The following is a 144179-nucleotide window of genomic DNA, read 5'->3' as shown; positions in this document are numbered from 1 at the left end:
TATATTAAAAATCAAATATTAGAATGAACTCTATTACATTTATTTTCCTATTATTTCTTAATGGTGACTAGTGACGGAATTTCTCAGGGTTTTCATAGTCTGCCCTTGTTTAGGAAATTCGTCCCGAAATTTTGACCTTGTCGATGGATTTCTTTTAGAACAAGTGAGGGTACTTGTTCTTCATTTGGTCTTCTGTCCAAGAAATGGGAGAACGATATTTTCGACCATATAGTGCTTCGAACGACGTTGCTTTGATGCTCGTGTGATAGGTATTGTTGTATGAAAGCTCAACCAGGGGTAGGTGTGTAGCACCTGGTTCTTGGTATGTATTTTTATTTAAGTATTTTGCATTTTTGGCCTTGGACTCGGCGAGTTGAAGGACCAACTCGCCGAGTAGAAGCGGGATGAGGCGCGAGATTTAAGTGATGGACTCGTCGAGTCGGGTCCCGAACTCGACGAGTAGGCTCTGACTGGACAAAACCCTAATCTGAGGGTTTGCACCCTATTTAAACAACCTTATGCAGCCTCCATCGCCCCTTTATGCTCCCAAAAACCCTCCATAGCAAACCCTAAGTGTTTTGGTGCAAGATCTAAGGCTTTTGAGTGATTTTGGTGGTTTTGTTCACAAGGAAGAAGGAAGAGCATAGAAGGATCAAGAGGGAACTGAAGGATTCGAGTTTGGTTCATCATTTGCAGTCTTTGAGAGGTATAACGTCTGTACCTTGCTCTTTCATTTGATAAATCCCTTTTTGGGGAGATTTAGGGCTTTTATAAGCCATTTTTGGTAACCAACCATGATTGCAAACATGGTTGGGGGTTGAGGCTTTGGAATCAGGTCTTTAAAGGGGTCACAAGGCAGATTTGGGTCGCTTTTGCACCCAAGGAAGGCCCCATGCAACACTAGAGCCATTCTAGAGCCTTTTTGGCTCACAAGTCCCATGCATGCACGTAAAGTTCGTAACTTTACGTGCTAGATTGAGCTTAGGGGCTTGGATCTATCATTTGGTCAAGTGTTGTACATCAGAAATCGAGGATTTAGGTTGTGGATGTTATCGACTCGGCGAGTCCGTTCTTGGGACTCAACGAGTCCAAGGCTTTGAGTCCCATATCTGTTGAGGGTCAAAAGGACTCAGTTGGGTGTTAGAAGGGTTGTAGCAGGACAGAAAGAGTGACCCAACGCATTGGACTTAATTTTAGACCTGGAGTTCATGGGACTCCATGAGTGCTAGAACAGACTCGGCGAGTCCAAGGCAATCTCCTTATGATTGAAGATGAACTCGACGAGTTGTTCATACAACTCGGCGAGTCAAGGTCAGAACTTGTTCATCTGATGAAGGTGAACTCGACGAGTGTTCATACAACTCGGCGAGTCGGATGAAGGTTCATTCGATGTTCATATCGAAGAGGAACTCGTCGAGTCGTCGCTAAACTCGACGAGTAGAATCGTCGATGAGGACAGTTGAAGAGATAGGGACTCGACGAGTTGACGGCCCAACTCGGCGAGTCGGGTCAACTGGAAGTTGACTTTGACTTTGACTTGGACTTGGTTGGGGGTAAAATGGTCATTTTACCCTAAGAGTAGATATCAGACTCTGATTAAGTATTTTGTGGGGATTGTAGCCGGAGGATTTCCGGAGCGGCAGCAGATAGAGGTTTCCCGCACAGATTATCAGCAGCTACTTGTACGAGGTGAGTTACCTTCCAGTAGCGGTGGGTCTACGACCACAATACCAGCCCACCAGTAGGAGTTGTTATAGATGATTGTCTTCGTGATAACTGTCTATGTTTGCTATGTTTGCTACTACCTGATATGTTATATGCTAGCATGATATGTATATGTGACAGTAGTAGAGTCCGGTTGTTAGGACTGGAAGGGTAGGTCAGACACCCCGGATATGTCTGACAGTATGTGATGATATGATTATATGCTGGCATGATATGTTATATGTGATAGTGGTGGTAGGGAGGGAATAGTCCTCAAGTCCGGTTGTTAGGACCGAAGGGTAGGTCGGACACCCCAGAAACGTCTGACAGCATGTTTACGTTATGATATATGTGATAGTAGCAGTAGGGGGTGGAATAGTCCCCGAGGTTTGGTTGATAGGACCGAAGGGTAGGTCAGCACCCCAGAATGGCTTGACATGGGTAGGTCAGCACCCCAGAATGGCTTGACACGGGTAGGTCGGCACCCCAGAATGGTTGTACTGGGTAGGTCGGGCACCCCAGAATTGCCCGACAGTATGTATGCGATATGTCTGTATGGTATGTGGTATGATGGGGGAACTCACTAAGATTTGTGCTTACAGTTTTAGTTTTGGTTTCAGGTACCTCTTCGTCTAAGGGGAAGGAACCGGCAGTGTAGCAGCGCATCACACACATATGATTTCCGCATGGAGTTTTCTGGGATTGTACTCTGATATGTTATTATTTTATGACTTGGGTTTTCAGACATGATACATTGTTTTATGAGATGATGTGTTTTCACAGTATTTTCTTATGAATGTTTTTATGAGTTAGTTAATCTAAAAGAAATTTTTGGACTTGAAAATTGGGACGTTACAAGGTGAGTATCCCATGCATTCCCAAAATCTATCACACATGCTCTAAGGATATCTTCCAGTGTTTGAATGGTTCTTTCGCTTTGACAATCGGTTTGTAGATGATAAACTGTACTCATATCCAGGCGCGTACCAAGGGATTTCTGCAAGATCCTCCAGAAACGAGAGGTAAACCTACTATCTCTGTCAGAGATAATGGATAAGGGTACCCCATGTTATTTGACAATCTATTTAAGGTACATTCTGCTCAGCTTCTCCATCTAGTCTGTCTCTTTTATAGGTATGAAATGGACAGATTTGGTTAATCTATCGACAACGACCCATATAGTGTCATAACCTGCGGTAGTCTTTGGCAACTTGGTGAAAAAGTCCATTGCAATCTGCACCTACTTCCACTCGGGAATATCTAGTTGTTGTAATAATCCCGAGGTTCGTTGATGTTCTGCCTTGACCTTCGAACATGTTAGGCACTTGCTTACGTAGGTTGCAATCTCAGCCTTCATGTTCGGCCACCAATGATGGGCCTTTAGGTCCAGATACATATTGTCTACTCTTAGATGAATGGAATACCAAGTCTTATGAGCTTTATTAACAAGTAGTTCCTCGACTCCTCGGTATTTCGGAGCCCATACTCGGTTCATGAAATATCTCATTCCATCATTCTTTACTTCGAGCTGTCTTTCCATACCTCTGATGTATTTTTCTTTAATGGTTCCTTCCGCTAAAGCCTCGAGCTGAGCACTTCTAATCTGGTAGATTATATTTGACTGAATAGTCATTGTAAGTGTTTTCACTCTACGAGGTTCTACTTGTTCCTTACGACTCAAAGCATCAACTACAACATTAGCCTTTCCTGGGTGGTAGCGAATTTTACAATCATAGTCGTTCAGAAATTCCAACCATCTTCTCTGCCTCATATTGAGTTCTTTCGGACTGAAGATGTGATCCGTATATACAACACACTTTGTTCCATAAACGTAATGATGCCAGATCTTCAGGGCAAAAACTACCGCTCCCAACTTTAGGTCGTGGGTGGTGTAGTTGTTTTCATGCACCTTATGTTGTCTTGAGGTGTAGGCTATGACCTTCTCCCTTTGCATTAATATGCATCCCACTCCTTGGTGTGACAAATCACAGTATACTACGAAGTCATCATTGCCTTTTGGAAGAGATAGTATTGGTGCACTACACAGCAAGTCCTTCAGCTTTTGGAAAGCTGGTTCATGCCTGTCTTCCCAAATGAATTTTACTTCCTTTTGGGTTAACACTGTGATTGGTCTGGCTATACGAGAAAAATTCTTTATAAATCTTCGGTAGTAGCCGGCCAGTCCTAGAAATTAACGCACTTCCGTTGGCGTCTTGGGCGCTTCCCAATTCTTGACCGCTTCTATCTTAGAAGGGTCAACATAAATTCCTTTACTGCTCACCACATGCCCAAGAAAGTGTACTTCTCTTAACGAAAATTCACACTTAGAAAATTTAGCGTACAACTTTTCTTTCCTTAATAGCTCTAGGATTACTCGAAGGTGTTGCCAATGCTCTTCCTTGGTTCGTGATTATACCAGAATATCGTCTATGAATACGATCACAAATTTATACAAGTAGCGTTTACACACTCGATTCATAAGATCCATAAAGACAGTCGGGGCATTGGTCAATCCGAAAGGCATGACCAAGAATTCATAATGACTGTAGCGTGTTCTGAACACAATCTTTGGAATGTCCTCTTCCATGACTCGAAGTTGATGATATCCTGATCTCAAGTCGATCTTAGAGAAGTAACTAGACCCTTGCAGTTGATCGAAGAGATCGCCTATTTAGGGTAGTGGATATATATTCTTAATGGTCAACTTATTTAGCTATCTGTAGTCTATGCACATTTGAAAATATCCATCCTTCTTTTTGACAAATAAAACAAGTGCTCCCTAAGGAGAAAAGCTTGGTATGATGAAAACCTTGTCAAAAGTTCTTGTAGTTGGCTGGAGAGCTCTTGCATCTCCGCTGGTGCCAATTTATAAGGAGACTTTGCTACTGGGGCAGCTCCTGGGACCAGATCAATCCTAAACTCTACTTGACGAATCAGCGGTAGACCGGGTAGATCTTCGGGGAATACATCAGGGAATTCGCACACCTGAGGTACTTCCTCGATCTTTTTATTCTTACCGTCTTCCATATCGACAATATGAGCTAAGAAGGCGAAATACTTTTTCTGCAAGTGTTTCCTAGCCTTCATGCACAAGATGATCCTAAGGTTTCTACTAGGCTTGTCGTCGAAGATGATCACAGATTCTCCATTGGGTAAGGGTAGACGTAGAGCCTTCTGGAGGCATAGCACCTCGATGTGTATGTATGTGTGTGAAATCTATGTGCACATGCATATGAAATGTGTATACATGTGCATGTATATATATATATATATATATATATATATATATATATATATATATATTTATGCATATTAATATGCATTTAAATGTAAACATACGCATATAATGCTTATGAATATGCCTATATTCATAATGTATACATATTCATATATTAATATGCATATATGCATACAAATGCATATATATGCATATTTGCATATAAATGTATACATATGCATATTATGTATATGCATATGACTATAAATGAATACACATGCATATGATGTATATGAATATGCATATTAATATGCCTATATGAATATAAATGTATACATGTGCACTTTATACATTTATATGCATATTAATATGCATTGTATGCATATGTATGCTTTTGTATGCATACATGCATATAAATATACATGTGAATATGCCTCATATGACCATGTATACATTTATATGGATATATGATGTATATGTATATGCATATTAATATGAATATATGCATATAAATTTATACGTATGTATATATTAATATGCATATAAATGTATACATATACATATGACACATACGCATATTAATATTCATATATACATATAAAAGTATACATATACATATGATGCATATATATATATATATATATATATATATATATATATATATAGATAAATGTATTCATATGCATATGATGCATAGACATATGCGTATTAATATGTATATATGCACATAAATATATACATGTGCACTTATGCATGTCCATATGCATATACATATACATATATCCATACAAGTATGTAGTATATATATGCAAAAACATATACATGTGCATATGCATATGCATATGCATATAGGAATATCGTGTAAATAAATAGTAATGTGCATACACAATATGCATGTATATATGTATATGCATTTGCACTTATACACGTCCATACATGTTTGCATATATGCTTATGCTATAGATTTGTGTTTTATACATGGGCATATGCATATGCATATGCATATAGACATATGGCGTAAATGAATATTAATATGTAGATACAGTATGCATATGTATGACCATATAGATGTGCACTTATAAAAGTGCATACCTATGTGCACTTATTCATGTCCAAATTCATATGCATATATCCATATGCATATGCATAAACATATAGACGTGCATTGATACAAGTGCATATCCATGTACACTTATTCAAGTCCATATAAATATGCTTATACCCAGATGTAATAGATTTCTGTCATATGTATTAGATATGTCCATAAACATATTCATATGCATACCGATATATACTTATGCATGTCCATATAAGTATGCATATATGAATATATAGACAATATATTTGTGTAATACCTATGTGCACTTATTCATGTGCATACACATGTGCACTTATGCATATTCATATGCATATGCATATATGTTATGTCGTAGATGTGTGTAATGTGCATATGTAAATGGAATTCTTTAAATTGAGAAACTTGACCTGCATGTGGACTCAGTCACTGCATACTGTGAATTTGACATTTAGAAACCATGTGAAAAATAATTGTGTACATTAGTCTAGTGCACATGTTACCAGAAAAAAAAATTAGAAATTAAAAGTTTAGTTAAGTGCATTGTGCATTTGAATAATGTATAATTTAATATAAATGTACTTGACATTTTTTGCAACTTGTAAATGTATAATTCCTTACATTAATGTTTTTATACGAATATGAAAATAAAGCATGATAGATAATCATTCAGATAATCGTAGGATAAAGTTAGTTGGTTCTAATATCTCTTTTTGTTGGGCCATATGTCACATGGACGATTTTGCCCTTATGATAATCTTTTTTTTCCTTAATGTTAGTTTAGTGTAATTGTGATGAAGATTGCAGGTTTATGATTATTTATAACACTCGCAGATTTGAGCTAGTCAATTAAGACATAATAAGCATTTAAAATGAATTTTTGATAGAAGATTATTTAGGATAAAATAATCTTAACCAAAGTTATAGTATATGTGACAAGTGTTGGGTATTTTGTGTTGCGTCATGGGCTTTGTTTTTGTATATCCGGATTGGGCCTGTCCATCCGTGATTATTGAGTAGGGTTAAGCTATTTATAGTCCATGCATGTATGCCTTAGATACGATCGTCATTATTATTATTATTGCTTTGTAACCCTAAACACTTCTACAGTCGAAGTTCTTAATCGAGCTCTTCTGAGGTGTTAAAGCTTAATCATTCGACATCAGTTAAACCATTCATGTGTTCTTTATTACGTTATTTATTGCTTTTCTGCTTAGAATCAATCGATCCTACTAGAACTTTGTTCTAACAATTGGTATCAGAGCAGGAGACTGTGTAATCAATACACATTCCTTCTGTTTGAAGAATTCTTTAGGGTTTCCGCTTTTATCGAATATAAAGAAGCCGTCTTCTTCCTGTCGACGGTAACTCTTGTGTTTGATAAAACCCTAATCTCAAGTGTACAGGTCTGATTCTAGCAGTTCTAAGGAAAGGCTCATCATGTCTCACGACGATTCTCAAACTAATCCCATCAACATCTCCAACAGCATTGGATCCACTACAAGGGTTCCCATTCTTTACACTCAAGACTATGAAGTGTGGGCGCATCACTTTGAAGATTACGTAGTTGGATCTGAAGATAATGGTTATCTCATCTGGGAAGCTATCACGATTGGGCCGTTTGTTCATTCTGGAACAAACAAAACAGTGAAGACTCAAAAAGAATATAATCAACTTTTGGTAGACGTAGAGAAGATTCCACAAGATGAAAAGGATAAGCTGCTATGTAACGTGAAATCCATGAGAATGATCAGATTCGCATTGCAATCTCACACTTTTCGTTTAGTCGGTTCACGCACGACGGCTAAAGAAATATGGGATAGGTTAAAAGAACTATACTCAACTGATGAGGATCTAGAACACTCGATCTAAACCTTGTTGCTCTCAGAATTTGGAGCTTTCGAACAGAAACCTGAAGAGAAACTGATACAGACCTTCGATCGCTTCAATCATCTCCTCAGCAAGATGATCAAGCATGGCATTGAAAGAAAATTGATTGAGCAAAAGGTGACCTTCATGAATGGTTTAAGACCAGAATGGATGGCAGTGGTTTCAGCGGTGAAAGCTCATGAACAGTTTAAATCATACTCGCTAGCGAAACTGATGGGTATTCTTAAATCCCATGAAAGCGTGGTAACCATAGAGGCAAAGGTAGTTTCGGGTGTGGGATCGTTCGCCCTTGTCTCAAAAGGCAAAACTGTAGCAGAAGAAGAGGAGGATTCAGATATGTCTGAGTGTGACCTTACTGGCGAAGAATATGCAATGATGGTCACCAACCCAAAGAAGTTTGCACGAAAGAAGTTCCCTATCAATAAGAACCGAAACTGGCAAGGAAGTTACAGCTATGAGAAGGTGAAAGAAGAAACAAAGAAAACCTCTCAAAAGGATGATGACAAGAAAGAAAGCAAGCTTGTAGGAGACTCTGTATTCGACTTCAATTATTGTCATGGCAAGAACCACTTTGCCAAAGATTGCATGTTGAGGAAGATGGCTGAGAAAAGGGACGGTGAAGATGATGAGGCTTATTACATGCGAAAGTTGGAAGAAATAAAGAAAAAGAAGGCAACTAGTAGTTCAATGAATGTCTTGATTGTGCAGGAAAATGTGGATGAAGATGAGTTCGGTGGCGTTGAAGTCTTGTCAACCGATTCTGAGGATGAAGAAGTGAAAAAACCCACACATGGAAGAGCTTACATGGCGAGAGAGGAAGCTACTAGTTCGGCTGGGAAATGTTTGATGGTTACTGCTGGAAGACCAACCGAAGGTGAGCATAAGGAGCCGAACCTGACTGAGGACAAGTGTTTTGCAGCCAAGCCCGTGAGTGAGAGGATCAACGACTGTGATCGGCTGATCAAAAAGGTACAATTCATCCTTGAATCACTTAAAGTTCCCGTAACAAATTATGAAGAAGAATTAAATGAACTAAAATTTAAATTTTCTAACTTAAGTGGTAGTCTCATGCAAACTCACTTAGCGAACTCTAACTTAACTGACCAACTCAGCAGGGTGTCTTCGAAGAGTGAGGAGAGAAGGATGTGGATTGAGCTAAAGGAGACGGAGTTAACTAGGGCTAGGGATGAGATTATTTATTTGCAACGAGACAATTTAAAGTTTTTGAAACAACGAAATGTTTTTTGCTTGATTGCTAAACGCTTATATACAAATATTACTCAGTTGCACTTAAATTGTGAAATAGGGAAAAAGATTCATAAGATGATCTTACCCTTCCTTGAATTTAAGGAGGATGAGGTCATCGCTGAGTGTGAATCCATAATGTCCTCAGAAGAGACTTCCACCACTTATAAAATCGGACTAGACAAGATAGAGACCTTTATTGACTCTAAGGAACATAAATGTATGCTCAAAAATCTTTTAGATGAAAATGATAGGTTGAAAATTAAGTTCGAGACCATTCAAACATTTGACTCGTCTAACGCCAAATTAATTTCAGAATATAAAATGAATATAGAAAACACGTCTGAATTTGATGAGGAAAGTGAGATGAGCAAAATCTCGGTGGAAGATGTGGTTGATTGCTCTAAATTTTTGAAGAGCGAAACCAAGAATGAAAAACCACTCATATCTGAGAACTCGGTTGAATATGCTCGCTTGTCAAAGGACAAGTCGAAGAAACTCAAAGAGAAAGCAATGGTCTATCAGAAAGTTTAAACAGTGCCAAATCAAGTATATGCTGTTAAAGGGGTCACTGAAAAACAAACAGCAGAATTGAAAATCTTGGTCGACACAGACAATGCTGAAGGGTGCGACGATTACTTCTGGTCCGCCCCTACCGATAATGCAGACGAAACCGTCGGCTTATCGGAGCGAACCTCGTGGAGGGTAAAGGGTAGATACATTGCTGAACCCATCAACAAACCCTCAAGTTTTGATAAACCAAGCTCGAGTGGAACAAAAGCGATACCAGAAGAACCAAAGAAGGTATCCAATGTATCTTCCAAGACAACCGAAGCTCAAAAGGAGAAGCCAAAATCTAGCTTCAATATTCATAAATCTCAAGAGCAGCTGGCTGAACAGAAACGCCAAAGAAATCAGAGATACATGAAGAATCTGAATGAGTGAAAACAGTTTTGGCAGTCTCAAAACCCTAACCACGTTCCTTCCAAGAAATAGTCAAATGTCAAAGAAAATGACAAGCCAAACCGAAAGGAAAGTTTTAGTCCAAGCTCCTATTATTCCAAAGCTCAAAACCGAACATCCAGTTTCGGTTCCAACACCAGAACTCAGAACTGAACATCCAGTTTCGGTCACAACGTCAAGGCTAAAAACCTAAAGTCTAGCTTCGGTCCTTCTTGCTGCCAACGAAAGTCGTATTCAGTGAAGGACATCAAAGGAAAGGGAAAGCTTGATTCAAATTCTAACATCAATAATAAGAAAAACTCAGCTAACCCTACGAATCAAAAGCATATTCCAAAACCATCTAACAACAAGCCATCTGATACACCACAATTTAAACAAGATAAAAACAAAATCAAGGTGTATACCATCAAAAGAAAAGACGAAACCACTCTAATAAAAAGAAATTATTTGGTTGATCTTTCTATTGCTATTCCTTTTTCTGTAAAAGACTCACCATGGCCCAAGAGACTTTGGGTTCCTAAATCTGCTTGAATTTGCAGGTTATAAGTGACGAGCAGTTCGATGACGAATGGTACATAGACAGTGGCTGCTCACGTCACATGACAGGAAGAAGGGAAGAGCTGAGGGAGTTTCGGTCTCTTAAGGATGGTGGATGTGTGAAGTATGGAAACAATTCTTATGGCACAATCAAAGGATATGGAATGATAACCAACGGAGAATTCACAATTCGAAAAGTGGCGTACGTGGAAGGATTGCAGCACCACCTCATCAGTGTATCTCAATTGGTTATGGGAACCGGTTTGAAAGTTTCATTCGATGATGAGGGATCAGAAATTATTGAAAAGCAATCCAAAATAGTTCTGTTGAAGTCTAAACGCAAGGGAGAGATGTATCCTTTAAATCTCAACCCATTTCGAGGAAAACCAGCAATATGCCTGCTCTCAAAGGCGAACTCTGATGAAAGCTGGTTATGGCTGTTGGGTTATGAGGATTCTAACACTCCTAAGTGTACATACAACCCTAAATACCTTGGATCTATGTTTTCTCTATTATACATACAATTATGAACATCCAAGGTATTATCCTAATCTAGCATACAAAATAATAAATATAACAAGATAGAATACATACCTCTTTGATGTAGAATGTCTTCATGAAGCTTGAGTGCCTAGTGCCCCAAGTGTGACACCTCAAATGGTTCACACAACACCAAATACACTTGGAATAACTTGAGAGAAACTTGAACACTCCTTGAAATCGTCTAGCCCTCACACTCACACATTAGTGCCCGATTTCTTGAGCCATGGGATTCTTTTATATGGTGGCTATTAGGGTTACACCATGTAACTCATAACTTTACCCATTCCTTATGCTCCATGGATTTTAACCTCCATGGAGTATCCATGGGTCACCCCATGGACTTAGTCCAACATAAGGAATCTTGGATCACAAGCCCACATATATAAGAATGAATGATTTACACAATCAAGCCATATATTTAATTAGTCTCCTTTTGATCACTTAATTAATTCCAAATTAATTCTTGATCAATACTAATTAAATAACCTTATTAATATATTAGAACTTATAATATATTAACCAACCTTAAGTGTTATTTCTCTCATTATAGTCTATCTAAATGCATGATGCCATGCAACCCAAATGGACCATGCCGGGTCGGGTCAAGTCTTACCAATTATAGTTATGGACTTAGACATTAATCCAACAGTCTCCTACTTGGATAAGTCTAAAACTATTATTGCGTATGACTTCAGGAACCGATCAGCAATCGTAGCTCTCAAAAGCTTCTGTCGAACTCTGACCTTGTCGATGAACTCTGACCTTTGCCAATGACTTGTCCATTAGATAAGGGATCATATATTCCTCCATTCTAAATATCATATGGACTGAGACATGGATTATCAATCATTCTCTCTGTCCATTTGTTGTTTCCCGATTTCCGATTCATGATGACTGACTGATTGAACAAATCAAATCAGTCCTGGCTTGGCCAAGCACTCACATGTATCATCTTTAAATCATCGAGGGGCCCACAGATATCGCTTTTATCCCGAAGGTAAAAGGAATGGATAAACTTCGACTCATATGGCTTGTTCTACTACTTGTTGAATCATACACAAAGGCACGTTTTATAACATCGAGTTACCAATGCGTTTTCGTGCAATCAATGTATAACCAACTCATAGTAACAACTCATATCTCTAGGTTTGAAGAATATAAGATATTATCGTCTCATGATCACTCGTGATAAAATCCATGAAGTGATTCAAATGAGCGCGGGTTGAATCCAATACTCAGAACTTATGAGCACTCATGAGTGTTGTAGCACCACTTTTGTCCACCAACTTGGACCTCTACAAACCAACCCATGACAGTCTTGATTCATATCTACTTCCAACATATGACCGACTGTGGATGGTTTGAATAACTTAATCATTCAGGAAGAGCGACTTAGTTATTCTGGAAGTCAAAACATGCAAAGTGAAACACAAGAATAAATGAATCAAATATGGTATCAAACCCTATGAATATAAATAAACACTTTTATTTATCACCATACTAATTACTCATTATTCATTGTTTCGGTTTTATCAACTTTATACTTGAATTTAAAACAATAGTTGTCCCATGCTCCAAGCATGCACACTATGTTTTCTAAACACTAGTCATGCCATACACCAAGTATGCATACTATGTTTGTCTATGATCTTTACTTTGTAAAATAGATCAATTGAACATCACTCCAATGATCCTCTTTTCACAGTCCCAAATCCTTACTGCAAATGCAAGAATTCCAAATTCATGCCATTTACTGAAATCTGTTAGATTCTAAACTTATATGCATTGATCCTCTTAATGATTATGCACGAAGTCAGAAAGACTTGACAACAATCATTACAGAGCATTCCAAAGGAGATCAGCTCCTTAGAAACATCCTTCTTTCATTAAGTTTCCTAATCTTACACAGATTGAATAATTTCTAACTTTGAAACATTTCCATATTCAATTTTGACTATCACTTCTGAACAAGAGCTGCCTCCTTACAGATTATGTCAATATGGTCCTTCCAGAATTAACATTATACTTCCAACTGTCCTTGAGCAACCAATCTTTGGTAAACCTTAGATTGTCCTCGACAATTGCTTAATCATTTTAGTCATATCCAATTCTAGACCTTTTCCCTTCATAATCCCCCAGGCATTTGGAAAATTTTAGAAAGGATGAATATAGCACATGTAATCGATCCTATATCCGAAGCATATTGGACACGATTCATGATGTCTCACATAAAGACTAAACCAGTCTTTTGCTATAATATTTCCATTTCAATTTGCCAAGTTCTCAAAATTCAGATTATGAAAAGGGATGCCGTAATCATAATCGAATTTTAGAACGCAAATAATGGACCCATATATAGAATTTCCTTATGTTGAGCCATTCCAACATGAAATTCATATATATATCCTTGATTAAATACGATTAAAATCTCAATCTAAGCTTTTAGAATTGAAACGAAGTATAATTTCCTCTCCCTTAATTATAGCAAAACAACTTTTTCAACCCCTGCAACCTCACGAATTGAAACTTTTGTTTTCTATAATTAACATTGCTAACTTGCAACCTTTGTCATAATTATCATGCTCCCACTAACATGATGATTATTAGCATAACACTTATGCTCCCACTAGCTTTGACATGTACTCAGAAATCAGCTGACTTTCTTACCAAAGTTCAGATTTCTGATAGTAGATTGTTTTGATAAAACTTTATCAAAATCATACACCTCTCTTAGATAGCTCACATGTGTGTCTAAACAATTTTAGAACTATGAAAAGGGATGCCGTAATCATAGTCTCAATTGTTTAGACCTTTGCCACTTCTCACAAGTCCATGTTAGTGTGCCGGTAAACCACACACGCTCCACTAACGACTTTGAGAATGCAAATATCACAATTGCTATCTAGCTAAAATCTACTTAGTGAAAGTGTTTCCTCACCATCATTTTCATGAATCGGAGAGAAACCTTATGACACTTAGATTTAATAGTGTATGTGTTCTTATCCATGTGAATTTGTCAAAACCATAATCACAAGACAAGGTTAGTGACAAATCCAAACTCATATTGATTAAACTTGTGCAATCTTAAATTCTTGCCATTTGGTAGCTCAGGTGCCTGCCATTGCTTCCAAGTAGTTGTGCAACCAATTGAGAACTCTCATAACTCCTATGCAAAGCCAACTTGAATAGGCACAAAAATTTCAACACGATAGGTTATAAACCTCAAGTCGTGTGCTAGTGAAGGACTTTAGGTTTTATTCTTGATTAAGTCTTGAAACTTTCAAGAGCTTTAAGACTCCCACTGTCCTCTTGACATATAAGACTCCCTTGTCAAATATTCAAGAGATAGTGCGGATTCTTTATCAAGACTAACACTTTACACAATTGGCCTAAGTTGGTCTCTGTTTTATCCAAAACATCACAACTTACCAATTTCAAATGTACAAGAGTAGATAACCTTTTACTCTTACATTTGACTAGTGTTAACAAACCCTCTTTAAGATATGTCACTCAAGTTACAATCTTGGAGTATGACTCTAAGAATTGTTTTGGAACGAAGTATGACTCATCTTTTTGATTTAACCATTTCAACAATTCATGACACCTCTTCTTAGTCATAAGAATGCACTAAGATGACTTTAGAGGACCAATTGTGATATGGTATCTTAATCATTAAGATGATCATAAACATGATACTAAAGTACTCTCCCATCTTTTTAGATTTGAGAAACTTTTATCTTTCTGCCATACTTTGATTCTTCTTATTCGTTCTGTCTCACATTGAAACTTCTCCAATGCTACAGACTTATACTTAAACTTATAAGTATAACCATATTTACTGAACTTAAGTAAATCATGACGAATAGTCTTCTTGATCTTTTGTGGTGGACTTGACCAGTTCACACGAATGTGTACTCGATCCCTTAGTCCTTTCCTTATTCACATAAGGAATTAGTCTTAATTTTCCAAGCTGAAAGTTCTCATTCATCATACTATACAACTTGCATGATTCCAAGTTTCGGTCCAATTGAACCTTGGGTGATGAGAATCTTTCCTTATTTGGTAATATTAGACACTACCACAACCGAAAGAATCAAATCCATTTTTCCAATATTGCTATCAATAGAATCTTATAAGCAACAACTTTTCACAAATGCCATTCTAAGGATACTTAAAATAAATAAAATCAAAACCTTTTTCTTTTTATTTTAAAATTTTGCGGAAAAACTTATCCTTACAATCCATATGAAAACCTTGTTGTTATCTATTCCTAAGCAATATAAATATCATAACTCTTAAGTAATAGCCCAAAATTCTGATCATCGAACCATGAGATTGAAATCCATCTTCGCGATCAGAATCAACATGTACTTAATAGAGTTAGACAATGGACTTTACCTGAAGTAGAGCCAAACTTATTGACTTTAACATCCATAGGTAAATTTGGCAGCTTCGTAACCAATGCCCCTTCCTTTGCCAATAGTTACCTATGGACCCTTGATAATGGGACTATCTCAGACTTCGCCTCTCTCTTTACCGTTGGGTCAACCGAGGTGACTATGGCCGATCCCTTTCCATTGGGAAGAGAGAGCTTTACTGGATATCCAATGTCATCATTGTCAATGTCCATAGCGTTTTAGGAAGTTGATCTTAGCAAATAGATAAGATCATTAAGGGTCTTGTCTTAGTCTGTTTCATAGGATTCCCAAAAGAACTCACTATGTGACTTAGAAAGTAGTTGAGCCACCAACTTTCTCAAGACTTTGACACCCAACTCTCCCGGCTTGTCAATATGTGACTACATCTCCAAGATGTGATCACACCTAGACCTTGCCTTGCCAATAGGGCTTGAGTGACCTTAAACTTTTTAGGAACTTGTGGGTTAGGGAGAATAATTGGAGGAGGTGAAAGAAGTATGATATCCATGGGACATCATCTTCATTTAGGAAAGCTTGTTTCAAGAGATTTGGGAAGATCATAAATGTCTAGACCAGACATCTTTTTGGGAGATATTCAAGATAGTTGATTTAAAGTCCTTAATATGACACCCAATATGAAATATTAAGGCTAGGACCCAACAAACTATTTTATAACTTAGAAGAGGGATGCCGTAATCCAAGCTATAAAATATTTGAAGGTAGGTGAATGACGATTCACCAATTTCCACCATGAAAAATGAAATAATTTATTAGGTTTTAATTGGATTTGAAAGTCCTAGATCTTTGAGATTCATTGAACTGTTCAAAGGCATGTTTCAATCTCGAGTGTGCCCTTCAGGTTTTGTGACTGGGATGCCGAGGATCATAAAACAAGGTGTGAATAACCATGCAAATATACTTGGTACCCTTAATATTTACCCCTTAATCAGTGTGCCGGTTAACCACACACGTTCCACCGATACTATGATAAATATTAAGTTACCCTTTGCCTACCTTGTTAAGTCCATGTTAGTGTGCCGGTTAACCACACACGCTCCACTAACGACTTAAGCAAAGTGCAAAGTGTAATTTCATGGGTTAGCACCAAATTCACATTTTCCTAAGTAACTAAGATTGGGTATTAATAAGAGTTTAGTTACTTAGTATTTATCATTAATACTTTTAATGAAAGGAGAATTATAGTCCTTGTCCTACCCGTTCGGCTAACGACCCTCCACCAGTCAAGGAAGCGGTGGGTGAGAGTGGACACCCATTAAACTGCCATTTTATATGCAGTAACCTTATACCCCCCTTATAGACCGGCTTCGTGAATGAGGCCTACTAACGGTAAGACTGACTTTACTCTTATACATATATATAAATATTATTAAGTTATAATATTATAAAGTATAAGGGTTGAGTTTTAACTTTTAAAATTCTAAGGGCTAACTTGGAATTAAAGTATTCATAAGTAAAAACTTTTCAAATTCCAAAACTTGAGGGCAAGTTTTGAAACTATTCAAAACTAATTAATTCCATAACTTATGAGTTTAAAGTAGTTTTAATTAAAAAAAAAACTCTTCAAGTTCCATAACTTGAGGACAAGTTATGGAAGACTTTAAACTAATTAATAAAAAAAATAACTTTTTTTTATTGTAACTTATGGAACTAATTAAGGTTACACTTTTTTTTTTAAATTTAATGAAGAGACTCTTGAACCTCCATAACTTGAGGACAAGTTATGGAGTCATAAAACCATTTAATTAGAACTAGACTCTTCATTTTGTAACCTTTGCCAACTTTTATGAGTTGTATGATTCTTAAATGTGACTTTTCATATAACTTGAGGACAAGTTACAAAAACACACTTTGGAATCAACTCTTAGATTAAAATGGATTGAAAACAACTATTTCACACAACTTTTCTATTAATCTAAGAACCTCATAAGAACAAGATAATTCAAATCATCAATCTTCAAGAAATTAGCATGAACATACAAACTAATACAAATCTTGAAATTATGACAATTATCTTAGAAATTGGATTAGCATGAACATTACCACATCAAAAACAAGTTTATAAGTCCAAAAACATCTTAGGGTAATGTTCCTAGTCCAATTCCAGCCAAAACAATCGAATATATGCATCCAACTCGATTTTTCAGCTACTTTTGCAAGTATAACAAGAAAACAAGCCTAGGCTCTGATACCACTGTTGGGTTATGAGCATTCTAACACTCCTAAGTGTACATGCAACCCTAAATACCTTGGATCTATGTTTTCTCTATTATACATACAATTATGAACATCCAAGGTATTATCCTAATCTAGTATACAAAATAATAAATATAACAAGATAGAATACATACCTCTTTGATGTAGAATGTCTTCATGAAGCTTGAGTGCCTAGTGCCCCAAGTGTGACACCTCAAATGGTTCACACAACACCAAATACACTTGGAATAACTTGAGAGAAACTTGAACACTCCTTGAAATCGTCTAGCCCTCACACTCACACATTAGTGCCCGATTTCTTGAGCCATGGGATTCTTTTATATGGTGGCTATTAGGGTTACACCATGTAACTCATAACTTTACCCATTCCTTATGCTTCATGGATTTTAACCTCCATGGAGTATCCATGGGTCACCCCATGGACTTAGTCCAACATAAGGAATCTTGGATCACAAGCCCACATATATAAGAATGAATGATTTACACAATCAAGCCATATATTTAATTAGTCTCCTTTTGATCACTTAATTAATTCCAAATTAATTCTTGATCAATACTAACTAAATAACCTTATTAATATATTAGAACTTATAATATATTAACCAACCTTAAGTGTTATTTCTCTCATTATAGTCTATCCAAATGCATGATGCCATGCAACCCAAATGGACCATGCCGAGTCGGGTCAAGTCTTACCAATTATAGTTATGGACTTAGACATTAATCCAACAATGGCATCGATGCCTATCGCACCTGAACTTCAAAGACATTAATAAGTTGGTGCTTGGTGATCATGTTCGAGGCCTTACTCTTCTCAAGTTTGATAAGGAACACATGTGTGCAGCGTGTGAGATGGGCAAACAAAGCAGAAAGAGCCATCCTACACGTATCAATACAAAGATTGTTGAAGCTCTTGAACTTCTGCATATTGACTTATGTGGACCTTCGGCCATCGAAAGCATCGGTGGTAGTAAGTTCATTCTTGTCATAGTAGATGATTTTTCATGCTTCACCTGGGTTTTCTTTCTTAAACAGAAATCAGATGCGACTCCCAAGTTGAAGGCGTTTATCAAGCAAGTGGAACTGCAGCTGTGAAAGATGGTGAGGAATATTAGAAGCGACAATGGGCTTGAATTCAAGAATAAAGATTTTGAAGATTTTCTGGCTGAAAAGGGGATATCTCACAACTTCTCGGCTCCCTATATACCACAACAGAATGGTATTGTTGAAAGACGAAACCGTTCCTTATGTGAGGCAACCCGAACCATGCTGAGCTTCACCTCTCTTCCGCTATATTTCTGGGCTGATGCAGTTGCAACTGCATGCTACACTCAGAACCGATCCTTACTTAACAAATGATTCTCCATCACTCCGTATGAGATTCTGAACAATCGGAAGCCCAACGTTAAGTTTTTCCATGTGTTCGGTTCAAGATGCTTCATTTTCAACTCCAAAGAGAACCGAAACAAGTTCGACGTCAAAGCCGATGAGAGAATTTTTCTTGGTTATTCACTCACTTCAAAGGCATATAGGGTTTTGAATAAACACTCCAAGCGTATTGAAGAATCCTACTATGTAACCTTTGATGACAACTACATGAAAAAAGTTCAAACAAGCAAAAGTACCATGGGGGAAATATTTCCAGAATCAGGACAAGTCTCGGTTCCCATTTCCAACTTGTTTAAAGAGTACATAAGGCTATTTGATGAACCAGAAAAGGCTATACACTCAGAGGCGAAAGCAGCAGACAACAAAATCGACAATCTGAAAAAGATCATCGATGAAGTTGCAAAAGATATGGAAAATGAACCTCGTAAACCGACTGGTGGTCAACCCTCAACTGACCCTCCAAACAACAGCTATATGTTCAAGGGGGAGGGTTCATCTGTACCAAAAACAACCGATTTGCCTTTCGAGGGGGAGAATCCAACTCCAACCCAACCCATGATAGTCCAATCGAGGGGGAGAATCCAACTCCAACCGAGGGGGAAAATCCTGAATCTGACATGGGATACGTTTCGCCATTTGAGGGGGAGAATGAGAATACAAATGACGAAGGTGATCAATCAGAATTTGAAGCAGAGGTAAATGCAGAGTTGGATCCTGTCTATGACCCTAATTACCCTCCTCTAACGAAATGGACTAAGGATCATCCAAAAACACAAATAATTGGTGAATCATCTGAGCGAGTTCTCACACGTTCTCAATTGAAAGCGAACAAACTGCCTTATTCTCTCATGTTGAATTCTGCATGTTTAATTCGTTTGTCTCAAAAATCGAACCGAAGACGGTTAATGTTGCACTTGATCACCCTGATTAGGTACAAGCAATGCAAGATGAACTCCATGAGTTTGAACGTAATCGAGTTTGGAGGCTGATTCCCACTCCAAAGGATGCTTCTGTGGTCGGCTTAAAATGAGTCTTCAGGAATAAGTTGGATAAAGAGGGCAACGTCATTCGAAATAAGGCTCGGCTAGTGGTGAAGGGATATTGCCAAGAAGAAGGGATAGACTATGAGGAGACCTTCACTCCTGAAGCAAGGTTGGAATCAGTTAGAATCTTTCTGGCATATGCTGCACATAAAAACTTCGAAGTTTTCCAGATGGATGTGAAATGTGCTTTCTTAAATGGAGAACTAGAAGAAACGGTGTATGTTGAGCAACAAACTGGGTTCGTGAACGAGAAATACCCTGATCACTGCTATGTGTTGGATAAAGCTGTATATGGTCTGAAGCAAGAACCGAGGGTCTGGTATGAAACATTAACTCGCTTTCTTAAAATGTCGAAATTGAAGCAAGGTTCGGTTGACCCAACCTTCTTTCGAAAAAAAGAAGGTGAACATCTAATGATAGTTCAGATTTATGTCGATGACATCATCTTCGGCTCCACGAATCCTAGCTTAACGGCTGAATTCAGGAAGTTGATGGAGACTAAATTTGAAATGAGTGCAATGGGTCCAATTAACTTTTTCCTTGGATTGAATATAAGATAGGGACCAGAAGGCATTTTTATCAACCAGGAGGCCTACACGAAGAACTTGCTGGCGAAGTTCGGTATGACGGGAGATTCAAAGGTGAAGGTTCCCATGGCGTTTGGCACAAAGTTAACACCATCTCTGGAAAAACCTGCTGTTGACGTAACACTCTATCGTCAAATGATAGGGTCTCTTATGTATCTAACAGCTAGTACACCAGACATTATGTTCTCTGTTCATTATTGTGCCAGGTTTCAAGCAAATCCAAGAGAACCACACATGGTGGCAGTGAAAAATATTTTCCGTTATCTGAAGCGAACCTCTTCTCTCGGTCTTTGGTACCCTGCTAGATCCGGATTCTTTGTTCAAGCCTTTTCTGACGCCGATCTTGGAGGATGCGGTCTGGACCAAAAGAGCACAACTGGAGGATGCCAATTCCTTGATGGTAAACTTGTTAGCTGGCAGTCCAAGAAGCAAACTTGTGTCTCTTTCAACAGCCGAAGCTGAGTACATATCTGCAGCAATATGTACCTCACAAGTGATCTGGATACAAAGCCAACTAAGAGACTACGGACTGAGTATGAAGAAAATACCTCTCTATTGTGACTCTGAAAGCGCGATAAGAATATGTCACAATCCAGTGCAACACTCAATGACAAATCATATTGCACTAAGATACCATTTCATCAAGGACAATGTTGAAGATGGAAACGTGGAAGTTCATTTCGTTCGGTCCTCTGATCAACTAGCTGACATCTTCACTAAAGCCTTACCAGAAGCAAGCTTCAATAAAATTTTACAAGGTTTGGGAATGATGGAAGCAGAGTCGGTACCGAACCCTCAAACCTCTCTCTAAAAATTAGACAAGCAAAATAGAGTGAACGCTCGGTCTATTTCAGTTCTGGATTTTTCGGGAACCGAAATGAACCGAACGCTCGGTCTATTTCAGCTCCATAATTTTCGGGAACCGAAATGAACAGAACGCTCGGTCTATTTCGGCTCCAGAATTTTAGGGAACCGAAATGAACCGATCGCTCGGCTTATTTCGCTTCATTCCTTTAAGGTTTGATTTCGGCTGTATACTTTGTAAACTCTCTTTTAAATCTTTTTCTTGCTATGTTTTCTCTTTTTTCTTTATTCCTAGAGTTTTTAACATTAATTTCGTTTATTCTTGTTTCTTTTTCTGTTTTTATTATTTTTCAGAAAACTTCAAAAATCTAAAAATATTTTGTTTTTATTATTTTTCAGAAAATTCAAAATTCCAAAAGGTTTTATCTTTTATTTATCTCTTTATTCTCTTCTGTTTTGTTTGTTTTGTTTGTGTGTGTGGTTTGTTTGTCTTTGTTTATTCTCTTTACTATGTACCAAGTACATCGTTGCTACATAAATTGGAGCTAGGGCAGGTACGACCATTTTAATTTGAACTAGTTAAGTGTCCCTAGAAGCATGCTGCTGCATGTAGACCGAAGCCTCTAAGACTATGAGTAAGGCCTTAATGATTCGATCTATACCTATCGTTTCTTCCCAATCAGGCTGCTAAATTCACTCAAGTCATGAGCTACCTTACTCTTCTCAAATGAGTTAAGAGTTTTTTGCTTTGTCGCTTTTATTTAGCAGGGGTACTTTCGGTTTCTTAACCACCTCCTCTACATTCTCCACGTGCTAAGTGAGACCCAAAATCCAACACCAATAATGAATTGACGGTGAATATTTATATTCAAGATCTCACTTGTTACCTAACAAAATCTCATTTTATTTTTTGAGTGGTCTTTATGAAATTGTCTAACACCAAGGCATTTCTTTCCAAAGAGATCCAGTTTGGTTTTTGTTTTTGAGATTTTTATAACATCATTAGTCACAACAAATTCTATCAAACCTACTTGTTCAACAGACCACATCGGTCTCACAAGTACTTCATCCAACTTTCGGTCTTATGTTAAGTATCGATGTTCGGTTGAAGATAAGCCACCCTTTAGACCCATTATTTGAAAAGAAGCCTTTCGGTGTTTCTTTACAAACACTCGATTGTATTTTCTCGGGGAACCACACAAGCACTTCAAGTCTCTCTTGACTTTGAAGGAAGAGATTCTTGCCCGGAATCATCTACTTCATGTCTTATTAAAGACATCACTTACATCCTATACACATTTTGCTTTATTTCTTTATTTTTGGCACACTCTTACACGAAAATTCTTTGTGATTTTCCAAAATTCTGGTTGATGTTCCTTATGGCATGTTTAAAGTTTTTTTTTGAGCGAAAGTGGTTATTTTGACATATGGAGCGAAAGTGAATTTGAAAAGACGATATGTGGATAAGATTTTGAATCGCGTCATCGGATAACTATTCATATTGGGCGCGTGAATTTGAAACGGTTCCTAAACCCACGCTTGATGACGTCTATCTAGGGAAACCAAGCTGTCAAATAGCGCTTTTTCAGGCGACGTTTCAGTGATCATATCATCATCACGGAGATTCTTTCTTTCTCCTGGCAATGGTATATAAAGGGTTTCTCGCACCTATTGTACCTTCTTACCTTCTTCAAACTCTCTCAAATACAACAGGCGATCATCAACTGTTCATCTTCTTCCTTACATCAACAATGGCGGAATCATCATCTCTTCAAGATCAAACTGATTCATCGTCATTGCTTATGATCAAACCTAATCAGAACCTGATCATTCAACTAAACCCCTTTTTGTATGATTCGTACATGCTCCACGTTGTCAAATGTCTCAAGTACTCCCCACTGGTTATCGCTCTTACGCGGGTGGAATCTGTTCCCATGTCTCTACTGTCACAAGTGTACTCTACTGCGTCTTACAACAAGAACAAGGAGAGGATCTATTTTCAAATCTTCAATCACAAGGCATCTATTTCGAAAGCCCGATTTTGCTCCTTGTTAGGGCTTGCCGTCGATGCTTCTGTTATCTCTCCTGATTTCATCACCACAACCCAGTTGTTTATGATGTTTTATGAGATGGGATATACTGATGTCCTTACAACAATGACAAAGTTTAAGAAGTCATGTTTGCCGCCGCAATGGAATGGGTTACTTACTCTTATCAAAAAGGGTTTGGCGGAACGGGTTGCTGGGTCAGATGGTACGAGTAAGGGTTTTATGACCATTCTCTATGGTCTCTACAATGGTATTAACCTGGATTATGGCTATATTATTTGGTTGCAACTGGTGCAAAGTCTCAACTCCTCAACGAGACATTCAGAGATTTCCTGTGGTCGTTTCTGGACCATCATCACCCGACGGGCCATTTAGAACTTACAGATTCCAGTTATGAAAGATGCAACGCTCTCCTCTGTGGCTACTTTTCATACAAAGAAGATTATCTTCTCAGATGCCACCAAGTTTTCTCACAATGGTTCGATACCTGAAACAATGTACAGGTGTGTGTCGAGCGAAAGTCATGTGATCGCTGACTACTGGAAGCTTACTCCCAAGGGCCCAAGATAACTGACTCCTGAACATCAGGCTACCTTAGATGCTGTGAAAAAGCCAGCAAAGCGAGGGAAGAGGGCAGATACCAAGAAAGTGGAAACCGAAGGTCCTTCTTCTAAGCCTGTCAAGTCCAAAAAGCGAAAGGCTGAAAAGACTGATTCTTCGGCTCCAAAGAAAGTCAAGAAAATGGCAAGGAAACCAAAGAGTCCTACCCCTTCATGCTCAGAACATGATAAAGAGCAATCGGTTGATGAGGATGAAGAAGTTCAGCATGGCGGTTCACCAAGAGGTAATACACCTCCTCGTTCTCCAACTCCTACTAAACCACTCAATGACAAAATTCCAACTCCTCCTCCATCTCCATCGAAGACTACTGTTCAAGTTTCGGTTGCTCCAATTCCACCAACTCCTACAACTCACCCTACCACTAATGTACCACCACCACCACCAGTTAGTACAGTACCAATCTCTACAACTCATTTACCACCTCCCATTTTTTCACAAGCAACTACCACAACTACCCCTATCTCCACCACTACAAACGAACCTCCAGTAAACGTCAACGTATCTGATACGGGGGCTACTACTGCAACCGAAACCCCTGTTACATCCAAACCTCTTTCACCCTCACCCTCAACTGATTCTGGTCCTACTCTCGGTGGTGACAATTTTGAGTTTGACTCAACCTATTACAGTCCTTATAGACTTCCCACTGATGAAGATGAAGAGGCTTTGGTAACCAAACAACAAGTGCAGAGTCTCGATGATAAGCTTGATCGATTGCTCACCTCTTCTTCGAAGTACAATGACGTTGTGCTGAAGGCTTTCATGTACACTGCTTTTGAACAGTACACAGGAGCAATTGATAAATCAACGAAGGCGGTTAAAGCATCCATATCTTCATGCCAGAAGGCTACAATCGATGTTGCGGAACTCATTCACAACTCCCAGATCTTTCTTGAATCCCTTAAGGGTCATGCTGATGAGAATGCAGCTAAGGTGAATGCATCGGTTGACACTCTCTCAAAGTCACTTCAAGGGGAGCAAGCCAAATTCGAGACTGTTCGTTCTGAGATTCAAGTTGAGAACACTTCTCTTCTTAGCTCAGTGAATTCTCGTCTTGAAAAGCTCCATGCTCATTTAGCAAAGGAGAGCAAATTGATGGATGATCTTGCTCGTCAAACCACTGCCGTTAAAGTCCAGAAGGTTCAACTGGCTCAAGCCGATCGGGAAATTTCTTTGTTGAAAACTGAGCGTGCTGTTTTTTGAAGTTGTGCTGGTGACGTTCTTAATATGCTGCACAATGTTCTTCATGCTCATGATCCAATTCTTACACTGACAATCCGGAATCACCTGAACTCCAAGCTCCTTCCTGCAATTGAGCTTCTACATGAAATGAAGGGTGTTACGGAGCGATTAGTTACTCCGCAACAAGGGGGAGAAGGTGCTCATAAAACTACTCCTATTGAACCGAAGGTCATTGTCAAAACAAAATCGAAGGGTAATGTAGCTTCGGGTTCTGGTAATCAAGAAAAGAAGAAAGGTCTTGCTGATGAACATGATGATAGTGATGAAGATCAAGAAACTATTGTTGATGCCCTGAAACGGAAGAAAAGGGATAAGGAGTTAGATGAAAACCTTCGGGTTGCAAAGGAAGAAGAAGAGAGGGAGCGAAAGAAGAAGGAAGAGCATGATGCTCTAATTTGCAAAAAGGCTTTGTTTCCTCCTTGGACTAGGTAAACGCTGATCAAAGAAGTGATAGAGTTTCCAAGCACGTACTGGCTGGAACCTGTAGCTTCGTTTGATTGTGAGAATACGAGGGACTCACAGTTTGATATGCCTATAACACGAAAGGCATTTACTTTTCACTGTTTTGATTCAACAGTTCAAGTTCCCTCACCTCACCCTCAAGTTGATCGTGAACTTATTGATTATTATCTCAAGTTCGGTCAGCCGCAGTATCTGACTTGGAGTGCACAAAAGATTACAACAGTCAAGGTGCTGAAACCTTCGCCTGCAGGGAAATTTGTTAATGTTAATTTCAAGATAACCCGAGGTTCAGACAACTCGGTTTCTATGATTTCCCTGGCAGATCTTCCTAACTTAAATCCTCATGATTGGATCTTATTGTACAACATTTTTCTCACTAATGCGAAGGAGTATGAGCTGATCCTAGATCATCTGAAGAGGATGTTGGCTTCCTATGTCCATGAAGTTGCTACAATGAATCAGGATATTGCTAGTGCTTTGAAGAAGAAACCAACTGTGAAGCCAACTGTAAAGCCTGGAGATGTAAACAAGATGCAGCTGGGTTAAATTGATTCTACACATCTCACAGTGATGTTCACAAGAGGCGAAGCTAACAAATTTCTTTTCACTCTTGTTGATAAGCATCTGTTCTCAACGGACTGCTTGGAGCACATAATCAATATTATCCATCGATGCAAGCACAACAATGAGTCAGACAAGAAGAACTTCACTGACATGCTTCGGTGGTATATTACTTTTCGTCATACTCTACTGGCCATTATACCGAAGGTGTTCAAGACCATCAAGAAGTCTTCTATAGCTCAACCAAACTGAGCTCTCGGCTCCATTGACGCAAAGGGGGAGATTGTTGGGTATTTTGTGTTGCGTCATGGGCTTTGTTTTTGTATATCCGGGTTGGGCCTGTCCATCCGTGATTATTGATTAGGGTTAAGCTATTTATAGTGCATGCATGTATGCCTTAGATACGATCGTCATTATTATTATTATTGCTTTGTAACCCTAAACACCTCTACAGTCGAAGTTCTTAATCGAGCTCTTCTGAGGTGTTAAAGCTTAATCATTCGACATCAGTTAAACCATTCCTGTGTTCTTTATTACGTTATTTATTGCTTTTCTGCTTAGAATCAATCGATCCTTCTAGAACTTTGTTCTAACAACAAGGATTACATATATATAAAGAACGCCGAAGTTTGACTTCGTATGAAGAAGTTATGCTTCTTCGAAATGTCACGATTTAATTGACACGAATCTGTGTATCGTAAAAATTGAATTTTGATAAAATAATTTTTAGCCTAAGTGATCAAAACAAAAGTCATAGTAGTCTTTAAATCGAAAGCGTACATATAGAGAACGTCCAAATCTGACTTCGTGAGAGAAAGTTATGATTTTTCGAAGTTTTGGTGTAGTAGTGCGAACACAAAAATCAAAATTCAAATCGGTTGATTGTTAGCCGAAAACCTAAACGAGAATTGAAGATATCATGAATATGAACTCGTCGATATAAAGACAATCGAAAACGAAGTTCGTACGAAGAAGTTATAAATTTCATACGGACTTTAACGGTCTAAACTGGTCTAAATATGAATATTTGTTAGAGCAAGAATTAGGTGCTGAGACCTTAATGAAAGTTGTAGAGATCATCGGGTGGATTCGAGGGATATAAAAAACATCAAAAATGGAGCTCTTATGCAAAAGTTATGGCCATTCGAAGATCTGCAAGAAACCGTCTGCGCTGATGTTGTGGCCTCTCGCTCCTCCAAGAGGCAAGCGACGTGGCAAGTACGGACGTGACATGGGGCTCCATAAGAGTGTGACACGTTTCATATTCTAGAAGAAGGAGAGGTGGACGATTCGGGATGCGACACGTGACGAAAGCTCAAAGGAGCTAACAAGGCACTGAGGTGCGGCACGCCTATGGGCCATACGCGGCGCGCCTTCCCTGCGGTATATATACCTCCCTTGTTTTTCATTCTTTCCACACCAAATTCAATCCCATTCTCTCTGGAATACTAGTTCTTCTTTAGTCCGATTTTTTGAGGTTCTTAGGGGTATTTAGTAAGGTTTTGAGGGGTCAAGGTGTCCGAAAAGTAGAGCTTCCGGTTTTGGGATTCCGTCCGCCCATTTTTCTTGGTTTTTTCTAAAACATCTGTTAGTTACTACACTCTTGTACTTTTTGTGTAACTTCTATTTATAGTCATAAGTCATTATTATGAAACTATAAATAAGGTTTATTAGTACTTCCAAGTCATTATCCTGATTGATCTACATACGGGGATGATGTCTAGGCTGGATTTAGTGAGGGGTTTAAAGTGAGATTTCCAAACAGTATACTCTGTATTCCAAATGGACCCTACCTCCGATATGATCCTACCTGGTTGTTCCTTACTTGATAGATCTTGATATAGACATTGAGATAAGTGAGGAATCTAGACTATCATTAGTCGCCAGGAATATAAGACTAAGACTTAGTAATGTAAACCTAGGTCACGTCAGAGGAAAATATAAAGTACCAAGGTGAAGTTTTGCCCAAATTTTTGAGCCATCCACTTTTATCAAGTGGCACATAGTTACTTTCATCTTACACATAGATATGAAGTATTTAGATAATTAAATGCTATATGATCTTATTATCTGTAACCAGAATTCTCTATGTTAGATGAAATAATATAAGATGATTTTTATATGACTTGATATATATATATATATATATATATATATATATATATATATATATATATATATATATATATATATATATATATATATTCATACTTATAATATATTGGGTAGTGATGGGTAATAAGGGAGGATAAGAAGAAAAAAGGGAGATGGATGATGAAAGATGAAAATAATAATAAAAGTCCTTAACTTACTAGTACTACTGTACTAAGTGATGTAGTCATCTAACAGAGTATATATGATAACCACCAGACTATTTAATGACAGTCCCGTGGAACACATGTATCGATGAACTTCGTGCCTATTAGATGTACTCTACTTCCTACTAACATGTATTGGGAAGAAATCCTTGTAACAGTGTTGTCAGCATTGATGACTATGATAACCATTATGTTAGATTCTTAGGGAAGAATAAAGAAGTAAACGGGGTGGGTAATCGGGTTAATTGTTTCATAATTAAACATATTAACTATATTATTATGGGTCGAAAACCCTATGTACTCACCTGGTTTCCCAACCTAACCCATTCAGTTTCTTTGTATCACAGGTAGCGGTACAAAGGTATACGAATGATGAGATATTCAAGGAGATGTAGACTGATAGTCTAAGATACTATAAGACATGTTTATGCTTATGTTTTGTATCGGTATGACATCATAAGCTTTTACAAATCAATGAAAAACATTTCTTCAAAAATACTTTTAAAGGAAAAAATTCCGAATTTATAAATGAACTATGTTTTAAATAAACATAAATAAAAAAGTTTTAAAATGGCCGTAAAAATAGGGATGCCACAATATTAATGATCAGTCCTATTTTATTGGAACAACAAGTCTAACCTAATCCTAAACTACTCCTAAATCCACCTTTGTCTTAGAAGATACTTGAACCTTCGACCTCAAGAAGGGAGGGTAACACCTAATACCGTTGGGCTAGAAGCCCTTTGGTGAGTCCTATTATAGATTGGTTATTTGCAAATTTTGTATTAATATGAGAATTTTGTTAGGTATGTTCGTTATTACCATTGGTACTATCTTGGTCATACATTGTTCCAATACTATGTATTACCCTAGCTACCATCTTGGTAAGTTAATTACAAATTTAGGCTCAAATGGAGGTGTAGATGGAGTATATTCTTGAAATTAAGAAACTTAACCTACATGTGCACTTACTCATTATGTACTGTGCATTTTATTTTAAGAAACCATGTGAAAAAACATATGCATCAATCCAATGCATATGTAGATTGAAGAAATGACATCATGAATTTCATTAAAATGTTTCAATTACTTTTGAAATGTTTATACAATTCAACATCTGAATCTGCTTTGTAGCATGTTTTGTGTGTGGTTACACTTATTCTGTTGAACTATTCATGGATTTCATACCAATTTTCCATTTCTATAGATGGAGATGTGTCTAAGAACACTTCAGCCTCTACAAATCGATGCAGAGCAATGTCAATGCTTCAAAGTGATTAAACATAATTAAGATGAGCTGCTTCAAAATCATGCACGCGTTGAATTGATTACTTTCTTGATGAATTTCTTTCGTTATTTGAATAAACGTAAAGCTTGACACCCATCTAATTTTGAGTTCGATATCCCCATTCTTCGCACCCATATACTTTTGATTACTTTTTGAAGAAATCAGAATTTTTCGTGATATAAAATAACACAACAAAAGGTTTCTATCGTTTTAATAAAGAACATTGTGTATTGAGCATTTGATGTTAAGAAAACTATGTGAAAAAACATATGCATTAATCCAAAACATATGTATAGTGAAAATTTTTATTTTCGAACTGGAATTTCATTAAAAGACATTGAGTAAATAGATTATCTATCGATTGATTGAGAGAGGTGACAAACGGGGAATGCGAGAGGAGACTGTCGAGAGAAGGAGGTGTTGATAGTAGGGATGAGCATAGGAGGGTACCCGCCTCATTTCATCAGAACCAGACTGATGGTTCTTGTGAAGTTAGAATCGGAACCGAAATCGGTTTAGTCGGTTCTTAAATTTTTGGAACCGGTCCCGAAACCGGCAGTTCCGTTGCCAAGACCAGGTAACTCGGTTACGTCATTTTTTAGTTTCGTTAATACAAAATAATTTTAGTCATTGAAACAAAAAGTAAATACTATAACTAGTTCATTACGATGCAAGTTACAAATGGCAAAAAATAATTATTTTAAAAGATAATCCAAGTTGCTAAATATAAAGTCATAAACCAAAGTTACGTTCTTACCAGCAACATGTAAATGATATTTACATCAGATATTTTCAAAAAAATATACCATCACATATGTTCAAATTGTTTTATAGTCATGCATTCACATCCACATCATATCATTTGTTTTGAAAAAATGGTTGTAAATATGACTTATTAACATGTTACCTTCAAGATCCAATTAGATCCTCCTAATAAATGTATTAGGTATTAATGTTGTTCCGGTCAATTCGTTTAAGCATTAAGTATTTTTAAATTTTAATATTTCGAAACCGGTTCCGACGATTATCCGGCTAGTAACAGTTCATAAAAAATGGAAACCAAAACAGGAACGGTCCATGGCGATTCCCACTTTTAAGAATCAGAACCAGTGGCTTCAGTTAGTTCCAAAACTGACGGTTTCTATGCAATTCCGGTTCCAAAAGCGGGTACCCTCTATCTGTGCTCACCCTTAGTAGATCGTAGCAACGAAGTGAGAAATTGAATCGAAAGCTATAGATTTAGAGGATAAAGCTATGAATTTTCATATCAGTGGAGCAGTGGCTGTCGAATCGTTGAATGATGTAAGACATCAGTGACCCTATTACATCAATCTAATGTAATCGAAAGACCAATTGAATATGAATACTGCTATTCAGTTCATTAGTTCGTCCCCATTAATTTGAGTTCGTTATTGAACTTGATTACACATACATGCACATTTAAAAAAAAAATCGTCAATTTTGTTTTTGCCTAGATAAGGATTAGTCGTTGCTTTTCTTTTCAAGACTAATGATAGTCTTGCTTTTGGAAAATAATGAACGGCTTAGTAGTTTTCAAGTTCTCACAAAATTTTAAGTTTTTGCAAGAACAAAACTATATATATATATATATATATATATATATATATATATATATATATATATATATATATATATATATATATATATATATATATATATATCATTTGAGACGAACTTAATTTTGTCAGACCATTAGACCAATTATATCTAGTGAAATATTCTAATATTTTAGTGTTTGTAAAATTATAATATGCATAATATTTAAATATTATATGTTTTAGACTATTTCAATGTAAAATATGTCAACAATATTATTTTAGAATATTATAATATCACATATATTATATTTTTATGAATATTATAATATTTCATTAAAAAAAGTGGTAAATATATAGGTTGGATCCATTAGAATCATTAACTTTTTTATGATTATTAGGATCACTTTTTCAAACCTAAGTTTAGAGTTTATCTTATATTCATCATTTATTACTCTCTTTTCATATTGATATTCGAAAAAAATTTACGTATAATATGCACCATATATATATATATATATATATATATATATATATATATATATATATATATATATGATAAAACATCTTAAAAAGTTAAGTCACTGTTATAGAAAGTGATTTTTTGAAAAAAAAAATTCAAAACAAACATTTTTCTTCTTATGTACATATGTTACTTATTTCACGTTATTTTTGAATATTAGTATGGGTAAAAGTTAAAAACTGATGAATTTAGATATTTTTAATTTATATTTTTCGATATTTAATAAGGTCTAAAAAATATTTTTCCAAATAATATGCATGTGATGCACATGTTATATATATTTTTTAGAATATCAATATGAAAAAAGATTAAAAAAATGATGAATTTACATATTTTTATTTAATTTTTTCGTTATAAGATAAACTTTAAAATGAGGGTTGAAAAAGTAATCATACTGATCGTAAAAAAGTTAGTGATCATATTGAATCCACCTCTCTCTCTCCATATATATATATATATATATATATATATATATATATATATATATATATATATATATATATATATATATATATATATATATATATATATAAGTTTAATAGAGAACTATTATTAATAAAAGAGCCAAAGAACAAATCTAAAGCGTCAAAATTTAAAGCGATCAACAATAAAAGGAATGGTTGTAGACTTTTACAATATATGAACATACATCGTATTATAACAAACCCACTTCCATTTTTTGTTTAATTTTTTTAAGCCATAGTTTTTATCGAAAAAGAAACCCGAATATAAAATTGTTCATAATGTTTCGTCATTTTACCATAGAGATCCATATCGATATACACAAAATAATTTTTTTTTTCAAAAAAGCCACTTCATTTCTTTTCTTTTTGAAAAGTTAAGGCCTATTTGTTATCGAAAAAATTTAATAAATATATCAAAATTCATATTATTTTTGTAATTTTTAAACATAGATTCATTAAAAATAAAAAATAATAATAAAATATAACGATTTTTTAGTTCAAATTCACATTGTGAATCTGCTCAGATTCATATTACGAATCTACTCAGATTCATATTGCGAATCTACTCAGATTCATATTGCGAATCTACTCAGATTCACAATGTGAATAATAGTAAGTCAGATTCACATTTTGAATTCTGAAAGCTAAATTATATACAGTTCAGATTCACAATGTGAATAAATCCATTTGTTGATTTTACAAAACTACTTACCAGTAATTAAAATGTTAAAGTATTATAAAATCACATGAAAATATATTTCGATTCACATGTAAATTTCATTAAATTAATTTGTGAATAATCAACGAGTTAAAATAGTAAGTCAGATTCACATTGTGAATGTTAAAATTAAAACATTACAGTTCAGATTCACAGTGTGAATATCAACTTATCGATGTTCTTTTTTTTTTAATCGATGTTGATGTTAATTAATAGAGGACAAAAAATTGAGATTTTTGGTATAATTATTTTTTTGGATAAAAATAAACTTAAATATTGAAAAAAAAACAACAAAACAAAGTGGGATTTTTCGAAAAAATATCAACATTGATGTCTATGGAAATAGAAAGAAAAATTATGAACAACGGTATATTCGTTTTTTTTTCGATAAAAAATATGACCTAAAATTTTTTTAACGAAAAAAGAGTTGAGTTTTGGTAAAGAGGTGAGTTTTTTTTGGTATAATTTAGTATATGTGCATCGAATGTACAAGTAACATCCATTTCCCTTGGTCGTTGATCATTATGATTTCCAACGTTCACGATTGGTTCTTTGGTTCTCTATTCAACCTCATCATATATATATATATATATATATATATATATATATATATATATATATATATATATATATATATATATATATATATATATATATATATATAAGGTTAGGTCCATGTGTTTCTAACATTTATTGTGTGCTAGAATGCACCAATAAGAATTTAGTAAAATTAAATAAATATTTAATTAAATAAAGATAGATATTAAATGATTTCTATAATTATATGTATATTAAATGATATCAATAATTATAATTCTCTTTTTTTGGAAACTAATTAAATTCGCTATTAATGTCAGCAATAATATTATTTCAGTATTAATTCACATCTACGTTTTTATGAATGGGTTAATGTTTTGTTTTTGCACCCATTACTTAAAATACAACAAAGTTGCATGGAACATGAAGAACGGGAGTATATTCTAGTAGAATACACTCTCATTCTACTAGAATACACTTTCATTCTTTTAGAAAAAACTCTCGTTCTGCTAGAATATGTTCTCGTTTTCCATGTTCCAGACAACTTTATTGTATTATGAGTGACTGAATCATGAACCAAAATACGAACCCATACATGAAAACCTAAATTTAAATTCATTATGAAAGAACATTATTACCGACATTAATGACGAATTTAATTAGTTTCCATAAAAAAATTATAATTATGGATATCATTTAGTATACATATAATTATGGAAATCATATAATATCTATTTTGATTTGATTAAATATTAATTTAATTTTTATTAAATTCTTATTAGTGCATTCTACCAGACAATAGATGTAAGAAACATTTAAACGTATATATATATATATATATATATATATATATATATATATATATATATATATATATATATATATATATATATATATATATATATATATATATATATATATATATTTTGTGTCACGTGATGAAGAATACCGACTTTACCATTGCACATCCATATAAATTAAATGATTAAAGAGGAACATTATTAAGGTTAGGTGCACTCCATGTCTTTTTGTCTTTGCAATTGCTTTCCACGCCGCCCATTGGTTGTTTTTATTTTATTTTAATTCTAACTCGATTTTGCACGTAATTATTATATAAAATTGATTTAAAAACTATCATATTTTTAAATTTTATTTTGAAACTTCTTCCTCATTCATGGTAACTACCGTCGACGACTGAATAATCCTCTCCGAGAAGCTAGTCATGTTGGGGATTATATATATTTTGAAGTTTACGGTAATGATAATATTGGAAAAACAATAAAATGAAAAAGCCACGTAATTAAAACTAAAAATTAAAATTTGAAAATGGCACTACAACCCAACCATTCTTTCTGGCTTGCAGGTTGTTTTATAATCATTAATCAATAGATAAACTTGTTTATTAATGACGTTTTATATAAATGAAACTGAAACCATAAATCGAAAGACTTAAAGAATAATGAAAAATTTAAATATTGGTCTAGACTTTGCTAGAAAATCCTTAAACAGACCAAAAAGTTGAATATTCCAGAGCAAATAACGACACTATATTTAACAATACATACAAAGATCATTCTATAATTTATATTACCAAATGTCAACTTTGGTGCTTTGACAATTAATTACAACTACACAGAAGCAAAATACAAATTCAACATCCGCATGCTGATTGGACACCAATTACATATGCCACGCGTTACAACCTTGTTAGAGACATTTGTTGAAACCTCATTGGTTGTGACTGAAGATATTTAGCGTGTGATAAAATATCTAAATGGTCATACATTATAATAATATCTCCAATTCCTTCCCATGTGCTGACCTTCTTTTTTCTTCTAAAATCCTTGAGATCCATTTCGAGTTTTCTATTAAAATTTAATTGTAATTGTTATTTAAAGAATTAACTTATAATTAAAAACCAAAGTCCGTGGTAGGTTTCTTTGGCATGTTTAGTACCTCTTAATTTTTTTAGTCCTTATTTGACAAGTTTAGATCCTTTACTTTTTATTTTGGTTTTCATTTGGCAATTTAAGTCCATGTTTTCTATAGCAGTGTAAACTTTTTTGGTCTTTACTTGTCAATTTTAGTCCCTATCTTTTAATTTATTTTTTACCCTATTTTACTTTAATTGATCTCTATTAATTTCTTTTTCATTTTCTAAACTTTAGAGTGTTAACTTTTATATATATATATATATATATATATATATATATATATATATATATATATATATATAAAGAACCATTATTAACCATAGAACCAAAAAACCAATATTTTTTCAATTTTTAGAGCTTATTTTTTTATTAATAAAAAAACTAAAAATACAGAAACTCAAATTTTTTTATCCTTTCAATGATATCAAATTCGATAAAAAAAATTTACTTTTTTTTCTGTCAAATTCACTATGTGAATCTATGCAGATTCATAATGTGAATCTATGCAGATTCACAATGTGAATCTGAATTCATACGGTAAATCCGAAAAATATATTAGCATTCACAATATGAAGTTATGAATTTAGATATTTTTAGTTTTTTTTTCGATAAAGAATAAGCTCTAAAACTTGAAAAAATATTTTATTCCTTAGAGAACCATTCATAATGTTATCTATTGAACATTATCATATATATATATATATATATATATATATATATATATATATATATATATATATATATATAATATTTTTTGACGTGCTTATTTTAGTGCATGTGTCCGTATATTTTCATTATGCTCAATATTTCGATGTAAATATAGAACTTTCGTTACATGCTTTTTTTAAGTACATGTTGGTATTTTTTGACATGTTTATTTATTTATTTTTTGTTTTTATGTTTAGACTTAAAATTTGTGTACATTTTCGTTCTTATTTTTATGTACGTTTTCTATGTATGAGTTTGATCACATATAAAACGTTTTTATTCGACACTATATATTGGAGTTAGTAAGTGATACCGACCGACCTTCGATGGATGTTTCCACCGACACTTACCACCCTTCAACTTTATGAAATGACATTTTCCGTCCATCTAATTTGTAAAATGTCACTTTCAATCCCTCGCTTAAGAACTTTCTAAAATGTTAATTTCACACCACTATTTTCCGAATTTTCATGTTTAACCCTCGTAGTTTATATAATATGACTTTCCTACACTGACCACCTCCTAAACTCTGTCAAATGCAATGTTTTAAAACCCGGGTCAACCCGGCCGGTTCAACCGTGACCCGGGGTAGAAAGCGGGTCAATTGAGAGCGGTTTTTTTTACAAATACGGACCGGATCGAACCGGCCGGGTTTCCCCTAACCCGCGGTTCGACCGCTTATGTCGAACCGCTTAAAACCGGATTGACCCGTTTTAATAGGGTTTGGATAGTTGGGTACAAGTAGCGAACGCCAAAACAACGAGCCGTTTGCGGTTTCTTCAATGTTTTTCAATGTTTAAATTTTGTGAAAATCAAATTATTGGTTTTATATGTTTATACAGTATGCAGGAAAGTAAAAATATATAAAAATAGAAAAAGACCATAAACCGGGTTGACCCAGCGGTTCAACCGGTTGAACCGGCTGACCCGTGAACCGGTCATCACACCGGGTGAACTAAAAACCCGGGTTTTAAAACATTGGTCAAATGTCACTTTGACCCCCTCAACAAATTCAAAGGTATCTAAAGTTTATTAATATGATCGTCAAAATTCAATTTACAAAATGTATTAGCATCGTCGCAACGCACGTCGGGCAAAATACTAGTTTATAATAAAAAATGACTATCCTACAACTCAACTATAAATACCATCCAAATACAGTTTATCTGATATTAATGACCAGAATAAAACTTTGGGTTTCTAGATGTGTTATGTTTTAAAAGGTGTGTGTTGGGATTTTATTTCAAAATAAAAAAGATAAAAAAAATCTGTTTATGTGATAGCAAAATTGAATTTTAAAAGGAAAAATGTTTAAATTAGGTTTTGTAATGGCAAAAAATTATAAGTTATAGATATGTTTTGTGTTCAGCACAAAGTACTTGGGGATTGTTTAGTTTTTGAAGGATTTAGTGGGGTTTGGATTTTAAACTATTTCCAAACTTGTGTTTGGTTTAAAAAAATAAGGACTTTTAAATATTGGGTTAAAGACTTTTAAATATTGGCCCTCTCTTGCATAGACAAAGGCTTTAGCACAATATACCATCATTTCTGCCTTTCTCACTCTCTCTCGCCTTCATCAATGCTTAACTGGCCCATCATTATTTCTCACTCTCTTATACCCCTGGTTTCTTATTTATGTGGCTTATTTCTTTCTCATTATAATACCATCTTCGAAAAAGATCACCATCTCTCTTCTTAACGTCTCGTTTGTCTCCCTCCCTCCCCCCCTCTCTGTTTAGTCGCCATAAAAAGTTAGAAAAACAACCTACTAGAAAAAACATTGTCGCTCTCTTTTTTCTCGATAGTTTGCGTTGGATATGCCAATTCGTTAGAAAAATGCATAATCCCTAGAATTCGTGCATCCGTAGTCAATGAGCAGGATATGGTTCATATGGATCATCAACTCTTCCACACACACATAAACATGTACTCAATGATGTTATATTTCTCTTACATTGTTGCCAACTATTTTTCCAAAAGGCTTTAGTCATTAGAGGAATCAATCTACCTTCTCTTATAGTTAGAGAAAGCTACAATTACCTTCCATTGTCTCTAATTTTCCATTCTTAACCAAAAACTCCTTTTATATGTAGATGGTGACCCAAATGAGTCATACAATACATCTCTTATCAATCTCTTGATGTGTTGCTATGAGTAAACAACATTGTATTCTCTTTTAACTTTTCTCGATGGTGTTAACACCGTAGAATAATCTAGCACAAAACTAACTCTAGTGAATCAAAATCTGAGGAACAAAACATTTTTAATGTTTCCTCCTTAGTACCCTTTGTGGCACTTACACCAAGGATCTGTACAACAATACCAAAAAGACCCCTAAAATAAATACCAAACAACCTTTTCTCTTATAAAAAAAATTATGAAAACTTAAAAGAAGGATATTTATGTCATTTAACACAAAACTATATATATGCGTTGCAAGCCAAATCCATAAAAATAAAATAGATTTCACCAACCAAACACAAAATATATTTGAAATCCTTACAAATCCAAATCTTTTCACACATATATTACCAACCAAACACACCAAAAACATTAAAACCCATAAATTATGGTTCTTGAAATCATCAACTATACTTGAATTAAATCCATACAAATGAAAGAGTGTAGCTTATACATTGGATTTATAGCTTATATGAGGAAAGCACTTTGATTCTCCCTTCATTCTTGCTTGAGTTCTTCAAACACATAATACTTTAGTAAGAAAACACATACATATGTTCTAAAGAGTGTTTTTATAGTAATGTCACTAACTGATGCATAATTAATGTGTTTGACGACTCAAATGATGTCAGTTTAGTGTGTTCTACATATTGTACTATTTGTAATAGAGTAAGATATAATGTGGAAAATTTCTAGCCCCTAGGATCCACTCACGAGCCGCTATGTACCAGTGGTGTGAAGGGTGATCAGTCTCATGCACCGGTTAATGTCTAGTCAATAAAGCCCACACGGGTCGTGTGGTCAAGGCTCTATTTATGCGCGATTTAACGTAACGCCCAACTTTTTAATATGAAGTACACCAAATTTTTTTTGTTGAAAATCATAATTTATAGTAAATTCAGTGTACATTCATATTAGCAAATCATTATAAGAAGTTACCAAACGGATCACATTAATTAACTGATAGGTTGATTGGAGCCAACATTACCAACTTTGAATCTTTATACCAAGTCTACATCAACTTGAAAAGAACATAAGTATAAAAGGATAAGATACAATGATTTTAGTGAGTAACCATGACAACAAGATATAAATTAATTATGCAACTAAATATATCATTACACTAATCAATATTATTCTCATTGTGCCTTTCAACAATTCAATGTATGCTCAAATTCAGTGTTATTACACAAAATCCTAAATAATCAAGGTTACAACTATTTAAGTTGTAGTTCAAACCATTAACTATCTATAGTAGACTTGCAGCCATGCAAGCTACTATCAAATCCATGTAACCTTTCCTCAATGGTTTCGTAACTACATAAACTATTAACTTATGTAAGTAATGTTTACATAGTGGCATTACTGTCACATAAGCTTCCAGTACAACATATTCATTTGCAAGTATATTACGGACACCAAGTCTTCAATTTACTTACAATTAGTTAATGATAGTGTTAAGGACATCACCATACTAAAATAATGGTATACGGGTATAACATTACAAACACCAAGTATACCTTTGACTTGTATTCCCAAATAGATGGTATTACAGTCAACAAGGTAACCAACACTTTCCAATATCAACATAAAAGTATGACATTTCGGACACCAGGTCTTCTATTAACATTTATTTTGCTACTGGTGGTATTACGACCACCAACGTCTGTTGGTCGATTAGTATTACGGTCACCAAGACTACTACGAGTAACAGTTTCCAACATAATTGTATTACGGATACCAAGGCTACCACTAAATCTAAAGAATCACATTAAAGATATAATGGTCACCAAGACTATCCTAAAAAGCAAAGTCATCACGAACCATAACATTATGGTCACCAAGGCTGCTAGGTTCTATTATCCGCCAAAATGCTTGCATAATGCATTAATAATTCCATGTAGGTTATTTTTTAAAGATAGAACACGTTTTACTTAATATGTCAATTCACTATAACACGTATCCATAACCAGCTACACCAACAGTCCATAGTCAAAACAACTATGAGTAAAATAGCTATTTAACTCATGTAGTATAGCTTATCTATAATTAGCTAAATTAGCTTATTGCTTAGTATAGCAATTACCTACCATACTAGTTTAATATCATTGCTTAACCACACATAGCCTTATAGGCTCTTAACCTATAACATATTATTCCACAATAACCATTATATTGTATGTGTCACATGGTACAATAATAAAAACACATCTAGATAACAGTTATCTAGAAGGGAAGTATGGTTACTTACCTGGCTAGTTAGTGAAGACTAACTATTAATCTTGTCTCATTGAAATAACCGGAAAAATCGTTATCCCTTAAGCAAGAAGTCCAACGGAAAAAGAGCTATTATCAAGAAACTAATAAAACAAAGTTGTAGTACTCTTTGAGATGGTTCCATGGATATAAAGATCATCGAAAATGGATTTATTATGACGAAGTTATGACCAATCGAAAAGTACATTGCTATTTTTAGTGAAATCTAAAAGGCGGCATAACCATGACATGTGGAGACAATAGTTGGCTAGGACACATGGCGACGATGTAGGACACGTTGAGACCTTTTAGTGACACGTAGCAAAACCCATGACACGACGTCGACTAAACAAGTCTATAAATATCGACTCTCCGTTATTATCTATGCACACCTATGATAGAGACCTTGGTCGACCAGGAACGACGTGTGAAGTATGTAAGCGCAAGCTAGAGAGGATCGGTCATTAGTAAGGTCAAATGATCATTTTGACTAATTATTATGATATCGTGACATTGCTATAGGCACGACGTTGAAACTTAGGCCATATAATGTTGTTTATAATATGATGTTATTACAGACTCCATGACATGTTTAATAGTCAGACTCCATGACATGTTTAATAGTCAGACTCCATGGTAAGATTCTTGACCCATGTAATGAAAATTTTAAACCCTTGGTTACAGGATTACCAAAAAATGGGTAATTGAATAAGTATATTAAAGGTTAAGCCGTTTGGCAGTTGTAATGCGAGACTCGATGAGTCGATTACCAAATAGTTACCAGATTTGTTACCGATTAAGCAAGTGTGATGTTAAGTTGGTGCAAGTTCTAAAGAACTTGGTATATTATCCAAATAGGTTTGTTCAAGCGTTAGACGGGAAAGTAGCGCAAGGCGTGAGACCAACCTAGAAGTCAGATAATGTAAACTGATTTGGTGAGTACGTGTGGACTTTTGGGTACATATCAATGATAAATGAAATGTTTACGTGATGTATTTTATGTGAACAAGCAAGTAGTTAAAAAGAAAATATTTTGAACATGAGTTGAGAAGTTCCCAATATTTTACAATATTTTAAAAAAGGGAACATACGAAGTCAAAAACGATAGCATGTCAAGTAATAAATGATTTTCGAGATATGAGTGAAATCGTATGTACTTTGTTTAAGTTGACTAGTAAATTATGATGAGTTTTCAGAATTAATGATTTATGAGATTTGATTTTTGTATCAATATTAGTCACTCCTAAAAAGTGAGTTATTTGGTGTGATTTGATTATACTCATGAAGAGTTTTTCTCAGTTGATGCTTTGTGATATTCGATTGGGAATTTGTTTTAGTCACTCATTAAGAGTGAATTATTAGACTAGTTAAGTTTACTCATGATGAGATTTGTATGTTAAAGTGAACGCATTCATAGTTTCCGAGTAAGGAAGTCTGGAAGAAGAAAAGGATAACACTATTAGGATGGTAACCCCCCATCGCGAAGTAGTGTTAGTATGGAAGATCTATGAGTTGATTGGTTCACTTGTAGTCTTGAAACTTAAGCAATTCCCCCATTTCTTTTGGTATGGAATCTATATTATTTCTTTTTCTTGAATTTTGGGAATAAGCCATATACACAGATTCCTATGAATTTGAGCCTTGATGGTTCTGAATGACTTGCTTGTGTTTTATTGATGATTTGTTTTACGATGTTTTGTTTTGAGAAATCAGTTTACTAGAGTATATACAAGATTTGAAAACTTGTTGAAGTATTTTACTAAGTTAAAACTCATATAACTCTAGAGTATATACAAGATTTGAAAACTTGTTGAAGTATTTTACTAAGTTAAAACCCATATAACTCATGAGTCTTTGGACTTATGTAGTTTTTGATATGTACCCAGGGATAAAAGTGAAAAGAAGAGAGTAATCAAAGAAGATGATGTGTAACATCCATAAAAATCATGAAAAATTTAATCTTTTAAAATCGACCCAAACATCATAAATTGTTTATAATATAGTTTTCAAAACATGTTCCATATTAGAGTTTCCCAAAATCATAAATCAAAACACGAGGATGTGTACGGTCACACCTTTGACTTCCCGCGATCATCTGAAGTACCTGAAACATAACCCAAAACTGTAAGCCCAAAGCTTAGTGATGTTTCCCCCAAAGTACCAACAGAACACATAATCATATAAACACCAGCAAACAACATGCATATGGATCCTTCAGTATGAATGGAATGCCATATCGGACTACAGTCTATCTGGTACGTTCACAGAACCTTTAGCATGACTGGTACGCCTCACCGAGCCTTCAACCTATCTGGAACGTCCTTCGGGCTGACTGGTACGCCCCTTGGGCCTACAGTCTATCCGAGACGCCTGGGTCTCTCGGCCTTCAGCACACAGTAGGACCGCCTCAACCCAACATACCATCACATATCAATATATACCATATCAAACCCTAGCTAGCATATTCAAACAATCATACAAATCTAACAAATCACTAAGCATATCATCATCCTATATACCAGGATACAAATCTAACATATCACTACATCATGCAATCATGCGATACACCATGATAACAATCCAAAGGGGCCGGCCTTGGTGCCTTCGACCCAAAAGTATATTGACGAACACTCACCTCACCAATCCGTAAAGGTAGCAGAAAAGAATATTGCTCTGCGAGTCCAGTCTACAAGTTACCTATACACAAGGAGAGACCCAAACCTTAGGCTTCATAACAAAATACCCAAGATGCCCCTACGGTCAAACTAGGTCAAAAGTCAACAGAAAGTCAACAGTTAACGAAAAGTCAACCCAGCTGAGTACGCCCAGTGTACTCAGCTCCTACGCCCCGCGTACTCAACCCTTGACCAAAAACTGGCAGTTGACCATGTACGCCCAGCCTCCTAACAACTATGCAAAACCTCCATTAAGTGCTTAATTCAACAAGTCCAAACGTCCAAATCCAGATCTAAGCCTGAAAAGGTGTTCCAAACCATAAAGTTTCCAACTTTATGGTTATGCATGCATAAATAAGTCCTAATACCAAAACCCTAGTTTGTCTTAACCACTTAGGACTTCTATAACTAGCATGCAAGCGCCAAATGAGTCAAGATAGCATTTTTTCGACTTAATGCACCTCAAATCTTCTGAAAGGACAACTTCTTTGGTCTTAGAGTAGCTCATACTCATTAAGTCTAAGAAAAGGGACTAAAACTCATAAAACTTCTCATGGCAAGTTCTTAAGGAAATATAAGTCAAGATCAAAGCTTTATTCCTTCTGAAGCTTCCCAAGGAGGCAAGATCCCAGATCCACAAGCTTGCTTCCATACCAAGGCTCTTCAATATATTTTCTTTCTTCCTTCAACACACCAAGAACACACAATTAAGCTCAAAACATACACTCAAAGGATTATGGTTTGCAAAAACATCTCAAGGAGAGTGGAGGCTGAGTAGGTGAGGGAAAATAAGGCTATAAGGATGGTTATTTAGGGGCTCAACCCAAAAATTTAAGGTTTCCAAGCCTGGCGAGTACGCCCCGCATACGCTGATGTACGCCCAACGTACTAGGGCGCGCCCTAGTACGTTAAGCGTATGCACGTACGCATGGCGTACTCCCATTCTTCCAAATTTACAATTTTTCCACTAGGGCTCCCAATAAACACATTCTTCTACTTAGGGACTAGAATGCTGTTGTTATATGTCTTCGACTTAGCTTTGTCTCTTTGTGGGATGGAAATGAAGGGACTGAGAATCACAACAAAGGAAACAAGATCGTCAGTCGTCGTCCGGGCGGCGATCCTGGAACGAAGCTCTGATGATCAAGTCAGTTTGTTTTTTAGAGAGAAGGTGAAAAATGATTGGTAAGTGTATAAGGGTTTTTTTTCTCGATCCCTTCTCTTGTAGGAGAAGGGACCTTTTTATACATGTAGCCAGGGGGCAAATCCCCGACAGTACCTTCTACATTTTCAGGTTTGGTAGGAATAAATGGCCTTTGATTGGTAGATCGTGCTACGCAAGTGGTTGTTTGCTATTGGTGCAGGTTTGCTGGGAGCGGCGTCCTGAGCACTACGCATGTCGCTCTGGGAGGTGATTGGTACTATTTTGTCTTGACGCTGGCCTTGGTCCTTGGGCGCCAAGGAACGAATATGGGATCGCGAGAGCGAGGGCGAGGACGCGGCGTTAGGCATACACCTTCCTTTGCCCAAACCGTCTATCAGAGTGACGGTTCCTTTATGTTTTACGTATTCCTGGTGGGATACATAAACAAGTCCCCCAGGCTAGTATACGTCATCGTTTGCTTAGGGTAGTTGAGTTGTTCTAGCTTAGATATGGACATGCGTTTGGTGGGGATGGCTCTTTGACAACTACTGACGTGACGTAGGCGTCTGTATAGGCGATTTTCATCATCACAACCGCTTGAACTTTGCGCCTGCATTTAAAACTTCCCCCATTTGTGTCGGTTCCCCTTTTATTTTTTGCTTCTTCTCACTTCTGCTACTTTTTTTCCTTTTTCTCTCTGTTTCTGTTTCTTTTTTTCGTTTTTCGACGAACAATGGCTAGTCCAAATACCAGAATCGTTCCTTCTCCAAGCGAGTTCGCCGATCTCCAAGATCGGTTTGGTTTCCTTCCTGAACATGGTGTGGTTTACCTTCGAAAGAGGGCTATAATTTCTCGTCCACCGGAGGGTAAAGTTGGAGCCCCATTCCGATCTTCGAGGCTGGTCTGAGGCTGCCAACGACAAACTTATTCGACGAGATAATGTGCCAGTATGGCTTCCGCATGGATGGCTCGACTCCAAACGCTGTCAACAAGATTGTTGTTTTTGAATTCGTCTTTCAGACCCTTGGAGTTCTACCATAATTTTGGGCATTCAAAGCTTTCTTCAATTCTTCTACTCAGTCCGGTGCTCGAGATTTTTCCCAAAGGCGGGGTGTTCATGCCTTCATTATTAACCAAAAATCTCCGAAGATAAACTGGCAAGACCGGTGGCTCTGGGTAAATCACGACGTTGTCGGTTTTGGCTATCCTCGTTTGACTACTTATTCTGATCGAGCACCTGAACTTTGGGGTGCCAGTGCGACTGTGCCGGAAGAATTAAAGACCATTTGCATCAATGGCGAGGATTGGGAGGATCATATGTTGGCTATTAAAGGTTTTTCATTTTCTAGTTATCAAGAATGAGTTATTAGGGACACGAAGGTGGTGTGAAATCCTCTCGAACAATTTTGGAAGAATTTATAATGTTAAGAAAAGAGAATATGATGATTCATGAATAAGGATAAGTTTGTTGGCTTCCTAGCATTATTTGATAGCACTTGAGTTACGGAAGAAGGGAAGATTTATTGTTATACGGCAAGCCTATCCCCGAAATTTTGTGTCAAGTCAAGCGAAGTTTCACATTTTATGAATCCATGACAATAGCATTTACTTGGGAAGTTTAAAAGGAGAACCCAATATACGAGAGGAGGAAGAAACGCGATGTGATAAGTGTCAAAAGGAACATTGTGTGGGAGAAAAGGAAAATAAGAAACAAGAACGTAAGTTAAAGCTCGAAAGAAGGGAAAAGTGTAACATTTTTCAAAAAGGATATCTCACAATGACATGCCCCGGTAGACGTGCAAAGATCTTTGATGACTACAATTTAAATGGATAATATACATAGGTGAAAGAAAGAAGTGGGGATAATATCTAAGATACGATAATATAAATAATCCTCAAAGTTGTAACAAGTTAATAAATATGAAAGAAAAAAGAGAATAAATGTTGAAAGATGTATAATATTTTATAATAATAAATATATATGCACAGAATGTTATGTGCGAGATTGTAAGAAACTATTCAGCAGAAGAATGTCAGATAAAGGGAAGAAGTGGTGGACCCCTTCAGGGAATACATAAAAATGTTCATATACGAGGAGATTAAACGAGCTTCTTGCCGTCCTGAAAGGAGAAATATGTGTATACGAATATCCTGAAACATTTACCTGCTTGTTGGGACTATTGGATGACCAACCTTTTTCAGAACATGCAAAAGTATTCCATTTTGCTAAAGGTCCACCTAGATACCGTTTCTAGATGATAGGCCAATCTCGAACTCTAACAGATTCAATAAGAATAGAATTATCTATATGGGACTCGATAGAAGAAGAAGAACTAGAAGAAGACCTAAATGAAAGTAAGCATGAAGAAGACCTAGAAGAAGAATCTGAGAAGGAGCCGAAAGAAGATTTTGAGGAAGATTTTGAGATGGGATCAGAAGATGAAGATTTAGAAACGGGAAGTGAGCCTGAGGCTTAGATTCAAAAATAAATCAAAATAATTAATGTTTTTGGACGCATCAGTAAGGGGGGATACCCCTAGGACACCATATTGTCCCGCATGTGGACAAGAAAGTAAAAATAAGCTATACGAAAGGGAACACTTGGATGTGTATCGAAAGGTCCTTAGTAAAAGGTAAGTGTTGTAAAATAAGCTATACGAAAGGGAACAATGCAGCAGTATGCCAAAAGGAAGTGCACGATGGACTCTTAATAATGCATACTAGAGAAAAAACAAAGTAAAAATAAATTATAAAATTTATTGACAAATAGTTTTGTATATAAGAAATCACAAATATATATGAGTCTATATGTTTGTATAAAACATAAGAATAATGTAAAAGTTATTTGTAAGAATGAGATCGTTTTGCTTGAAAGTTAAATAGAGTTCCAAATGTTATGTTATTGGACTTATAAAATTGAATAGGATGAACTCTCAATTTGAGAATGCATGCATAGAACTTGTGAACTAGGAAACGAAGTGGTAAAGTTAGGGTTATCTGAGTATAGTGTGGATATAGTTTTATGATGCACACATATCACTACAGAGACATGGAACTTATTATGACTTGACAGAATCATGAAACTTTCTGAGAATCAAGTTTGAAAGAGGAGTGAGACTCTAATGATAACCCCCTGAAGGGTAAGAGGTGAAAGACTAATTATAAGTAGAAAGTGGAATAACTATGTGATATTATTTAACCCATGAAGCTAAAGTGAGGTTTAACATATGGGCGCTTAACTCCTTTAAAACCAAAATAACGTAATGAAAATATAATGGGTCCATAACCCATAGATAAAGTGATAACTAGAAAGGACGGGTATAGATGAAAAAAGTTTACTAACAAAGTGTCTTACATAGGAAAGAAAGTGCATAGATTAGAGGACAAATATGAATTGTTTCATTCCTTGTGATTATTTGAATCGATTATTGGAAATAGCCTAGTGAAAGGAGCATAATAATGCTTACATGAAACAATAGTCGGACATATCAATAGAAAGATATGGAAAGAATCTTTAAAATGTTAGATATGACGATAGACTTTAATATGCAAGAACATGATACTTAACAATTATGGAATAGCTACATGATGATTCAATTATTCTGATGATCTTATATGTGTCACCTAGAATTAGGTAGGTTTAATACATCCTTTATGTGTAACTAATAATCAAAAGAAATAACAATATCCTTGATAATTTGAGAACCTCAGTGATGAAAGGATATAGTAAGAAATGGACTATACATTTAATGATCAAGAAAGAATACAAAGCAATTTCCCTTCTAAATGGATACATTTAGTTAGGGTATGATTAGTAAGAATGAATTAGATATCTTGCTAGGATATGATTGTAGTGTAAGTAAGATATGATGTTTAACAAGGCTCAAGTGCCTGCTAAGAAAAATATTAGTATAGAAGAAAAGAATTAATGATAGGGAAATAATATTAAGGAGACACCAAGAGTTTAGTTTAGTTATAAAAATGATGAATATAATGAGTTGACAGAGATAATGATATGTGAAATAGGATAACATGACTTAGTGAATTAAGGCATGATGTCTGAAAACTTATAGGAGGTTTACCGACCTTTTAAGTTTGGTAAAATTGACTCTTAATGTAGAACAATTAAGATCATGAAGATCAAGAGAATAAATATTGGAAAGTTCATGTCTTAGACAAGGGGAGTAAAGAACCCCATGATGCCCTAAGAATAAAAAAGGGAATAGTTTGAAGAAAATAAGAAATGATCAATGTAAAGTTGGTACTAATGAGAATCTAGTCATGTGGCAAAAGTAAAGGAATCTAAGAAATATATAGAGGATTGAAAATAGATTTCGATTCAAGAGAAAAAGAAAGTGATAAAAATACATGGTCTGTAGAAGAAAAGTATGACTCCCTGATAGGAAATGTGATCTCATAATAGGATACAGTTTCTATAAAATAAATAATAGGGGAAACGTAAAGGTTGCAAGTATGAGTAGTGGTTCTTAGCATGTTTATACAAAGAATTGAAACCCTAATGATTTATAACATAAGAAAACGATTAGCATGATGAAAATTAAAGGTAAAAGTCTTATTGGAATTAGGAACGAGTGTAAGTATTGTGAATGCTAGATGAATTTGATAAGAGAGAGATATTGGCTACTATGAATGGACTTCGAGGACGGAATCCTGTTAAAGGGGTGAGAATTGTAATGACCGAAAAAATCATTATCACTTAAGCAAGATGTCAAATTTAAAAAAAGAAGATCCGTTATCAGGAAAATAATAAAAGAAAGTTGTAGTACTCTTTGAGATGGTTCCATGTATATATAAATATCATCGAAAATGAAGTTTGTATGAGGAAGTTATGACCAAGTGAAAAGTATGTTGCTATTTTTGGTAAAATCTAGAAGGTGGCATGACCACGACACGTCAGCAATGACCACGGTGCATGGAGACAACAAGTGGCTACGGCAGGTGGCGACCTCTGAGTGACACATGGCAAAAACTGCAATGAGGCCTTACGATTGTCGCGACGCGTCGCCTACCAAGCACCCCTATAAATAAAGACTCTTCGTCATTTCTCGTGTGCACCTCTGGCAGAGACCTTGGTCGGTGGGGAATGACGCGTGGAGTACATGAGGACAAGCTAGCAAGGATCTATCATTAGTAAGGTAAAATGACCATTTCGACTAATTATTATGTTATCGTAATGTAGCTATAGTCAGGACATTGAAACTTAAGCTAGATAGTCGGGTTTATAATATGATGTTATTATAGAGTCCATGACATGTTAAATAGTCAGACTCCATAGTAAGATTCTTGACCCGTGTAACTAAAATTATAAACCTTCGGTTACAAGATGACCAGAAATACGTAATTGAATAAGTAGATTACAAGGTTAATCCATTTGGCAGTTGTAATGCGAGACTCGATGAGTCGAGTACCAAATAGTTACCAGACCGGTTAATGATTAAGTATAAGATCATTTTGTAAGTGTGATGTTAAGTTGGTGCATGTTCTAAAGAACTTGGTAGATTATCTAAATAGGCTTGTTCAAGCGTTTGACGTGAAAGTGGCGCAAGGCGTGAGACCAAACTAGAAGTCAGATAATGTAAACTGATCTAGTGAGTACATGTGGATTTTTGGGTACATAGAAATGATAAATGAAATGTTTACATGGTGTATTTTATGTGAACAACCAAGTTTTTGAAAAGAAAATATTTTGAATATGAGTTGCGAAGTTCCCAATATTTTACAAATATTAAAAAAAGGAACATACGAAGTTAAAAACGATAGCATGTCAAGTATTAAATGATTTTCGAGATATGAATGAAATTGTTTGTACTTGTTTATGTTGACTAGTAAACTACGATGAGTTTTCATAATTAATGATTTATGAGATTTGATTTTTGTATTAATATTATTAACTCCTGAAAAGTGAGTTATTTGATGTGATTTGATTATACTCATGAAGAGGTTTTCTAAGCTGATGCTTTGTGATATTTGATAGGGAATTTGTTTTAGTCACTTATGAAAAGTGAATTATTTGATTACTTGTGTTTGGTCATGATGATCTTTAGTACGTTAAAGTGAATGCATTCATAGTTTTCGAGTTAGGAAGTTTGAACGAAGGAATGAAGAACACTACTGGGAATCTAGGATGGTACCTCCTGTTGTGAAGTAGGGTTAGCAAGGAAGCTGTATTGTATAGTTCAGGTCTCCATGTATTGGATTGGATCGATTTCATGTGATTATCAGGTATACATAAATAGAAGTATTGAGTCCCCAAGGTATTTTGAGGCAATAAGTTCCCTCATAGAGTTGGATTAGCCCAACTAGGAATGACGAAGTTATCAAAGATCTACGAGTTGATTTGTCCACTCGTAGGCTTGAAAGTTAAGCAATTCCCCTGTTTTCTTTTCATATGGGATTTGTATAATTTTTTTCTTAAATTTTGGGAATAATCCCTATACGCATATTCCTATGCATTTGAGCCTTGAAGGTTCTGATTGATTTGCTTGTGTTTTAATGATAATATGTTTTACCATTTTTTGTTTTGAGAAATCAAATTACTAGAGTATATACAATATTATAAAACATTTTGAAGTATTTTACTAAGTCAAAACCCATGTAACTCACGATTCTTCGGACTTACATAGTTTTTGATGGATTTTATAGGAAACAAAATTTGTACAATATGGAATACAATTAACATTTAATAGAGTACATGCATCCTAAAATATCTATGTCATACACCTTGATAGCAACATACAATGAAAAACTAAACTTGCATAACCCAAGTGTAAATCGAAATTATGGGATTAGGGTTACATACCTTAGATTTGTTGTAGTAAACAAATAACTTCAATCTCCTTGTAGTGTAGGTCTTGGAAATCTTAGCACCAAAAGGATGATGCCTCTAATGGATCACAATCAAACCTTAGAACTAAAGACAATAGGAGAGAGGAAGGAGGAGATTTTCAGCCAGAGTATCTTCCAAGGAAGAGTATGAACGAATTTGAGGTCCCAAGGGGTCCTATTTATAGTTTAGGTAACTTAGGGACAAAGTAAGATTTGAATGATTAAATTATAGATTTAATCCCAATTAAAATCATTTCCTTATTTACAACCAGGAGGCTTCTGGAAACCTTAGAAACCTTCCTAATTTCGTTCACCCCTATATAGGTTCTAGAATTTTCTTTCCTTACTCAATTATGAATAATTACAATTCAACCCTTGAACCTTTAATTAATTCCAATTAATCCCAAATTAATTACAGATTAATTTTGATTAATAATTAATTAATTCTAATTGATTTCATATTAATTTATTAATCATAATAAATTAAGAATAATTTTTTTTTTCTATTTCCAATTAATATATTAAACATGCAAATCATTTCCTTATAATTTCCATTTAGTTTATTAATCATATAATAATCTAATAAATCATCACCTCTCTATAAATGTCATTCTAATCAAGTTCAAGTTATGAGGGCAACCCACAGAGGACTTTGCTTCTAATTACAAGAATATACCAATTTAGTTACTGACTTAGACACCTTATTCAACAGTCACCCACTTGGATAACTCTGTACTACAAGTGCAAATATAAACCTTGAACTAAACAACAAATAATGCTTTCCAAAGCCATCGCCGAACGCTGATTCAAATCAAACGTTGGCCCTAAGATAAGTGATAAACTATTCCTTCGTTCTACAAGATATCATGTGGATGTGAGACATGGATTAGAATTAATCTCATAGTCTAAGATTTAGTTTCTTGATTTCCTTATTTAAGACGACTGAATTTAGACTACTAATTAAAAACATCAATTTAGTCTGTGCTCGACAAACGACTTCAGATGTCGGAAACAAATCATCGAGGGGTCCAAAGATATCGCTTTTCCTATTAAGGAAAAAGAAACAATTTACTTTGACTATATAGTCGTACAATTCACTAACCAAATCTTGCATGAAATTACTCTTTATAACACCCAGTTACGAGATGCATTTGGGTAAAAAAATGCACAACTGATTCATAAACTACGAACTATGTATCTTCGCATTAGAATACTAAATATTATCGTCTTAGAATTACTCATGATAAAATCCATAAAGTAACCTCTAAGCGTGGGCTTTTCCAATACTTAAAATCTCTATTTTCAAAGTACTCATGAATATTGTGGCAATTCCAATTGCAATGTCTTAACCTCAATCGACAATCTACAATCAATTCATGACAATCTTAATTCATTACTTATTTCCAAAAGTATGAACGACTGTGGAATTTTGAATAATATCAAAATTACTCGGGGGAGTAAACATGCAAAGTGAAACACAATAATAAATTAATTAACTATGGTTTCAAACTCACTGAATATAAATAATTCCTATTATTTAATCACCATAACAATTACAAATTTATTCATTGTATAATGTTTGGAGTAATCAACTAACCACTTGAATTAGATAACATCTCATGCCTATGTTATGAACATGCATACTATGTCTCTCTATGGCCCTTCCTTTGTGAACAGATCCGTTGGACACTGTTCCAATGATGCACATTACATAATTCCAACTTCTTATCATTATCCAAGATGTAGTGGAATATCATCTTTACATGCATTGTCTCCTGTGACGTCGAGGCTCTAAAGTCACAGAGTCCGAACCTACGATATTACAGAGTGTTCCATTAGAACTTGTTATTCAGAACAATTCCATGGTAACGAAGTTTCAAATTCAAGATACACTTCTTGAATACTTCTCTTGCATTAAAGGTTCCAACTCACATGTAGATTCTATAAGCATCTCCTATAATTGAAACATTTCCATATTTCCATATGACAATCGATTCTAACCAAGAATCATATCAATCCACATCATGTCACTATGTTCTGTCCTAACAATAGCATACTCCCATTGTCCACAAGCAACCAATTCTTCGGTAAAACCGTAGAGCGTTCTTGACAGTTGTTTGATAACTTCAGTCACATGAAATTCTAATCCTTTTCACATATTTCTAAAAGCACTTTGAAAAATCGAATAATCGAATATTATACCATATATATAATTGATCCTATATCCAAAGCATATAGGACTCGGCTTATTATTACAAGGGTCCAATATATATTTAATTTGTTGCTGTAATATATCCATATATAGAATCTTCAATGTTGAAACATTTCAACATGCTATTCATATATGTCTTTAACTAGTTTAACCTATACAATCTAAACCTTTAGATGCGTAATGAAGCATGAGTTCCATCTCCCTTATGTCCACTATAGCAAAACAAGTTCTTAACTTTGCAACTTGTAAACTAGAAACATTGTTTCCTACGAATAGTATTGTCAACATGCAATACCAGCATACCAATTATGCTCCCATTAGCTTTGACATGTACTTAGAAATCAACTGGACTTCTAGAAATCATCACCTTTTGACTTTCTCATGGAACTACAGATTCCTATTTCGGGATGCTTTGTCAATCCTTTTATTAGGTTTCGTAAGCTTATGCACTTTATCTAGGTAGTGTATGTGTCCAAACCCTTTGAAGATGTGATAATCATATCTCCAAAAACTTTAATCAATTCATTGCCATTCCTCACAATTTGAAATATGAAGAGGGATTCTGTAACCATATTGTGAATTTGAGAATGCATTTAACACAATCAATATCCATTCTGATCTTTATTATATCCTTAAAATCTACTAGTAAAAGGTTTTACCCATAACCATTTCCATGAATTAGAGAGATAATTTTTGCCACCTAGATTTAAAAGTGCATACGTTCCAATCCATATGGATCTATCATTTCCAACCTACAGTCTCAAGAAAAGATTTAGGACAAACCAAATTTAGATTTAGTTTCATTCATGGACTAAACTTCGCTGTTAAATTTCTTCCCTTCTAACAGCTTAAGGGCCCACCAGTGATTCCATGTTGTTAGAAGCTCACCCATATTGACCAATGTACTTTCACTGACCAACGTGCCTTTTATTTTTTAGTTAAATGAAAACATAGAACTCATAAGCATTGCCAACTCAACTGGAAGTGCACAGAAATACGAATATGTCAATTAAACACAATAGATTATCAACCTCAGGTCGTGTGCTAATGATAACTAAAAGGATCATTTTCGTTTGACTCTTGCAACTCAAGATCAATGTGACTCCCACTAACTTCTTGACATGTTAAATTTCTCTCAAGGAACATTCCTTGACAAGATAAAACAAATATTTAAAAGTTTGTTCGGATTTCCAACAAGAAAACACTTCACATAATAGGGCTCAGTTTATCTTTTCTTTCTCGATCAACGAAAAACATAAAAACTCTAATTCTCAATGTGATAGAGTAAGAAAACATTATTACTCCACATATTACAAGGTGTTATCATCCTTCTTAGTTTTGAAATGAGTTTCAAGATATGATTTATAGTTAGTAGAGCATGGTTCTAAAACTCGATTTGGAATGAAGCATGACTCATCTTTGATTGAACCATTTCCAACAATCCATTCCTCTTCTTTGTCATACAATTGAACTAAGATGTTCTTGGAGGATTAATTGTGATAAAATTCCACAATTACTAGGATGATCATAAAACATGATACTAAAGTAATCTCCTTTATTTTTAGATTGGAGAATCTTTTATATTTCTACCTAACAGATTCTTCTATATGTTCCGCTACTCATGTTCTGAAACATGACTAAATCATGACGAAAAGAGTTATCGACCCTTTTGATGGTCCTTTTGATGGTTCTGAAGAGTTATCGACTTTAGGATTATACGACCCGCCATGGCGTATCCATTGGTGTCACGACATGGCAGGTGTATTTTGTGAAAAACCCTAATTTTTGGGCGTTAGATCCTATATAAAGAACATTAAGGCTAGGGTTTCGTGATCATTCAACCTCCATCACCCTCTCAAACCCATAAACCCTAACCTTAGCCTCCATTGCAATTGTTAACTCATCTGGTGCTTTTTGGTGAACTTTGAAGAAGAAGGAAGCCCTTGGTGTGATAGTTTGCTTGGAAAGCATCACCTACTTCCGTTAGCACATCTCGTAGACCTTGATGAGTGTCCAAGATCCAAGTTTTTTCCTTGCTAAGTTGTTAGATCTCTTAATTTTGTCCATTTTCTTCATGTCTTTATGGATGAGTGGTGAGATCTCATAAAGTTTGCAACTTTATGAATCTCCAGGACACTTAGAGTATTTGGTGCCTTAGATGTAATTTATAAGTGAGCTTTGGTTTCATGCATGGAATCTTGGTCATAAACCCTTTGTTTTGACCTAATAAGAGTTCAAGACATGCATTGGACATGTATGTCTGAAATTCAAGGATTTTCATGATAGTTTTGGTACTAGAAACCCTTCTTGAATCATGGGTCATAAGATCTTCAAGATTAAGTTCTTAATGATTAAGCCATGATGAGTTTTCACCCCCCCCTTTGGACCTAGGGTGAGATCTTTACCTCTTGGAAGGTCTTAAGGGATAAAGTTGAAAACTTTATGCACTTAGACAATGGAATGGACCAGATATAAGATTTGGAGCTCTTAGAATCAAGTAAAACATCTTAACCAATTAAGCTGGTTGGAACCCAGTGTCTACGACATGGCCTTAGGCCGCCACGACGTGGAGACTGGGCTAGAGCCATTTGTTTTATCACTTTGCTGCCACGGCGTGGCCAGGGATGGCTACGACGTGCCGACCAACTGGAGTTCTATTTGATGTTGACCGTTGACTGTTGACTTTGACCAAGTCTGACTTTAGGTGATTTGGTGTATTTTGAGTAGTAGATTGAAGCTTGGGTCCCTGTTATATGTATAGGTGATCAGTAGAGATATTATTCAGAGTAGTGAATCGTTCAGCCATCTTTTCAGACTGTGAGGTGATTCCTCACTGTACTTGTGGGTCGAAGGAACCAATGCTAGCCCACTAGGTTATGTATCCTGGTATACAAGATGTTGCTATGTTGTAGTGATCTGTAAAGTATGCATGATAATCTATTTGTTGGTTATATTTTTATCTGTTGCATATGTCGAAATAGTGCGGTTGGGTTGAGGCAATACTGCTCTTTGTAGAAACCAACAAACATGGGAGTAATCCATACATAAGTTGTGGGCCAGAAAGGCAAGCCAGATTTATGTTGTAGGCGCGGGAGTTATCCAGACATGAGCTATGGGTGTTAGGATTAAAATCCTTATAGATCTTTTAGATTCAACACAAGTAAAACAAGAACACAATGATGATTCAAAGAATGCCAAATGATTAAGTGTCACGCCTTAGAAGAACTCTATGAAGAATTGCTATTGTAGAGGCGTGATTAGGGTTACAACGTAATGATCAGAGTTAACTAAAATACGATGCATGCATGCATCTTAAATACTCTAACCCTAGTAGATAACTACGGGAGGACATACCCAACCCGTTTACACAAAAGACTAAACTAAAAGCCTAATGACGCAACATCTAATACCCAAAAATCTGTCCCTTTGCGTCAATTGAGGCACGAAACCATTAGCCTTGGATTCAATTTTATACTTCATAAACTTTTTGAATGATGCCAAAAAGTGTCTGACGAATTTCAATATACCACAAAACCATGTCTAGAAGCACTTGAGGTCATCCTTACTGTTGCCTTTGTACTTACTCACCAAATCCAATATATACTCGAGGAAGGATGTAGTGTACAAATGTTTGTCAGAAAGGAAGAAGCATCCTCTGTGAAAGTCTACACCAGTTCGTTCCCTCGCTTGATAGATCACAAACCATTCCCCACTGTAAATCTTCCCTAGCTTCAGCTTTTCAAAGTCATTGGGAGATTCTTTACGAACAACATAAGGCTTCTTTCGTAATATCGCGGCTACCTCAACATCCATTTCCCCAATATCTTGAACATAATACTTTATCATTAACTTAAGATGAGACATGACAGGTTCGTATTTTTCTTTGTCTTTCAGCCACATGTTGTAAAGAACGAACCAATCATTGGGGTTATGACAAGGTAAGTCGGCGAGAGTGAACTCGTAGCACTGACTGGCTGAACCTCTTTCCACTTTGAACTTCGCGTTCGGAAAGCTGTCAGTCTCGATTGGTCCTGTGACTTTCACACCAGTTATCTTGCGTAACGACCAAGTTGCATATTGCGGCTTCATGTGCTTCAGATAAAAAGCGAACAACATATGATCAGCCCCGCTATCTGTGATTGGAACATTTGCAACTTTCACAAAATCAAGAAACCTGAAAGCCTTTGGAGTGATTGGTAGATCCAACTGCGAATCTTGTGTGTTTTGAAGATCAAACGACACAATTGGCTCTAACCAATACTGGCTTGGTAAATCAACATCATCGTTCTGTATACGCTTCAAGGTCCACTTGGGAAACAAAAGATTCTTGCTTTGAAGAGTGGCATGAGCCTCTTTCTCTGCTCTTTCTTTTTCTTCAGTCTCTCGGATGATTCGTTGGTGCTCATCCAGTTCGGCTTCACGAGCCTTTCGCTTTTTAAGCTCGTTTTCATCCAGCTCTTCTTCGTCTTCACTATTATCGACGATGGCTCTTCACTGAACAATTTTTCCTTGCCCTTAGCTTCTTGCTTGACAACAGGTTTAACTGGAGCTTTGGGATCTTCTTTTCTTGACCCACCAGACACACCTTCTCCCCCTTGTTTCAGAATGCTGCCAAATTCCGGAACACCCTCAAACCTGTGAAGCATTGCGAAGATTGGCCTTAACTTCTCTGCAAGCTGCTTGCGCAGTGAAATTGTGATCATTGAGCCCCTGGTCTCAATGATATCTGAGAGCATGCCTGTAACATTTGAAATACAGCTTCGCATAACAGCTCTCTCATACAACAAATCATTAACCTGTTTCTCTGAAGTGTCCAGCTTAACACTTAACACCTTTACTTCTTCCGTATTGAGGGCAAGAGAGTCCTTGATTTTACTCTCTATAACCAGTTCGTCTTGAAGCTTGGAAATTTTAGAGGAGATGGAGGTTTGAAATGCTTCATGGTCAGTTTTCAGACCAGTACGAACTTATTGCAATTTAGCCTGCTCAGATTTAAAGAGCGAACCAAAACTCTTTAGAGCTTCATTGGCCGCCGTGGTATTTGAGTTAAAGGTGGTTTGGAAATTCTCCATGAATGTAGAAGTGTCAGAAATTAGTTTATCAACTTTTTCAGTCGTAGTCTTGCAAACTTCAGTACAATCAGTAACTGCTTTATTCATCTTTTCAGCATTGGCAGAATGCTCCTTCGTGATTCGTTCAAAGAGAGATTCAACTGTGCTTTAGAGTACGCGTCAGAAGATGAAGTCTGGGAAGCGAGAAACAGTTGATCAATCTTTTCATGTAGGGACTGAAGTTTCCCTTTCAAAACAGACACATCATCTTCACTCTCAGTCCATATTTGGAAAAGACTGTAAGTGAATCCCCTAAGATCTTCGTCTTCATCTCACCAAAGATCATATCAGGGTCATCTCGGTTAAGAGGGGAAATAGGAGGTGAAACATGGGTTGACAAACCTGAAGTTTTATCCCCCGTATCAGATACGTTGACCGAAACAGGAGGTTCGGTAGAGGTAGAAGATGGAATTGTAGATTCAGTGAACAGTGGAGTAGAAAGAGGAATGATATTTTGTTGCTGCGAAGAGACTGGTGGAGGGCATGGTGCAATGGTAATTGGGGTAGAGGTGGTTTTCGGTGAAGGAGGAGGAGAAGGAACAAAATCGTTAAGAATTTCGGTTACCTTAGGAATTGATGTCTCTTCTTCGTTGCGAACGTTATCCTCCTCGTTGCGAATGGGATTTTCCTCCTCAACACGAACATTATCATCATCGTTGCGAACGGGATTAGCCTCCTCGATACGAACATTATCATCCTAGTTGCGAATGGGATTAACCTCCTCGATGCGAATGTCTGACTGAGTCTCAGAATCCAAACCTTCGCTTTCACTTGGTGTGGGGGTCTTCCGCTTGCGAGCAGGTTGCTTTCGCCTTTTGGGAGCAGCAGTAGAAGTTCTCGTTGTTGCCTTTCTCTTGGAAGGAGGTTTCGCAGTTGCAGATGGCCCTTCCTTATTACTGGTTTTCTTTTCTCCCTTCTTTGAACCTTTTTGCCCCCTTTTTTGGGTTTGTCAGCCTCAACTATAATAGCTAGAAGCTGGCACATCTCTAAACATTGCTAGAAGCTGGCACATCTCTAAACATTGCTTCGGGGATAGACCCAATAAAAGAAAACTTGGAAGAATCTAAAACAATAATCCCAGTAGTGTGAAAGGTAGAGATTGAGGCCATTAATGTGTCTTGCATTAGTGGGATGTTGAGCTTCTCAATGGACCGGTGGACAATAAGAGTCTGAAAACATGCACATGAGATTTCAATGTGACGTGTGGTGGAGAGTGTGCTCTGAACCACTTGAGCCGAAAGAACAGAGCCGTAATCGACGTTCGAACCCATGTAGAGACCATAGAGATGATGGGTTTTGAGCATTCTAACACTCCTAAGTGTACATGCAACCCTAAATACCTTGGATCTATGTTTTCTCTATTATACATGCAAATATGATTATCCAAGGTATTATCCTAACTAGCATACCAAAACGTTGATACTAGGATACTAAAATAGATAGAATACATACCTTGTTGTTGTTGCTTGACTCCATGAAGCTTGAGAGCCTAGTGCCCCAAGTGTGACACCTCAAATGGTTCACACAACATCATGAACTCTTGGAATAACCATGAGAAGAAGACATACATGTTCAAATCGGCTAGCCCTCAAAATATGTATCACTAGTGCCAATTTCTTGAACTAAAGGGGTTCTTATATATTGTGGCTATTAGGGTTACACCATGTAACTCATGACTTTACCCATTCCTTATGCTCCATGGGTTTTAACCTCCATGGAGTATCCATGGATCACCATATGGGTTAAACCCAACATAAAGGAATCTTGGATCATAAGCCCACATATATAAGAATGAATGATTTACACAATCAATCCCCATATATCTAATTAGTCTCTTTTTGATCACTAAATTAAGTCCAAATTAATTCTTGATCAATACTAATTAAATAACATGATTTCATATTAATATATTAGAACTTATAATATATTAATATGTCACAAAATGTCTTTTCCTCATAAACGGTCTATCCAAATGTTCCGATGCCATGCAACCCAAATGGACCATGCCGAGTCGGGTCAAGTACATACCAATTATAGTTATGGACTTAGACACTAATCCAACAGTCTCCCACTTGGATAAGTCTAAAACTATTATTGCGTATGACTTCAGGAACCAACTGGCAATCGTAGCTCTCAAAAGCCGCTATCGAACTCTGACCTTGTAGATGAACTCTGACCTTTGTCAATGACTTGTCCATTAGATAATGGATCATATATTCCTCCATTCTAGATATCATATGGACTGAGACATGGATTATAGTCATTCTCTCTGTCCATTTGTTGTTTCCCGATTTCCGATTTATGACGACTGACTAATTGAACAAATCAAATCAGTCCTTGCTCGGCCGAGCACTTCCATTTGTCATCATCAAATCATCGAGGGGCCCACATATATCGCTTTTATCCCGAAGGTAAAAGGAATGGATAAACTTCGACTCATATGGCTTGTTCTACTACTTGTTGAATCATACACAAAGGCACGTTTTATAACACCGAGTTACCGAATGCATTTTCGTGCAATCAATGTACAACCAACTCATAGTAACAACTCATATCTCTAGGTTTGAAGAATATAAGATATTATCGTCTCATGATCACTCGTGATAAAATTCATGAAGTGATTCCAATGAGCGCGGGTTGAATCCAATACTCAGAACTTATGAGCACTCATGAGTGTTGTAGCCCCTTTTCCAACATATTAGACCTCTACAAGCCAACCCATGACAGTCTTGATTCATATCTACTTCCAACATATGACCGACTGTGGATAGTTTGAATAACTTAGTCAATCAGGAAGAACGACCTAGTTATTCTGGAAGTCAAAACATGCAAAATGAAACACAATAATAATAGAATCTAATATGGTATCAAAACCTATGAACATAAATAAAACACCTTTTATTTATCACCATATGATTACACATTATTCATTGTATACTGTTTCAGCTATCAACTTTATTCTTGAATTTAAAACAATAGTTGTCCCATGCTCCAAGCATGTACACTATGTTTTCTAAACACTAGTCATGCCATACACCAAGTATGCATACTATGTTTGTCTATGATCTTCACTTTGTGAATTAGATCAATTGAACATAACTCCAATGATCCTCTTTCACAGTCCCAAATCCTTACTGCAAATGCAAGAATTCCAAATTCATGCCATTTACTGAAATCTGTTAGATTCTAAACTTATATGCATTGATCCTCCTGTAATGATTATGCACAGAGTCAGAAAGACTTGACAACAACCATTACAGAGCATTCCAAGGAGATAAACTCCTTGGAAACATCCTTCTTGCATTAAGTTTCCTAATCTTACACAGATTGAATAATTTCCAACTTTGAAACATTTCCATATTCCATTTTGACTATCACTTCTGAACAAGAGTTGCCTCCTTACAGATTATGTCAATATGGTCCTTCCAGAATTAACACTATACTTCCAACTGTCCTTGAGCAACCAATCTTTGGTAAACCTTAGATTGTCCTCGACAATTGCTTAATCCTTTTAGTTATATCTAGTTCTAGACCTTTTCCCTTCTTAATGCCCCAGGCATTTGGAAAATTTTAGAAAGGATAAATATAGCACATGTAATCGATCCTATATCCGAAGCATATGGGACAGGAGTCATGATGTCTCACATAAAGACTAAACCAGTCTTTTGCTATAACATTTCCATTTCTATTTGCCAAGTTCTCATAATTCAGATTATGAAAAGGGATGCCGTAATCATAATCGAATTTTAGAACGCAAATAATGGACCCATATATAGAATTTCCTTATGTTGAGTCATTCTAACATGAAATTCATATATATATCCTTGACTAAATACGACTTAAAACCTCAATCTAAGCTTTTAGAATTGAATTGAAGTATAATTTCCTCTCCCTTAATTATAGCAAAACAACTTTTTCAACCCCTGCAGCCTCACGAATTGAAACTTTTGTTTTGTATAATTAACATTGCTAACTTGCAATCTTTATCATAATTATCATGCTCCCACTAACATGATGATTATTAGCATAACACTCATGCTCCCACTAGCTTTGACATGTAATCAGAAATCAGCTGGACTGCTAGAAATCAATACTTTATTGACTTTCTTACCAAAGTTCAGATTTTTGATACTAGATTGCTTTGATAAAACTTTATCAATATCATACACCTTATCTTAGATAGCTCACAGGTGTGTCTAAACAATTTTAAGAACTATGAAAAGGGATGCCGTAATCATATTCTCGATTGTTTAGACCTTTACCACTTTTCACAAGTCCATGTTAGTGTGCTGGTTAACCACACACGCTCCACTAACGACTTTGAGAATGCAAATATCACAATTGCTATCTAGCTAAAATCTACTTAGTGAAAGTGTTTCCTCACCATCATTTTCATGAATCGGAGAGAAACCTTATCACACTTAGATTTTATGGTGTATGAGTTCCTATCCATATGAATTTTGTCAAAACCATAATCACAAGACAAGGTTACTGACAAATGCACACTTATATGGATTAAACTTGTGCAATCTTAAATTCTTGCCATTTGGCAGCTCAAGGGCCTGCCATTGCTTCCAAGTAGCTGTGCAACCAATTGAGAACTCTCAGAACTCCTATGCAAAGCCAACTTGAATAGGCACATACATGTCGACACGATAGGTTATAAACCTCAAGTCGTGTGCTAGTGAAGAACTTCAGGTTTTATTCTTGATTAGTTCTTGAGACTTTCAAGACCTTTAAGACTCCCACTGTCCTCTTGACATATAAGACTTTCTTGTCAGATATTCAAGAGATAGTGTGAATTCTAATAAAGACAAACACTTCACACAATTGGCCTTAGTTGGTCTTTGTTTTATCCAAAACATCACAACTTACCAATTTCAAATGTACAAGAGTAGAAAACTTTTACTCTTACATTTGACAAGTATTTTAAACCTTCTTTAAGACATGTCACTCAAGTTACAATCTTAGAGTATAACTCTAAGAATTGTTTTTGTAACGAAGTATAAATCATCTTCTTGATTTAACCACTTCAAAAATTCATAGTTCCTCTTCTTAGCTACCAGAATGCACTTAGAGGATGAATTGTGATAAGGTCTCTTAATCATTAAGATGATTATATAACATGATACTAAAGTACTCTCCCATCTTTTCAGATTTGAGAAACTTTTATCTTTCTGCCTAAGTTGATTCTTCTTATTCGCTCTGCCATACATTGAAACCTTTTCCAATGTCTCAGAATTACACTTAAGCTTGTAAGTATAACCATATTTACTGAATTTTAGTAAATAATGACGAATAGTCTTAACGATTATTTGTGGTGGGCTTGATCAGTGCACAAGAATTTGTACTCGATCCTTTACTTGACTCACACATCCATGTGAACAAGTAGTTAGTCTTAATTTTTCCAATGCTTGAAAGTTCTTATTCATCATGCTATACAACTTGCATGATTCCAAGTTTCTATCCAACTGAAACTTAGGTGATGAGAATTTTTCCTTATTTGGTAAATTTAGACACTACCACAAATGAAAGAATCAAATTCATATTTCCACTCTTGCTCTTAATGGAATCTTATAAGCAACAAAAGTTTTCACAAATGCCATTGTAAGGATATTTTAAAATAAATAAAATCAAAATTTTTTTTTCTTTTATTTTAAAACTTCGCGGAAAAACTATCCTTACAATGCAAAAGCACATGAAAACTTTGTTGTTATTTATTCCTAAGCAATATATCATAACTCTTAAGAAGTAGCTCAAGAATCCGATCTTCAAACTATGCGATAGAAATCCATCTATGCCATCAGATTCAACATATTCTTTCTTTAAGTTTCTTCACTTTTTCTTTGATTCTTAAAACATCAACATGTGACCCAGTCACATCATGTATCAAGAATCTCAGAATAGAAACTTAGCAGAGTTAGATAGTGGACTTTACCCGAAGTAGAGTCAAACTTATTGACTTTAATATACTTAGGTAAATTTGGCAGCTTCGCAACCAATGCCCCTTTCTTTGGCAATAGACCCTTGATAATGGGACTATCTCAGACTTAGCCGTTCTCTTTACCATTTGGTCAACCGAGTTGACTATGGCCGATCCCTTTCCATTGGGAAGAGAGAGCTTTACTGGATATCCAATGTCATCATTGTCAATGTCCATAAAGTTTTAGGAAGTTGATCTTAGCAAATAGATAAGATCATTAAGGGTCTTGTCATAGTCTGTTTCATAGGAGTCCCACAGGAACTCACTATGTGACTTAGAAAATAGTTGAGTCACCAACTTTCTCAAGACTTTGACACCCAACTCTCCCGGCTTGTCAATATCTGACTACATCTCCAAGATGTGATCACATATAGACCTTTGATTGAGTGACCTTAAACTTTTCAGGAACTTGTGGGTTAGGGAGAATAATTGGAGGAGGTAAAAGAAGTATGATTTCCATGGGACATCATCTTCATTTAGGAAAGCTTGTTTCAAGAGATTTGGGAAGATCATCTTTTGGGAGATATTCAAGAGAGTTGATTTAAAGTCCTTAATATAACACCCAATATGAAATATTAAGGCTAGGACCAACAACCTATTTATAACTGGAAGAGGGATGCCGTAATCCAAGTTATAAAATAGTAGAAGGTAGGTAAATGACGATTTACCAATTTCCACCATGAAAAACGAAATATAATTAAGTTTTAATTGGATTTGAAACTCCTAGATCTTTTGAGATACATTGAACTTTCAATGGCATGTTTGAATCTCGATTGTGCCCTCTCAAGTTTGTGACTGGGATGCCGAGGATCACAAACAAGGTGTGAATAACCATGCAAATTGACTTGGTACCCTTAACTTTATCACCTAATCGATGTGCTGGTTAACCACACACGCTCCACCGATCTATAATAGAGTCAAGTTACCCTTTGCCACTCTTACTAGTCCTTATTAGTGTGCCGGTTAACCACACACGCTCCACTAATGACTTGGTAAGGTACAAAGTGTAATTTCATGGGTTAGCACCTTTTCACATTTTCCTAAGTAACTAAGATTGAGAATGTACAAGTGTTTAGTTACTTAGTATTTATCATTAATACTTTTAATGAAGGGAGAATTATAGTCCTTTCCTACCCGTTCGGCTAACGACCCTCCACCAGTCAAGGAAGCGGTGGGTGAGAGTGGACACCCATTAAACTGCCATTTTATAGGCAGTAACCTTATACCCCCCTTATAGACCGGCTTCGTGAATGAGGCCTACTAACGGTAAGACTGACTTTACTCTTATACATATATATAAATATTATTAACTTATAATATTATAAAGTATAAGGGTTTGAATTTTAACTTTTAAAATTCTAATGGCTAACTTGGAATTAAAGTATTCATAAGAGAAAACTTTTCAAATTCCAAAACTTGAGGGCAAGTTTTGAAACTATTCAAAACTAATTAATTCCATAACTTATGTGTTTAAAGTAGTTTTAATTAAAAAAAACTCTTCAAGTTCCATAACTTGAGGACAAGTTATGGAAGACTTTAAACTAATAAAAGAATGTAACTTTTCTTTATTTTGTAATTTATGGAATTAATTAAGGTTACACATTTTATTACTTAATGAAGTGACTCTTGAACCTCCATAACTTGAGGACAAGACTCTTCATTTTTGTAACCATTACCAACTTTTATGAGTTTTATGAAACTTAAATGTGACTTTTCATATAACTTGAGGACAAGTTACAAAAACACATTTTAGAATCAACTCTTAGATTAAAATGGATTGAAAACACATAATCAATTAACTTTTCTATTAATCTAAGCAACTCATAAGAACAAGATAATTTAATCAAACTTTTTCATGTAATTAGCCTAATCACTAAACTAATACAAAACATGAATCTATTGACAATTATCTTTGAAATTGGATTAGTATGAACATTACCACATCAAAAACAGGATTATAGGTTCAAAAACAGCTTATGGTAATGTTCCTAGTCCATTTCTAGCCAAAAAACTCGAAGATATGCTGTTAGGGGCTCCCACTCGTCGAGTGTATCAACCTACTCGCCGAGTAGGATGATTTTCTTCATGGAATCGGCGAGTTCATCAGTGGACTCGGCGAGTCCAGTGCCCAGAATGCCCGAAATTCGACTTTTTCAGCATTTTTCAGCAATTTGCATCAAGTATAATTGAAAACAAGCCTAGGCTCTGATACCACTGATGGGTTTTGAGCATTCTAACACTCCTAAGTGTACATGCAACCCTAAATACCTTGGATCTATGTTTTCTCTATTATACATGCAAATATGACTATCCAAGGTATTATCCTAACTAGCATACCAAAACATTGATACTAGGATACTAAAATAGATAGAATACATACCTTGTTGTTGTTGCTTGACTCCATGAAGTTTGAGAGCCTAGTGCCCCAAGTGTGACACCTCAAATGGTTCACACAACATCATGAACTCTTGGAATAACCATGAGAAGAAGACATACATGTTCAAATCGGCTAGCCCTCAAAATATGTATCACTAGTGCCAATTTCTTGAACTAAAGGGGTTCTTATATAGTGTGGCTATTAGGGTTACACCATGTAACTCATGACTTTACCCATTCCTTATGCTCCATGGGTTTTAACCTTCATGGAGTATCCATGGATCACCACATGGGTTAAACCCAACATAAAGGAATCTTGGATCATAAGCCCACATATATAAGAATGAATGATTAACACAATCAATCCCCATATATTTAATTAGTCTCTTTTTGATCACTAAATTAAGTCCAAATTAATTCTTGATCAATACTCATTAAATAACATGATTTCATATTAATATATTAGAACTTATAATATATTAATATGTCACAAAATGTCTTTTCCTCATAAACGGTCTATCCAAATGTTCCGATGCCATGCAACCCAAATGGACCATGTCGAGTCGGGTCAAGTACATACCAATTATAGTTATGGACTTAGAAACTAATCCAACAAGAGAATCGCCATGAACAGCTTGCTTGCACAATCCGATCCAGTTACCCTTTCAGAAAAACCCTTAAACAGTAAGGTAAAAAGACAATTCCAATAAGGAGGCAGATTGGGTTTCCTGAACTTTGAAACGACGGTTAGGGTTTATTTGTAACCCATTTTATAGAACATTTTGAGAAGAGTGGCACTGGTTACCGACTCAGGGTTGATCATGTCATCTGATTGAGGAAGCTATAGGAGAGAACAAAATCGAGATTTATTGATGGAAGTCTTATGGTTGTGGATCTCAAACGTGATCCTCTGTTCTTCCTTAATGTAGTTTGCTGAAGAGCAAGCTTTTGACAAGATTGAGAGCGGAACATTCTCCATTCTGGATAGTGCGATTGTCAGTGGAGAATACTTGAGGCATTCAATCATAAGAAGCATGAAGCTATTGTACTTGACCGGGTCGAGATCAATCACCAAGTTTTGATGTTGTTTGACTGCCAGAAGGGAAGAATGTGCAGTTTGATCTTGAGCATAGATGTTTTCAGAGGAACCCGCCGTTGTTGAAGCTTGAGAGAGAAGAAGATGAACAGTTGACTGCTATGATCGCTGGAGATTTTGAGAGGATTTTGTGAGTGGTAATGAATAAAGAGTCGTCAAAATCCTTTTACACTGTTTGATTTGTGAGAGAAATCCGGAGAGAGAGTACATCGGTTACTGGAATGTCGCCTAAAAAAGCGCGACTTGACAACTGTAGATGTCAGTCCCATACGTCATGCGGCGGTAAAGAAGCTTTCAATTCAAAACATTCACGCGCCCATTTGAATTCTTATCGACAATGAATTTCCGCGTCAGCTTTGCTCTTTCGCAGTTCAAAGTGACTTCATTTGTCTTGCTTGGAAACAAACTTCATTGATTAAACTGCGAACTTGAAAATAAACATAAGTACCATGAATCAGACTTTTTGAAAATCACTAGGATCTTCGTGCAAGAGTGTCAAAGATAAATAAATAAAGCAATACTTGTAAGTTGGGTTTTGTGATGTCTCAATAAAGACACAAAACTATGGATCTCGGGCAAAGATCTCTTCCTTCAAAGTCAAGAGAGACTAAGAAATGTCTGTGTGGTTTCCCATTGTAATACGATCAAGTGTTTGACAAGAAACATTGAAAGGCATCTTTTAGTTAAAATATATGGGTGGCTAAATCTCCAACCAAACAACGAACTTGATATAAGTACGAATGTTGGCGAAAGTACTCGTGTGACCAGTATAGTCAGTTGAACGAGTAAGTTTGGAATTATTTTGGTGACAAGGTTAAATCATGAAATCTCAAAAAAAAAAAAATTAAAACTGGATCTTGTGGGAAGAAGTGACTTGGAACCAGAACACTTCATAAGGATCTTGCAAAAGAAAAAGAGATTCCTTGGTACAGACCATGAAAGTGGCTTTTGTTAATTCCATGGTGAAAATCTGGAACATTTAATTGTTCACCGTCAATTCATGTAAGTGTGTTGGATTTTGGGTTTCACTCAATTCATGGTGAACAAAGCTAAGATCATTAACACATAAATTTTGTGTAACCATAAACCTTAGTGGTATAGTTGAGAGTCTCAAGGGTAACATTGATGAATGCGAAGGCAATGGAGAAGTGTGAAGATGGTTCCAGAGAAGCGAATGTACCTCTTCTATACAAAAGTGACTAAGCAGATAACTCTTAACTCAAAGTGGGAAGAGTAAGGTAGCTCATAACTAATGTGAATTTAACAGCCTGATTGGGAAGTAACAATTGGTAGAATCGAATCATTAAGGCTTCACATCGAGTCAATTGAGACTTCGGACAACATACAACAGCATGCTTCTGGGGACACTTAGCTAATGCATAGATAAAGAGACTTATACCTGCCCCTATCACGTGAATTGAGATATGATGCGAATATGTGCCTCCATGATCTTCTTAAGATATTTTTGGTGTTTTTGAGATTTGTGAAAATAAAAGAAATAAAAATAAACAGAAACAAAATATTTTTGTATTTTGAGATTTTATGAAAAAGAGATAAAAACAGTAACGATTGAAAGACCAAACAAGAATAAGAAATAATATACAAAAAGTACAAAAGGATATTGGAAAATCTGAACCATCGATGAACAATAGACTACAAACTACTGCGAGCGTTCGCACCGATTCGCAGTATTATAGTAGACTGCGAATGAACAGTGGACTACGAACTACTGCGAAAGTTCGCACTGATTTGTAGGATAATCATTAAGTATGTGATAGTGGTTTTGGAACAGATTCAGCTTCCATCATTCCTAGCCCTTGAAGAATTCTATTGAAGGTTGTTTCAAGCAAGGCTTTTGTGAATATGTCAGCCAACTAATCAGAGGATCTCATGAAGTGAATTTCAACGTTGACGTCTTCTACGTGATCCTTGATGAAATGATACCTCAGTGCTATGTGTTTCGTCTTTGAGTGTTGCACTGGGTTGTGACAAATACGAATGGCACTTTCAGAGTCACAATATAGTGGGATTCGTTTCATGCTTAAGCCATAGTCACGAAGCTGACTTTGAATCCAAATGACTTGAGATGTACATGAGGCAACAACTATATATTCAGCTTTAGTTGTTGACAAGGATACACACGTTTGCTTCTTGGATTGCCAACTGACAAGTTTTCCATCGAGAAATTGATATCCTCCAGTTGTGCTTTTTCTATCGAATCCACATCCTCCAAGGTCAGCATCCGAAAACGCTTGTACGAAGAAGCCTAATTTCGCAGGGTACCATATGCCAAGTGATGACGTTCGTTTCAAGTATCTGAAGATATTCTTAACGGCCACCATATGACGTTCGCGAGGATTTTCTTGGAACCTAGCACAATAACAAACAGAAAACATGATATCTGGTCTACTAGCTGTTAGATACATCAATGATCCTATCATTTGACGATAAAGGGTCATATCAGCAGCTGGTTTTTCCAGAGATGGTGTCAGTTTCGTTCCGAACGCCATTGGAACCTTCACTTTAGAGTCTCCCACCATACCAAAACTTAGCTAGTAAGGTCTTTGTATAGGCTTCCTCATTTACGAAAATTCCTTCTGGTCCCTGTCTTATATTCAATCCAAGGAAAAAGTTAATTGGACCCATGCAGCTCATCTCAAATTTAGTTTCCATCAACTTTCAAAATTCAGCTGTTATGCTGGGATTCGTAGAAACGAAGATGATGTCATCAACATAAATTTGGACGATCATCAAGTGGTCACCCTCTTTCTTGCGAAAGAAGGTTGGGTCAACCGAACCTTGTTTAAATTTAGACATTTTAAGGAAGCGAGTGAGAGTTTCATATCAGCCTCTTGGAGCTTGCTTCAGACCATAAACTGCCTTGTCTAAGATGTAGAAGTGATTGCGATACTTCTCATTTACGAACCCAGGTGGTTCTTCCACGTATACAGTCTCTTCTAATTCTCCATTCAAGAAAGCACATTTAACGTCCATTTGAAATACCTTGAAGTTCATGTGCGCTGCGTATGCCAAGAAGATGCGGACAAATTCCAACTTTGCAATAGGTGCCAAGGTTTCTTCATAGTCAATGCCTTCTTCCTGACAATACCCGTTAACTACAAGTCTCGCCTTGTTTCTTATAACATTCCCTTTTTTACCCATTTTGTTGCGAAAAACCCGCTTTAAACCTACAACCGATGCATCTGGTGGAGTTGGAATTAGCCTCCAAACTTTGTTTCGTTCAAAATCGTTGAGTTCGTCTTGCATCGCTTGCACCCAATCAGAATGATCGAGAGCAACACTAACCGTTTTGGGTTCTACTTTGGAAACAAATGAGTTAAACATACAAAATTCCACTTTAGAGAATAATGCAGTTTGTTTCGCTTTTTGCTGAGATCTCGTAAGGACACCTGCAGAAGATTCACCAATAACTTTGGTTTTCGGGTGATCTCTGGTCCATTTGGTTAGTGGAAGGTAGTTTGGATCATAAGATGGATCCAATTCAGCATTTACTTCTTCGAATTCTGATTGAACGTCCGAATCATCATTCACATCCTTATTCTCCCCCTCGAACGACGAGAGATACTCTTCTTCAGGGATTGAAGTATCCCCTATGAATGGAGGTTCGTGAGTCATTGTGGGAGGTGAGTCATTTGTATCAGAGGGTGGGTCAGAAGAAAGAGACGAAGAGTAACCCTCCCCCTGCGATGGAATTTTCGTATCCTGTGGCGGAGATTGCTCCCCCTGAAGAATTGCATTGGAGTCAGAATTCTCCCCCTGGAATGTAGTGCTCGTATCTTGAGGCACTTTCACAGTTGATGGCTGACTGTGCATGTCTTTCGCAGCGTCATCAATTATCTTCTTCAATTCATCTACTTTGTTGTCAAATGCTTTTGCTTCAGATGTGATAGCCTTCTCTGGCTCATCAAAGAGTAGCATGAATTCGTCATATAGATTGGAGATTGGAAGAGTGGCTGGACTTGGCTTAGGAAAGATTTCCTCCGATTGACTCTCTTTCGACTGAATCCTCTTCAAGTAGTTGTCATCGAATGTAACATAGTAGGGTTCTTCCATCTTCTTTGAACGTTTGTTGAGAACCCTATATGCCTTGGAGGTCAGCGAATATCCCAAAAATATACCCTCGTCGGCTTTCGCATCGAATTTGTTTCGATATTCCTTGGAGTTGAAGACGAAACACCGGGAACCAAATACATGGAAAAACTTAACATTAGGTTTACGATTATTTATGATTTCATAAGGAGTAATAGAGAATCGCTTATTCAAATAGATCTATTTTGGGTGATACAAGTAGTCGCAATAGTATCCGCCCATAAATATAGAGGCAGACATGCGAAAGTGAGCATGGTTCGTGTAGCTTCGCACAAAGAGTGGTTTCGCCTTTCAACTACACCGTTCTGTTGTGGAGTATAAGGAGCAGAAAATTTGTGTGAGACTCCCTTTTCAGCAAGAAATTTTTCAAACGCTTGGTTTTTGAATTCTAGCCCATCGTCGCTGCGAAAATTGCAAACCGACTTTCGCAGTTGAAGCTCAATTTGCTTTATAAAATCCTTGAGTTTAGGAGTGGCTTCAGACTACTGTTTAAGAAAATACACCCAAGTGAAACGTGAAAAATCGTCAACTATTACAAGAATGTACTTACTACGACCAACTCTTTCAATTGCAGAAGGTCCATAAAGGTCGATATGTAGAAGTTCTAATGGTTCAATGACTTTTGTGTTTACAATATTTGGATGACTCTTCCTGCTTTGCTTCCCCATCTCACAGGCTGCACACAAATGATCCTTATCATACTTCAAGAGAGGAAGCCCTCGCACATGATCACCAAGAACAAGCTTGTTGATATCTCTGAAGTTGAGGTGCGAAAGTCTTCTATGCCATAGCCAGCTATTATCAGTGTGAGCTTTCGTAAGCAAGCATATGGCAGGCTTCCCTCATATCGGGTTCAGATTCATAGGATACATCTCTCCTTTTCGATGTGACTTTAAGAGAACTGCTTTCATTTTCTTTTCTATTATCTCAGATCCTTCGTCGTCAAAGGATACTTTCAAGCCCGTCCCTACAACCAATTATGAAACACTAATTAGGTTGTGTTGTAAACCTTCCACATATGCCACCTTACGACTCGAAAAATCTCCGTTCGTAATCATCCCATATCCTTTGATCTTTCCAAATGAGTAGTTTCCGTATTTCACATTTCCACCATCTTTGAGATCACAAAATTCTCGCAATTCTTCCTTCCTTCCAGTCATATGACGCGAGCAGCCACTGTCGATGTACCATTCGGTGTCAAACTGCTCGTCACGAATAACCTGCGAAAATTAAGCAGATTTAGGAACCGCAAGTTGCTTTGGTCCTTGTGATCCTTTTATTGAAAGAGGAAAAGTAATTGCAAGATCAACCATATAAGTTCGTTTAACTAATGTGGTTTCATCTTTCTTAGTTATGGTGAAAACTTTTACTTATTGTTTTTCATTTTCGTTTCTTTAGAATCAGATTGTTTTTGTTTATTTTTGATTTAATTCTTGACGAAATCTTTCTCAACTTTCTTTGATTTAGTAGTCAATTTCTTGGTTTGAGCTTCAGAATAAGAGACTAACTTTCCCTATCCTTTGACATCTTTGAACGAAGCCTTCGTGGGTTGAGAATGATGAGATTTTAGTTTCTCAATGAGATTCTTTTAAAGATAATGTTTTTAGACAAAGTTCCTTTTTGGTTTATGTGGATTGTTAGAATGATAGTGCGAACATTGACTGGGATTCGCATGCGAACGAGCTTTTACATTTTGATTGGAAGATCTGTCTTTGCGAACATAGTTGGAATTTTGGGATTGCCAAAATTGCATCCTTTCATTAAGATTTTTCTGATATCTCCTATTTCTTTGATGTTTTTTCTCTGCAAGTTGTTCAGAGGACTTGTGAATATTCGCCTTGGGTTTCATTTTTCTTGCATGAGATTCATCCTTTACTGACTGAGGTTCGCTTTAAATTTCCTTTGTTCCACTTGGACTTCCTTTGTCATAGCTTGAATGATTGTTTAGTGGTTCTGCAACATATCTTCCTTTCACTCTCCATGAGGTTCTTTCAAACAGACCCTTCGTTTCGTCTGTATTGTCTATAGGAGCGGACCAAAAGAACTCATCGCAACCATCCTTGTTGTCTTCGTTCACGATGGACGTTAGTTTGACAGTTTGATTTTTGTCCAGTCCTTTAGTAGCAAACACTTGATTAGGGGCAGTTTGCACTTTGGGAAAAACTGTTGCTTTAGCTTTTAAAATTTCAGGTTTGTTTTGAGAAATATGAGCGAATTAGACCGAATTTTCAGAAATCAAAGTTTGCGCAGGTTCATTTCGTTTTTAACAAACTCTGACCAATCCACCTCATCCTCTACAGAGATTTTACTCATTTCACTGTCCTCATCGAATTCAGATGTGCATTCAACGTTTATCTTATTTTCTGAACTCAATTTGGTACTCAATGAATCAAATTTCTGTATAGTATCAGATTTAATTTGCTTCTTATCACTTTCGTCCAAAAGCTATTTTAACATGTTTTTGTGATCTTTGGACTTAATGTACGATTCAATTCTTTCCAGTCCTACCCCGTAGGCATCAGAAGTCTCGTCATATAAGACAATGGATTCACACTTATAACAATCGGCGTCAATTTCGTCTTCCTTTAATTCGAGAAATGGTAAATTCATATTGTGAATTTTCTCACCAATTTCACAATCAAGGTGCAACTGAGTAATGTTAAAGTAAATCTGTTTAGCAATCAAACAAAAAATGTTACGTTGTTTTAAAAGCATCAAATTGTCTCGTTGCAAGTAAATTAATTGATCCCTAGACTTAGACATATCCGAATCGATATTCGCAATCCACATTCGCCTCTCATCGCTTTTCGACGAAACCCTGCTAATTTGATCAGTTAGGTTAGAGTTTGTTAAACGGGTTCGTTTTAAACTATCACTAATGCTTGAAAAGGTGAATTTTAGGTTGTTTAATTTAGTTTCGTATCTAGACATAGGTATATTGGGAGATTCAGGAATTAGATTTACCTTGTTGATCAGCTATTCACATTCGTTGATTTGTTCAGGAACTGGTTTCGCTGTGAAGAAGCTATCATCTCTTCTTCCACTCCCAGCAGCATGCTCCTGCGTCTGTAACCCATCATTTGTCACCATCAAACATCATCCTGCAAACCGCAAACTCTCCTCTTTCACAACGAACGCCCTGCCAAGTGTGGGCTTGCGAACCTCGTCATCTTCTGAGTCTGTTGACCAGACCTCAACTCCTCCAAACTCGTTTTCAGCCATATTTTCCTGCACAATCAAAGCAGGCATAGTGTTATCAGCAACCTTTTTCTTCTTGATTTCCTCTAACTTTCGCATATGGTAAGTCTCATCATCTTCTCCCTCTTAGTTCTCATTTAACCTTCTCAACATGCAATCTTTGGCCAAATGATTTTTGCCGTGACAATAGTTGCAGTCATAGCCAGAGTCACCCATGAGCTTTTTCTACTTCTTATCTTCCTCCTTTTGAGAAGCGCTTTTGTTCTCCTCTTTCACCTTTTCTAAGCTGTAGCTGCCCTGCCAGTTTTGGTTCTTGTTTGATGGGAATTTCTTTCTGGCGAACCGCTTGGGATTTGAAATTATTAAAGCATACTTCTCTTTCGTAAGATCACATTCAGAATGACCAGACTCAAAATAATCCTCTGCAACTGTCTTGCCCATCGCAACAAGAGCTAGAGACCCCATACCAGAAACTACTTTAGCTTCTTTCGACACCTCACTTTCATGTTCCTTAAGAATCCCAACAAGCTTGGCTAAAGTGTAACTTTTGAACTGCTCGTGCGCTTTGACGGTAGAAACCACTGCCATCCACTCAGATCTAAGCCAATTAATGAGAGTAACCTTTTGCTCGATCACCTCTCGTCCTATACTGTCACACCCCCAAATCGGAACGTCGGAAACGTTCGGGGGCGGAGGACGTCATGTTTAGTATTACAACACATGCATAATAGTAATCAAAGTAACAAACAACCATTTCATTAATATGAAAGCATTTACAAAGTATGTGATTCACAAAAGATTGACTCCAAAATCAAACAACAAACCAAGACATGAAGCTACTATGCTCCATCTTCTGAATCCCAGTGCGCATACCTATCTACTAGTTTCCTGAGAATACAAGTTATTTTGAAAGAGTAGATCAACATTTAAGCTGGTGAGTTCATAAGTATTTTAGTGATGTGTAGGTAAGTTATAAGTTCTTTTTAGAAAAGTTCGCCTGTTCCTCCATAAAATCCTATATCTTCTGGTATGATGAATGAAAGTAAAAATGACTCTATAATTCCTTCTATGAGTACTAAATGGATACAAGTTATATAAAATCTAGATCAAACAAACAATCGGTAGCCCACAACCAAACAAGGAACAGGGAATGAGGAGGAAAAATCCCACATCCCATTGTTTGTTAGATCTTCATTGTATACAACCCTGGCGTATTCATTCGGTACTTACGGAGTTAACTGTAATAGTTCCTTTATATTTGATGAAAACATTCTTTAAGAAAAACCCTTATTTCCTTTAGTAAAAATGGTAACCACAATAGTTCCTTCTATAATCACTTAGTTTATACTAGCTATATACAATCTAATATCGAACGGATAGTTAATTGTGTGAATCTGCCCTAAGCCCACAACCAAACAAGGAACATGAAATAAGGCGGAAAGCACACATCCACCTGCCTATCGGATATTAATTATATATAACCATGATGTATAAACTAAGGTATTATAAAATTAACCACCAAAGGTCCTTTAAGTTATACTGGTTTAATAAAATGGATTAAACCCTTTTACTGATAATTTTCTAGTTTAGCCTACTAAGTGTTCTGTCTGAAAAGTATGTGTTTGTACTAGAAAACGGTATATTGAATTCGTATACTATGACCTGACCCATACCTGGTACTCCCTACGATTACTTGGTGTATACGGAATATATATAGCTAAGATCGAATAGATAGTAGACTGGGTGCATCTGCTCTAAGCCTACAACCAAACAAGGAACATGAAATGAAGCGGAAAGCACACATCCTACTATCTGCCGGACCCGATTAATATATATCCCTGATGTATCTACCGAGGAAATCATAAAGTTAGCATTATAGGCCCCCTTTTTACTGAATGTACTAAGGCTCGACTGTACTGTTTGTCTTTTGTAATGATGTAAGTTTTCCCAAGTTTAAGACTATCTTTACTAGAAAATAGTTTGCATTACCTTTTATGTGAGAAGATTACAATATGAATGTAATTGAAAAATGAAAGTATTCGGTAATATTGTATAAGTAATTACTGAATCACTTACTACCTTAAAACCAGTTTGTTAATTAAGGTTAAAATGTGATGTGGTTATAACCATGCTGATATGACACATGTTTAACATGACGACCTAATGGCACTGAAACTGATGTGATATTTGTCACCCTTAGACTTGCAAGTCCCACTGTAGCTAGCAGCAAGGTGTGGGGTGTCAATCCCGTATAGATCTATACACAAACTCATGCTCTCCCTCCAGGAGACTCTGGTTACAAAAAGCGACCTAGGAAGTATATTGCTAAGTCGTGAAATAGTGGCTCACATTAATGTTATAGTATTCATGTATTTGTATATTATGTTCCTCCCTGTTTCTCTTTATAGTATGTTCCTCCCTGTTTCTCTTTATAGTATGTTTGAACTCCTAAACTATACCTATTATAGTTTACTAGTATGTTTGTTTGAACTGTCTCTGAATTGTAAAAAAGACTCGATTATCTACTGAGTTATGATTGTACTTTTAAAAACAGAGTTTATAAACAACAAAGTAACATAACTTTAGAAGAGTTTTTGAAATGGTTGATTAAAGGGAGTTTACGACCAAAGGAAAGTGTTCACGGCCTAAATGGATGAATGGTTCACGGCCATGTATGAATTCATGAAGGGTTCACGACCCTATGAAGGGTTCACGGCCGTGAACACCTCAAGCTCATGAAGATGGTGATGAATTATGAAGAATCGAGGCTAGGATCTAGTAGTCTTTCAAGTATAACAAGATAAATGATGAAACACTTACGATTAGGGATCCCTTGGGAGTTCACGGCCACCAAGAAAAAGTGTGTGTTCGTGGTGAAAGATGATGATCTTGAAGATCTAGACAAAAGTGGTGAATTCATGGATGAAATCATAGGGTTGTACTAGATCAAGAAGGATATCAAGGAACAAATGGAAGAATCACTTACAACTTGGAAGAGAAATTGGAGTAATTCTTGATGATTTTGAGAGAGAATGGAAGTTCTTGAGTTGGGATTGTGAAGAATGATGAAGAAATGAGGGAAATCTATACATAAAGGGGAAAGATCACGACCAGAAGAGAGTTCACGGCCGTGAACTAGGTTTGCGGCCGTGAATCTCAAGTGTTTGGTTCTCTGGTTCGGGTGAAGCCTTCTGATCTCGAGTCAATACTTCCTAACACTCATTCCTCAAGTGTACTAGGCTTAGAACTCATTAGAATGACCCTTAACAAGGCTCTAAGGCAATGGAATTAAGTCTGAATTCTGGTTGATTAGCTTGTCTTTACATGATAAAAATTTTTGGATTGTCACATCATCCCCCCGTTAGATGGAATTTCGTCCCGAAATTAGCTTTCTTAGCAGTACTCCTGGGGTTGTGCTCCTCTGATTGGCAGAATACCCACTCGTAGACCTGGGCAGCTTTGCCCTAATTCTCATGATAGGATTCATACCTGGTCCATCTATCATTACCTCATGTATACAAGTCGTATAAAATTAAGATTAGTAAGACGGTCGGATGTGCGACTCTGCCCCAGGTCCACAACCAAACAAGGAACAAGAGATAGGGCGGAAACACACATACTAACTCTGCATAATCATAATTATATACCACCCTCGCGTATACGTATATTAGTGATAGGTGGGCTGTATTCGTCCTTAGCCTCTGTGCTTGAACCTGATCTGCTGGACGAGTGGTAGTTTGGGAAGGTCTGCTGAGTATATGGTCGTCAAGGCGTCAAGGTTTCGGAGGGAAAGGTACTCCTCTCATGAGTACTTCGGGGTTTAGAATACGAGGTAGACGATTCTGAGGTCTGGGTCGGGCTGTCGTTACGAGTGACGAAGGTTTCGTTAGTTTGTCGGTTAAGACGATGGATTTTCGAAACACATGAACTTGGTATGGTGAGGACCACGCCAATCCATGACGAATGATGACAACGGACTCTTTACAGAAACAAAAGTTAGGCCGATTTGAAAGAAACGTCTGTTATACGATGGTGTATCCCGAGTGTGCTCGACAATGTACTATGTGTAAACTTTCTAGTGCTTTCTGTTTTCTCCTTGATATTACCACTGCCACAAATCATACCGCAATGAGCGAGTACTAATAGTGCAAGTGTTTTGATAACTAGTGTCGATACTCTATATTATGATTCTCCTCGGTACCTCTATGATCGCCTGGCATATACAAGTTATGTATAATTAAGATGAATAAGACGGTCGATTGAGTAACTCTGCCCTAAATCCACAACCAAACAAGGAACAGGAACTGAGGCGGAATCACTCACTCTAAGTCTATAAAATCTTAGCTATGCACAAGCCTGATGTACATACTAAGCCATCATAGCTTCGCTGAATGGATCTTTAGTTCTCTCATGAATGTTGTAACTTGTTCATATGAGTGAGTTATTATAATTAATTTTAAATGTTTTCCCCAAGTTTTAATATTATATAAATATAAATTAAATTTTAAAGTAATTCTTATTTCGAAGACGTACCGCTGGTCGCTAGGGACTCCGGGGTAGATTCTCCTGCGGTAATCATCAGAATCCGTCCGTCCGCTCCTGAGTTCTTCGCTATTGGTCAATCGCTCTTGTAGTGCCCTGTCTCATCATAGCCATAACAGGCTTGGTTTACTTCTACTCCGGGGACTTGGGAGATCAGTTGTGCTGGTGCCCTGCAGAACTGGGCAGTGTGCTCCTTCCTGTGGCAATTCAGGCATTGCATTCCCCGACATACTCCGGTGTGGTGATAGTTGCACTTTCCACACTTCGGGAGAGTTCCAACATATCTACTGGCAGATGCTGGAGTAGCAGGTGTTGTGGCGGCGTATATAGTACCCATTTGTTGCTCCTGCGGGGTTTCCTGTGTTGTTCGCTCCTTCCTGTTGTTCCCCGACTTTCTTTTATTGTATCCTCCCTTTGATGGATCTGGAACAGGGACCTCCACGCCATGGCGGACTCCATTGTTAATGAGTCGCTGGGCCAGGCGTCTGGCGCTATCGAATGTAGTTGGGTTAGAAGACAGTACATCTCCTTGAACCATCCCAGGGCATAGTGCTGCCAGGTCGGTAAACCTGTCAGTGTAGGCCACTATGTCTGAGCCGACCATAGTATGCTCCCATAGTTCTTGTTCCTGCTTTTGAACTTCGCCCCTCGGGCAGTATTATTCCAACATCATCTCTTTTAGGTTCTCCCAACATATTGAGTTAGCCACTGATAGGGTCAGTGACTTAACATGGCTATTCCACCATGTTAGGGCTCTGTCGGAGAAGGTGCAGGCAGCAAACTTCACTTTGCTCCCTTCTGGGCACAGATAGATTTCGAAGACCGAATCTGTTTTCTCGAACCATCGCATCAGATCAATGACTCTCCCATTTCCATTAAAGGATTTGGGCTTTCAGTTCATGAAGTCCTTGTACGAACACTCTCGTGGGTGTCCGTGAGTAACTCCGAGGTTGGTTAAGTGGATACCGCTACCAGTTTTGTTGGTACCATTTTCGCTGATGTGAGTTAAAGCAACTGCTACTGCGGCTGATATCGCTGCTTGGAGAGCAGCAAGATCGAATTGTGGAGGAGGTATTGGAGTTTGGACTAGAGTTATCGGAGTAGTGCACCTGTTCGATCTACGAGGAGGCATCTTCCTAAAAGAATCCAAAGATGAAATGGAAATAAGTCTATAGTAGTGGATATGAGCCGAAAGCTGAAAGACCAAGTTATCCTAGTTCTGAATGTATCTGGTTCTGACTTTCATAGGGTTCTAGAAACAATTCATAAAGCGAGTCTATACAAAATAAACTTTATGAATCAAAAGTGGCTGTCCTCGAATGAATCTCTGGGAATAGAATAACTGATACTAGTTGCACGAAAAAGAAATAATCCTACCACATAATGTGAGCAGTGTATCCACTAGCTCACTAAGTCATTCATGGGTATTATTTATTAGTGTGATGCATAAGACGTTTTGGTTTCTTCGGCTGATCCTTCTTTGAAAACTTCTCATTAACGTCCTCTTGTTCCTCCTTGAATCTTCTGCTGACCGCTATGAAGAAGTGGTTACATCTATCTGGGTTTGTCATGCGAGAATGGAAGTATCTAAAGAATCTATGAGATTAATACCGGGTCCTCCTATAATTGCGCAATGTATACAAGTTGCATATAATTTTAGATTAAATAGACCTTCGAATAAGTGATCCTACTCCAAAACCCCAAACAAAGAAGGAACAGGTAGTGAAGCATAGATCAAAAATTCTAAGTCTGTAAAATCTCAATTATATAAAACCTTGGAAGTATACACTCCGGAATCATAGACCTACCAGAAGGGTCTTTAAATTATCACATAAGTTATTTATATAGTGCCTAAAATACTCCTATTGTATTTTAATGTAATGAACTTGGTATGTTTTAAAATTGTTGTTGTTTTATACTATCATAAAATACTCCCATAGTATTTTAACTTTATGTTCTGATATAGAAATCCCTTGAATAGAGTTAGGTAAGTTTTAAGACTGTTGCGGCACCACATCACTCCCAAACACATGTCGGTCACATCTTGAATGAATATAGTTGATCAGGCTATATTGATCCCAGATATGATTACATAACTATCCAGGTTTGACCGGAGTGTTCATGTTGGATATAGTGTCTAAGTCCATAACTATATTTGGTATGTACTTGACCCGACCCGGCATGGTCCATTTGGGTTGCACTTCACCCGAACAATTTATGGATAATCGTCTAAGAATAGTATAAGTTATGATTTATTAATATATTATAAGTCCTAATATATTAATATAAAATCATATTATTTAATTAGTAATGATCTATAATTAATTTAGAATTAATTTAGAGATCAAAAGTACGACTAATTAAATATGGGCTCTTGTATTTATATAGTGTGGGCTAATTCTTATTTGGAATAGGCTAGGCTTGCATGGAAAGTCCATGGATACTCCATGGAGCTTTAACCCATGGATCTCATGGAAATGAAAAGACATGGGTATTAGGGTTTACATGGATGTAACCCTAATCCACCACACTATATAAAGGAGGCTTTGGTTCTTGAAATTGCACTAGTGGATGTGTGTAAACCAAGAGGGCCGATTTCAAGAAGTTTGTGAATATTCTCTCAAGTTTCCAAGTTTGTGGTGATTTGTGACTTCCATTTGAGGCATCCACATTATTGGTGCTAGGCTCTCAAACTCCAAGCAATCAACTACTACTACAAGGTAAGTAATTCTACTTGTTTTATTTGATTCAAGTATCTCATGCCATCCTAGTTAGGATAAGAACCTTGGAAAAATAATTATTTGCATGTATCTTAGTCAAACATAGATCCAAGGTTTCTAGGGTTGCATGTACACCATAGGAGTGTTAGAATGCTCAAAACCCATCAGTGGTATCAGAGCCTGGTTTGTTTATTTGATACTTGATGCAAAAAAAAAAAAAAACTTGAAAATCGAAGTTTTGTTCAAAAGCTCGTATCAAAATTTCAAGTTTTGTATATGTACTTACGATTCTTGAAATTTTTGATATGAACACTCATAAACATATGAGTTTAGAAGATCATAGAAATTATGTGCTAATAATTGATTAGATTAATTCTTGATCTTTATGTGTTTTAATGGAGTCCATAACTAGTTCTTAAGTTATGGATAACCAAAAGTCACATTTATAAATAACCATTAAAAGAACACATAGGTTACAAAAAATGAAGAGTCTTCATTTTTAATAACCATTAACTCATAAGTTATGAGAAATGAAAAGTTTTGAAAGTTTACAAAACTTGCCCTCAAGTTTTGGAACATGTAAAGTCATATTAAAAAACTTTAGTTCCAACCCCTAGAATTTTAAAAGTTAAAATTCAACCCTTATACTTTATAATATTATAAGTTTAATAATATTTATATATATGTATAAGATCAAGTCGTCTTACCGCTAGTACGCCTCATTCACGAAGCCGGTCTATAAGGGGGGGTATAAGGTTGTTGCCTATAAAATGGCAACTTAATGGGTGTCCACTCTCACCCACCGCTTCCTTGATCGGTGGAGGGTCGTTAGCCGAACGGGTAGGACAAGGACTTATAAATTCTCTTTAAAAGTATAATGATAATACTAAAGTAACTAAACTTTATTGAATTCCCAATCTTAGTTATTTTAGGAAAATGTGAATAAGGTGCTAATCCATGAAATTACACTTTACACTTTGTTTAAGTCGTTAGTGGAGCGTGTGTGGTTAACCGGCACACTAACTTGAACTTAACAGGGTAGGCAAAGGGTGACTTAATGTTTATCATAATATCGATGGAGAGTGTGTGGTTAACCGGCACATCGATTGAGGGGTAATACATTAAGGGTACCAAGTAATTTGCATGGTTACTTCACACCTTGTTTTGTGATCCTCGGCATCCCAGTGACAAAACTTGAAGGGCACACTCGAGATTGAAACATGCCATTGAAGAAAGTTCAATGAATCTCAAAGAATCTAGGAGTTTATAAACCAATTAAAACCTAATTAAATATTTCGTTTTTCATGGTGGAAATTGGTGAATCGTCATTCACCTACCTTCAAATATCTTATAGCTTAGATTACGGCATCCCTCTTCTAAGTTATAAAATATTGTGTTGGGTCCTAGCCTTAATATTACATTTGGGTGTTTTGTTAAGGACTATCTCTATATCTAATCTAATCTATTCCCTCTTCTTTTCAGATGTCTTTCAATAACAATGCTTCTGGCTCAAACACTACTAGCTCCTTCTCTCTCATGAATCTTTGTGGGAGAGTCATCTTTGATGGGTCCAATTTTACAGATTGGATCAGAAACATCAGGATGGTCACTCGGTATGAGAACAAAGAATATGTTCTCGACAAGGAGCTGAAGGTACCCGAGCCAACTGCTACTCCTGAAGAGCTTGCTGAATATGAGGTACATGAAAGAGATGCTACAAAAGTGGCATGCATCATGATGGCCACCATGACAGCCGAGCTCCAAAAGTCGTATGAGGACTATTATCCTTTTGAGATGCACCAGGATTTGATGGACCGCTACCATCAAAGTGCTCGTCAAGAGCGATATGAAATAATCTCCTCCATGATAACAACCCGAATGAAGGATGGTGAACCCATCACGGGCCACATGCAGAAAATGCAAAGGTATGTGGACCGTTTACTGAAGCTGAATGTGAAATTCCCTGAGGAGTTAGCAATAGACATCATTTTGCACTCCTTGCCATCGTGTTATGATCAATTCCGCATGACATATCACATGAACAAGGAAGAAGTCACCCTCAGCAAACTTCAAGGACTCTTGAAGACCGCCGAAAGTGGTCTAAAGGGTAAGTCAGTTGTTACTACTCCTACTCTTACTCCAACTGCGGCCAATGTCTTGGCAATCGGGCATGGCAAAGGGAAGAAGAGAAAGAACCCTTCTAAGGGTACCAAGGGTAAGACCCCCTAAGGCTCCTCTTCAAGCAAAACCAAGAAAGGTTTTGTCACTCCTTCTGCTAACCCTAATGAGGCTGAATGCTTCTATTGCCATGAAAAGTCGCACTGGAAGCGAAACTGCCCAAAGTACCAGCAAGATTTGAAGGATGGGAAAGTAAAACCCAACCATGCAGGTATATACACTATATTGTCTAATAACTCACCTCATTCTAAGTCTTGGGTCCTTGATACAGGTTGTGGTATTCACATATGTTGTGATTTGCAGGGACTAAAAAGAAGTGAGAATGTGGAGCAGGGAAAGATAAACTTGATCATGGGAAACAGGAAAGCTTCACCTGTCACCAAGATAGGAGTTTATTACTTAGTGCTAAATAGTGGGTTTACATTAGATTTGAATAAATGTTATTATTCGCCATAAATGGAAAGAAATGTTATTTCCTTTCATGCATTGTATAAACAAGGTTTTACCTTTTATTTTGATAATAATAATGGTAGTATTGATGCTTTCTTTAATAATGTTCTTTATTTTAAAGCATTACCTTGTGATGGCGTGTATGAAACTGTATATGTTGTAGATAATCTAGGAAATAGTGTATTGTGTATTAACTCTTCCACTAGCTTAGATAAAGCATCCTTATGGCATTGTCGTCTTGGACATGTAAGCAAGAAACGCATGGGCCAACTCCAAAAGGATGGAGTCTTGGAGTCATTTGGCCTAAAGTCATATGATAGTTGTGAATCTTGTTTGCTTGGTAAAATGACAAAGTCACCTTTTACTGGCACTTGTGCTAGGGGTGAAGGTTTGTTGGACCTCATACACACAGATGTGTGTGGACCCTTCAGAACCGCCACAAGAGATGCTAATCGGTTCTATGTGACTTTTACTGATGATTTTAGTAGATATGGATATGTCTACCTAATAAAGCATAAGTCAAAAACCTTTGAGAAATTCAAAGAGTTTAAGCAAGAAGTGGAGAATCAGTTGGGCAGGAACATTAAGATGCTTCGATCCGATCGTGGTGGTGAGTATCTTAGTACTGAGTTCCTTGACTATCTTAAGGAATGTGGGATTGTCTCACAATTGACACCTCCCAGGACACCACAGTTGAATGGTGTAGCTGAGAGGCGCAATCGGACCTTGTTGGACATGGTTCGTTCCATGATGAGTCGAGCTTCGCTACCAATCTCATTTTGGGGGTATGCCTTAGAGACTGCCGCCCATATCCTTAATCTAGTCCCTACAAAGAAGGTTGCCAAAACACCTCTCGAGTTGTGGACTGGAAAAGTTCCCAATCTAGACCACATCAAGATTTGGGGTTGCAAGGCTTTCGTGAGACGCGAGACTCACGATAAGCTCGAACCCCGAAGCGAAAGGTGTATTTTCATCGGCTACCCACAGAAATCCTTTGGTTACATCTTCTACAGACCCAGTGATAATGTGGTCATTATAGTAAGAAGAGGATTCTTTCGAGAGAGAGAATTCATGAGCCAAGGAGACAGTGGGAGGCTAATTTACCTTGAGGAAATTCAAGAGTCAAGTGGTGAAGGAACCTCAAACCCTAGCCCTCAACCTGAGGAGGAAACTCCTGTTGAGCCGACTGAAGAATCTATACCTCTGAGGCGTTCCACCAGAGTTAGGAATGCACCTGAGCATTATTATGGTTTTCATATTACTGCAGAAGGTGAGACACTTATCAGTGATAACACACTGGTAAATCTGGATGAGCCTAACAGCTACACGGAAGCCATGGCAGGCCCTGAGGCTGCTAAATGGAAAGAGGCTATGGATAGCGAGATACAGTCCATGTATGACAATCAAGTTTGGAACTTGGTTGACAATGTACCTGATCGTAAGATAGTTGGGTGCAAATGGATCTTCAATAAGAAGACCGACATGGATGGTAATGTACACACTTATAAGGAACGACTGGTTGCAAAGGGTTATTCTCAAACTCCGGGAGTTGATTATGATGAGACCTTTTCACCAGTGGCCAAGATCAAGTCTATTGGGGTTCTGTTAGCCATTGCTGTATTTCATGATTATGAAATATGGCAAATGGATGTCAAAACCGCTTTCCTTAATGGAAAGTTGGCTGAAGATGTTTACATGGTTTAGCCAGAGGGTTTTGTCAGTACAGAGTACTCTAGTAGAGTGTGTAAGCTCGAGAAATCCATTTATGGATTAAAACAGGCACCTCGCAGATGGAATCTTTGCTTTGATGAGAAAGTCAAAGAATTTGGCTTTTCAAGGAGTGAAGATGAATCTTGTGTCTATATCAAGGCTAGTGGGTTTATAGTCAGCTTTTTGGTACTGTATGTGGATGACATACTACTCATAGGAAATGACATCCCAACCCTGCAGGAAGTAAAGTCCTGGCTTGGGACGTGTTTCGCTATGAAGGACCTTGGAGAAGCTGCCTATATCCTAGGGATAAGGATTTTGAGAAACAGGAGTAAAAGACTAATTGGACTTAGTCAAAGCACGTATGTGGAAAACGTGTTGAAAAGGTTCAACATGCATAACTCCAAGAAAGGAGAGTTACCCATCCAGAGTAATGCCAGATTGAGTAAGACACAAAGCCCTAGTACTGAGGCTGAGATAGCAGAAATGAGTCGAATACCTTATGCTTCAGATGTAGAATCGATCATGTATGCTATGACGTGTACTTGACCTGATGTAGCCTTTGCTTTGAGCATGGTTAGAAGGTATCAGGGGAACCCTGGCAAGGCACACTGGACTGCGGTAAAGAATATCCTCAAGTACCTACGGAGGACTAAGGACTGGGTCCTTACCCTCGGTGGCAGTGAGGACTTGAGAGTTGTAGGGTACAGTGATGCTAGCTTTCAGACTGACAGGGATAATTTCCGCTCTCAGTCGGGCTGGGTCTTTACTCTAAACGGAGGGGCAACTACTTGGAAAAGTTCCAAGGAGGAGACAGTGGCTGATTCCACTTGTGAATAAGAGTATATAGCAGCAAGCGAGGCAGCAAAGGAGGATATATGGCTAAAGAACTACATCGGAGACCTTGGAGTTGTACCAGCTATAAAGGAGCCAATGGAGATTTTCTGTGACAGCAATAGTGCGGTTGCCTTAGCCAAGGAACCAAGAGATCATGGGAGATCCAGACACATTGACAGAAAATATCACTTCATTAGACATCGAATAGAAGAAGGAATCCTCGTGGCAAAGAGGGTATCATCGGATGAGAACCCAACACATCCCCTCACGAAGGGACTGACTCGGGCTAAGCATCTCCAGCATGCTCAGAGCATAGGGCTGAAGGATGATATTAGTTTTAGTAGTTAGATAATCTTGAAATTTGTAAAATGTAATTGACATTTGATGATAAATAAAAGCTGCTATTTATGAGTAAAGTGTTGCTATCTCTTGTCCATCGTTTACTATTATTTCTTTTTGCATGTTTTGACTTCCAGAATAATTATGTTATGGTTTATATCATATTATTCAAACTCTCCACAGTCGGTCATATGTTGGAAGTAGATATGAATCAAGACTGTCATGGGTTGGCTTGTAGAGGTCTAAGATGTTAGACAAAGCGGGGCTACAGCACTCATGAGTGCTCATAAGTTCTGAGTATTGGATTCAACCCACGCTCACTTGTATCACTTAATGGAATTTATCTCGAGTGATCGTGAGACGGTAATATCATATCAGTCTTCAAACCTAGAGATACGATTTGTTGCCTATGAGTTGGTTATGCATTAATTGCACGAAAACGCATTGGTAACTCGATGTTATAAACCGTGCCTTTGTGTGTAGTTGAACAAGTAGTAGAGCAAACATATGAGTCGAAGTTTATCTGTTACTTCTAGGATTAGAAGCGATATCTGGGCCCCTCGATGATTTTGTTTTGACCTATGTACCGGGCCCAGTCAGAACTAAATTGATGTGTTCAGTTAAGTTCTATGTCAAACAAATCGGAAATCGGGAAACAAATGCTGGACAATAAGCAAGACCATGTTCCATGTATTTGTCCGGCTGATATCTAGAACAGAGGATTATATGATCACATATCTAAAATGGCGCTTCATAGTTCAACAGAGTTTAAAGAGCTATGATTGCTGATCGGTTCCTGAAGTCATACTTGCAACTATAGTTATTAGACTTATCCAAGTGGGAGACTGTTGGATATAGTGTCTAAGTCCATAACTATATTTGGCATGTACTTGACCCGACCCGGCATGGTCCATTTGGGTTGCACTTCACCCGAACAATTTATGGATAATCGTTTGAGAATAGTATAAGTTATGATTTATTAATATATTATAAGTCCTAATATATTAATATAAAATCATATTATTTAATTAGTAATGATCTATAATTAATTTAGAATTAATTTAGAGATCAAAAGTATGACTAATTAAATATGGGCTCTTGTATTTATATAGTGTGGGCTAATGCTTATTTGGAATGGGCTAGGCTTGCATGGAAAGTCCATGGATACTCCATGGAGCTTTAACCCATGGATCTCATGGAAATGAAAAGACATGGGTATTAGGGTTTACATGGATGTAACCCTAATCCACCACACTATATAAAGGAGGCTTTGGTTCTTGAAATTGCACTAGTGGATGTGTGTAAACCAAGAGGGCCGATTTCAAGAAGTTTGTGACTATTCTCTCAAGTTTCCAAGTTTGTGGTGATTTGTGACTTCCATTTGAGGCATCCACATTATTGGTGCTAGACTCTCAAATTCCAAGCAATCAACTACTACTACAAGGTAAGTAATTCTACTAGTTTTATTTGATTCAAGTATCCCATGCCATGCTAGTTAGGATAAGAACCTTGGAAAAATAATTATTTGCATGTATCTTAGTCAAACATAGATCCAAGGTTTCTAGGGTTGCATGTACACCATAGGAGTGTTAGAATGCTCAAAACCCATCAGTTCAACCTTTAAATACTTCTGTTCTGTTCTGCTTGTGATACTTGTTCTAGTATGTATATATGTATAAGCATCTATGTATACTTTTATATAGTATTGTTATATTTTTTTAAAATATATTATTATTCAGAGCACTTCGGCCCCATTGCATTTATAGTTGTATATCTTTTATAGGTTGATATACTTAGTTCACTATAAACAATGCTCTGATACCAATCTGTCACACCCCCAAACCGGAACAGCAGAAACGTTCGGGGGCGGAGGACGTCATGTTTAGTATCACAACACATGCATCATAATAATCAAAGTAACAAACAACCATTTCATTAATATGAAAGCGTTTACTCGAACCATCGCATCAGAGCATGCATCATAGTAATCAAAGTGACTTACCATGTCTATTCCACCATGTTAGGGCTCTGTCGGAGAAGGTGCAGGCAGCAAACTTCACTTTGCTCCCTTCTGGGCACAGACAGATTTCGAAGACCGAATCTGTTTTCTCGAACCATCACATCAGAGCAATTACTCCCCCATTTCCATTAAAGGATTTGGGCTTGCAGTTCATGAATTCCTTGTACAAACATTCTCGTGGGTGTCCGTGGGTAACTCCGGGGTTGGTTAAGTGGGTACCGCTACCAGTTTCGTTGGTACGACTTTCACTGATCTGAGTTAAAGAAGCTGCTAATGCGGCTGATATCGCTGCTTGGACAGCAGCAGGATGGAATTGTGGAGGTGGTATTGGAGTTTGGACTGGATTTATCAGAGTAGTGCGCCTGTTCGATCTACGAGGAGGCATCTTGCTAAAAGAATACAAAGATGAGATGGAAATAAGTCTAGAGCAGTGGACATGAGCCGAAAGCTGAAAGACTAAGTTATCCTAGGAAACACTTGAAATGAAGTGTTAAAATCACATGTGATTGATCAAAGGGAGTTTACGGCCAAAGGAAAGTGTTCACGGCCCAAATGGATGAATGGTTCACAGCCATGTATGAATTCATGAAGGGTTCACGACCCTATGAAGGGTTCACGGCCGTGAACACCTCAAGCTCATGAAGATGGTGATGAATTATGAAGAATCGAGGCTAGGATCTAGTAGTCTTTCAATTATAACAAGATAAATGATGAAACACTTACGATTTGGGATCCCTTGGGAGTTCACAGCCACCAAGAACAAGTGTGTGTTCTTGGTCTTCTTGGTGAAATATGATGATCTTGAAGATCTAGACAAAAGTGGTGAATTCATTGATGAAATCATAGGGTTGTACTAGATCAAGAAGGATATCAAAGAACAAATGGAAGAATCACTTACAACTTGGACGAGAAATGGGAGTAATTATTGATTATACTTGAGAGAGAATGGAAGTTCTTGAGTTGGGATTGTGAAGAATGATGAAGAAATGAGGGAAATCTATACATAATGGGGAAAGATCACTGCCAGAAGAGAGTTCACGGCCGTGAACTAGGTTTGCGGCCGTAAACCTCAAGTGTTTGGTTCTCTGGTTCGGGTGAAGCCTTCTGATCATGAGCCAATACTTCCTAACACTCAATCCTTAAGTGTACTAGGCTTAGAACTGATTAAAATGACCCTCAACAAGGCTCGAAGGCAATGGAATTAAGTCTGGCTTTTGGTTGATTGGTTGGACTTTACATGATAAAAATTTTCGGGTTGTCACATAGACCATGCTTCATCATCTTGCTGAGAAGATGATTGTAGCGATTGAATGTTTGGCTCAGATTTTCTACTGGCTTTTGTGCGAAAGCACCAAACTTCGAAAGCAGGAGTGTTTGTGTAGAATTCTCAAGATCTACGTCAGTGGAGTAAAGTTCCTTGAGCCTATCCCAGATGGCTTTCGCAGTATCACACGAACTAACTAGACAAAAAGTATCGGCCTGCAAAGCGAATCTAATGATACTTATTGCTTTGACGTTGCTGATTAGTTTCTCTTTCTCGTCCTGGGGAACATCCTTCACATCAAGGAGCATCTGATTATATTCCTTCTGAGTTTTGATAACTCTTTTGGTTTCTGTATGAACGAATGGACTAAGAGTAATGGCTTCCCATATTAAATAACCATTATCATCTTAACCGAAAACATAATCTTCAAAATGAAACGCCCGTACTTCATATTCATGAGGAAAGAGAATCAGGATCCTTGTTGGTGATCCAATACTGCTTGAGATATTAATGGAGTTGATATGAGAATCGTCGTGCTGCATGATGATATTTTCTTTGATACCTGTAGAGAATCAGACGTGTAAACTAATATAGTTTATAGGGTAATATCAAGATCACTTTATGTCGTCAAGATGACAATGAGGACGACTCAACAAGATCCTATATTAACGTAAACCCTAAAACTTTGTAAACAGAAGAGATGCGTATATATTACACAGTCTCTTGCTCTGATACCAATTGTTAGGATTAAAATCCTTAAAGATCTTTTAGATTCAACACAAGTAAAACAAGAACACAACGATGATTCAAAGAATGCCAAATGATTAAGTGTCACGCCTCAGAAGAACTCTATGAAGAATTGCTACTGTAGAGGTGTGATTAGGGTTACAACTTAATGACCAGAGTTAACTAAAATACGATGCATGCATGCATCTTAAATACTCTAACCCTAGTAGATAAATACGGTAGGACATGACCAACCCGTTTACACAAAAGACTAAACTAAAAGCCCAATGACGCAACATCTAATACCCAACAATGGGCCATGTGGGCAAACCAGACTCATATTGTGGGCTCAGGGGTGATCCAAGCAGATGGGTGTGGACTCAGTATGCATGGTGTTATATATTGTGTGGTGGTACTTTAGGGAAACTCAATAAGCTTTGGCTTACAGTTTTAGTGTTTTGTTTCAGGTACTTCTGACGATCGGGACAAGGCGAATGCATGATTGTACATATCCTTCGGTGATATGCTTTGGAGAATTTATGATGCACTGATTTTGTGATATTTGTATTTGATACTTGGTTTCTTATGACTTAAGTTATAAATGAAACAATGATTTTATCTAATTTGAAAAATGAAAAAAAATTATCGTGATTTTGGGATTTTAGAAGTTGGTATCAGAGCCCTGGTTTGAACGAATTGGAGGCGCATTCGTGTGAATGCAAACTCAAGCTAAGGATTTTTAAAAGTTTTCAAAACTGTTTCCAAAATTGTTTTCAGCATTGTTTTCAAGGGTAACAAAGGAAGGATGAGATGTGTACGATCAGTCGAAGCAAGAAAGTGTGCACCATGATAGCCACACTATTATTGCTTACGATGATTATGATAGAATTACATGCTAGTTTGTAGGCTAACGATCCTCAGGAACTGCATAATAGAATTGCTTGATGTGTGATTCCTGATAGCCTAGGAGAATCTCTTATATGCTAGATGGAATTGACATAATTACTGTCGTTGCTTAGTTTGTGCATCATGGTTATACATAACTAAGATTCTATATTTGAGAATGTTTGATTTAGCCTTATTTCATATTCCTTGTTTGGTTATGGGCTTAGGATAGAATCGTGTATTCGACTGTCTATGGAATCCAATGTTGTATGTGATTAGCATGCACGGCCAGCTACATAGTTGGTGGAAGTTTCATTAGTGAGTGTGGTTGAAGTAGGCTAGCTTTAGGAGTGATTAGCCACTCTTGAGAGTGTGAGTATAGGATATATGCGTATCCTAGTGGTGAGATTTTGTATCCGGGTGGTATGCGATGATCCATTAAGACAAATACGGGTAGGTGTGGAAGGTAGTATGGGCCCGTACTACTGGAAGCACATGAGCCGTATGCGTAGCCAGGAAGTCACAAATACCGTGGGCTTGTTTTCTGTAATGGATGTAACGTCTTGAATCGTGGCATTTCTGATATATTTTTGGTTCATGTTTAGTATGGTGTACACAAGAGGATCTGGTTCAAGAGCTTGCGGCTTAGAGAGGCTAGGTTTGTCAGATGTTGACATTCGTGAGTTGATAGCCACTGAGGTGGCTGCTGATGTCTTGGGTGCCATCCCCTAGGTTTTTAGGTCTATCAAGAGTGCGGTAACTTAGTTGTTCAATAAGCAGTACGCCATTGTGTTTGAGGTTGTTGCTGCTGCAGTTCAGGGGAAAGGATCATTCAAGTATCGGGACTTCAACAACATGAAGCCCGCGGAGTTTGACGGGGTCAAGGACCCGATCGTGGCCATGAAATGGATTTATGATATGGAGGGCAATTCTTTACCTGTTACTGTTCGGAGGAATGGAAGTTCAGGTACGCCCTGAACCTTCTTCGAGTGGGCACATAGGACTGGTGGAACGTGGTGACCAGTTCTTATACTCCTGAGCAGAGGACTGTTGTTTCCTGGGCACAGTTCTCACAGGTGTTTTGTACTAGGTATGTTTCCCTTGTGGAGAGGGAGAGGTTGAATCAGTAGTATCTGGATTTAAGGCAGAAGAAAGAGTCGGTGATGGAGATCACCAAGATGTTTACTGATAGGGATCTTTTCTGTCTTCAGTATACTACTACGGAGAAGGATTAGATGGCCCTGATACTTGAGCATGCTCAAGACTGATATTCAATGGTTTTTGTCTACCCAACGTTACCATACTCTCGCCAAGCTTCAGGATGCCGCCCGGAGACCGGAGATTAAGATTGCGACACAAACAAGGGAGTAGAGGCAGGCTCCTATTCAGTCACAGCCTGTAGTGAAGCGGTTCAAGCCCGCTGATTCACGATTTGGGGGACAGAAGGGTCGTACTTAACGTAAGTGCAACAAGGTTCATGAGGGTATCTGTCGATCTTCTTTTGGGTGCCACAAATGCGGAAAAGAGGGCAAGATGTGAAGGATTTTTGTCAGCAAGCCCTGTTAGCGAGCACCAGGATTTGTTATCATTGTGAGCAGGTTGGCCATGTGAAGGCCAAATGTCCCTTGCTAGCCGCCATACCACTGCATACACCTCCACCGATTACTTTGAAGATCACAGATGGAGGCCAAGGGAGGGCGGAGCCCCCGAGGGCTCCAGTTCGTGCTTTCCTGCTCACAACGGAGGATGCTTGGGCGGCACAGGACATCGTTACTGGTATGTTTCCATTTATGATTATATCAAGTTATTTTATTTTATGCTTATAATTGTATTTCTGTTAGGTACCTTCTTAGTGAATTCCTTGCCTGCTCTTGTACTTTTTGACGTAGGTGCGAGACAGTCCTTTGTGTCTCAGTTAGGAGTTTTGATTCGACTCTTGGCAAGTTGGAGTGCATTACCAACAAGCACGAGGTGTCCGCATCAAGCATTTTTTGGGATTGTATCTTGGAGGTATTTTGGGTCCCCTGTCTGATTGATTTGATTACCATCCCAATGGGGGATGTGTGCATCATAGTAAGGATGGATTGGCCGAGTAGATTTGGAGCCATGATCGACTATGAGGGTCAGCGGTAGTAGTTTGAACCCCAAGTGGGAGAGAACTGATTATTTATGGAGAGGATACCAGAGTTGGTTCATCTTTTTGTTTAGCCACCAGGACTTGACAGTATCTTCAACATGGATGTATGGGTTATCTCGCGTATGTGGTTGACACTGGGGATGAGAAGGGGCTTTCGGTTTTAGATGTGCCTATTGTTAGAGAGTTCCCAGATGTGTTCCCATAGGAATAACCCACTGTGCCTCCTACAAGGTAGGTGGAGTTCAACATTGATTTGGTTCCCAATGCGGCCCCGATTGATAAGGATTCGTACCGTTTAGCACCACCTGATATGTAGGAGTTGTCGTCTCAGTGTTAGGAGCTGCTGGGAAAGCATTTTATCAGGCCGAGCAGTTCTCCTTGGGGAGCATCAATTTTGTTTGTAAAGAAGAATGATGGTTCAGAGAGGGTGTGCATTTATTACCAGGAGATGAACAAGTTGACGGTGAAGAACCGTTACCCACTTCCACGGATTTATGACCTTTTCAATCAGATGCAGGGTTCATCTTGGTTGTCCAAGATCGATTTGAGGTTAGGGTATCACTAGATGAGGGTTAGACAGGAGGACATGGAGAAGACAACGTTATGGACTCACTATGGTCATTAAGAGTTCGTGGTGATTCCATTTGGGCTCAGAAATGCGCCTGCAACATTCATGGCTTTGATGAATTGGGTATGCAGGCTGATGCTCGATCGATCGGTTATTGTTTTTATCGATGATATCCTGGTCTATTCTAAGATCGGGGAGCAGCATGAGGAGCATCTTCGAGAGTTGCTAGGAGTTTTGAGGAGGGAGAGGCTTTATGCCAAGTTCTCAAAGTGTGAGTTCTAGTTATGGGAGGTCCAGTTCTTAGGACAAGTCGTTAACCAGAACGGTATATTGGTCGACCCAGCCAAGATTGAGGCAGTTACGCAGTGGGAGGTCCCGAAGACTTCTTTGGAGATCAGGAGGTTTTTAGGTTTAGCAGGGTATTATTAGTGGTTAGTTCAGGATTTATCCAAGGTTGTAGTACATTTCACTCGTTAGACAAGGAAGGGCATAAATTTTAGTGGGGGGGGGGGACTGAGAAGCAGGCTGCATTCGAGACGCTGAGACATAAATTATGTGAGGCCCCGACGTTGACCCTCCCGGAGGGTATGGAGGATTTCGTTGTCTATTTTGATGCTTCTATCACCAATTTAGGGGCAATACTCATGCAACAAGAAAGAGTTATTGCGTATGCTTGTAGTCAGTTGAACTCACATGAGGTTCGGTATCCGACGCATGATCTAGAGTTGGGGGACAGTGGTGTTTTCCCTCAATATTTGGTGGCACTATATCTATGGGGTCCGATGTACCATTTACATGGATCACAAGAGTCTAAGAAATCTCATTTACCAGCCGAATCTAAATATGAGGCAGTGTTAATGGATTGACATGGTCAAGGATTATGACTGCGAGATTCTGTACCACCCGAGGAAAGCGAATGTGGTCGCTGATGCCTTGAGCCACAAGTCAGCTAGTTCTTATGTCAAGGGCTTATGTATGACGATATCTGTCGATTCGATGCTTCTGGAATTGATTAAGGAGGCTAAAGGCGAAGAAGTTAAGAAGGAAAATGGGAAGCGGGAGAGAATCAGGGGTGAAATTGATAAGTTTTCTACAGATAGCCGCAGATTGTTGACCCAGTGCGGTCGGTTTGGGTACCATATTTTGGTGGGGTCAAGCAGACTGTACTGGAAGAGGACCATAAGTCCAGATTTTTTATACACCCTGGAGCCATCAAGATGTATCGGGATTTGAGACTTAGTTATTAGTGGTCTTACATGAAGGGGGAGATAGCTTGGTACGTTGAGAGATGCTTGACCTGTCGGATGGTCAAGGATGAGCTCCAGAGGCCACACGGCAAGCTACAGCGTTAGGAGGTTCCCATGTGGAAATGGGAACATATCACCCTAGATTTCATCACCCAACTACCTCAGACATATAAGGGATTCGATGCAATATGGGTTATTGCGGACCGTTTGACCAAGAGTGCCCACTTTCTAGCTATCTGGGAGAGCTCCTCGACCGGGAAATTGGCCAATGTGTATGTGTGCGATATTTTTCTCTCGACATGGTGTTCAAGTTTCCATTGTATCTGATCTGGATGTTCAGTTCACTTCTCGATTTGGGAAGAGATTCCACGAGGAACTGGGTACGAGATTTCACTTTAGCACTACTTATAATCTACAGACTCCTACCTTCCTCTTACTGGGTTTTCTTATAACAACAACCATCACTCCAGTATCGGTGCGCTCCCATTTGATTTTCTTTATGAGAGGAAGTGTCGTACGCCAGTCTGTTGGGGAGAGGTCGGTTATAGGGTCATGGGAAAGACCAAGGTAGTCCTTCAGACGACAGAGGTTGCAAACAGCTTAGAGTCGGAAGAAGAGTTACGTTGACAGGCGTCGATCCGAGTTGGAGTTCAGGTCCACAACATGGTTTTACAAAAGGTATCACCCTTGAAGGGTGTAATACGCTTCATGAAGAGGGGAAATTTGGGGCCTCGATATATTGGGCCATTTTGAGTATTAGCCAGGGTAGGCAGGCTAACTTATCGGTTACATCTGCCGGAGGAGCTCAGTCAGATTTACAACACCTTCCATATTTCTCATCTTCGGAAGTATGTGGCTGATGATTCAGCAATTGTTCCTTTAGATGATATTCAGGTTGATGATCGCATGCATTATGTTGAGAGGCAAGTGGCGATTTTGGATAGGAAGACAAAGACCTTGCGCAACAAGGTGGTATCATTGGTCAAGGTCCAATGGTAACATTAGAAGGGTTCCAAATGGACTTGGGAGCCCGAGGCAGAGATGCATGAGCACTACCCTGAGTTAATTATAGATGAGGAGTTTGAGGACGAATTGTAATTCAAGTGGGGGAGAATTGTAACATCCGTTCTAGGTATGAATCAATTTTTATATATCAACTTTAATGTGGATGGCCATGGCGTGGTGGAGCATCACTATGACGTGGCAGAACATTTTGGACCACATGATTAAATGACCCGCAACGGCGTGGCTGGTGTTTTTAGTTAAAAACCCTAATTTTCGGGCTTCGGACCCTTTATAAAGAACATTAAGGCTAGGGTTTTGTGATCATTCAGCCTCCATCACCCTATCAAACCCATAAACCCTAACCATAGCCTCCATTGCAACTGCGAACTCATTCTTGGTGATTTTTGCTGATCTTTGAAGAAGAAGGAAGCCCTTGGTGTGATAGTTTACTTTTCAAGCATCATCTACTTCAGCTAGCACATCTCGTGGAGCCTGATGAGTGTCCAAGATCCAACCTTTTCCTTGCTAAGTTGTTAAATCTCTTGATTTTGTCACTTTTTATCATGTCTTGATGGATTTGAGTGGTGCGAACTCATAAAGTTTGCAACTTTATGAATCTCCATGTCACTTAGAATATTTGGTGCCTTGGATCTGATTTATAAGTGAGTTTTGGTGTCATGCATGGAATCTGGGTCATAAACTCTTAGTTTTGACCTAATAATACTTCAAGACATGCATTAAACATGTATGTCTGAAAATCACAGATTTTTATGATAGTTTTGGTACTAGAAACCCTTATAGAATCGTGGGGTCATGATATCTTCAAGATTAAGTGCATAATGATTACTCAATGATGTGTTTTCACCGCCCTTTTTGGACCTAGGTTGAGATATTTACCTCTTGGAAGGTCTGAAGGGAAAAGTTGGAAAATTTATCCATTTAGACAATGGAATGGACCAGATCTTATCTTTGGAGCTCTTAGAATCAAATAAAACAACTTAGCCAATTAAGTTGTTTGGTACCCAGTTCCTACGACATAGCCTTAGGTCGCCACGGCCTAGCCACTGGGCTAGAGCCGTCTGTTTTCTCGCATTGCTGCCATGGTGTGGCAACTAGTTGGAGTTGACTTTGATGTTGACCGTTGCCCATTGACTTTGACCAAGTCTGACTTTAGGCAAGTTGGTGTATTTTTAGTAGTAGATTAAATCTTGGGTCCCTGTTATATGCATAGGTGATCAGTAGATACAATATTCAGAGCAGTGATTCGTTCTGCTATCTTTTCAGACTGTGAGGTGAGTTTTCCTCGCTGTACTTGTGGGTTGAAGGCTCCAATGCCGTCCCATTACGTTATATTTCCTGGTATATAGGATGTTGCTATGTTGTAGCGATTTGTTAGATCTGCATGATTATCTGTTTGTTGGTTATATGTTTATCTGTTGCATATGTCGAGATAATGTGGTTGGGTTGAGTCAATACTGCTCTTTGTGGAAACCAAGAAACGGGGAACAACCCAGGCATAAGTTGTGGGCCAGAAAGGCAAGCCAAACTTATGATGTGGGCTCGGGAGTAATCTAAAAATAAGTTGTAGGCCAGGTGGACAAACCAGACTCATGTTGTAGGTTTGGGGTAATCCAGCCAAATGGTTGCGGACCTAGTATGCATGTTTTTATATGTTTTGTGGTGGTATTTTGGGGAGACTCACTAAGCTTTGGTTTACAGCTTAAGTGTTATGTTTCAGGTACTTCTGCCGATCGGGTGAGCCTAAGGCGTGATTGCACACATCCTTCGGTGATATGCTTTGGAGATTTTTTCGATACACTGATTTTGGGATATTTTATATTTGATACGTGGGTTTTTATGACTTAAGTTTTCACTGAAACAATGGTTTTACCTAATTTGAAAAATGAAAAAATTTATCGTGATTTTGGGATGTTATAGTCCATATCAACATGTACTAGATCCATTAGTCATTTACTTGCCTCTCATATGCATCTGAACAATGAATTAAGTCATAATTTTCCAATTAACAAGATTCTTTTATATAATACAATTCAAGTTGTACAACACCAAGTATCTATTTCTAGTTAGTGATGATATTTCTTTTCACTTGGTCAATTATGACAATACCACAAGTGCGTTCTTGAAGAATCAATATCAATTATTAATATTACAATTATTAGAAACATAACTAACACTTTCATTAATTCCATTGCAGGGAAATTTGATAAGGCAACTATGTAAACGAAAACTTCACTTTTATTAAAATAAAATGAAAATTGGAACTTGTCCTTACAATGCATGAAATGAAAAAAACTACATTTTTAAGCATCTCCAAAGAGTAATAGCAATCTATTAAATTATCCTAACTCCCTAGTAGTAGCTCAAAATTCTGACTATCGAACTATGCGACCAAAGTCTATTTTTCACCATAAGATCTTGCTCACTTCACTTAAGCTTCCTTCTTTCTGTTAGATCCTACAATACCATCAAAATTTTATGATCACATCATGTATTAAGATTCTGATAATAGGAACATATGGAGTTAGATAATGGATGTACCTAAAGTAGAGTCACATGAATTAACTTTACCATCTTCAAGATCTCTTAGGTAGTGTTGGCAGCTTCGCTTCCAATGTCCGTTCAATTGGCAGTAGAAACATATGCACTCATTGGGCTCAACATGTGGAATGATCTCAGAACGAGCCTTTCTCTTTACCATACAATCAAACGATTTGATCTTGGACGATCCCTTTCTATTGCAAAGAGAAACCTTTTCTAGCTCACCAACATTTTCTCCATCAATGTCCATGGATTTCTTGGAACTAGACCTTGTAAGCATTTCTGCTTTAGTTGTGTTCTTAAGCATTTCTGCTTCAAGAAACATCAACATATAGGTAAGATCATATATGGTCACATCAAGGTTCCCCATATGAAAGTTCTTAACGAACTGAGCATATGAATCAGGAAGAGAAAGAAGAACCAAATCAATGGCTTGCTCCTTTAGGAATATGACACCCATCCTTTCCAACTTGTCAATGTATGACTTCATTTTTAGAATGTGCGCTCACACAGAATTTCCATCTTCATGTTTACATGCTAATAGGGCTTGAGTAGTTTCATATCTTTTAACTCAAGGAAAACGTAACGTTGGGAAAGTGACAAGAGGAGGTGATGGAAGAATTGAAGAAGCATGATGTCCAGTTCCACCATTCCTCGAAGAAGAGAAATGTTTTTCACCTTTACCAGAATGTGGAAGATCATCTTCAGAAGAACGAGGAAAAACATTTCCAGAAGAACGAGGAAGACCATCATTGTCTTGATTTGGCATATAAATTTTGGGAGAAGAGAGAATTCAAGTTAGTTGGTTTTAATCCTTAATTATTAACCCATAAATTTAAATTAAGGCTAGGATCCATACTTTTGATTCGACCTTTGAAGAGGATGTCATAATAAAATTCAAATCTATCTTAGGTAGGTAGAGTCATCTCACCAATTTCAATCACATGAAACTACTTGATCTTTGAGATTCATTGAATCTTATCAATGGAATGTTTAATCTCGATTATGCTCTTACCAATTGTGACTGAGATGCCGAGGATCACAACTAAGATGTGAATAACCATGCAAACCCGCACAACAACCTCGAGGTCATTTATCATCTCGAATTGATGTGTCGGTTAACCAAACACGCTCCATCAATAACGATAGTTTTCGATTTATCTATCACCTCAACTTTATAGTCCCAAATTAGTGTGCTGGTTAGAAACACATGCTTCACTAACGACATATAAAGAGTGATGTTCATTTTCATTGATTAGCATACACTTCAAATTTTCCCTAAAGTAACTAGAGTAGGATTTATAAAAGGTTTAGTTACTTTATAGTATCATAGTTTTAGAGGTTATGTCCTATCAAACCCATTCGGTTAACGATCCTTCATCATACAAGGGAGTAGTGGGTGTGAGTGGACACCCAATGATGGTCATTTTATAGGTCTTTTCCTTATACCCCCTTACTTGTTTTATACATATAATATATTAAACTTTTAATCATATATACTATAAGGTGTATTTTAAATCTTTTCAAACTACGAGGTTTAAATATTAATTATTTAAATTATCATCTAATTAATGAATCAATTTAAACAAACTATAAATTTATAATTATCTTTTAAATACATTACTATTAAATTAATTAATAAATTCATAAATGATAATTCAATTTAGTATAACTAATTAAAAATGATCAAATAAGGATATCTCCTAATATTTAGGGTCTTATGGATTATCACACAAGACATTCAAAATTCGGAACCTAACGGAATTAATACTGGATAATTATCAAAAATAACACCATAAATAAGATTAGGAAATTAATTACTTAAAATCTACAAAAGATGTGCTCACATCGTAAGATTAGTGTATTTGTGAAACAATTGTTTAGTTCGTATCAACTCATGTGCAATTAATGTTTAACGAATCTAAGCTTTGATACAACTGATGATTTTAAAGGAAACAAAATATATATACAATGTGGAAACCAATTAACATTTAATAGATTACATGCATCCTAAAAGATCTATGTAATACACCTTGTTAGCAACATAAAGAGAACAACTAAACTTGCATACCCTAGTATAAATTGAAATCATGGGATTAGGGTTACATACCTTAGATTTGTTGTAGTACACAAATCACATCAATCTCCTTATAGTGTAGGTCTTGAAAATCTTATCACCAAAAGAATGATGTCTCTAATGGATCACACTCAAACCCTAGAACTATAAGACAAGAGGAGAGAGGAAAGAGGAGATTTTCAGCTAGAGTATCTTCCAAGGAAGAGTATGATTGAATTTGAGGTCCCAAGGGGTCCTATTTAAAGTTTAGGTAACTTAGGGACAAAACAAGATTTTAATGATTAAATAATAGATTTAATGACAAATTAAATCATTTCCTTATTTACAACCATGAGGCTTCTGGAAACCTTAGAAACCCTCCTAATTTTGTTCATCCCTATATGTGTTCTAGAATTTTCTTTCCTTGCTCAATTATGAGCAATTACAATTGAACCCTTGAACCTTTAATTAACTCCAATTAATCCCGAATTAATTCAAAATTAATTCTGATTAATAATTAATTAATTCTAATTGATTTCATATTAATTTATTAATCATAATAAATTTAAAAAGATCAAAATTTTCTATTTCCAATTAATATATTAAATATAAAAATCATTTCCTCACATTTTCCAATTAGTTTATTAATCATATAATTATCTAATAAATCATCCTCTCTCTATAAATGTCATTCTAATCAAGTTCGAATTATGAGGGTAACCCAAAAAAGACTTTGCTTCCATTTACAAGAATATACCAATTTAGTTACTGGTTTAGACACCTTATTAAACAGTTTTGGCTATGCACTCTGGGATAAAAGTGGACAAGAAGTGAGTACTAAGAGAAGATGACGAAAGGAAATAAATAAGGTTTTTGACGATTTTCTCTTATGCTATAGTTGTTAGTATTGTTTTGTATCACTGAAAGTGTAAAATCTGATAATTGTTGAAACAATTTTCATAAAAGTGCATTTTATTAATATAAAATGGTGTTTAGACAGTATGGTGTTACACTCATGCTTTGCACTACTTTCCAACTCGTCACTTGTCCAGACCTATTCTAACACTACATAAAGTTAAATAGAACTTGTCTAAACTCAACATTACATCAACCAAAATGATCAATTATCTGACCATTAACTAAACTCGGTAACCATTTGTTACCAAATTCGTCCTGTTCCATAATACAGGCAAACGGCTTAACTCCGGAAGCCATTAATTAAATCTCACATCTTTAATAACTCCAGTAACCTAAGTTTATAACCCTTACCAATCAGATTAAGAATTTCATTATGAAATTTATCTACTAATATTTACATCGAGTTCATAATAGCCCCATATTACGAACTCCCATAATACATTTGGGGTCTACCACCCGCTATAATATACTTATGTAAATATAATTATGCAGTAACGAGACAGTATGATACCTTTAACCCATTTGGTGGTTTGTATCCCCATAGAAACATCAACACTCTTCTTCTTCGCAGCTCTGGATTTCATTCATACTTTGTCATTTCTATTTCAAAATGATTAATCGAACAAAATGGCCTCAACTTATATATTTTTGAAAAAGATGCGAAAACACATTGTTTTCTTCGTTTGGATATGGCATGTCCAAGCGTCCTGCTTATATATCGCCACATGTACTGCTTTCGTGATGTGTGTCCTATATACCAGCCACAAAGAAGTGGTGTGCCACGGTCATGTATGCATTGTTTCCATGCTTATTCCCGAACTTGTCACATGTTGCTCTTTTTGCCACACATACCCAACAATTTGACACATCAATGCGTCATGAATAAGGTATTTATGCATCATGCCACAATTTATTTTCATTGAATTACCTATGAATTTGACAACATGCGTCACATATCATACCCTACATGTCGCATTATCTTTAAAGTATATTAGTCTTCTTGTAATAATACATGTCATGGAAACAAGTGTTACAATTGAACAACTTACAACCCACTTATCTATGCGTTAGATAATTTTATTGAAATCCCTTTCTTTCTTTAGTTTTGTACTTATTCATTTGAATTTCGTTTTCCATGATCTTAAATTCGTTGTAAAGATTGTCACAAGCTCTACAACTTATCCTTATTGGTATTTGGCTAAATGTTTCCTAATTTTGAAATATTAAGTCATGAACACATGTCCATACCAATTTTTTCCACTTTTAAGTCTTAAACAATCTATTTTAAACAACCATAGCTAGTTTATTATAATTCCAATTAACATGGAATTTTTCTTTCATTTTAACTGTCATGTACACTCCAAATTTCATTCATGAACACTCCAAATTTCATTTATAAAGCCTCTTTTCAATGTATCTAGATCTTGAGTTTTAAAATTCCAAAGATGTAATTCATTACATTTCATATAGAAAACTCAATATTTCATTTCCTTCATCTCCAACTTCACATATGTACTTATCACTACAATAGAACTTACATAACATCATAATAACTTATAAAATATCTTAATAGCTAAATTTCCATATAATTTATCATAAAAGTCCAAAATACCCTTAATACATAAATAATGTTAATATTGTTTTTCCATTACACTTTTTGGGTTACATGCAACTTAGTTGTATTAATTACACAAATTTTTTGTTATTACACACATATCCCCCTTAAAATAACTTTTTCCTAGGAATCACTTCATAATCTACTAAGTTAAGTACCTTTTCAACATATCTTCTTTTGTATTCCAAGTTATAGTTTATCCAAGGGAATGCTTCCAATTCACCAATACAAAATCAATCTTTTTGTTCCTTAACTTCTTGATCATGGTCTCTAATATGGCTTCCGATTCCTCTACTTTCTTTTTGGTTGCATCTATCTTCAATTCAAATAAATGAATGATTAAATCATCTTTTCCAAAGTATTTTTTTAAGTAACTTGCATGCAATGTGTCATTAATTCTTTTGAGTTATTGAGTAAATTCCAATTTGAAATCTTATGAACCAATTACATTTAGAATCTTGAAGGCACCAATGTATCTAGGATTCAACTTCCCTTTCTTTCCAAATTGTAACCACTAGTTTTAGAATGTTTCTAACTTCAGGATAGCGAGCCGTAAATGGATCAAGTAAAGGTATTGGGATTCAAGGGAAAACTTTTTAGACCCTATAAGATGTTGATAATGTTGGTTAAGTGATTAAATCCATCGAATCGTGCTTTGAAGCAAAAGGGTAAAATGGGAAAACTAATATTTCAGGTTTCTTGCATGGATTATGGTTTTGTTTCTACTTGTATTAAGTAAAAAGTAATTTGATAAGGTTGTGGGGCTTGTCAATACCTTCATGTGCATATAAAGATCGCAAAAAACAGAGTTGAAACAAAGAAGTTATGATTATTTGAAGTTGGAGTGGAATTGGGTGAAAACCTGTCGCCACGAGGTGGAAAGCAGGTTGCCACGATGTGGGAGTCGCCACGAGGTGGCAAGCAGGTTTCCACGAGGTGGCCATTTTGCAGCCCATGCGTATGAATTTTAGGGTTTTTAACATATTTAAAGGTAAGTATTCATGTTTTAGGGTATTTCTTTACCCTCCATCACATCTAGAACTCCTTGGGAGCAACTCTATCCTCCCTCTTCATGATTTGATATCCTCCTCTCTCCCCTCTCCTATTTGAATGCATTTGGTGGTGTTTTCATGAAGCTTGAAGATCAAGAAAGTTCTTTTGGTTGAAAGGAATGGTGTTTCAAGTTTGGATCCATTAAAGTCACTCCATTTCTGGACTAATATAAATACAAAGTTCATAGCTTTCTCTTTAGTTCTTTAGTTCTCTTCATTATTGGTTTTTGGAACTTTTGATACACTTTATGGGTGAACCTGGAGTTGAGTGGACTCCAAACTTTGATCAGTTTGGAATGCTTCTTGGACCTTATGCACTAGGAATGTTATGATTTTTTGCCTTCCTTTTTAGCCATGCAACATATCTTGGTACTTTAGGTCATTTTGGTGTGTTAAAGGTAGAACTATATAGTTTGAGACATTATTATGGAAAAAGTTGGAAACTTTATCCATCTAAAGATCATGTTGATTCGTATCTGAAGGTTGGAGACTTGGACATAATGGATTATGTTGAGAAAGATGCATTCTTGGTCCTTTTGAGACTTAAATACTAGATCTTGGTTGTTTGGGCCATCCTAATGGATAAAGTTGGAAACTTTATCCATTATAAATCTATTATGAGCCATATATGATGATATGAGTTTTGGTCTTTAGGGATTTAGCTCTTAAAGTAGAAAAATATTTCTGAATGAAACCATGATGTGGTGGCACACTGCAACGTGTCTATTTTGTCTGGAAGTGACCACGACATGGAAAAACAATTTCCACGATGTGGGGATCGTATGAGTTGACTTTGACCACTGACTTATTTTCTAGTTCGACTTCTGGTCAAACTTGGGTAGAATTGAGTATTTGACTAAGGACTAGTCTCGGTTTGGCTTTAGGAAGCTTGGGTTGGGTGTTCTTTTGCTAAGGTAGCTATTGAGCTTCTGTTACAGGTGAGTCTTCTCACTATACTATGAGTCTTCTCACTATACTGTAACTCCCCGATTCTCAGGTATTAATATTATGGCTTTAATTTTCAAGTTTCAAGGTATACTCAACGAGTTGGATGCCCTGACTCGTCGAGTAGCAGCAGGTTTGGGGCCACGTGTTTAAGTGGCCAACTCCCCGAGTCGGAAGAGTGACTCGACGAGTTGGAGCTGGAGGGTGAAACCCTAATTTCAGGGGTTTTGCACCCTATCTAAGGAATCATTTGCCTCCCTTAGCCTTCCCTTACAGTCCTTGTGAGTCCAGAAACTCTAAATCTCCATTTTCTCTCTACACTTGTGTGTTTAATCTTGAAAGGTGGATCTTGGTGAGGAAAGGCTTGAAGATCAAGAAGCTTTGAGCAAGGAACAGTTGGGGATTTGAATTCTACCTCAGTTTATTATCATTTGAAGGTATCAAGTCACCACCTTGAGCTTCTTCTAGCTAGATCCCTTTTATATTTGTGTTTTGGGACCATTTTGGGCATTTGGTGTTGCATTTCGAGTGATGAACCAAGATCTGAAGTTGCAACTTCAGATCTAGGCTCATCTTGGCTCTTATCATCATAAAGTCTCGGTCTTTAGCATGTTGGTGAAGCTATTTTGCCTAGAACCTCTTCTTTAGCTAGATTTAAGTCATTAGCACGTTGTATGCACGTAAAGTTTGCAAATTTACATGATAAACATGCCCTAGGAGCTTGGATCTGCAATATGGAGCCTTAGCCTGGCTTAAAAAGCATCTGTATGGATGAAGGACTGAAAGGACTCGGCGAGTGGCATGGTCGACTCGGCGAGTATGATGAAGATTGTCGTAGACTCGGCGAGTCACTAGAGTGACTCGGCGAGTTCGATGAAGATTTCCTTGGGCTCGGCGTGTCAGACGAGTGAATCGGCGAGTTGGAAAGTTATGCTAGGAACTCGGCGAGTAGCTGAGGGTACTCGACGAGTTAAGGTCAACATGGAATGTTGACCTTGGCAGTTGACTTTGACCAATGGTTGACCAGTTGACTTCTGGGGGGGGGGGGTATTTTGGGAAGATATGAGCATGATAGGGACATTTAGTCAAGAAGGTCATATAGGAATTAACTTATTATTTATGGTGTGATAGTGTAGGATTTCCGGGGAGACAGCAGTCAGAGATTTGCAGTACTTGAACACTACTTGCGAGGTGAGTTATCCTCACTATATCAATAGGGTCTAAGGCACCAAGGCCGACCCTTTATGGATTGTATTCGGTTATGGCATGATATATTTATTGATTACATCCTGGTAGTTAGGATGGTGGTATGTGTATGTGTAGTGACCTGGTTAGGTCAGTGTCCTGGTTATAGGATGATGCTATGTTAGTGACCGGTTAGGTCTGTATCCCGATTATTGGGTAGTTGCTATGACTAGTGATCTGTTAGATCGGTTTGACTATTATATGATATGAGTTAGCGTATGATATTTATGTGCACATGATTGTCTGATTGGGGGTTGGGTTGAGGCGGTCCTGCTTTATGCTGAAGGCCAACATACCCGGTGATCGGTTCGGATAGGCTATAGGCCCTATGAGGCGGTCCAGTCATGTCGAAGGCTCGAGAGCGGTCCAGATAGGCTGTAAGCCCTACGAGGCGGTCCAGTCAGGCTGAAGGCTCATTATGCATGTTGATTCGTATTTGTGCATGTGATATGATTATGGTTATATGTGATTGGTATTTTGGGGGAACTCACTAAGCTTTCGAGCTTACAGTTTTAGTTTATTGTTTCAGGTACATTGGGGGATCGTGGCAAGGCGAAGGCGTGATCGTACAGCTCCTCGTGTTTTGTTTATGTTTCTGGGAAAACTCTGATATTGTACCTTTTGAAAACAAGATTTTAATGACTTAATGGTTTTGAAATGTTTTTAAATGTTCAAATCTGTCTTGAAATTTTTGGGTGTTACAATCACAACACTTGTATGTAAGATTATGGTTAGATTACAACACTAGCATGATTGTTTGTCTTTGTGACTTATGTGGAAAACCATGGTTGGATCATGACATGAAAGACTGCAACCGGTTTGTAGCAACGAAAGTGATTTTACGACTATGGTTAGATCATAACATTTACATAGGTTGAAACACACCCTAGGGTTGTGCATACTGATATGTATGGTATGTGGTATTTTGGGAAACTCACTAAGCTATCTGCATACATTTTATGTTTAAAATATTTTCAGGTACTTCTGGTTCCAAAGTGTGGGCCTGACTTGATCGCCCTACATCCTATGGAGATTTATTCTACATTGACTGTTTATGATTTCACTATGATGTTTTGAGAATACATTTACTCTGATTATCTTTAGGAATAAACAAATGAATGGTTTTGGTTGATCTAAAATTTAATTTTTACTTAGTATTTTTGGGACGTTACAAAGTGGTATCAGAACCTTGGTTTGAGGGATTCGAGCACACTTCCTGGTGTGTCTGAACCCAAACTAGGGATTAATAAAATCTTTTAAAAGAAAATGATTTTTATAAAAAAGCTTATGTAAGAAATGAGTACGATGCTTGAAATCAGTCGGAGCTCAAGTATGTGATTTCCAGAATACCCATATATGTTGATATAGTTTTGGTGTTATGGTGTGATATGCATGCTAAAATTTAGAATAAGGATCCGCTCAGCGATGTATTCTAGAATGTCTGGTTATGAGAGATGCCTTTTATGCCTGGCATGTGGACTGATAGAGATGCCTGATAGCGAGTACACTAAGTATCTTCTATAATTGCATGTGAGGATTGTCTGATCTTTATAATGCCTTATTGCTATTTGGTTTTGTTGCTCGAATGTTCCTTTCTTTGTGTTATGTGAGGCTTATATTGATGCTAGTTAACTATTAAGTGAATAGTTTAGGTTGCTTTCCATAATGATTAAATAATTTTATATTGTTTGATTTGGCTCTACTACGCAACTCTTGTTTGAGTCCAACCATTATAGGGTAGGATCTTTCAGCTGAAATTGTTTAATCGTTGTTACATGTAATTGTATTCATAAGATAGTTAATTGACATTGGTAGAACTCTCCTTTGCGACTGAGGGAAGGTTGAGGTGGGGTTCCTAGTGGAATAGGAACAATGTTAGAATGTGATTATATTGGAAGTGGGATCTTAGGATGTAACATCCCTAAAATTCAAGCCAATTTAAAACTTTTTCAACCATTCAAAAACCATTAATTATTACAAAATGTTTTCAAAGTAGTTTCATATCAGAGTATCCTAGAAATCAAAATCATAAAATGTGAGGAGGTGCACGATCAAGCCTTCGCCTTCCCGCGATCATCTGAAGTACCTGAAACAAAATCAACAACTGTAAGCCCGAAGCTTAGTGAGTTCCCCCAAAATACCAATGCCATACAAATCAGAATAATATCATAACAAACAACATGCATATAGAGTCTATAGTATGATTGGACCGTCCGCACCAAGCCTTCATTCTATCTGGCCCATTCTCAAAACCTTCAACATGCCTGGTCCGCCCTCCCGGGCCTTCAGCCTGTCTGGACCGTTCTCCAAGCCTTTGGCCTGACTAGTATGCCCTAATGGGTCTGCAGTCTATCCGGGCCGCCCTGGGTATGTTGGCCTAGACCACAAAGCAGGACCGCCTCAACCCACCCCCAATCACACAATAAACACATAAATATCATACGCTAGCTAGCATGTACATATCAGTCATACATATCTACCGATCACTAATCATAGCATTATCCTATATACCAGGATACCGATCTAACATATCACTAAACATAGCGTCATCCTATAACCAGGATACCGATCTAAAAAAACACTAACCTAGCATCATCCTATAACCAGGATACAATCCAAAAATGGCCGGCCTTGGTGCCTTAGACCCTGTTGATATAGTGAGAAGAACTCACCTCACAATGTCGAACTGAACTGAAAGAATCAAACTCCTGAATCACAACTCCAAATTAAAACACCTATTATCATCATAGGACCAGTTCTATCAAAACCCAAATTACCAAAATACCCTTAAAGTCAAACTTAGTCAACCCTGGTCAAAGTCAATAGTCAACAGTCAAGGTCAACAGTTGTTGTTGACCCAACTCGTCGAGTGCATCTAGCAACTCTTCGAGTTCCTTCAGAACTCAGAAACCGCAAAAACTCGAGTCAACTCGTCAAGTTCCTTCAGCCCTTTTCTATTTCAGATGCTTTTAAGCGAAACCAAGGCTCCAAACTGTAGATCTAGCCTCCTAGGGTGTAGTTACCATGTAAAGTTGCCAACTTTACGTGCATGCAAGGCCTCAAGAGGCTAAAACACCCACAACTATGTTGGATAAGGTGTCTAAGTCCATAACTATTTCTGGTATGTACTTGACCCGACCCGGCATGGTCCATTTGGGTTGCATGGCATCATGCATTTGGATAGACTAAATGAGAGAAATAACACTTGTGGTTTATTAATATATTATAAGTTCTAATATATTAATAATATTATTTAGTTAGTATTGATCAAGAATTAATCTAGAATTAATTAAGTGATCAAAAGGAGACTAATTAAATATATGGGTTGATTGTGTAAATCATCCATACTTGTATAGTGGGCTAGATGCTCCATGGATTATCAAGTTGGGCTAACACCTATAGGATGCTCCATGGATGCTCCATGGAGGTTTAAACCCATGGGTCATGGAAATGAAGAGCCATGTTACATTAGGGTTTACATGGTGTAACCCTAAATGTAACACACTATAAAAAGAATATGATGCTCTCCAAAATCGGACACACTAGTGATAGAAGAGGACAAGGCCGAAAATTAGAAGTGTTCTACATTCTCTCAAGTTTACTCCAAAAGCATTTGGTGTTGTGTGAAGTATTTGAGGCATCACACTTGGGGTGCTAGGCTCACAAGGTTTCAAGGAATCAAATCATCAACAATGTATGTTATTCTAGCCATCTTTTAAGTTAAAAGTTCCCCATGTATGCTAGATAGGATTATGAACCTTGGAAATCATATTTTGCATATATTTTAGACAAACATAGATCCAAGGTTTATTAGGGTTGCATGTACACTTAGGAGTGTTAGAATGCTCAAAACCCATCAGTGTTATCAGAGCCTAGGCTTGTTTGTTTGTTATTTGTGCAAAATAGTGATAAAAATTGAAATTGCATGTTGTCTGAACAGTGAACTCGCCGAGTCCATGGGGGGGACTCGACGAGTCCAAGACAAAATTCATCCTACTCGTCGAGTAGGTTCGTGCACTCGACGAGTAGGAGGCTCTGACAGCATATTTTCGACTTTTGCAGCTGGAAATGGACTAGAAACATTACCCTACACTGTTTTGGTATTTTAAAACTTGTTTTAGATGGTGTAATGGTTGTTCTAATCCATTTACAATGGCTAATATCAAAATTCCATGATTTTATGTGTTCTTGAAATTTTGATATTCATATTCATGTTCTTATGAGTTTAGATGATCATAGGAATTATTTGTAACTTCTTGCTAGTTTTAATTCTTTATCATTATGTGTTTTAATGGAATCCATAATTTGTCCTCAAGTTATGGATTACCAAAAGTTTTATCTTTGAAAGTCCATTAAAGAAACACATAGGTTACATAAAATGAAGAGTCACTCATTTTAATGAACCAATTAATCTCATAAATTATGAATTGAAGAGTTTTGTAAAGTTACAAAACTTGCCCTCAAGTTTTGGAACATGTAAAGTCATCTTAATTAACTTTAGTTCCAACCCTTAGAATTTTAAAAGTTAAAATTCAACCCTTATACTTTATAATATTATAAGTTAATAATATATATATATATATATATATATATATATATATATATATATATATATATATATATATATATATAAGATCAAGTCGTTTTACCGTTAGTAGGCCTCATTCATGAAGCCGGTCTATAAGGGGGTATAAGGTTGTTGCCTATAAAATGGCAGCTTAATGGGTGTCCACTCTCACCCACCGCTTCCTTGACTGGTGGAGGGTCGTTAGCCGAACGGGTAGGACAATGACTTAAAATTATCATTAAAAGTATAATGATTATTATAAAGTAACTAAATGTTTTTATAAATTCCCAATCTTAGTTACTTTAGGAAAATGTGACTAAGGTGCTAACCCATGAAATTACACTTTACACTTTGATTAAGTCGTTAGTGGAGCGTGTGTGGTTAACCGGCACACTAACTTGGACTTAACAAGGTAGGCAAAGGGTGGCTTAAGGTTTTTCATAGGTCGGAGGAGCGCGTGTGGTTAACCGACACATCGATTAAGTGGAAAAAACATTAAGGGTACCTAGTAATTTGCATGGTTACTTCACACCTTGTTTTGTGATCCTCGGTATCCCAGTCACAAAACATGAAGGGCACACTCGAGATTGAAACATGCCTTTGAAAAGTTCATTGAATCTCAAAAGAATCTAGGAATTTCTAAAAACCAATTAAAAACCTAATAGTTTAATATTTTGTTTTTGGTGGAAATTTGTGAATCTTCATTCACCTACCTTTCAAATATGTTATTACTTAGATTACGGCATCCCTCTTCTAAGTATAATATATTGTGATTGGGTCCTAGCCTTAATATTACATTTGGGTGTTTTATTAAGGACTATCTTTAAACTAAACTTGTCTTTTCTTCTTTTCAGATGTCTTCCAACAATGCTGCTACTGGCTCAAACCCTACCGGCTCCTTCTCTCTCATGAACCTTTGTGGGAGAGTAATCTTTGATGGATCCAACTTTATAGATTGGATCAGGAACATCAGGATGGTCACTCGGTATGAGAACAAGGAATATGTTCTCAACAAGGAGCTTAAGGTGCCCGAGCAAACTACAACTCCTGAGTAGCTTGCTGAATATGAAGCACATGAATGAGATGCTACCAAAGTGGCATGCATCATGATGGCCACTATGACAGCCGAGCTTCAAAAGTCCTATGAGGACTACTATCCTTTTGAGATGCACCAGGATTTGATGGACCGCTACCATCAGAGTGCTCGTCAAGAGCGATATGAAATCATCTCCTCCATGATAACAACCCGTATGAAGGATGGTGAACCTATCACGGGTCACATGCAGAAAATGCAAAGGTATGTGGACCGTTTGCTGAAGCTTAATGTGAACTTCCGTGAGGAGCTAGCAATAGATATCATTTTGCACTCCTTACCCTCGTGTTATGATCAATTCCGCATGACATATCACATGAACAAGGAAGAGGTTACACTCAGCAAACTTCAAGGACTCTTGAAAATCGCCGAAAGTGGTCTTAAAGGCAAGTCGGTTGTTAACAATCCTACTCCTACTCAAAACTCCACCCCTGTCTTGGCAATCGGGAAAGGGAAAGGTAAGAAGAGGAAGACCCCTTCGAAGGGTACCGAGGGTAAGACCCTTGATGGCTCCTCTTCAAGCGGAACCAAGAAAGGTTTCGTCACTCCTTCTTCTGATCCCAAAGAGGCTGAATGCTTCTATTGCCATGAAAAAGCACACTAGAAGCGGAACTGCCCAAAGTACCAGCAAGATTTGAAGGATGGGAAAGTAAAACCCAACCATGCAGGTATTTACACTATATTATCTAATAACTCACCCTATTCTAACTCTTGGATCCTTGATACCGGTTGTGGTATTCATATTTGTTCTGATTTGCAGGGACTAAGAAGAAGTGAGAATGTGGAGCATGGAAAGATAAACTTGATCATGGGGAATAGGAAAGCTTCACCTGTCACCAAGATTAGAGTTTATACTTTGTTGCTAAGTAGTGGGTTTACTTTAGATTTGAATAAATGTTGTTACTCGCCTGAAATGGCAAGAAATATTATTTCCTTTCATGCTTTGTACAAACAAGGGTTTACCTTTTCTTTTGATAATGAAATTGGTGGAATAAATGCTTACTTTAATAATGTGTTTTATTTTAAAGCATTACCTTGTGATGGTGTGTATGAAGCTGTGTCTGTTGTAGATAACTTATGAAATAATGTGTTGTGTATTGGTTCTACTAATGATAATAACTTGGATAAAGCATCATTATGGCATTATCGTCTTGGACATGTAAGCAAGAAACGTATAGGCCAACTCCAAAAGGATGGAGTCTTGGAGTCATTTGACCTAAAGTCAGATGATAGTTGTGAATCATGTTTACTTGGAAAAATGACAAAGTCACCCTTTACTGGTTCTTGTGCAAGGGGTGAAGGTTTGTTGGATCTCCTACACACGGATGTGTGTAGAACCTTCAAAACTGCCACAAGGGATGCTAATCATTATTATGTGACTTTTATTGATGATTATAGTAGATATGGATATGTCTACTTAATCAAGCATAAGTCAGAGACTTTTGAAGGGTTTAAAGAGTTTAAACAGGAAGTAGAGAATCAATTGGGCAGGAATCTTAAGATGCTTCGATCTGATCGTGGTGGTGAGTATCTTAGTACAGAGTTCCTCGACTATCTTAAGGAATGTGGGGTTGTCTCACAATTGACACCTCCATGGACACCAAAGTTGAATGGTGTAGCTGAGAGGCGTAATCGAACCTTGTTAGACATGGTTCATTCCATGATGAGTCGAGCTTCGCTACCAATATCATTTTGGGGGTATGCCTTAGAGACTGCCGCCCATATCCTTAATTTGGTCCCTACAAAGAAAGTTGCCAAAACTCCTCATGAGATGTGGATTGGAAAAGTACCCAAACTAGACCACATCAAGATTTGGGGTTGTGAAACTCACAATAAGCTCGAACCTCGAAGCGAGATGTGTATTTTCATCGGCTAGCCACATAAATCCTTTGGTTACCTCTTCTACAGACCTAGCGAAAATGTGGTCTTTGTAGCAAGGAGGGGTGTCTTTCGAGAGAGAGAGAGTTCATAAGCCAAGTAAACAGTGGGAGGCAAATTGAACTTGAAGAAAATCAAGAGTCAATTGGTGAAGGAACTTCAAACCCTAGCAGTCAACCTGAGGAGGAAACTCCTGTTGATCCAATTGACGAATCTGTACCTCTGAGGCGTTCCACAAGGGTTAGGAATTCACCTGAGCATTACTATGGTTTCCATATTTCTGCGGAAGGTGAGACACTGGTAAGTCTGGATGAACCTAACAACTATGTGGAAGCCATGGCAGGCTCCGAGTCTGATAAATGGAAAGAGGCAATGGACAGCGAGATATAATCCATGTATGACAACCAGGTTTGGAACTTAGTTGACAATGTACCAGGTCGCAAGACAGTTGGGTGCAAATGGATTTTCAAGAAGAAGACCGACATGGATGGTAATGTACACACTTATAAGGCGTGACTGGTTGCAAAGGGCTTTTCTCAAACTCCGGGAGATGATTATGATGAGTCCTTTTCACCAGTAGCCAAGATTAAGTATATTAGGGTATTGTTAGCCATTGCTGCATTTCATGACTATGAAATTGTTGGGTTTTGGTATACTACAACATCCTATGGTGCACATACAACCCTAAATACCTTGGATCTATGTTTTCACTAATTATACATGCAAATGGTTTCCAAGGTATTAATCTTACAACTAGTATACATTTAACATAAAATTATAATATACTAGTTAGCATGACATACCTTTTGATGGAGCTTGAATTCTTGGTGTATTTGGCCTTAAAGAGCTTAGCCCCAATAGTGCGGAAGCCTCAAAGGGAATCACAACACACCATGGACAAAGGATGAACTTGAGAGAGAATTCCATGCACACAAAAGACACCATGAACTCTAAAAAGATACAAGTGGCGATTTTGGGCAATGAAGTATCTATTTATATGTGGGATTTCTAGGGTCATGGATATAACCCAAATCCATAGCCATGGGTTTTATGATCCATGGTTCATGTGGCCCAACTCTTTATGTATCCATACATCAACTTGGTCCAACATGGATCATAAGCCCAACACATATAAATATAACTAATTATCATAATTAGTCCCCATAGATTTAATTAGTCTCTTTCGACCACTAAATTAATTCCAAATTAATTCTTGATCACTACTAATTAAAACATATGATTTCATATTAATATATTATTACTTCTAATATATTAATAAACCATAAATAACCTTCTCTCAAAAGTCCATCCTAACAAATTGTCCTGATGATATGCAACCCAAATGGACCATGCTACTCTCGGGTCGAATACATACCAATAATAGTTATGCGCTTAGACACCTAATCCAACAGTCTCCCACTTGGATAAGTCTAAAACTATTATTCAAGTATGACTCCAAGATCCCGACTAGCAATCGTAGCTCTTAAAGCCGCTGTCAAACTCTGAACAAATCAAATGACATGTCCATTAGATAAGGGATCATATATTCCTCCATTCTAGATATCATATGGACTGAGACATGGATTATAATCATTCTCTCTGTCCATTTGTTATTTCCCGATTTCCGATTTATGACGACTGACTAATTGAACAAATCAAATCAGTCCAGGCCCGGCCGAGCACTTACTTTTGTCATCACCAAATCATCGAGGGGCCCACAGATATCGCTTTTATGCCGAAGGTAAAAGGAATGGATAAACTTCGACTCATATGGCTTGTTCTACTACTTGTTGAATCATACACAAAGGCACGTTTTATAACATCGAGTTACCAATGCGTTTTCGTGCAATCAATGTATAACCAACTCATAGTAACAACTCATATCTCTAGGTTTGAAGAATATAAGATATTATCGTCTCATGATCACTCGTGATAAAATCCATGAAGTGATTCCAATGAGCGCGGGTTGAATCCAATACTCAGAACTTATGAGCACTCATGAGTGTTGTAGCACCACTTTGTCCACCAACTTGGACCTCTACAATCCAACCCATGACAGTCTTAATTCATATCTACTTCCAACATATGACCGACTGTGGATGGTTTGAATAACTTAGTCATCCAGAACAATGACCTAGTTTATTCTAGAAGTCAAAACATGCAAAATGAAACACAAGAATAATTGAATCGAATATGGTATCAAAACCTATGAACATAAATAAAACACCTTTTATTTATCACCATATGATTACACATTATTCATTGTATACTGTTTCAGCTATCAACTTTATTCTTGAATTTAAAACAATAGTTGTCCCATGCTCCAAGCATGTACACTATGTTTTCTAAACACTAGTCATGCCATACACCAAGTATGCATACTATGTTTGTCTATGATCTTTACTTTATGAAATGGATCAATTGAACATAACTCCAATGATCCTCTTTTCATAGTCCCAAATCCTTACTGCAAATGCAAGAATTCCAAATTCATGCCATTTACTGAAATCTGTTAGATTCTAAACTTATATGCATTGATCCTCTTGTAATGATTATGCACAAAGTCAGATAGACTTGACAACAAACATTACAGAGCATTCCAAAGGAGATCAACTCCTTGGAAACATCCTTCTTGCATTAAGTTTCCTAATCTTACACAGATTGAATAATTTCTAACTTTGAAACATTTCCATATTCCATTTTGACTATCACTTCTGAACAAGAGTTTCCTCCTTACAGATTATGTCAATATGGTCCTTCCAGAATTATCATTATACTTCCAACTGTCCTTGAGCAACCAATCTTTGGTAAACCTTAGATTATCCTCGAAAATTGTTTAATCCTTTTAGTCATATCCAATTCTAGACCTTTTCCCTTCTTAATGCCCCAGGCATTTGGAAAATTTTAGAAAGGATGAATATAGCACATGCAATCGATCCTATATCCGAAGCATATGGGACACGATTCATGATGTATCACATAAAGACTAAACCAGTCTTTTGCTATAATATTTCCATTTCAATTTGCCAAGTTCTCATAATTCAAATTATGAAAAGGGATGTCGTAATCATAATCGAATTTTAGAACGCAAATAATGGACCCTATATTAGAATTTTTTTATGTTGAGCCATTCCAACATAACATTCATATATATACTTGACTAAATACGATTAAAACCTCAATCTAAGCTTTTAGATTTGAGATGAAGTATAATTTCCTCTCCCTTAATTATAGCAAAACAACTTTTTCCCAATTGAAACCTTTTGTTTTCTATAATTAACATTGCTAACTTGCAACCTTTATCATAATTATCATGCTCCCACTAACATGATGATTATTAGCATAACACTTATGCTCCCACTAGCTTTGACATGTACTCAGAAATCAGTTGAACTTCTAGAAAAAACAATACTTTATTGACTTTCTTACCAAAGTTCAGATTTCTGATACTAGATTGCTTTGATAAAACTTTATCAATATCATACACCTTATCTTAGATAGCTCACAGGTGTGTCTAAACAATTTCAGAACCATGAAAAGGGATGCCGTAATCGTAGTCTCAATTGTTTAGACCTTTGCCACTTCTCACAAGTCCATGTTAGTGTGCCGGTTAACCACACAGCTCCACTAACGACTTTGAGAATGCAAATATCACAATTGCTATCTACTTCAAATCTACTTGGTGGAAGTGTTTCCTCACCATCATTTTCATGAATCGGAGAGAAACCTTATGACCCTTAGATTTAATGGTGTATGTGTTCTTATCCATGTGAATTGTCAAAACCATAGTCACAAGACAAGGATAATGACAAATCCAAACTCATATGGACTGAACTCAATCTTAATTTCTTGCCACCTGGCAGCTCAAGGGCCTGCCATTGCTTCCAAGTTGTTGTGCAACCAATTGAGAACTCTAAGAACTCATATGCAAAGCCAACTTTAACTGGAATAGGCACAGAATATGTCAACACGATAGGTTATAAACCTCAAGTCGTGTGCTAGTGAAGAACTTCAGGTTTTGTTCTTGATTAGTTCTTGAGACTTTCAAGACCTTTAAGACTCCCACTGTCCTCTTGACATATAAGACTTTCTTGTCAGATATTCAAGAGATAGTGTGGATTCTAATCAAGACAAAGACTTCACACAATTTGCCTTAGTTGGTCTTTGTTTTATCCAAAACATCACAACTTACCAATTTCAAATGTACAAGAGTAGAAAACTTTTACTCTTACATTTGATAAGTGTTTTAAACCTTCTTTAAGACATGTCACTCAAGTTACAATCTTAGAGTATAACTCTAAGAATTGTTTTTGGAACGAAGTATGAATCATCTTCTTGATTTAACCACTTCAATAATTCATAACTCCTCTTCTTAACTATCAGAATGCACTTAGAGGATGAATTGTGATAAGGTCTCAAAATCATTAAGATGGTCTTAAAACATGATACTAAAGTACTCTCCCATCTTTTCAGATTTGAGAAACTTTTATCTTTCTGCCTAAATTGATTCTTCTTATTCACTCTGCCATACATTGGAACCTTTTCCAATGTCTCAGAATTACACTTAAGCTTATAAGTATAACCATATTTACTGAGCTATAGTAAATTATGACGAATAGTATTATCGATCTTTTGTGGTGGACTCTGACCAGTGCACAAGAATGTGTACCCGATCCCTTAGTCCTTCACTTGACTCACACACCCATGTGAACAAGTAGTTAGTCTTAATTTTTCCAATGCTCGAAAGTTCTCATTCATGATGCTATACAACTTGCATGATTCCAAGTTTCTATCCAACTGAAACTTCGGTGATGAGAATCTTTCCTTATTTGGTAAATTTAGACACTACCACAAATGAAAGAATCAAATTCATATTTCCACTCTTGCTCTTAATGGAATCTTATAAGCAACACAGATTTTCACAAATGCCATTGTAAGGATATTTTAAAATAAATAAAATCAAAAGATTTACCTTTTATTTTAAAACTTTGAGGAAAAACTTATCCTTACAATCCATATGAAAACTTGTTGTTATCTATTCCTAAGCAAAATATCATAACTCCTAAGAAGTAGCTCAAGAATCCGATCTTCAAACTATGCGATAGAAATCCATCTACGCGATCAGATTCAGCATATTCTTTCTTTAAGTTTCTTCACTTTTCTTTGATTCTTAAAACATCAACATGTGACCCAGTCACATCATGTATAGAGAATCTCAGAATAGAAACTTAGCAGAGTTAGATAGTGGACTTTACCTGAAGTAGAGTCAAACTTATTGACTTTAACATCCTTAGGTAAATTTGGCAGCTTTGCAACCAATGCCCCTTTCTTTGGCAATATAAACATATGGACCCTTTGGTAATGGGACTATCTCAGACTTAGCTTTTCTCTTTACCATTTGGTCAACCGAGTTGACTATGGCCGATCCATTTCCATTGGGAAGAGAATGCTTTTTTGGATTCCCAGTGTCATCATTGTCAATGTGCATAAAGTGTTTAGGAAGTTGATCTTAGCAAATAGATAAGATCATTAAGTGTCTTGTCATAGTCTGTTTCATAGGTGTTCCAAAAGAACTCACTATGTGACTTAGAAAGTAGTTGAGCCACCAACTTTCTCAAGACTTTGACACCCAACTCTCCCGGCTTGTCAATATGTGACTACATCTCCAAGATGTGATCACACATAGACCTTTGCTTGCCAATAGGGCTTGAGTGACCTTAAACTTTTCAGGAACTTGTGGGTTAGGGAGAATAATTGGAGGAGGTGAAAGAAGTATGATTTCCATGGGACACCATCTTCATTTAGGAAAGCTTGTTTCAAGAGATTTGGGAAGATCATAAATGTCTAAACCAGACATCTTTTGGGAGATACTCAAGATAGTTGATTTAAAGTCCTTAATATAACACCCAATATGAAATATTAAGGCTAGGACCCAACACAATACTTTTATAACTTGGAAGAGGGATGCCGTAATCCAAGCTATAAAATATTTGAAGGTAGGCGAATGACAATTCACCAATTTCCACCATGAAAACGAAATATATATTATTAGGTTTTAATTGGTTTTTGAAACTCCTAGATCTTTGAGATTCATTGAACTGTTCAATGGCATGTTTCAATCTCGAGTGTGCCCTTCAGGTTTTGTGACTGGGATGCCGAGGATCACAAAAGAAGGTGTGAAGTAACCATGCAAATTACTTGGTACCCTTAAGTGTTTACCCCTCAATCGATGTGCCGGTTAACCACACACGCTCCATCGATACTATGATAAACATTAGGTTACCCTTTGCCTACCTTGTTAAATATGAGTTAGTGTGCCGGTTAACCACACACGCTCCACTAACCGACTTAAACAAAGTGCAAAGTGTAATTTCATGGATTAGCACCTTATTCACTTTTTCCTAAGTAACTAAGATTGGGTATTTATAAAAGGTTTAGTTACTTAGTATTTATCATTAATACTTTTAATGAAGGGAGAATTATAGTCCTTGTCCTACCCGTTCGGCTAACGACCCTCCACCGGTCAAGGAAGCGGTGGGTGAGAGTGGACACCCATTAAACTGCCATTTTATAGGCAGTAACCTTATACCCCCCTTATAGACCGACTTCGTGAATGAGGCCTACTAACGGTAAGACTGACTTTGTTCTTATACATATATATATATATATATATATATATATATATATATATATACATATGTATATATATATATATATATATATATATATATATAAGTATTAACTATTAATATTATAATAGTATAAGGGTGTATTTTAAACATTTAAAATAGTTGGTGGTTTAATCTATTAATTAAACTATACTCTTAATTTAATTAAACTTAAACAATGTCTTTATGGAATTATTAACTCTTTTAATTAGACACTTTAATTAATTTAATGAAGTCCATAAAGTTTGAACTTTAACTTTTAAAATTCTTGGGTTTGGAATTAAAGTGTATATGGGGTTTGACTTTACAAATTCCAAAACTTGAGGACAAGTTTTGAACAATTCAAAAAACTTATGGTTTCCATAACTTATGAATTTTAAAGTGGTTTAATGGAGAAAACCCTTCAAGTTCCATAACTTGTAGACAAGTTATGGAAGACTTTAAAAGCATTAAAAATGTGACTCTTCATTTTTTCATAACTTATGGAATTTTTATGGGTTTTAAAATTCATAAATGTGACTTTTCATGTAACTTGAGGACAAGTTACAAAAACACATATTATGAACAACTTCAAGATTAATTTGGATTGAAAACAACTATCTCATAACTTTTCCTATTAATCTAAACAAACTCATAAACATGAACATTCAAAATCAACATTTTTCAAGCATCATATAAACATGTATAAAACTTGAAACTTTGATTATTATCCTTTATTTGGATGAGAATAAACATTACCATAGTATCAAAAAACAAATTTTATGAACAAAAACACTTTGCGGTAATGATTCTAATCCAAAACAGGCCAAAAAACTCGAAGATAAGCTGTCAGGGGGTCCAAATCGTCGAGTGCATGAACCAACTCGACGAGTTGGATGAATTTGTTCATGGACTCGTCGAGTCTGCTGTCCCGACAGCAAAAAATTCGATTTTTTTCAGTTTTTTTTTCAGTAACTTGCATCAAGTATAATTGAAAACAACCCATGGCTCTGATACCACTGTTGGGTTTTGGTATACTACAACATCCTATGGTGCACATACAACCCTAAATACCTTGGATCTATGTTTTCACTAATTATACATGCAAATGGTTTCCAAGGTATTAATCTTACAACTAGCATGCATTTAACATAAAATTATAATATACTAGTTAGCATGACATACCTTTTGATGGAGCTTGAATTCTTGGTGTATTTGACCTTAAAGAGCTTAGCCCCAATAGTGTGGAAGCCTCAAATGGAATCACAACACACCATGGACAAAGGATGAACTTGAGAGAGAATTCCATGCACACAAAAGACACCATGAACTCTAAAAAGATACAAGTGGCGATTTTGGGCAATGAAGTATCTATTTATATGTGGGATTTCTAGGGTCATGGATATAACCCAAATCCATACCCATGGGTTTTATGATCCATGGTTCATGTGGCCCAACTCTTTATGTATCCATACATAAACTTGGTCCAACGTGGATCATAAGCCCAACACATATAAATATAACTAATTATCATAATTAGTCCCCATAGATTTAATTAGTCTCTTTCGACCACTAAATTAATTCCAAATTAACTCTTGATCACTACTAATTAAAACATATGATTTCATATTAATATATTATTACTTATAATATATTAATAAAGCATAAATAACCTTCTCTCAAAAGTCCATCCTAACAAATTATCCTGATGATATGCAACCCAAATGGACCATGCTACTCTCGGGTCGAATACATACCAATAATAGTTATGGGCTTAGACACCTAATCCAACAGAAATATGGCAAATGGATGTCAAAACCGCTTTCCTTAATGGAAAGTTGGCTGCGGATGTTTACATGACTCAACCAGAGGGTTTTGTCAGTACAGAGTACCCTAATAGAGTGTGTAAGCTTGAGAAATCCATCTATGGATTGAAACAAGCACCTCGCAGATGGAATCTTTGCTTCGATGAGAAAGTCAAAGAGTTTGGCTTTTCGAGGAGTGAAGATGAATCTTGTGTATATGTCAAGGCTAGTGGGAGTATAGTTAGATTTTTGGTACTGTATGTGGATGATATACTACTCATAGGAAATGACATCCCAACCCTGCAGGAAGTGAAGTCCTGGCTTGGGAAGTGTTTCGCTATGAAGGAACTAGGATAAGCTGCCTATATTCTAGGGATAAGGATTCTGAGAGACCGGAGTAAAAGACTAATTGGACTTAGTCAGAGTACATCCTTGGATAAGGTGTTGAAGAGGTACAACATGCAAGATTCCAAGAAAGGAGAGTTACCTATCCAGTGTAACACCAGATTGAGTAAGACTCAAAGCCCGATCATGTATGCTATGACTTGTACTCGTCCTGATGTGGCCTTTGCCTTGAGCATGGTTAGCATATATCAGGAGAACCCTGGCAAGGCTCACTGGACTGCGGTAATGAACATTCTCAAGTACCTGCGGAGGACTAAGGACTGGGTCCTTACCCTTGGTGGGAGTGCTGACTTGAGAGTATTAGGGTATAGTGATGCTATCTTCCAGGCTGATAGGGATAATTTCTGCTCTCAGTCGGGCTGGGTCTTTACCTTAAACGGAGGAGCAATTTCTTGGAAAAGTTCCAAGCAGGAGACAGTTGCTGATTCAACTTGCGAATCAGAGTATATAGTGGCAAGCGAGGCAGCAAAGGAGGCTATATGGCTACAGAACTTCATTGGAGACGTTGGGGTTGTACCAGCTATAAAGGAGCCTATAGAGATTTTCTGTGATAGTGAAAGTGCAGTTGCTTTAGGCAAGGAACCAAGGGATCACGGGAGATCCAGACACATTGACAGGAAATACCATTTCATAAGACATCGAATAGAATAAGGACTCCTCGTGGCAAAGAGGGTATCATCGGATGAGAACCCGTGAGATGCCCTCATGAAGGGACTGGGCAGGGTTAAGCATCTCCAACATGCAAGGAGTATAGGGCTGAAGGATGATATTAGTTTTAGTAGTTAGGTAAATTTTGAAATTTGTAAAGTGTAATTGACATTTGATGATGAATAAAAGGTGTGTTTTATTTATGAGTAAAGTGTTGCTATATTTTGTCGATCGTTTACTATTATTTCTTTTGCATGTTTTGACTTACAGAATATTTATGTTGTGTTTTACATATTATTCAAATTATCCACAGACGGTCATATGTTGGAAGTAGATATGAATTAAGACGATCATGAGTTGGTTGTAGAGGTCTAAGATGTTGGACATGTCCTCAACACTCATGAGTGCTTATAAGTTCTCAGTATTGGATTCAACCCACGCTCGCTGGTATCACTTCATGGAATTTATCTCGAGTGATCGCGAGACGGTAATATCATATAAGTCTTCAAACCTAGAGATATAACTTGTTGTCTATGAGTTAGTCATGCATTGATTGTGCGAAAATGCATTGGTAACTCGATGCTATAAAACGTGCCTTTGTGTGTGATTTAACAAGTAGTAGAACAAGCATATGAGTCGAAGTTTATCTGTTCCTTCTTGGATTAGAAGCGATATATGGGCCCCTCGATGATTTTGTTTTGACCTATGTACGGGCCCGATCAGAACTAAGTTGATGTGTTCAACTAAGTTCTATGTAAAACTGTCACACCCCCGGACCAGACGGCGGAAACGTCCGGAGGCGGGTGCTTCATAGTGCAATATCATAACAATTGAATATAAATGAAACAGAGCAATCCAAACATCATACATTGATATAACAAACTTACATTGTTTACATATTGTATTTGTTCTTCGAATTACACAAAAGAGACATAAGCAGAAAAAATCCAAGCTACAGCTAAAAGTCTTGCATCCGTGTCCCTTGTTACCTGCTTACTAGATCCCTGAGAATACAAGTCGTTTTGAAAATCGTCAACTAAAAAGTTGGTGAGTTCATAAGCATTTTTGTACAAAATCGTTTACACTTGTTTAAAATCGTTCTTATCGTACTTTCAGAAAATCCGATATTTTCTATGAAATCGTTTGAAGTCTTGCCTTGAAAATCCTAAATATGTGTGTGCATGTCATTACTTTTATTCATCCGTATAAGGAGTGATTTTGAAAAGTAGTGTGATTTGTAAAAGCGAGCTGTGTACGAGAATAGTTCTTTTGAATAGTAATAGTCAACCGTTTCCAGAAAAATCCCTTATTTTCAAGAAGAGAATATGGTTGAAAATCTTGTTCCTCTTATCGAGTAAAATTGAGTGTGCGTTCTAGTTTATCGTTATCGAAATCGTAGAAAATCGTTTTCTCCAGAAAATCCTATATTTTCTGCTATAAAATATTCGTAAGTTCTAGTTTATCGTTATCGAAATCGTAGAAAAATCGTTTTCCCCAGAAAATCCTATATTTTCTGCTATAACATAATTGTAAGTTCTAGTTTCAACTATGTATATGTGTGGGTTAATTTATCGTTTTCAAAATCGTTTACAAACTTTTTCCATAGAGTCCTACGCTTTTTAATTTGTAAAAATAGCAGAATTACGACTCTATACTTGTTAGGAGAAAGAATCAACATGGCAATTGTGGACATTCTACGCGATGAAAAAGGACAGTCAACGCAACAAATGCGGACCATCACTTATCATGTATAGGACGGTCAACACAACGTGCCAAAAATTTATTTATGAGGTTTTTCCTTACATAAATTTCTAGATGACATAACATATTCTAGTCAGTCTTTATAACCATACTAATCTGACCAAGTGCCTGTTTTGGCGTTTCTCAGGCGCCCTCGGTTTGGAAAAGACATTTGTCACCCTAGACTGGCCTGTCTAGCTGTAGCGAACAACGAAGGTGCGGGGTGTCAACCCCGTATATATAACCAAATTCCCGCTCTCCCTCCAGGAGACTCTGGCTATAACTCCTTACAGGACTTAGACGTACACTAATATTTTTATATTTAGGTACTTTTGACATTTATCTGACTAGAATATTAACAACCTTTTGAGCAATCGTTAGAGATCCATTATTTGTTAGATAAATAATGAAATTCGTACTTGTTGAATAAAAATATCGTTCTCGTTCCATATCGTTGATTGTGCTCGTTAACTAGGTGCTCGTGTTCGTTCCTTTTCGTTTATTGAAAAATAATTCATTTTAGTCAAGAGAAAAAGTGTCAAGTTATAATTTGTATAAATTTATAACTGCCGGTTATGACACGCATTTTCTGTTTTATGACATATAGAACATTACTTATGTTGTTGGAGGTTTTACGACAGCAGTTTATGACATGCAAATATTTCTGTCATAAAGGCTCTATTTGTGTATTTTCTTGACGCAAACTTTTATATTGAATATTTATAAAATACCCCCTGACAGTTTGTAAAATAGTCACAAAGTTTCCATTTTCGAAAATTTTACTAGAAATGGTGTCCACTTATCAAGATCCATATTATAACTTTTATCTTTAGACATGAAAGCATAGATAAAGGGGTTAAGTTGGACACACCCAATAGTTAGGAGGCTCTTTTGTACAAAGTATCCTCTGTTCGTTATGAAATTGAGAATTTCTACGTTCATGAGTATATTACTAAAATATTAATTTAATAATATTTCACACACATACAAACATACGTATATATGCAATCATTTAAGAATTTAGGCAAGATTTGACTTGTACTCTCCCCCAAAATATTAAAACATTGAAAAGGTGGGGTATGAAGCTCACTTTGAGATGGTTGAGGAGTTGTTTGGAGTTATGGAGTGAATATCTCAAGCTTAAACTTTGGCTGAGATGAGGAACTTCCTTGGCAAAAAGTTATCCTAAAGGTGATTTTTCACATATTATTATGAATAAAATAATATGGATTCATCTTGAAATATTATAAAATATTAGATGAGTGGAGGAATTTACCTTAAAACTCCTGCGAGAAATTGAGAATTTTGTTTTCAGCAAGTTCTTGTTCTTGCTTGGAGATGAGTTTTGAGAGGAAATGAGAAAAGTGAGAGAAAATGTGAAGTCTAACCCCTTTAATGTCGTTGTCTTGAGGAGTATAAGAAAAAGAGAGGAATCTTTGGTGCATGGGGATCTACTGGTCCATGCATGGATATTTGGGGAATAGGAGTTTCGTCAAATCACAAAGTCAACCTCTTTGTCTTTATCTTGATTTAGGATAGGATCTTCCTAAATCCTAAACTTTTATTTTATGTAAATATAATTTAAATAATTAAATTTGGCATAAAATAAATGTTTTAGGGGTCTTAGTTAAGAAAAACACGAGTTTGGTGGGATTCCCAACCTCAAAATACACCAAAATGAAGAAAAAGTACGGAATAGTCCATAATCCGGAGTCATAAGGTGAAATCTGGAGTTCTATGATGAATTCCGAAGCTATAGTTCAAATTCCGGAGGGGAGGGTACATCCTGCGAGGGTCCGAAGTGGTTGACAAGGTGGTTCCGGAGCCAACAGGTGAGGTCCGGAGTCATTCACAGATCCGAAGTCAGAAACGAAGCCGTCCGGATCAGCTTGGAGGTCCGAACCGCCCACATCTCCAGGGTCAGAAGATAGTTCCGAAGCAACTAAGGGTCCGGATGAGAGGCCTAGTCCGAAGTTGTGATTCCTCTTGGTTTCTTATAAGGCATTCCGGACTAAGAAGGTTCAGGAGCAAGAGGGTACCGGGCCAAGAGGGTTCCGGACCAAGAGGTTCAGGACCAAGAGGGTTCCGGACCAAGAAGAGTCCGGACCAAGAGGGTTCCGGACCAAGAGGAGTCCGGACCAAGAGGAGTCCGGACCAAGAGGGTTCCGGACCAAGAGGAGTCCGGACCAAGAGGGTCCTTTTGGGTTTCCTCTTCCGGTTTTGAGCTGTTTTCGACTAAGGAAGGTGCTTAGAGAGATTTGGGAGAGATTCCACATATACGGAGAGATTTGGGAGAGATTTCATATTCTTGGAGAGATTTGGGAGAAATTTCACATACTTGGAGAAATTTCACATGTGGGAGAGATTTCTCATACTTGGAGAGATTTGGGAGAGATTTCACATACTTAGAGAGAATTAGGAGAGATTTCACATCCTTGGAGAGATTTTGGAGAGATTCCACATACTTGGAGAGATTTGGGAGAGATTTCACATACTTGGAGAGATTTGGGAGAGATTTACTATTCTTGGAGAGATTTTGCATAATTAGAGAGATTTAGGAGAGATTTCACATACTTGGAGAGATTTGGGAGAGATTTCACTTACTTGGAGAGATTTGGGAGAGATTCACCATACTTGGAGAGATTTGCATTCTAACATTTTATGGCTCCTTAGGAACTCATATTGAACACTTAGGAGTGTTAGCACAAATCTCACAATAGTCCTTACTTACCTGAGGACGGAATTTCCTAGCCAAAAGTGCTAGTTGTGACACTATCCCCCCGTTAGAGGGAATTTCGTCCCGAAATTCTTTTGAAAGATAGAGTCATGAATATGGGAATAAATGAAGGTACTTTCGATTCATTTGGTTTTCGCGCTCCCAAGTGAATTTCAGCTCACGCCTAGCATTCTCTCGAACCTTCACAATCGGGATGCGGTTTTTGTTTTGTGTACTGAACTTTTCCGTTCATTGTCTCGATAGGCGGATCAATGATTAGGAGGTTCTATTTTGCCTTAGTCTTGTCTAATGGGACTGGGGGAGTTGTCCGATAGACACTTTCTAGGTTCGATACATGGAATACAGGGTGTGCGTTACCAAATTCGGAGGGTAATTGGAGTTTGTAGGCTACCGGGCCGATCCGTGCGAGGATCTCGAAGGGTCTGGTGCATTGGGAATTTAGTTTATTTTTCCTTTTGATTCGAGTCACTCTTCCCCGAGGGGAGTTCTTAAATAATACCCCGATCTCCTACTTGGGATTTCAAGGTTTTAAGATGATATCTGCATAGTTCCTTTGTCGGTGTTACGATGTTTGGGGTCGTGTTTGGGTTTGGACTATCCTTTTCGTGGTTTATCGAATAATCTCGGGTCTAGTGAGTGTGCTATTGGGCGTTTGTCATCTTGTCGGCTGGGTATCTCCCATCTTAGCCTAGCAGAGGATGATCTGCACCTCTAGCCACACAGGGCCTCGAGGGGTGCAACTCCTATGTTCGAGTGGTAGTTGTTGTTATATGATTACTCGTTTAAAAGAAAGTGGGTATCTCAAACCTTGTCAATGTCCATCACACATGCTTCTCTTCGGGATGTGGGTTCTTGTTTACCTTGACCTTGCCAGGTGGAATTTCTAGAGTTTCGGTGGTCTGACACTTGTGAGTGCTGACCAAATAGAAGGAGAAATGTCCTAACCTGGATCCTTTGGTTAATCGGAGACTATGAGTTATCGGGCCCTTTCTTGGCGAGGCCTTTTGAATGGTCTTCTAGGGATCGGGATCCTGGTGTCCTAGAAATAGAGTTTTCTAGGTATTAGGAGTTGGTACTATGGTCACAAAGGTTGAGTTTGCGTTATATAGTTGACCTTATGAGCCTTAGATTATCTTTGGAGTTTTCTCCCTAGGGTTTTTCCAACCTAATGGTAGGTCGGTCTCTGCCAGTTCTTTGTTGGTGGTTGAACGAACCTCCAATTCGGGGTAGGGAGTATCGATCCTTGATGATGGGTTTGTTTGGCTTACTCGTAGTCAGTGGTGCTTATGGTAATTTTCATCTTTCTCCCTTATGAGTTAGACAGGTGTTTCCTATGGTTAGGAGCCGGGGTGATTCTATCTCCGCTTAGCACATGGTTGGGATTTCCAAAGGGATTATAGGAACCTATAGTGGAGGTTAGAAGCCTTTCGAATTCCCTTGACGCCCTTTGCTTCTTGATTTTCAATCTTCATTGGGCTAGGGAGGGGCATGGTATTTCTTACACCAGAACTTAGGTGTCTAGTTGCTAGGGATTTGTTGTTACTGGTTGGAAGAGTTTTGTTATTCGGTTGAGTAGAATGAAAGTCTATTGGCAGAGCTCAAGGTTTGTAAGGTGAGGATCAAGCATGTCCATGCCAATTGATGACATCGGACTTCTTGTTGTTACGTTGATTTGAGGTGTATTGGTTGCTAGTAATGACAGGGTGTTCTATGTTCATGTTCTTATCGTTGCTAGTTCCGTTTTCATTGCTACCATTGGGTCTATCTCGTTTTTGCTTGTTAGGTGTTCTAGTGGTGTGTTCTTATCGTTGCTAGTTTCGTTTTCGTTGCTACCATTGGGTCTATCTCATTTCTGCTTGTTAGGAGTTATAGTGTTTGTGTTCTTATCGTTGCTAGTTTCGTTTTCGTTGTTACCATTGGGTCTATATCGCTTCTGCTTGTTAGGTGTTCTAGTGTTTGTGTTCTTATCATTGCTAGTTTCGTTTTCGTTGCTACCATTGGGTCTATCTCGTTTCTGCTTGTTGGGAGTTTTAGTGTTTGTGTTCTTATCGTTGCTAGTTTCGTTTTCGTTGTTACCATTGGGTCTATATCGTTTCTGCTTGTTAGGTGTTCAAGTGTTTGTGTTCTTATCGTTGCTAGTTTCGTTTTCGTTGTTACCCTTGGGTCTATCTTGTTTCCGCTTGTTAGGCGTTCTGGCGACACGAGGGTGCTGCTATAAGGCAAGCGAATTCGTAATTCGGGTTCTGCCAGGTCCTTCCGCTATATATGGATGTGATCTAACCGTACACACTTAAGATTCTTAGGATCTTTAAAGATGGTTGACTGGGGTTCTGTCCTAATCGCTATTCAGCCCAGGGACAGAAAGTAAGGCGGAATCGCACGTTCTTAGTTTGCGGAATTCTAATCATAAGTGATACTAACGTTCATATGGGACCATCATGGTCCATTCGTAAGGATCCCTAACTCCCCGTAATTTACAGGATTTGCTCTAAGGAGACAATAGTTTTTGCATTATGTTTTTTTTAATTGACAAAAACTTTTGTGATAGATCGATGCTTAAGTTTATCGTGGAACGTACCAAAAGCTGCGATAGGGTTCCTTGTCGTCAACTCTTCTCTAGTCGTCGACTCCTTCATTAGTCATCTCCGTTGGACAATCCCTCTTAAGATGTCCTGTTGCACCGCACTTGTGACAAACTGAACTTACTTCTGGGTTGCAGGTTGGAGTGACGTATGGGGCTGGGGCCCTACAGTAGCGGGAGGTGTGCCCCATCCTATTGCACCTTTTGCAACGAAATGTCTGGCAGGCTCCCCAATGATGGTATTTGCACTTGTTGGATGGTGGATTGTCCCCAATGTATGATGGTCTCGATGGGGGAGGTGTAGGGTTAGTGGGGGTAGGAACTGATTCCACTTGTTGTCTTTTAGTAGGCCTCTAAGTCGAACTGCCTCCTTTTTTTCATTTTTAATCTTTCGTTTCTTGAGCTTAGGTTTAGGTTTTAGTGTGAATTGGCGAGTTGTTTTTCGTTGGTTTCCCTGGTTGTTGTTACGATTGAATTTATCGATACTGCTTCTGTTTTCGCTCGTGCTGTTGGCATTGAAGTATGCCATGGCGGCTGCTACGGCAGCTGTTACAGTGGCTTGGAATGTGGTGGAGTTTATTTGTAGGACCGGTGCATCTTCAGGGTACTGGTTATCTCCATGGTAAGACATGACCCTGTTGCACACGAAAAGTGAGCTCGTAAGTACTTGTAGCTAGTTTCAAATGGGTTTACTCCTATAATCTTAACGTACTGGTGCTAATCGTGTCAACCTACATCCCCATGATGTGGTTATGGTATTGAGTGGGAGCAGATATTGTCTGACGTAAAGTCCGTCAAAATAGCACATAGCTAGCACTATAGTTAACGGATTCGGTTATATGGATTCTTGGAGGATGTACTCCTCTTGGTTTACTACTACTGGCTGCGATTAAGGGCATTATGAACCTATGGCGAGTAGTGTGGTGATCCGCTTTTGGCGCACAAAGTGCTTGGCCATTTTACTTATACAATGAGTGTCCGTTTTGTGTTCCTTATGCTGCTAAGGTTGTCCTAGCCTTGATTGCCATGAGTTGTGGTCTCCAAATGACCAATGGCTAGATTTCTCGTCTTACTTGTGGGTTTCGTAGGCGATTGGAATGCTGTTCTTGTTACTTGTGGGGGATCGGATTTACATTCCCATAAATCGGCCTTTGTTTATGGTCTCCATTACTTCATGACAGAGGGTTGGAAACCGGGAGTCACTTTGGGTTACTTGTGGTCTAAACAGAGGTGATGTCTGATTCGTAAGGGCGTTGGCTATCGGAGTTCGGTGCACATCGATTGTGGATCTGGTGTCTTTCGTGAAGGTACGCCCTAAATTGGATAGGAGCCAATTTCTCAACTTGTTTTTGCGTGGGTATCGTTTTGTTTCTAGGTATGTCTATTCCAGAAGTGCCTATATGGGATGTTTATGTATCTGGGAAGAGAGAGGTGAAAGGGTCTTCTGCGAATAGGAATAAGCTTGCTATGAGTTCCCTTGGCGCTTTCATCCTTGTTTGGCCCTTAGTCGAAATTCTCCCTTTCACGATTCATCTCTTGGTATTCCTTGGGATTCACTTCTGGGTTTTTCCTCATGGACTTCTTCGGGTCTCTCCTTTCCCCATCTGTAATTTACCGTGACAGGGTAGTAGAAGTCTTGGCGAGGAATTTCAACTACTTGTTTGTGCGAGAATCGAGGTACGAGATATACGGGGAAAGTTTAGGTGTGGGAGGGGTTTATAGTGTCCTAAAATACTCCTATTGTATTTTATACTTGATGTTCGATTCTTGTATTCTCTCGTACTCATAGTTGGTAGGTTTTAGGTTTGTTGCAACACCAACATCACTCCCAAGCACAAGTTGGTCATATCTCAAATAAATATAGTTGATCAGGCTATATTTATCCCAGATATGATTACATACTGCTTAGGTTTGACTGTAGCGTTCAACCTTTAGTTACTTTTGTTTTCTTCTCGTTATGATACTGTGTTAGTAGATATGTATACTTTCATAAAATACTTATCTTTTAAAAGTATACTTTCAGGCAGAGTGTGTTTTAGTCCCATTGTATTTATAGTTGTATATCTTGTATGGTTAGATATACCAGTTCACTATAAACAATGCTCTGATACCAATCTGTCACACCCCCGGACCAGACGGCGGAAACGTCCAGAGGCGAGTGACTTCATCGTGCAGTATCATAACAATTGAATATAAATGAAACAGAGCAATCCAAACATAATACATTGAGATAACAAACTTACATTGTTTATATATATTGTATCTATTCTTCGAATCACACAAAAGAGACATAAGCAGAAAAATCCAAGCTACAGCTAAAAGTCTTGCATCCGTGTCCCTTGTTACCTGCTTACTAGATCCCTGAGAATACAAGTCGTTTTGAAAAGCGTCAACTAAAAAGTTGGCGAGTTCATAAGCATTTTTGTACAAAATCGTTTACACGAGTTCATAAGCATCTCTGTTATACATGCAAATATTAACTATTCCAAGGTTTCATCCTAACTAGCATATTATGAAGCACCTATACTACAAAGTTCTAGTTAGATGACATACCTTTTGATGTAGCTTGATGTCTTCAAGCTTTAAGAGCTTAGCCCCAATAGTGTGGAAGCCTCAAATGGAATCACAAATCACCAAAACACCTTGGAAGAACTTGAGAGAATATGTATGCACACTAAAATCGGCCCACTCTTATTTTCACACACTTGTGCCAATTTTGTGAGCCAAGGACCCCTTTATATATTATGGAGGATTAGGGTTACATCCATGTAAACCCTAATACCCATGACCTTTCATTTACATAGGATCCATGGGTTAAAAGCTCCATGGACCATCCATGAAAGCTTAGCCCAACCTAAATGAACTTGGCCCATTCCATATATATAAGAGTCCATATTTAATTAGTTCTTTTTGATCACTTAATTAATTCTAAATTAATTCTTGATCAACACTAATTAAATAATATGATTCCATATTAATATATTAGAACTTATAATATATTAATATAAATCATAAATATACTATTCTCAAAAGACTATCCATATAAATTGTGCCGGTGAAGTGCAACCCAAATGGACCATGCCGGGTCGGGTCAAGTACATACCAAATATAGTTATGGACTTAGACATTAATCCAACAGTCTCCCACTTGGATAAGTCTAAAACTATTATTGAGTATGACTTCAAAACCTAACTGTCAATCGTAGCTCTTAAAGCCGCTGTCGAACTCTGACCTTGTCAATGACTTATCCATTAGATAAGGGATCATATATTCCTCCATTCTAGATATCATATGGACTAAGACATGAATTATAATCATTCTCTCGCTCCATTTGTTGTTTCCTGATTTTCGATTTATGATGACTGACTGATTGAACAAATCAAATCAGTCCTGGCTTGGCCAAGCACTCACATGTGTCATCGCTAAATCATCGAGGGGCCCACAGATATCGTTTTTATCCTGAAGGTAAAAGGAATAGATAAACTTCGACTCATATGGCTTGTTCTACTACTTGTTGAATCATACACAAAGGCACGTTTTATAACATCGAGTTACCAAATGCGTTTTCATGCAATCAATGTATAACCAACTCATAGTAACAACTCATATCTCTAGGTTTGAAGAATATAAGATATTATCGTCTCATGATCACTCGTGATAAAATCCATGAAGTGATTCAAATGAGCGCGGGTTGAATCCAATACTCAGAACTTATGAGCACTCATGAGTGTTGTAGCACCACTTTGTCCACCAACTTGGACCTCTACAAACCAACCTATGACAGTCTTGATTCATATCTACTTCCAACATATGACCGACTGTGGATGGTTTGAATAACTTAATCATTCAGGAAGAGCGACTTAGTTATTCTGGAAGTCAAAACATGCAAAGTGAAACACAAGAATAAATGAATCAAATATGGTATCAAACCCTATGAATATAAATAAACACTTTTATTTATCACCATACTGATTACTCATTATTGATTGTTTCGGTTTTATCAACTTTATACTTGAATTAAAAACACTAGTTGTGTCATGCTCCAAGCATGTACACTATGTTTTTCTTAAACAATAGCTTTGCCATACACCAGGTATGCACTCTATGTTTGTCTATGATCCTTACTTTGTGAAATAAACCAATTGAACATAATTTCAATGATTCTAATTTCACACTCCCAAATCCTTATCGAAAAATGTGAGAATTTCAAATTCCTATCATTTATCGAAATCTGTTTAGATTTTAAACTTATATGCACAGACCCTCCTGTAATGAATATGTACAAAGTCACAAAGATTTGTCAACAGTCATTATAAGGTATTCCAATGGAGATCAACTCCATGGAAACTAAGTCTCATATTCAAAGTACATTGCTTTGGACATGCTTCTTGCATTAAGTTTTCTAATCTTACACAGATAACTTCCACCTATGGAGACAACTTCATATTCTCATTTTGACTATCACTTCTGAATAAGAGATGCCTCTTTTTAGAATATGTCAATATGGTCCTTCCAAAATTAGCACTATACTTCCAACTGTCCCTGAGCAACCAATCTTTGGTAAACCTCAGATTGTCCTCGACAATTGCTTAATCATTTTAGTCATATCCAATTCTAGACCTTTTCCCTTCTTAATGCCTCTGGGCATTTGGAAAAATTTAGAAATGACAAATATTATAGCACATGCAATCGATCCTGTACCCAAAGAAAATGGTACACGATTCATGATGTCTCACATAAAGACATGATTCTAGACCAGTCTTTTGCTACAATATTTTTATTTGCCATGTTTTCAAAATTTGACTATGAACAGGGATACCGTAATCATAATCGAATTTTGAGAACGCAATATATAGAATTTCCTTAAGTTGAACCAATCCAACATGAAATTCATATATATATATATATATATATATATATATATATATATATATATATTCTTGACTAAAGATGATTAAGGTCTCAATCTAAGCCTTTAGAACTGAAATGAAGTATATCCTCTCCCTTAATTATAGCAAAACAACTTTTTCAATCACTGCAGCCTCACGAATTGAAACTTTTGTTTTCTATAGTTAACATTGCTAACTTGCAACACTAACAATAATTATCATGCTCCCACTAACATGATGATTATTAGCATAACACTTATGCTCCCACTAGCTTTGACATGTACTCAGAAATCAGCTGGACTTCTAGAAATCAATACTTTATTGACTTTCTTACCAAAGTTCAGATTTCTGATACGAGATGCTTTGATAAAACTTTATCAAAATCATACACCTTTCCTTAGATAGCATGCATGTGTGTCTAAACAATTTCAGAACTATGAAAAGGGATGCCGTAATCATAGTCTCAATTGTTTAGACTTTTTTCCATCTGCTTCAAATCTACTTGGTGGAAGTGTTTCCTCACCATCATTTTCATGAATCGGAGAGAAACCTTATGACTCTTAGATTTTATGGTGTATGTGTTCTTATCCATGTGAATCGTCAAAACCATAGTCACAAGACAAGGATAATGACAAATCCAAACTCATATGGACTGAACTTATGCAATCTTAACTTCTTGCCACCTGGCAGTACAGGGCCTGCGATTGCTTCCAAGTTGTTATGCAACCAATTGAGAACTTTCAGAACTCCTATGCAAAGCCAACTTTAACTGGAATGGGCACAGAATATGTCAACACGATAGGTTATAAACCTCAAGTCGTGTGCTAGTGAAGAACCTCAGGTTTTATTCTTGATTAGTTCTTGAAATTCTTTTTAGGATCTTTAAGACTCCCACTATCCTCTTGACATATAAGACTATCTTGCCAAATATTCAAGAGATAGTGCGGATTCTTTATCAAGACAAACACTTCACACAATTGGCCTTAGTTGGTCTTTGTTTTATCCAAAACATCACAACTTACCAATTTCAAATGTACAAGAGTAGGACACTTTTACTCTTACATTTCACAAGTGTTTTAAACCTTTCTTTAAGATATGTCACTCAAGTTACAATCTTGGAGTATGACTCTAACAATTGTTTTGGAACGAAGTTTGACTCATCTTCCTGATCTAACCATTTCAACAATTCATGACTCCTCTTCTTAGTCATAAGAATGCACTAAGATGACATTTAGAGGACTAATTGTGATATGATTTCTAAATCATTAAGATGATCACAAACATGATACTAAAGTACTCTCCCATCTTTTCAGATTTGAGAAACTTTTATCTTTCTGCCTAATTTGATTCTTCCCATTCGTTCTGCCATACATTGAGACTTTTCCAAAGTTTCAGAATTATACTTAAACTTGTAAGTATAACCATATTTACTAAACTTTAGTAAATCAAATAGTCTTAACGAGCTTTGTGGTGGACATGACCAGTGCACAAGAATGTGTACTTGATCCCTTTAGTCCTTTACTTGACTCACACATCCATGTGAACAAGTAATTAGTTTTAATTTTCCAATGCTTGAAAGTTCTCATTCATCATACTATACAACTTGCATGATTCCAAGTTTCGGTCCAACTGAAACTTGGGTGATGAGAAACTTTCTTTATTTGGTAAATTTAGACATTACCACAAATGAAAGAATCAAAACCATTTTCCTATATTACTAGCAATGGAATCATATAAACAGCAATTTTTTTCACAAATGCCATTGTAAGGATACTTAAAATAAATAAAATCAAAAATTTCCTTTTATTTTAAAAACTTTGCGGAAAAACTTATCCTTAGAATCCATATGAAAACCTTGTTGTTATATATTCCTAAGCAATGTGTCATAACTCCTAAGTAACAGCTTCAAAATTCTGATGCGATCGAAGTCCATCTTCGCGATCAGAAGCAGCATATACTTCCTTTAAGCTTTCTCTCTTTTCTTTGATTCTTATAACATCACCATGTGACTCAGTCACATTATGTAATAAGAATCTCCAAATAGGAACTTAACAGAGTTAGACAATGGACTTTACCTGAAGTAGAGTCAAACTTATTGACTTTAACATCCTTAGGTAAATTTGGCAGCTTCGCAATCAACGCCCCTTCCTTTGGCAAAATAAACATATGGACCCTTTGGTAATGGGACTATCTCAGACTTAGCCTTTCTCTTTACCATTTGGTCAACCGGGTTGACTATGGCCAATCCCTTTCCATTTGGAAGAGAATGCTTTTTCTGGATTTCCAGTGTCACCATTGTCACTGTCCATAAAGTTTTTGGGAAGTTGATCTTCTAATCAAATTTGCTTTACTATCGTTCCAAATCATTGATGATTCAGCAGCACCAAGCAAATAGATATGATCATTAAGGTTCATGTCATAGACTGTTTCATAGTAGTCCCAAAGGAACTCACTATGTGATTTAGAAAGTGATTGAACATCCAACTTTCTCAAGACTTTGAAACCCAACTCTCCCGGCTTGTCAATATGTGACTTCATCTATAAGATGTGATCACACATAGACCTTGCTTGCCATTAGGGCTTGAGTGACCTTGAACTTGTGGGTTAGGGAGAATAATTGGAGGAGGTGGAGGAAGTAAAGTTCCAAGAGATTTGGGAAGATCATAGATGTCTGAACTCGACATCTTTTGGGAGATATTCAAGATAGTTGATCTAAAGTCCTTAATATAACACCCAATATGAAATATTAAGGCTCAGATCCAACAACTTATTTATAATTGGAAGAGGGATGTCGTAATCCGAGTTATAAAATAGTTGAAGGTAGGTAAATGACGATTTACCAATTTCCACCATGAAAAACGAAATAATTTAATTAGGTTGTTTACTTGGATTTGAAACTCCTAGATCTTTTGAGATTCATTGAACTTTTCAATGGCATGTTTCAATCTCGAGTGTGCCCTTCAGGTTTTGTGACTGGGATGTTGAGGATCACAAAACAAGGTGTGAAGTAACCATGCAAATATACTTGGTACCCTTAATATTTACCCCTCAATCGATGTGTCGGTTAACCACACGAGCTCCACCGATACTATGATAAATATTAAGTTACCCTTTGCCTACTTTGTTAAATCCAGGTTAGTGTGCAAGGTTAACCACACACGCTCCACTAACTGCTTAAACAAAGTGCAAAGTGTAATTTCATGGATTAGCACCTTATTCACATTTTCCTAAGTAACTAAGATTGGGAATTAATAAAAGGTTTAGTTACTTAGTATTTATCATTAATACTTTTAATGAAGGGAGAATTATAGTCCTTGTCCTACCTGTTCGGCTAACGACCCTCCACCAGTCAAGGAAGCGGTGGGTGAGAGTGGACACCCATTAAGCTGCCATTTTATAGGCAACAATCTTATACCCCCCTTATAGACCGGTTTCGTGAATGAGGCCTACTAATGGTAAGACGACTTGCTCTTATACATATAATATATTAACCTTTTAATATTATAATAGTATAAGGGTGTATTTTAGACATTTAAAATACTTGGTGGTTTAATCTATTAATTAAACTAGACTTTTAATTTAATTAAACTCAAACCATATATTTATGGATGAATAATACTCTTTTAATTAAACGCTTTAATTAACTATTAATAAAGTCCATAAGAGTTAATTTGAACTATTCAACAAAACATCATAATTCCAATTATTAAACTCAAGATTAAAACCATTTAATTAATTGTTTAAGTTATGAACCCAAGAGATTTAGAATTCAATTCTTTTTTTCATAAAAAACTTTTCTCAAATTCCAAAACTTGAGGGCAAGTTTTGTAATTCTTGAAAACCTTTGGATTTCATAACTTATGGAATTAATGGTGTTTTATGATGAAACATTCCATGTTCCATAACTTAAGAACAAGTTATGGAATTCTTTAAAACATTAACACCAAATTTTGTAACTCCATAAAAACTTTGAATCAAATTTTTTTTTTAAAAAAAAAAACTTTCATATCCATAACTTATGGAAGTTTCAAAAACCCTTAAGATCACAACTTTAAAAAAAACTTTTGAGCTCCAAAATTTTATGACAAAATATGTAACTCCTTAAAACATTTAGATCAAACTTTTAAAACTAATAAAATAATCATATCATTTTATCTTTTACTAAATTTGACCTAATTCAACTCATATAGCAAATGATTCAAATTTTACAAATAATTAGTTTTTCACAAAACAAGTAATTATCTTAAAATTTGACAAACTTCATGTTTTTTTTTCTTTTTTTTTTCAACTTTGAAAATCAAACATTTGCATGAATATAACAGAAAACAACCCATGGCTCTGATACCACTGTTGGGTTTTGAGCATTCTAACACTCCTATGGTGTACATGCAACCCTATAAACCTTGGATCTATGTTTTCTCTATTATACATGCAAATATTAACTATTCCAAGGTTTCATCCTAACTAGCATATTATGAAGCACCTATACTACAAAGTTCTAGTTAGATGACATACCTTTTGATGTAGCTTGATGCCTTCAAGCTTTAAGAGCTTAGCCCCAATAGTGTGGAAGCCTCAAATGGAATCACAAATCACCAAAACACCTTGGAAGAACTTGAGAGAATATGTATGCACACTAAAATCGACCCACTCTTATTTTCACACACTTGTGCCAATTTTGTGAGCCAATGACCCCTTTATATATTATGGAGGATTAGGGTTACATCCATGTAACCCCTAATACCCATGACCTTTCATTTACATAGGATCCATGGGTTAAAAGCTCCATGAACCATCCATGAAAGCTTAAGCCAACCTAAATGAACTTGGCCCATTCCATATATATAAGAGTCCATATTTAATTAGTTCTTTTTGATCACTTAATTAATTCTAAATTAATTCTTGATCAATACTAATTAAATAATATGATTCCATATTAATATATTAGAACTTATAATATATTAATATAAATCATAAATATACTATTCTCAAAAGACTATCCATATAAATTGTGCCGGTGAAGTGCCACCCAAATGGACCATGCCGGGTCGGGTCAAGTACATACCAAATATAGTTATGGACTTAGACATTAATCCAACACAAATGCGGACCATCACTTATCATGTATAGGACGGTCAACACAACGTGCCAAAAATTTATTTATGAGGTTTTTCCTTACATAAATTTCTAGATGACATAACATATTCTAGTGAGTCGTTATAACCATACTAATCTGACGAAGTGACCGTTTTGGCGTTTCTCAGGCGCCCTCGGTTTGGAAAAGACATTTGTCACCCTAGACTGGCCTGTCTAGCTGTAGCGAACAGCGAAGGTGCGGGGTGTCATCCCCGTATAGATCTATACACAAATTCCCGCTCTCCCTCCAGGAGACTCTGGCTATAACTCCTTACAGGACTTAGACGTACACTAATATTTTTATATTTAGGTACTTTTGAGATTTGTCTGACTAGAATATTAACAACCTTTTGAGCAATCGTTAGAGATCCATTATTTGTTAGATAAATAATGAAATTCGTACTTGTTGAATAAAAATATCGTTCTCGTTCCATATCGTTGATTGTGCTCGTTAACTAGGTGCTCGTGTTCGTTCCTTTTCGTTTATTAAAAAATAAGTCATTTTAGTCAAGAGAAAAAGTGTCAAGTTATAATTTGTATAAATTTATAACTGCCGGTTATGACACGCATTTTCTGTTTTATGACATATAGAACATTACTTATGTTGTTGGAGGTTTTACGACAGCAGTTTATGACATGCAAATATTTCTGTCATAAAGGCTCTATTTGTGTATTTTCTTAACGCAAACTTTTATATTGAATATTCATAAAATACCCCCTGACAGTTTGCAAAATAGTCACAAAGTTTCCATTTTCGAAAATTTACTAGAAATGGTGTCCACTTATCAAGATCCCTATTATAACTTTTATCTTTAGACATGAAAGCATAGATAAAGGGGTTAAGTTGGACACACCCAATAGTTGGGAGGCTCTTTTGTACAAAGTATCATCTGTTCGTTATGAAATTGAGAAATTCTACGTTCATGAGTATATTACTAAAATATTAATTTAATAATATTTCACACACATACAAACGTACGTATATATGCAATCATTTAAGACTTTAGGCAAGATTTGACTTGTACTCTCCCCCAAAACATTAAAACATTGAAAAGGTGGGGTATTAAGCTCACCTTGAGATGGTTGAGGAGTTGTTTGGAGTTATGGAGTGAAGATCTCAAGCTTAAACTTTGGCTGAGATGAGGAACTTCCTTGTGAGAAAGTTATCCTAAAGGTGATTTTTCACATATTATTATGAATAAAATAATATGGATTCA

This window comes from Lactuca virosa, chromosome 8, assembly GCF_052849685.1.
Source record: "Lactuca virosa cultivar CGN04683 chromosome 8, Lactuca_virosa_CGN04683_v6, whole genome shotgun sequence".
NCBI classification, from domain to species: Eukaryota; Viridiplantae; Streptophyta; class Magnoliopsida; order Asterales; family Asteraceae; genus Lactuca; species Lactuca virosa.
The sequence above is the reverse complement of the archived record's forward strand: the minus strand, read 5'-3'. Positions refer to the sequence as shown.